This window comes from Engystomops pustulosus, chromosome 1 (genome assembly GCF_040894005.1).
Source record: "Engystomops pustulosus chromosome 1, aEngPut4.maternal, whole genome shotgun sequence".
NCBI classification, from domain to species: domain Eukaryota; kingdom Metazoa; phylum Chordata; class Amphibia; order Anura; family Leptodactylidae; genus Engystomops; species Engystomops pustulosus.
In genome coordinates, this window is record NC_092411.1 from 28,017,827 (window position 1) to 28,136,943 (window position 119,117).

Here is a 119,117-nt window from a genome sequence, read left to right on the forward strand (position 1 = left end):
AGCCATACATGGAGATACAGCCCCAGTACACAGCCATACATGGTGCTACAGCCACAGTACACAGCCATACATGGAGCTACAGCCACAGTACACAGCTATACATGGAGCTACAGCCGCAGTACACAGCCATACATGGAGATACAGCCGCAGTACACAGCCATACAGGGAGCTACAGCAGCAGTACACAGCACAGTACCACATGAAGGGTGAGGGTGCGGGGTAGGGGGGGGGTCTGGAGGGGGCCCCCCAAAAAATTTTCTCTGGTGGGCCCAAGGTACACCAGTCCGACACTGAACAAGTCCATAAATAACTTACCATAATATGGGAGAACATTTGGACAAGGCAAAGTACAGTAACTCACACAAGACGAACTGGAGCAGAGAAAGTAGCAACATGGGTGGGTTTGCGCGTGTTGACAACATTCCATCAATTATACGGCTCCGAAAGTTGGAACCCTGACAGTCAGCGTGAAATTATCCAGAACATTTGCTTCCAATCAAGTTTATGAATAAATAAATCAGTCAATATCTGATGTCATATCAAATCATTGAACCAAAGAATATTTTATCAATCATGGCTGAAGTGCAGGGTGGTATCATCTATGTGGAATCTGGAAGAACTTCCCTAAATCACAGAAGCCTCCTAAAAAAGCAATAACTCATAGTATACAGTATGTAAATGGGGGAAGGATTCTGAAATACTGTAATATATTAGGGTCATGGAGTGAAAATAGAGCTTATGTAAGACTGGAAATATCATAGATTTTAGATCCTGACCAAAGACCCAACATAACATGACTGAAGATGATGATTCTGCATTGTCCTATTGCTCAAAGGGAACCTGTCAGCTGTTCTCTCTCACTAACTCTGACATAACTAGCTTTTAGAGCAGTTTACATGGCTTCCATCCCAGTCTTTATCTGGTTGATCCATACATCAATCGTTGTAAAATCACTTTTTATTATGCAAATGAGCTTTGGCACTCATAATGAGGCAGTTAACCCAGACAGAGACTTCACTGTTGCCCCTCCTATCACCTCCCTCCCTGATTATTTCTCTGTGTAAAGTAAAATATCGCTTTCGTGGTTATTTTGCTTTAGCTGCTGCCTGTGAGAGACACAGATAAGGCAGCAGCTACACAAAGTATCTGAATTTCCTTCTCTCTTCTACACTGCTAGCTCCCTTAGAGGGGGGCTACATCAAGTAACTGCCAAAAACTGAATCTTAGGCCTCTTGCACACTAGCGTTGCGTTTCACGTCAGGGTGCAATGCGTGAAAAACTGACGTTTTTGCTGCGTTTTTGTTTCATTTTTGTTCGCGTTTTTTTGCGTTTTCGGTGCGTTTTTCACGCGCGTTTTTTTAAGTCCATGGGACTTTTTCAAAGGGACCAAGGTTCGGGAATAAAATGTTTTATTTAATTGAAAAATAATGTCTTCTGATCAGTTGCAAACATCTGCGATCTATTCTTCACTGTTCCGCGCGCGTATATTATCTCCCGACAAGTTAGCAGATGTGAAGAACAGTGAAGAATAGAATAAAACCAGTGAACACAGTGAAAACAGTGACCACAGGATCATTTAAGATAAAAACACAGTGCAGAACACAGTGCAGAATAGATTACAGATGTTCGGCACATCTGCTTACTTGTCGGGAGATACGCGCGGAGCGCTGCGAACAAAATAGCATGTGAAGAACAATATATATGTGTGAAGAAGACATTGCAGATGTATGGAAACATCTGCAATGTGTTCTTTACACACATATATATTGTTCTTCACATGCTATTTTGTTCGCAGCGCTCCGCGCGTATCTCCCGACAAGTAAGCAGATGTGCCGAACATCTGTAATCTATTCTGCACTGTGTTCTGCACTGTGTTTTTATCTTAAATGATCCTGTGGTCACTGTGTTCACTGTGTTCACTGGTTTTATTCTATTCTTCACTGTTCTTCATTGTGTTTTTTTAATTAAATGATCGTTCGCGAGCAGGGGAAATACTGTTATACTGGTCACCTAGCAACCCTTACGTTTAAAACGCATTGCACTCGCATTGCACTTGCAATGATTGCGAGTGCAATGCGTTCTTGATGCATCTCCATAGACTTGAATGGGGCGTGAAAATTGCGCGTGACTCGCAAAAATAGAGCATGCTGCGATTTTGACGCGCGTGCAAACGAACGCAAGCACGCGCGTTGAAAACCACGCAAATGGAGAAAGACCCATTGAATACAATGGGACAGAGTGCAATGCGAGTTCTGAGCGTCAAATGCACGCGCAGAACTCGCGCGTGAAAAACGCCAGTGGAGAAGGGGCCTTAGTTTCTATCACAGGCCTCAGTACAGTTCTGTAAGAAGGGAAGTGGACGGAACTGAGGGAAGGGGCGGGTAGTGACCTCTTGCTCCTTTCAGCAGCAAGAACTATAGAGATCAAGCACAGTTCTGCATGTGGGATCATTATATGGGCTGTCAATCAAGGTCTTGAAAGCAGGCCGTGTGGGAGACTCATGAATAAGCCATTATCAGCTTCAGAAAATATACTGATTGGACTCAACCCAGGTCATTTGCATACAAGTTCAGGAACTGAATGTTTACATTTGCATGGAGAGGGACAATATAGGGTTAGGGGCAATAAATTTAGTTTTGGGGAGGTTAATTTAACTGACAGTTTCCATTTAAAGTGAAATTTTCGGTACACTTTCATAATAGTGTTATTGCATATCAGGACACATTTTGATTGGTGTTAATATAGTAGATTTAATCTGGTGTATTTCCTTGACACGACTACTGCATAAGACTATACTGCGCACATTTCTGATATCATTCCCTTACACCCACTGGCTAAAGTTGCATCACACTAACTTCCTCCTCTTATGAAACTACAAAACAAATTGCACTGCTCCAAACTCATCCAGAATTGTATTCAATGGCCTAAATTTATCAAAGACAGTGCAGTCTGTACTATATGCAATTTGCCTGTGGAAATGCAGGGGGCGCCAGATTCTTGAATTGTGGCACACGTTCTGCATCAATCTGGTGTCCCATGCATTGCTCCGACAGAGTGCACCAACTTTTTTTGGTGCACCTGTAACATGGGGTATTCAACATAATTCTGTCAGACTTTGCATGATAAATGTGGCGCACGGTCCGACTGAGCACCGGAATGCCCCCTTCAGTGCAGAAATTTGTGTTGGGTATACGACACAAATGTGTCTCAGACACTTTTGTGCAAGAAGTTTGCACTAAAAAAGAACGTGCAGAGTCCGACAGAAAACTGGCGCAGGGGCTTTCATAAATCTGGGCCAGCGTATATTTGTTACCATCCCCTGACAATGGCGACAGCACAATGAGGTATATATATATACACGAGTGTCTCAGTGTTCTCTCTCTAAGTCAATTCATTTCTTATTAAAAGTTTTTGCCAGGTCACAGCGCTGCGTTGATCCTCCTTTCCCTGTTGCCAGCATGGCCTCCGGGCTGTCATAGCATTTGACATAATACAGCGTATAAATGTAATCCTCGCACAGCAGCCATTTCCGTGTCCCTCTGGTAGTATGCAAGATATGCGCAGGACTAATGGAAAAAATCTGCTGCTGGCCTTGATGAACCTTTACCTTGCCATGAGTATGACATATTTTATTCTTTCTATCATTGTGTGAGCTGTCATCTTATTTAGCAAAGGCACAGGGAAAACTGTAAGTTACAGACGTAGCCATACCTCCCAACTTTTGTGGAGGAGAAAGAGGGACAAAATGGCGGCGCGCGAAGCGCGCCGCGGCGATTTTTTTACCCACAGAAGCCACACCCTAGCCACGCCCCCTAACCACACCCCCTGGCCACGCCACTGCTCATACCTTCAACGCATCCACTGGCACCAATGTATATTTATGTATATAATTGGGGGGCATATTCCACTCCCCCTAGACAACGAGCATGCCCTCCTAGACAACGAGCATGTCCTCCCCTAGACAACGAGCATGCCCCCCCCAGACAACGAGCATGTCCTCCCCTAGACAACGAGCATGTCCCCCCCTAGACAACGAGCATGTCCCCCCCAGACAACGGGCATGTCCGCCCCCAGACAACGAGCATGCCCCCCCCTAGACAACGAGCATGTCCCCCCCAGACAACGAGCATGTCCCCCCCAGACAACGGGCATGTCCGCCCCCAGACAACGAGCATGCCCCCCCCTAGACAACGAGCATGTCCCCCCCAGACAACGAGCATGCCCCCCCTAGACAACAAGCATGCCCCCCCTAGACAACGAGCATGTCCCCTAGACAACGAGCATGCCCCCCCCTAGACAACGAGCATGTACCCCCCCCTAGACAACGAGCATGTACCCCCACCTAGACAACGAGAATGTACCCCCACCTAGACAACGACCATGTCCCCCCCTAGACAACGAGCATGTCCCCCCCCCTAGACAACGAGCATGTCCCCCACCTAGACAACGAGCATGTCCTCCCCTGTGGCTGCGTGCCCTTTTTTGTGTGTTTGTGTTATTTTTGTCTTCCAGGACCGTGCCTGCTGTGGACTGCTTCAGATTCGAAGGATTACATCGATGACCGACATTTCTAACAAATAAAATTTGATTTTTTTACCCACAGAAGCCACACCCTAGCCACGCCCCCTAACCACACCCCCTGGCCACGCCACTGCTCATACCTTCAACGCATCCACTGGCACCAATGTATATTTATGTATATAATTGGGGGGCATATTCCACTCCCCCTAGACAACGAGCATGCCCTCCTAGACAACGAGCATGTCCTCCCCTAGACAACGAGCATGCCCCCCCCAGACAACGAGCATGTCCTCCCCTAGACAACGAGCATGTCCCCCCCTAGACAACGAGCATGTCCCCCCCAGACAACGGGCATGTCCGCCCCCAGACAACGAGCATGCCCCCCCCTAGACAACGAGCATGTCCCCCCCAGACAACGAGCATGTCCCCCCCAGACAACGGGCATGTCCGCCCCCAGACAACGAGCATGCCCCCCCCTAGACAACGAGCATGTCCCCCCCAGACAACGAGCATGCCCCCCCTAGACAACAAGCATGCCCCCCCTAGACAACGAGCATGTCCCCTAGACAACGAGCATGCCCCCCCCTAGACAACGAGCATGTACCCCCCCCTAGACAACGAGCATGTACCCCCACCTAGACAACGAGAATGTACCCCCACCTAGACAACGACCATGTCCCCCCCTAGACAACGAGCATGTCCCCCCCCCTAGACAACGAGCATGTCCCCCACCTAGACAACGAGCATGTCCTCCCCTGTGGCTGCGTGCCCTTTTTTGTGTGTTTGTGTTATTTTTGTCTTCCAGGACCGTGCCTGCTGTGGACTGCTTCAGATTCGAAGGATTACATCGATGACCGACATTTCTAACAAATAAAATGGTCAACGAGGGTGTGTCTGCGTTTTTTGTTCAATAAAATTTTCTGAAAACGGTGTGATTATTTATTTTTTTGCGACACTCTTCATAGTTTGCCGTAGTAGTGGTGCCGGCTAGGTGACGGTGCTCATTACTAAGGGCTGGCCTTAGTGTTTGCCTTAATTTTTTTGGCAAATTCACACTAACGCCCATACCATTACCCCGGTACCCACCGCCACCAGGGGTGCCGGGAAGAGCCGGGTACAAACCAGTACCTGACTGTCTATAGATGGTCAGGTGTTGGGGCGGCTGCAGGCTGTTATTGTTGCGCTGGAATAGCCCCCTAACAGTGACCTATCCCAGCTCAGTAATGGCGGCTGCTGCTGCTTTTTTGTATCTGGCTGATTTGAAAAATAGGGGCACCCCATGCCGTTTTTTCTTCAAATTTTTGACAAAAATATGCGTGGGGTCCCCCCTTTAAAGGGGGCTCCCAGGCTGTTTCCCCCATTTTTACAAAAAAATGGGGGGGAAAAACGGCATGGGGTGCCCCCTATTGTTCAAATCAGCCTGATACAAAAAAGCAGCAGCAGCCGCCATTACTGAGCTGGGATAGGTCACTGTTAGGGGGCTATCCCAGCGCAACAATAACAGCCTGCAGCCGCCCCAACACCTGACCATCTATAGACGGTCAGGTACTGGTTTGTACCCGGCTCTTCCCGGCACCCCTGGTGGCGGTGGGTACCAGGGTAATGGTATGGGCGTTAGTGTAAATTTGCCAAAAAAATTAAGGCAAACACTAAGGCCAGCCCTTAGTAATGAGCACCGTCACCTAGCCGGCACCACTACTACGGCAAACTATGAAGAGTGTCGCAAAAAAATAAATAATCACACCGTTTTCAGAAAATTTTATTGAACAAAAGACGCAGACACACCCTCGTTGACCATTTTATTTGTTAGAAATGTCGGTCATAGACGTAATCCTTCGAATCCGAAGCAGTCCACAGCAGGCACGGTCCTGGAAGACAAAAATAACACAAACACACAAAAAAGGGCACGCAGCCACAGGGGAGGACATGCTCGTTGTCTAGGGGTCAGGGGTAGACATGCTCGTTGTCTAGGGGGGGGGGAAATGCTAGTTGTCTAGGGGGGGGACATGCTCGTTGTCTAGGAGTCGGGGGGAGACATGCTCGTTGTCTAGGGGGGGGAATGCTCGTTGTCTGGGGGGGGGGACATGCTCGTTGTCTAGGGGGGGGGCATGCTCGTTGTCTTGGGGGGGGACATGCTCGTTGTCTAGGGGTCAGGGGGAGACATGCTCGTTGTCTAGCAGGGGGAAATGCTCGTTGTCTAGGGGGGGAAATCCTCGTTGTCTAGGGGGGGGACATGCTCGTTGTCGCAGTAAAGGGGAGGGGTCCTATGGAGCGCAGTAAAGGGGAGGGGTCCTATGGAGCGCAGTAAAGGGGAGGGGTCCTATGGAGCGCAGTAAAGGGGAGGGGTCCTATGGAGCGCAGTAAAGGGGAGGGGTCCTATGGAGCGCAGTAAAGGGGAGGAGTCCTATTGAGCGCGCAGTGAAAGCCATAAAAAACACATTTGATATTTTCCTTCCCGCTTCCCAGTACAGGGCCTGGAATATTTAATACTGTCACTAGGAAGTATAATTTGTTACGCAGAAACAGGCCGCACACAGCTCTGTACGTGGAAAAATAAAAAAGTTATTGATTTTTGAAAGTGGGGAGTGAAATATGGAAACGCAAAAATTGTTCCGTCAGAGTAATGGAGCAGGCGGCCGTGTATGACCATTCTGCTCCATTACCGTTATAGAGCGATGACATGGACCTTATGTGGACCCCAACAGACCCCTTGTTTTCATGATCTATGGGGGTCACATCACTGAAACCCCCACACATCAGCAGGTTAAGCCCTGTCCTATGGATAGGGCCTAACTTGTATTTGTGGGAAAACCCCTTTAACCCCTTAACGCTCTGCGCCGTAGCTCTACGACGCAGAGAGTATAAGGAGTGTATGAAGAGGGCTCACGGGCTGAGTCCTCTTCATACAAGGTGGGGGGTTTTGCATGTTGCAGAAAACCCCCACCGCTAATAACCGCAGTCGGTCATTGTCGCCGGCAAAGTCTTTTTTACGATCGCTGTGCCCCCGAACGTCATCGGGGGCGGCGATCGGTTACCATGGTAGCCTCGGGTCTTCTTTTGACACGAGGCTACATGGCTTCTGCAGGTTCGTTACAATGAGCCAGAAGTATTGCAGTATATGGTAGGAGCGATCTGACCATCTAGGGTTAATGTACCGTAGATGGTCTAAGAAATAGTGGAAAAAAAAGAAAAAACAGGTTTTAAAAATAAAAAAAATTTATAAAATATTAAAAATTCTAATCACCTCCCTTTCCCTAGAACGGATATAAAACATAATAAACAGTAAAGATCACAGACACATTAGGTATCGCCGCATCCCAAAATGCCCGATCTATCAAAATATAAAAACGGTTACGGGCGGCGGTGACCTCCGAGGCGGGAAATGGCGCCCAAATGTCCGAAATGCGACTTTTACACCTTTTTACATCACATAAAAAATGAAATTAAAAATGATCAAAATGTCGCACAGACCTCAAAATGGTAGGAATGAAAACGTCGGCTCATTTCGCCAAAAATGACCCCACCCCCAGCTCCGTGCGCCAAAGTATGAAAAAGTTATTAGCGTCAGAAGACGCACACATGCGTTTAATTTTTGAAAATGTATTAAAACACAATAAAACCTATAAATCCGGTATCACCGCGATCGCACCGAACCAAAGAATAAAGCTGAGGTGTTATTTTGAGTGCACAGTCAAAGTCGAAAAAACTGAGCCCACAAGAACGTGACGCACGTGCGGTTTTTTAAAAAATTTTTTCCACATTTGGAATTTTTTGCAGCTTCGCAGTACACGGCATGTTAAAATAAATAACATTACGGGAAAGTAAAATTTGTTACGCACAAAATAAGCCCTCACACAGGTCTGTACACGGAAACATGAAAAAGTTATGGATTTTTGAAGTTGGAGAGCGAGAAATGAGAGAAAAACCCTGCGTCCTTAAGGGGTTAAGGGATTAAGTATATGGTACAATAAAAGCAGAATAGAAGGGCACTGGGGGGGGGGGTTAGGGATGGGGGCAGGGGGTCTATGGAGGAAAGTGTTTAACCCTTTAGCTGCTGCCTGCAGTCACTGTAGAGTACCTGTTATCACACTGCAGCAGCTGCACACACTCGGCTCTGCTTCATCAGACGAACTTCAGTGAGGAGCAGGAGGAGGTGGGGGCAGGGAGCCATTGATGTAGCAGTGCTGGAGAGTTCCTGCCTGCACGGAGGATGATCCCCTGGGGCTGCTGTGCAGGGGCAGTGCAGAGAACATGACACTGCACTGCTCCATCCATCCATCCATCCATGTGCCTGTAAGTGGCAGCCTGAGGACAGGGAGGGCTCTGCCTCCCAGGGGAGGGGATGGGGGAGGTGCCGGCTCTGCAGCAGACAGCCCGGGAGCTGGAGAGGAGGAGGACGCTGTACCCCGCCCCCTGGCTTCTCTGTATCCTGAGCAGGACGGGGGCGGGACTCGGGGGCGGGACACGGGGGCGGGACTCGGGGGCGGGACTCGGGGGGGCGGGACTCGGGGGCGGGACAAAACGGAAAAATCCGTGAAACCGCAAAAAAACCGGGACTTTCACTTAACGGTCCGTGCAGGCGGGACAAGGGTTAAAAAACGGGACTGTCCCGCCCAAAACGGGACGGTTGGGAGGTATGCGTAGCATGGAGCTACTGGGCAGGGGGGACGGGGTCGGCAGTAGGTTTCAGTAGGCGCCTGGGTGATAAAGCCTTTGTGGGTCCCTTCGCAGTGAACTCACATGGCGGCATCAAAAATTCTGAAACTAAAATAGTCCGTAAATAGTTCGTAATAGTCCTGTTCCATACAATATTTTCTAGTTATCATACCAAACAGCCCCCTCATGATTATTTTTTTATAAGCCCCCCTGACACCCTATGGATTTATTAGATACAGCCCCCCTCACCCCCGATGGATTCCTTATGGCCCCCCAGCAGCTCTGGCCTCCGGCACTTGCGCAGGTATCCCCCCCGGCCCTGTGGGGGGAACACATACTAAGGCTACATGCACACTGCCGTTGCCCGGCGTGCCGTAGCATGGCGGCCACACCGCAGCGCGCGGGGAGAGGAGGAGGAGGTGAGCGCTGCTCACCCCCGCCCCTCTCCATAGGGATGTTTGGTGCACCGCGCCGTAATACGGGAAAAGATAGGACATGTGTGCTGCACCATACCGCTCCCGTAGGGCGCTGTGCGCCCATTCCCGTCTGTGGGGGATGTATATCGGCCATATAAACGTCAGCCGTAAATATATCCCCCATATATGAATGCACGCATGCATCAGAATTTCACAGAAACGCCAAGCAGCAAGAGACATACACATTTATTAGCTGCTGACAGCTATTTCTCCCAACCCCCCGATACATATGCATATTTATTACATACAAAGAATAGGACTCGCCGCTGCCAGAAACCTTGCAGGAAAACAATGGATAGGGCATGTTGTAATCCAAAACTTTAAAAGCAGATGTTGGTGGGCAGCTCGGGTGGCCCACAACACAATAGATTATTTGTGTAAATTGTGTGTATAGTCAACTATGTCGATGTCGCAATGATGACCCTGACCCCGTAGCACAGGATAAAATTGATCTTTAAATCTTACTAGTTCACTTACTGGGGAATTTAGAACAAATTTACACAGCAATAATGTCTCTTCGGGCAAACTAAAATGTATAAAATGTAGCGGTACCTTGCCTAAGTATCCATTACAATATATATGTATTATTTAATGATCTGATGAAGAATGACAAGTTTTGTGCCCTTTAACTACTTCCAGTGACAATGATCATGAGAGACACATCAGCCAGAACCAGTAGTAGATTATAATGTAGGGGGTTTGGGCAGCAGCCAGCGAATTGTATACTGAGAAAGACATTCACGCAGGAGCATTGCTAGGGTCATAAATGATCCGGGGCACGGCCCCCAATACATTTTAATTTAATTCTCTGTAGTGTTCATTGACGTCACCAGCCGACTTCTAGCTCCTTGGGTGGGAGCAGGAGGTACAATTACATTGCGGGGGTAGAACAAATTAAAAGCCGGCGATGCCTAGAGGCGCTCAGGTGACGTCAGCCTGAGCGCCTCCGGCTAATTTACATATTTTTACAAAATGCTTTCTCTTTGCAAGTGTACCATTTATTTACGCACTTAAAACTTCCAATTACTGCATAAATATACCGTGCACATAAGTGCTACACATCTACCATCAGTGAGACTTTAAGTAATGTTCCCCTAAGCAATAAATGTCCCCCACAGCTACAGAGCAATTGGTGTCCTCTGCAGCCCCCTCAACATGATATCTTCCTAAGACTCTCCCAGAAATGTAAGTTCCCTACAGACTACCCCCCCCCCCTCCAACCCAGCAATGGATGTGCCCCACAGGCCCTTCCCTCCAGCAGTAGATGTGTTCCACAGCCCCTTCCCCTCAGCAGTGGTTGTGCTACACAGCCCGTTCCCCCCCAGCAGTGGATGTGCCACACAGCATTTTCCCCCTCAGCAGTAGATCTGCCCCACAGCCCCTCGTCCCCAGCAGTAGCTTTGCCCCACAGCCCCTTCCTCCCAGCAGTAGCTTTGCCCCACAGCCCCTTCCCCCAAGCAGTAGATGTTCCACAGAGCCCCTTCCCCCCCCAGCAGTAGATGTGCCCCACAGCCCATCCCCCCAGCAGTAGATTTGCCCCACAGCCCCTTCCCCCCAGCAGTAGATGTGCCCCACAGGCCCATCCCCGCAGTAGTAGATGTGCCCCACAGCCCTTTCATCCCCAGCAGTAGATGTGCTCCACAGCCAATCCCCCCAGCAGTAGATGTGCCCCACAGCCCCTTCTCCCCCAGCAGTAGATGTGCCCCACAACCCCTTCCCCCCAGCAGTAGATGTGCCCCACATGAATCTCACAATTACTGCCCCCTGCCACAGTATATGACTCCATACTATATATTACACCCCCTCATTGTGCCACCCACCTAATAATGTTCCCCAAACTTGAACTAATAAGTAAGAATGCAATCTTTACTTAATACATGTGCCCCCTCCACTAATTTGGCCTCAATGTGACCATAAACTAAACAATACCCTGCCTTATCATGCTCACATAAAGGAGCGCATAATAACATTACACTAAGTAATGCTCGCACAACCCCCACTAAGAATTCCCCCCATAGCCTCCCCAATGTCCTTATAGCCCCCAGTAATGTCCCCCACAGTCCCCACTAAGAAGTTCTCCAGAGCCCCCCATAATGTCCAAAAAGCCATCCTGTATTGTCCCCACAGCCCCTTGTATTGATCTCAGAGCCATCAGTAATGTCCTCCACAGAGTCCCGTCATTGTGTCTCTCCCCCCTCTGCATAGTTTAAAAAAAAAAAACACTGATACTTACCTCTCCTTTGTCTTGTCGATGTTCTCTGCAGGACTGAGGCGCGGTGACATCATCACCTGGCGTGTCCTACTCCCAGCAGCTGTAGTGAGCGGCTTGAAACAGTAGACGCCGTGTGATGGCATCTCCTGTTCTCTATAGTGGAGAACTGCTGACCCGGGACATTCGGGGCCAATGGTACACCCCCCACCCCACTTCACCTACTAAGTCATATGTTTAGTTTATACAGAAGCAAGGAGCTGACAAAATATCCCTTACGAAGAGGATCTCCTCTATAAACCCAGAATTCCCTAATAGGAGACATAAAAATGGGATTTGTAAACCAGAGAACCCCCTATCTTCCTATCTAGGGACTTAATTATCATGATAAACGTTCCCATTAGTCACATACAATTGATGTGAATACTAATTGAACAGGAGAATAACAGAATAATTACAAGAAGAACATTAGAAATGAAGTCATCAGGCATATGGTCTTCCAATCCAACCTGTCCCAAGTTAATGAAAGCAAAACGAGGAGCTGCAAGTCATTATCGCGCAAAATAGCTGGAGTAGCATTTGTGGTGTTCCTCCGGAAGACCCAGAACTGCCGTAAAATCCCACATCAAACCGGTAAGTCATGACGATAGCAGAACAGCCAACTGCATCCAGCCATCGGCTGTCACTCAGGGATGTTTTATTAGGTTTAATAAGATAATTATATAATAGAAACCAAAATGCTACTAAACGAGCCAAAATGGATCTGACAGCATGAGGACACAATAATGGCATTCAACAATGTAAGGGGCAAGTTACTGACATAGCAAAACATATGCTAAGACTAGTAACTAGAGATGAGCGGACCCAAAGTTTAGGTTCTGTGTCCTCCCTTTGGCAGTTCCACCAAACCCGGACGTGTTGCTTGATGAGCTGAGAGAAGACAATCGGGCAGCTTTACTCCACTAGCAACTAGGCATGGCTGTGGTTAATAACATGTATTGTTTGGAGTTTTGGCTCAGTAAATTCTATAGTAGCAGTTTTTAGGATTTTTTTAGGTACCCCTACAATATAGATAGTTGGATTATAATTTGGTGATATACACTCACCGGCCACTTTATTAGGTACACCATGCTAGTAACGGGTTGGACCCCCTTTTGCCTTCAGAACTGCCTCAATTCTTCGTGGCATAGATTCAACAAGGTGCTGGAAGCATTCCTCAGAGATTTTGGTCCATATTGACATGATGGCATCACACAGTTGCCGCAGATTTGTCGGCTGCACATCCATGATGCGAATCTCCCGTTCCACCACATCCCAAAGATGCTCTATTGGATTGAGATCTGGTGACTGTGGAGGCCATTTGAGTACAGTGACCTCATTGTCATGTTCAAGAAACCAGTCTGAGATGATTCCAGCTTTATGACATGGTGCATTATCCTGCTGAAAGTAGCCATCAGATGTTACAGGGTACATTGTGCTCATAAAGGGATGGACATGGTCAGCAACAATACTCAGGTAGGCTGTGGCGTTGCAACGATGCTCAATTGGTACCAAGGGGCCCAAAGAGTGCCAAGAAAATATTCCCCACACCATGACACCACCACCACCAGCCTGAACCGTTGATACAAGGCAGGATGGATCCATGCTTTCATGTTGTTGACGCCAAATTCTGACCCTACCATCCGAATGTCGCAGAAGAAATCGAGACTCATCAGACCAGGCAACGTTTTTCCAATCTTCTACTGTCCAATTTCGATGAGCTTGTGCAAATTGTAGCCTCAGTTTCCTGTTCTTAGCTGAAAGGAGTGGCACCCGGTGTGGTCTTCTGCTGCTGTAGCCCATCTGCTCTTCTGATGCTCTTCTGCCTACCTTGGTTGTAACGGGTGGCAATTTGAGTCACTGTTGCCTTTCTATCAGCTCGAACCAGTCTGCCCATTCTCCTCTGACCTCTGGCATCAACAAGGCATTTCCGCCCACAGAACTGCCGCTCACTGGATGTTTTTTCTTTTTCGGACCATTCTCTGTAAACCCTAGAGATGGTTGTGCGTGAAAATCCCAGTAGATCAGCAGTTTCTGAAATACTCAGACCAGCCCTTCTGGCACCAACAACCATGCCACGTTCAAAGGCACTCAAATCACCTTTCTTCCCCATACTGATGCTCGGTTTGAACTGCAGGAGATTGTCTTGACCATGTCTACATGCCTAAATGCACTGAGTTGCCGTCATGTGATTGGCTGATTAGAAATTAAGTGTTAACGAGCAGTTGGACAGGTGTACCTAATAAAGTGGCCGGTGAGTGTATATATAGCCATAATTTTTGGCCACTGTACTCCCACCTCTTTTATCCTATCAGAGATGAGAGGGCAGACAATTCAGGATCACAGAAACTCTGATACTTGGCATTTAACACCTAAGATGTGGCGGCATCTAAGAGGTTATAATGTTACCATGGAGCTAGCTGAAAGTAAGAGGAATGCGGCCATGACAGGATGGGTTGGGAGGGCAGGAAAAAGGCAGGAGGGTTAGTTTTGGGGGGTGGATTGCCAAGTTAGGTGATAGGTGGTTTTAAAATGGGGGAGGAGACTGTAGAGGGCTTATAAGGCGAGTCAGGAAGGGCACGCCATCTTTTTGGCTGGAGCGAATTAACTTCCTCGGTTAGATAACAGCACTGTGCAAACATGAACCTAATGACAGGTTCCCACAGAGGTTTTCATACTGTATCCAATGCTTTTTATAAAAATCCATAGCTAAGACCAATTACTTTTTAAAAAGTTGCAGGCACCTTGCTAGGAGACTCACCGAGCCACAAGGGACATGTTTTCTCTTTGGCTCAGCTCCTTAATTTCTTCCTCCCTCAGGACGTCCCACTGCAGTTCAACAAAAGTGCATTGTCCGTTGATAATGCACTGTGCTGCTATTCACTAAGATCGTGCGCCCGATATCCTGCATGTGTCGCTTCCCCGCTCAGGTCCGCCGGAGTTCACCTTCTTCTTCATGGTGCATGTAAGTGCATTGTCTTGCGACACAATTTGAAAGTTAAATCCTGCACTTAGTCCGAATCAGTTGGATGGAAGTCGCATGGAAGCCAGCGCAGCTGCACCAAAATAGGATCATGTGCGCCAAATCCCAATGCAGACACTTGTTAAATACCTGTGCAAGCCGTGTAACCCCGGAAAAAGGTGCACAGTCCGATGAAAGTGAGCAGCGTGACCCTTAGTAAATGAGCCCCGTTATGTGTGTGTGACTCGCTGAAGAAAATTTGTGCAGGAGGGAGGAATGAGAGAGTTGAGAGAGAAGTTGGCTATGTGTGACTTGCTGTAGAGAATTCCTGAGAAAGGGGGGAATGAGGGAGTTGAGAGAGACGTTGGATGTGTGGGACTTGCTGAAGGAATTCCTGATGGAGGTGGGAATGAAGGAATTTGAGAGAGATCTTTGCTGTGTTTGACTTGCTGAAGGAACTCCTGAGTGAGGTGGGAATGAGGGAGTTGAGAGAGACGTTGACTATGTGTGACTTGCTAAAGAGAAATTCGCTCTTTCATGCTGTGGAGGAGACTAATGAATACACTGGACTCAGCACTAAGGAAAACACAGATCGGACATAGGGTCAGGAGTAGTAATTTAGGGATGGTTGCACTGCTCTCTCACAGCAGTTTTTAAAAATATGTCTGTTTAAGGCTACATTCACACACATTTATGGGGGACGTATATACAGCCGATGTATATACGGCCAATATACGTCCCCCATACATTGCTATGGGCTCACGGCCCTGTACGGGAGCGGTACAGTGCAGCACACGCGTGGCTCTGTAGCCCGTAGAAAGATAAGACATGTCCTATCTTTCTACGGGATACGGCGCCCAGCGCTGTGTATTCCTATGGAGAGGGGCGGGGGAGAGCTGCGCTCATCCCCTGCTCCTCTCCGCAGCACCGATGTATGCCCGCCGTACTACGGTATGGTGGGCATACAATGTGTGAATGTAGCCTAAGGAGGATTAAATTTACTGACAGGTTCCCTCTAGTAATAGACTTGTCCAGAATAAGAAAAACATTCTTTCTTTCCAACAGAAACAGCACCACATAAAAGGTTGGTATATAAAATGAGACTGCAGGGAATAGGAGAAAGTCTGTGTATTTGGGTAAGTAATTGGCTTAGTGAAAACAGAGGGTGGTCATTAATGGCACATTCTCAGATTGGGTTGACGTTACCAGTGGAGTGCCACAGGGTCAGTATTGGGGCCACTTCTTTTTAATATTTTTATTAATGACCTTGTAGTGGGTTTACACAGTCAAGTTTCAATATTTGCAGATGATACTAAGCTGTGTAAAGTAATAAATACTGAGGTCGATAGTTTAGCATTACAGAGGGATTTGTGGAAGCTTGAGGAGTGGGCAGAGAAATGGTTGATGAGGTTTAATGTAGATAAATGTAAAGTTATGCACTTGGGCCATGGAAACAAAAAGTATAATTATGTTCTAAACAGTCAATTACTTAGTAAAACTGGAGCTGAAAAGGACTTGGGGGTATTGGTGGATGGTAAACTTAATTTTAGTGACCAGAGCCAGGCGGCTGCTGCTAAAGCAAATAAAATTATGGGATGTATCAAGAGAGGAATAGATTCTCATGATAAAGACATAGTTTTGCCCTTATACAAATCCCTGGTCAGACCACACATGGAATATTGTGTACAGTTTTGGGCACCAGTGTATAAAAAGGATATAGTAGAGCTGGAGCGGGTGCAGAGGAGAGCAACCAGGATTATTAGGGGAATGGGGGGATTAGAATACACTGACAGATTACAAAATTTGGGATTATTCAGTTTAGAAAAAAGACAACTGAGGGGAGACCTCATTACAATGTACAAATACCTGAACGGACAGTACAAGGATCTCTCCAAAGATCTTTTTATACCTAGGCCTGTGACCAGGACAAGGGGGCATCCTCTACGCCTAGAGGAGAGGCGATTTTACCATCAACATAGACAAAGGTTCTTTACTGTAAGAGCAGTGAGACTGTGGAACTCTCTGCCGCAGGAGGTTGTTATGGCGGACTCTATGTACATGTTCAAGAGAGGCCTGGATGACTTTCTGGAGAGCAAAAATATCACGGGTTATGTGGATAAAACATTTATTTCATTCTTAAAGGTTGGACTTGCGTCTTTTTCCAGCCTTATATACTATGATACTATGATACATCTACACATAATCTGAAATTTAATAGACTACAATACGAGTTACCTCTGGAACAGGCGCGAAATGTTTCTTAACCCTATTGTCCGATACTTGGCAACAGCTTTCATGAAATCTCTGCTGCTGCATAGTAACATCTGGATTATTGTGTCAGAAGATCTTGTGGGGAGGCTAATGAGCAATTACGTCTTACCAACTCCTTATAGTCTTTTGTCCCGGGGAGTGGTGTCCTGCCTACAACACCCCAAATTCATCCAGACATAAATCCCACAACCTACAATATGATGTTATATATATTATTCTGAGTGATCTGTTTGCTTGTCCACTTCTCCATGCCTGGCATAAATAAACTATTGGAAGTTGTAACTATAACATTTGTTATTGAATCAAATTGCGGGAGGCAAAATTTTTGTGGTCCATCAAAAGCGTAATATAATATTCTGACATTTCTGGGAATTACTTCTGTATTAGAAGAATTAATTAATATCAATAAATTGTAAATTGAAGAAACAATAGATCCCTCAGGGCTTTCCCGATGCTCTTTATTAGGTTGCGGTATTGCTTACGGCACAATTCTCTCATCCCGCTCCTCAATTCTTTACTTTGCTTTTATTTCTAACTTGACGTGAATGTCTTTAATTAGTTAATTTTACAACTAACAGTAACACCTCATTGTGGGCCAAGACATGACATTTTTTATAAAGCAAACGCTGGAAATAATTATGTCTTTCAGTTATAAATGGAGAACTCTCATAAATTATCATTCTTATTTATCCTCTGGACCATTATAAAGGTACAGTCATAGACAAAGGAAAATAATGCACCGACAAGGAGATGTTGGAATATGATCGTAATTATGATATATGTAAGTGATTACAATATATAGGGGCCCTATACTATAATGGCTACCAGAGGGCCCTATACTTTCTCGGCTTCTATAAGGGACCGGTAATATATTGGCTACAATGGGGGCCATGTACAATATTGGTTACTATCAGGGCCACGTACCATATTGCTTAGTATAGGTGCATATAGTATATATGTTGATATGGGATCCCTGTAATATATTGTCTACTAAAGGGGCTATGTACAATATTGGCTACTATTGGTGCCCTGGACTATATTGGCTTCTATAGGGACCCTGTATTATATTGGCTATTAAGGGGGTATTCTATTGGTTACTATTAGGGCCATGTACTATATTGCTTACTATGGGTGTATATACTATATATGCTCATATGGGGTCCCTGTAATATTTTGTCTACTATTGGGGTCATGTACAATATTGGTTACTATTGGGCCCTGTACTATATTGGCTACTATGGGGGCATAGAAGGGTGTCTAGTGGAGGAAAAGAACAGTATTGATTTTGTTATTAGAAGGTGGAGGAGATGATGTTGAAGTGATAAACCTGGGGTCATGGCTGGAAGATGCTGACACAGCAACCAGGAAAAAGAAGAAAATAGAATTGAAATCCTATGAATAAAGACATCATCTGTGAGACACCAGATTTACTGTAATTGCTTGTATTACCCACGAGCTCACAACTCTGTGCTGTGACATGCTTTTGTTATATCTCCTGGAGCTACAGCCATAGTACAGAGTGACTGTATACATGGAGCTACAGGCATAGTACACAGCCATACATAGAATTTGGAAATCTGTGTATTTGGGTAAGTAATTGGCTTAATGATAGAAAACAGAGGTTCGTCATTAATGGCACATTCTCAGATTGGTTTGACATTACCAGTGGAGGCCACAGTTGTCAGTTTTGGGGCCACTTCTATTTTTTATTAATGACCTCATGGAGGGTTTACATAGTAGAGTTTCAAGCTTTGCAGATGATACTATGCTTTGTAAAGTAATTTATATGGAGGCCGGCAGAATAACATTGCAGAGGGATATGTGGAAACTTGAGGAGAGGGCAGAGAAATGGCTGATGAGGTTTAACTAGTAAAACTAGAGCTGTAAAAGACTTAGGGGTATTGGTGGATGATAAACTTAATTTAAGCGATCAGAGCGACACAGTTTGAGATGTTAAATCCCATTGTCCGACGGCCCGCCCCCCCAATTTGTGTCGCGTGAAAGCCGGCGCCAATGCCCCAAAATCCGATCGCATGCACAAAACGGAAAAATTCGGGACACCAGACGGAAATGCGTTCCGCGGACCCTTAGTAAATGTTCCCCGCTGTGTACAGTTTTGGGCACCAGTGTATAAAAAGGACATAGTAGAACTGGAAAGGGTGCAGAGGAGAGCAACCAAGATTATTAGGGGAATGGGGGGGCTATAAGACAATGATAGATTACTAAACTTGGGGTTATTCAGTTTAGAAGAAAGGTGGCTGAGGGGAAACCTTATTACAATGTTCAAATACCTGAATGGGCAGTACAAGGATTTCTCCAAAGATGTTTTTATACCTAGGCCTGTGGACAGGACAAGGGGGCATCCTCTACGCCTAGAGGAGAGGCGATTCTACCATCACCATAGACAGGAGCCATCCTCTACACCTGGAGGAGAGGCAGTTTTACCATCACCATAGACAGGGGGCATCCTCTACACCTAGAGGAGAAAAGGTTCTACCATCACCATAGACAGGGGACATCCTCTACACCTAGAGGAGAGCCAGTTCTACCATCACTATAGACAGGGGCATCCTCTACACCTAGAGGAGAGGAGGTTCTACCATCACCATAGACAGGGGGCATCCTCTACATCTAGAGGAGAGGTGGTTCTACCATAACCATAGACAGGGGACATCCTCTACACCTAGAGGGGAGGTGGTTCTACCATCACCATAGACATGGGGCATCCTCTACACCTAGAGGAGAGGCAGTTCTACCATCACCATAGACAGGGGCATCCTCTACACCTAGATGGAGGTGGTTCTACCATCACCATAGACAGGAGGCATCCTCTACACCTAGAGGAGAGGAGGTTCTATCATCATCATAGACAGGGGACATCCTCTACACCTAGAGGAGAGGAGGTTCTACCATCACTATAGACAGGGGGCATCCTCTACACCCAGAGGAGAGGAGGTTCTACCATCACCATAGACAGGGGGCATCCTCTACACCTAGAGGAGAGGCGGTTCTACCATCACCATAGACAGGGGGCATCCTCTACACCTAGAGGAGAGGAGGTTCTACCATCACTATAGACAGGGGGCATCCTCTACACCTAGAGCAGAGGAGCTTCTACCATCACACCTAGAGGAGAGGAGGTTCTATCATCACTATAGACAGGGGGCATCCTCTACACCTAGAGGAGAGGAGGTTCTACCATCACCATAGACAGGGGACATCCTCTACATTAGAGGAAAGGAGGTTCTACCATCACCATAGACAAGGATTTAATATTATTAGATAAATCAGACTACAGAACTCTCTACCGCAGGAGGTTGTTATGGCTAATTCTTTGCACATGTTTAAGAAAGGCATGGATGCCTTTCTGGAGAGCTAACATATCATGGGTTATGGGGAAAAATGTGTCCTGCTCTGAGCTGCTGCTTTTGCAGATTGTTTGTAAATAAAAGGTCATGAACTGTAAACAGAGGCTGCACATAGCGTCTGCTGAGCTCTGCTACTGGGGATAAGCTGCTCTGCACAATAATTTTTAGGCGCAGCAAAACATCTGGATTGGTAGGATAAATGAGGAAAACATGGTTATTTTTGCTACGTTAGTTTGGTGCTTAGTCGCAAATCTGGCGCAAAAACTGTGTGACAGTTTAAAAAGGCTCAAAAATAACAGAAAAAAGTTACATACATCTTGCCAAATGAGTGCAGAATAGGAGCAGCTGAAAAGGAAACCTACCATTTCATTTCATGCATTATGAACCAAACATACTTTGAGAATGCTGCAGCTACACTGATGTAGAAACATATCTTAATATCGTTTAATCCGTGAGTTGACTGGTTTTGCTGAAAAAACAATTATAACATACAGGACCCTGGGAAAGCTGGGTGCTGCTGGCTGCTGTACATATGCACATTACACGTGGAGCTTCCTGAACTGTCCAGACAAGACTAATCAAGCTGAGCTGGTTCACTCATACACAGCAGCTGGGGGATGGTGCAGCGATTGATTTCTTCTGCCTGTCAGGCATAACACAGTGATTACATCATTCTCTAGAGCAGTGATTTTCAACCTGTGTGCCGCGGCACATGGTTGAGTGTGCCGCGGGGAGCCCCTGTGTAGCGCTGCCGCCGCGCCCCCGTATTTCTGCCCCCATACTTACCTCTAAGTCCCGCGTGGGCAATCCGCCCATCTTCTGTAGCTCCTGCACCGCGCGGCCCATGTCACGTGACTGACGCGACCTGACGTCAGGTTGCGTAAGTCACGAGACACGGGCCGCGCGGTGCAGGAGCTACAGAAGATGGGCAGATCGCCATTAGGAGAGAAGTTACGCGGAAGAAGACATCAAGGGTAAGTATATAGGGTTATTATTTGTATAGGGAAGGCAGCTAGGGTCTTTTTTTTATTAGTAAAGGGAGGCTGGGGCTTTTTATTAGTAAAGGGGGGCCTCTAGGGCCTTTTAATTAGTAAAGGGGGGCCTCTAGGGCCTTTTAATTAGTAAAGGGAGGCCTCTAGGGCCTTTTAATTAGTAAAGGGAGGCCCCTATGGCCTTTTAATTAGTAAAGGGAGGCCTCTAGGGCCTTTTAATTAGTAAAGGGGGGCCTCTAGGGCCTTTTAATTAGTAAAGGGGGGCCTCTAGGGCCTTTTAATTAGTAAAGGGGGGCCTCTAGGGCCTTTCAATTAGTAAAGGTGGGCCTCTAGGGCCTTTCAATTAGTAAAGGGAGGCCTCTAGGGCCTTTTAATTAGTAAAGGAGTGCCTCTAGGGCCTTTTAATTAGTAAAGGAGTGCCTCTAGGGGCTCTTAATTAGTAAAGAAAGGGGGGCCTCTAGGGCCTTTTAATTAGTAAAGGGAGGCCGCTAGGGGCTCTTAATTAGTAAAGGGAGGCCGCTAGGGGCTCTTAATTAGTAAAGGGGGGCCTCTAGGGCCTTTTAATTAGTAAAGGAGTGCCTCTAGGGCCTTTTAATTAGTAAAGGGAGGCCTCTAGGGGCTCTTAATTAGTAAAGGGGGGCCTCTAGGGCCTTTTAATTAGTAAAGGAGTGCCTCTAGGGCCTTTTAATTAGTAAAGGGAGGCCTCTAGGGGCTCTTAATTAGTAAAGGGAGGCCGCTAGGGGCTTTTAATTAGTAAAGGGAGGCCGCTAGGGGCTCTTGATTAGTAAAGGGAGGCCGCTAGGGGTTTTTTATTAGTAAAGGGAGGGCGCTAGGGGTTTTTTATTAGTAAAGGGAGGCCGCTAGGGGTTTTTTATTAGTAAAGGGAGGGCGCTAGGGGTTTTTTATTAGTAAAGGGAGGGCGCTAGGGGTTTTTTATTAGTAAAGGGAGGGCGCTAGGGGTTTTTTATTAGTAAAGGGAGGGCGCTAGGGGTTTTTTATTAGTAAAGGGAGGGCGCTAGGGGTTTTTTATTAGTAAAGGGAGGCCTTTTATGACTGTTTTAGTGTCATTTTGTGCTATTTTGGTTGGTGGTGTGCCCCACGATTTTCTAAGTATAAAAAGTGTGCCGCGGCTCAAAAAAGGTTGAAAATCACTGCTCTAGAGCAGCAAATAAATAATTTAAGAGGAAAATCACTGGAGCCAGGCAAAGGAGTGACCGAGCCTCATTATCCTGAATTTTAGAATTGTTTTTTCACAAAACCACTCAGCTCAGGGATTAAACAAGATATGTTTCTGCATCAGTGTAGCTACAGCATTTTCAAGATATGTTTGGTTCATAATGCATCAAATCAAATGGAAGATTTCCTTTAAAGAAAAACTAACTGGTTAGAGAGGGTTGCTTGGTGATCAAATACTTATTTCATGCAATAAAATTGCAAATACATTACTTAAAAATCATACAATTTGATTTTCTGGCTTTTTCTAGAAGCTTCAAGTTGAAGTTCTCCCTCCGCCTTTTAAAAAAAAATGTACATATAACACTCATAAATACACATTAATATACTACTATATACAGTATATAGATATACAGCATAAACATACATACAGTACCGTATACACCCATGCAGCCTATATACACATACCTACAGCACATACACATCACATATACACACACTCAATAAATACCCTTATACAGACATACAACATATACACACCAGACCCACATACACCCAATAACCTAGATGCCAGGGGCCCCTCACACTCTGGGCCCCATAGCGCCTTCTATAGTGTCTACCACTGGAATTACGCCCTTGGTTGGAGACAGCCATGGGGTTTTTCATTGGTCCCCCCACCTTGCTAACTATGCAGGGTATGGTCTCTTATGAGAAATTAGTGCACCTCCACTTTCAGCTTTTTTTCTTGGATTATTCGGGCATAATACGACCTGCTGGGTAAGACAAGCTTATCCATCTGTATAAGTGCAAGGTATGTAGGTGTCGTACAAGTTTGGTACGATTGGGACCCCCTACTAATCACAAGAACGTAGGTCCCAACCTTACTGATGATGCGTTGGGTCAGGCATGTGTCCTGCCACTCCAATCCGAGCACAACGCTCCAATATCTCTGGCATGAAATGCTTGGTTAGGGCAATGTTGCTTTTGTTGTGGAAAATCTGTGGAGTATTAGGGTGCCAATACACAACGTGGAACTACCAGCTGCACCCAATTAGGAGATTTTGTCATGCGCCAAGACCCATCTTCTACACTCTTACTCGGGGAAGGAGATTGTTGGCCAATATCTTGTGATACATGGCTCCATCCATCTTACCTTCAATACGGTTCAGTCACCCTGTCCTTTTTGCAGATATTTCATGGTTGGGATGGGGTTCTTGAGGTTGTAATCATCGTTCTTCCTCCTCAAAACATGGCAAGTGGAGTTGATACCAAAAAAAATAATCTCTGGGCATATCTCTTATTGTGAAGAAAATAAGATTACCTCCATTTTGGCAAGTATTTTCTAATCTACATATAAACTTCTTGGGGACAAGTCTTTTTTGCACTTTTAAGTGCCCTGCCCTATGTAGTTACAGTTTTGGCAGCAGAATCAAAGTTGGGCAACAGATAAGACACTTTGGGAGGGAATTTATTAAGACTGGCGTTTTACACACTAGTCTTAACCTCTGGAGGTCTATGGTGTGTCAGATATATTAGCAGGTTCTGGCCTCTTCGTAGATCTGAAGGTGACCTTCTCCAGGTGAGGCCTGTTAAGACCTGTCTGACCTGGTGGAGATTTCTGCTTCCCTTATCTCTCACATTGAATAAGGAAAGGTCTTTAATCAGATCTGCAGCAGGGACCTCAACCATTTTTGCAAAGGAATTCATTGGCAAAAATTTTTTGTGAGAACATAACCATAAATACAAAACTCAAATATTCATAAATTGCAAAAAAAAAAAAAAAAAAACAAACACACAAAAGATGAAAATAAACCAGAAGCCATAGGAGTCCATTTCACTTCTTTATTAGATTTCATGATGAAGATACAGTTAAATTATACTTTAAAAAAAAATAATTTCACTAGATGTTAAAGGTCTTCACCACTTCAGGTATTTCTCCTGATCTAGCTCAGTAACCTGGAAGTCTCCTAATATGAAAATCAGTGGCGGTCAATCCAATGCACTATTGGTCTAAAAACAGCACAACATTTTTATATAAAATTTGGAGGGTTAGGGGGTGGGAATCCAAAATGACGAAAACACCAATGTGTTGGAGTCAGGGGACGCAGCCATAGGTCAAGAAGTCATCTGTATAATGTTCTGCCATAGAGATGTACTTATACAGAGCTGATGTGGCCACATAACATGTTATCTAATCTCCTTATCGAATTGCAGAGAGAACATTTTGTTTTTGTTTTGCTCCTTTTGCCATTTTCCATGACTTGACCTCTGGCTTTTCCATTGGCTGCCTACACTATGCACAAAACACATGGCATATCAGTAATGGTTTTTTACCATTTTGTTTATTATAGCAAAAACATGTTCTACCCCATGTCTAATGCAAGTAAAACTACCTGAGTTTGAATCAACAGTCATATATATATATATATATATATTATAGTCATTTTGACAACTGATATAAATGTCACATATAACACCTGATGAAGACTTCTATACATGTCATCTGGATTGAGTCCATTACCTAAATCACTAACCAGGATCCTATTACTAAGGAAGTCACTGAGGTATTTCGTTACAGTGATGGCAACGTCCCCGATTCTACATGTCTGTAAATATGGCGCCTTAAGGTAGTATAATGACTAGTGTTATATTAGAAGCACTAGGACACACAAACGAAAATCCTACTGTTCCATGGTAGTGTTACAAGCTCTCCCCTTACGAGCTTTCGCCTCACCATCTACTAAACCCGCTGAGCAAATCATGTAGGAAGACTAATGAAGAAAGTATGACTGCTCTTGTTCCGTACACGCTACAAGCCAGTAATAGGGTTTTAATTGCTTTCATAATCTTGTTACGAGTCTCAAAATAATGATGTATAATATGTTAAAGGGAACCTACCACCCCGATTCTACCTATAAAGGTAGAAGGGGTGGTAGGTGGATGAATGGGACGTGAGGATAGCCCTTTTTGGGCTAATCCTCACGTCCCGGCTATCTTTTTATAAAGTTTATTGCAGGCATATGCAAATTTATTTATGCGGCTACTGGGGCGTGGAGTAGCCGGACATGAGGCTACTAGTCGCGGCTACTCCACGCCCCAGTAGCCACATTACTCCGCCTACCATTTAATCTTCGGCGCGCAGCTCCTCGTAGCTGCGCGCCCTCGTCCGAGTCCCCCGGCATCTGCGGCCTACTGCGCATGCACAGTAGCTCCGGCCCCGGAGCCGCGGCTGCGCAGCCAAAGGCCTGGGTTCTGCGCATGCGCAGAACGCAGGGGACTCAGACGAGGGCGCGCAGCTATGAGGAGCTGCGCGCTGAAGATTAAATGGTAGGCGGAGTAATGTGGCTACTGGGGCGTGGAGTAGCCGCGACTAGTAGCCTCATGTCCGGCTACTCCACGCCCCAGTAGCCGCATAAATAAATTTGCATATGCCCGCAATAAACTTTATAAAAAGATAGCCGGGACGTGAGGATTAGCCCAAAAAGGGCTATCCTCACGTCCCATTCATCCACCTACCACCCCTTCTACCTTTATAGGTAGAATCGGGGTGGTAGGTTCCCTTTAACTGTAGCAGCTGCCGATCCAGCCCTTTCAATACTGTAATAATAGTTCCATTATCATACTGGAAGACGTTCTACAACATGTGGATGTGCTCAATGATTTTTTTTGTACCACGATGGGGTAGGCTAGGCTATTAGTATTAAATAGGATAGGATAGGCTTAGGATAGGCTATTAATATTAAATCACTACGGCACTTTAGAAGAGCTGTAGCGATGTCGGGAGTCAGCCTCCCTCTTCCACTAATCTCAAAAATAAAAGCTCATCTTCTGCCTTCCTGCACACAAACATTTGGTCAGTTTTTCTATGCGGTGGTTTCACAGCTCCATAAGGAGGTCCCATTCTAATCCACGTTTGTGGTTTTGTGGTTTAGACAGTCCCATAGAAGTTAACGTGGTTGCAAAATAAAACAGATTGGTCACAGTTGTCCAAGGTTTTTCTGGCCGTTTTTGTGGTTGGTTGCCGGGCAACATCACATGACCTTATGAGATGGCCTTGTTTAATCATGGATTACATATTGCCCAACATTGCAGACAGAGCTGTGATTATACATGTTCTACAAATACGGCCATTACAGCCGCAGATAGCGAACATAGAAAAACAATGCTTGTGTGTAGGAGGTCTAAATGGGATAAATAGAGGATGTTGGATACCCTTCAAATGGGGAGTCGCAAGTTTACCACAATTGATTTACACTTGTGGGTTTGGTCCGTCCTATTAACCAACTGGAATTCCCATAGAAGTCAATGGAAAACAGGACGGAGCTCTATCCTAAGCTTCATTGACTTCTATGGGATTTCAGGGAACAGCTTAGGGCATGGCCTAAACCTGAAAGTCCGGGTGCTATGGAGCAGATCAGGGGGCCTTGCAATTAATACTAAAAGTATTAATTGTAGAATGAAGATGGAACTTCCTATGGCAACGACAACTGAAATTGCAAGATAATTTGAAATATTGTATTCACGTGATTTGACAAAAATGGGAATAAAAAATTAAGACGATCAATCAATTACGCGTGGGCAGTCAGAGCAGAGTTATGATGGCTAAACACACTATTAATATACTAATAACCCAATGAATTGCACAGTGCTGGTAAAGCACCAAGTAAATAAGGGGGGGGGGGGTAGTTTGACTGTGGTCATCATGTGCTTGACACTATTGAATCAGCCACAAATGTAAAAAAACGGAGGGAGATCAGTAACTTCTGAAACCTAAGTATATGATTTAGAATGAAACATTGATATCTCAAGCCGACGTCGGCATGATATCATGCAGACACCTCTAACATCCAAGCACCTTCAACACCATCTTGTGCCACTTAAGATTTTATTAAAGGGACAGTTTTAGTTTCACAAAATGTAGAAGTTGTTGTATCACATAGCAGGATCTCCGATCTTCACATTATTAAAGTACAATGCATTGTTGTTAAGAAAGGTTGTATGCTACAATTAGAAATATATAAAACATTGATTGCTCTCATGTACAATAGTGAAAGGTTTCTCTCTCTTGGCTCATGCAAAAAACGGGCATCGAGGATGCAAAATACCAAATCCAAATTTCTCTGTTTCAGCCATGTATTACCGGCCTTAGTCTAAAGCTACCAAGTTCTATTTTAAAAAGAAAAAACTGGTGGTTTTCCAAATTGTTAACACTGGCCGGTAGAGCTTTAGCTTAATAGGAACCGCCCCCGAGGAGCATCTCAGTGGAGGGACTCTCGCACTTTGGATTGCAGAGCATCACAGGTCTTCTTGGCATCTCCCAACAACATGGAAGTATTGGGCTTGTAGAAGATGGGATTGTCAACAGCAGCATATCCAACGCCCAGAGATCTCTTCATTACAATGACCTGTTGTCATAAAAGAAGGAATTTATTAAAACGCTGTACTAGATAATAAGGCAGAGTTCTATTCAAGACCCTTAGTTATATGCTAGATTAGCAATTCCAGCGATTTGACCCAAGTTAAATTTAAAGTAAAATTCACCTTCTAAAGAAAATTGCCCATGAGCAATTTCGCTGACTGAACCTTATACTATTGGACTATTGACCGATCAGTCAAGTCCAGTGATTCAGGATATGGTCCAGGAAATCCCGGAAGTGCATGGAAATGAGTTTCTCGGACAAACTTATGGGCATTCTTCTTAGGCCTCAAGCACAAACTGTGGCCCCATAGACCTGCCTCAATTGTGGGGTAGCTGTCCGTTTGCCATGTCCACCGCCCAAAACAGGCTGCAAACAAGGCACATATATAGCTGTGCATGTAGCCTTAAGGCTGTGTTTGGGAAAAGTTCTCCTTACGGAGACTACCAATTAAGGCCGCTGTGTTGGCGTGTGGAAACTTCTAGCCATTGAAGCTTCACTAATGGGATTCTGGGAACATATGCAAAGTTTTCCAGGATAGGATAAGGAAAACCATGCCTCTTTCAGCTGCGTTATAAGCAGCTCCCTTGACATCAAGCATGACCTTCAGGAGGCCTAATGCCATAATGCGGGATTAGAGCTGTTGCACACAGATAAGTTTAACAAGTGAAACTGTCCAGTCCCAAACCCAACTCGCCTTCACCATCATGTTGAGTTCACAATAGCATAGTTTGATTCGCCGGTAAATTTGGCCAATACATGGACCAAGCATAATGCACGGAATAAGCCAATTGTGGGTGAAAAGCAAGGTTGGAGAAGTACGTTTGGATTACTGAGCTTAATACAAAGTGCCTTTTATTTTTATACTTTAAGTATAATAAACCCTTTAAAAGAATTTTTCTTAGATCATTATGCCATATAGAAAGTGTGAGGTGCTGGAAGGATCTCAAGTTATTTTTAGTCTGGCGAACTTTTCTACTGAGACTGCATGAACTATGCAATTGAAGTTTGGAAGCCTAAGGCAAGATTTGAATTTTATGAAAAGAATAAAAAATAATATGCATCACTGTTCCATACCTGCTTAGATTTCCATACTTCCAGGACGGGCATACCAGCAATGATGGAGTTGGGGTCTTCTTGAGCTGCAGAGTTAACTGTGTCGTTGGCTCCAATGACAAGAACCAGGTCAGTTTCTGGAAGAGGAAGAGAACACATAAAAGATGGCATTTAGATGGCTGTGTGGTTGCCCGGACCGGCACAGGTCTGGGAGGAGTAGGGGAGAGTGATCTTCACCACTCTTGCTTCCATAAGACGACACTGTGTGCTCACTGCACCAAGAGCCATAGATTTATTTTGTGCAATTGCAATTGGTCTGGCCCGATCAGGGCCACAATTCCGGTCGCATGAATGAGCCCTTAGAGTAATAGCCAAATGTTGTAAGCTATTATCAATACTTGTTATGGGCTTATGTTGATATGGGGCCAAACTTTGTTCCCAATTTTCAGATACACAAAGTTAAAGTATCCTGATAATTATTTTAGTGGCTTCTATGATGGGCACAAAATTTGAAATTTTCCATAAATTTTCCATAATTAACTCAACTGTTTTACATACATGGGAAGCCGACTGTCCTCTAATACAGATTGGCTGATATACCCCCAGATCACAGACACGTGAATGGACCCTTCCTTACCTGGGAAGTCTTCATTGATCTCATCCATCTCCAGTACAATATCATATGGCACACCAGCTTCAGCCAGAAGTACGTTCAGCTGACCAGGCATACGTCCTGCCACTGGGTGGATACCGAACCTACAAAAATATCATGAGATCAATGTTTTTGTCAGGACATGTAAATGAAGCCAAAACAAAATCAGCAAAAAGTGTAGATAAGATTCCATCCTCTGAGATGGAGGATGCCCTGCAGATATGGGGTGTAGTGGAAACCGGCTTGTAACGAAAAGTCTTGCAGGTCCAACAACCTATGTGGTAGCACATCGAACCGTGTGACTTGGACCACACGCATAATAAAGAGTCTGCCAAGACTCGCAGTATAAAAAAAAAAATTTTATCCAAGGAATACTCTAATCCAAGGGACAATTGGAACAACTTTATTACAACATACGACAAGAGCCTAGCCCAAGCCTTGGCTGCCAAAACACAATGTTTAACTAGGTACAAAACTGCAACCGCAAAACCCAAGTGAAACCTAAAATATCTAAGTATATAAAAAATAATAAATTTACACAAAAAGACATTACACAGAAATCCGGATCCTATTATGGGAAGACAGAAGATGGAACATATTAAGCCTTGACAAGACCAGAAATATGAATGTAAAGACCGCGTGAAGGAGGATTAGATCATATATACAAGACAAGGTGAAAAGTAGTTATTGGATATACAAAATTAAACAGATCGTACGACTTTCATTTACAGCATCATCTGCTCTTCTCATCAGTGCGGCCCAAGAGCCATATACAACATCCCCTTCTGTTTAGGAATTATACCTCTTACAATCAGCTCCTTAAACAAATGTAAGGGGAGGGGGGGGGGTGGAATCACGCCATTATCCACCAGTGAAAGAAACCAAAATTCACACATGTTCCCACCAAAAGATCCTCCAACAATGATTAAATCGTATTTCTCGCTCTATCATTACACATGAGAATGGCAGATACATCCACTTAGGGGGTCTACAGTGGGACAAGATGAATTTTTAAAGTAAGAGCACCACCACAGGCTGTGTCCGGTACTGCAGCACAGCCCTGCTCACTAAGCCAATATTTTAGAATCAACTAAACCAGAACAATGGCAAGGGGGATAGCAAACGAGCATCAATTACTTTTAACTTACTTTGAGCCTGTTAATCATGTTTTTCATGGCAGACTACCAATTTATCATTGATCCCTTAGTTTAGCAACAAATGGTTTTCCTCATAACCCCATAAACTATCTTAAATGACCTGGCATCAGAGGGAGTTTCCTGCTTTGCCAACTTCTGCCATTTTCTCCTCTCCATGACATATGCCTGCTGACCAGCACTTCATGTCATGTGACTATGGTGATGTCATCCAATGTCCTTTACCAAGGAACATTTCCAAAATATATTCCAAGTATGTATCTCAACTCATGAAAACACACCATGCCTATATGATCAGCTACTCCTCCCCGTCCTCCATGGAGGCTGGTGTTGTTTCACGCGATCTGATACATACATGGGGTAGATGTCACAAGTGTTGGATAAAGGTCCTTAAATGACATCACCCTGGTCACATGACATGAAATACTCAATGATCTTTCTCAACATTCCAACAAGGCCCTGTGTAAAACATTTGACACGGTATTTCCTACCCCTAATAACAGATGTACATGTCTATAGTTAAATATTTGCTGACAGTCACCAAGTACTAGTCCATACAGCAGCATGTCCTAGCAGCGAGATCTGTCAATCGGGAACAAGGAGGTGAAGCAATGCAAGTAAAATGTAATATGTAGGACTCCATTAATATCACTCCTCAAGCTAGTTGCATATAAGTTTATATATTGATTTTTTTTTTAACATTTCAGTCATAAAAAGGAATCATTTAGGGTTAGTAATAAATGGTAAATCATACTCCCAAATATTAAATTAGGATTTTTCATCATCTCAAAGCAATAGCATGAGCGACTCCAGAGAAAATATTTAGCATACACTTTGCATTAATTGCACCAATTCACAAAATGATTTGTGTACTGTATACATGACAGGACTAGATGAAGAAATCACTGAAATTAGAGAAACATGGTAAACAATGTTTATGAATCATAAGGGAACTCTAGGAAGTAATTGTTCAAATGTGGCTCTTATTAACTACACAATGCTATATTACAGCGACACAAGCCCCCCCACTCCAGTATGCTCCTCACGAGGGATCGGCTAAAATACTTCAGACTGCTCTTCTCATTGACACTGGAATATGAAAATTAAAGGGGTTGTCCATCGATAGGTCCAATGAATGGAAGTAACGAGTGTGTGCACAACAATGATTTACTCAACAACCTTGCTGGATTAAACAGTTAACACTCGCAATGGGTGCCAGAACAGATCACAGGTGTTACGATTCTGGGTTCGAGTTCAGTAATGTCCATAGAAGATCCAGCTCACCTTTCCAGGTTGTACCATGTGTCCACTAAGGCATGGGCCACCTTGCTGCTAAGGTATTAAAATCTAGTAAGATATAGTCAAATTTCAGACTTGGTACATCTTTATTTAGATATGGATTGTTACTGCCAACACTATCGAAATAAAGATGTACCAAGTCCAAAATTTGGCTGGACCACGACTACATCTTACTCAAGTTCGGTACCAGGACAGAATTTCAAGTTTAGGTTTGTCCGAACTCATGGGTTCTCTCTACTAGAAGTAAATTGGTAAAGCCTCACACCGTGCTTCTGTGTCGTTCTGATGCTGGAGGTCAGCTGCATGGGAGAAGATGCAGTACCCGGACATTACTATTACACAGTAGAAGGCGCACTCAAGTTTGGTTTCTATCCACCATATCATTTTCATACTAAAGGCTCCTGAAGCCCGGTAAAAGGGGGATGAGTCTGGTACCAAACACCTACAATGCAGTTCTTATTTAATTTTTTTTTATTTGATGAAGCACTTTTCAAAAGTATTGTATCAAGTTGAACCATTTCCGGATTGGGCAACCAAAATGAGGTTACTGGATTTCAGTTAAAGGAAACCTACCACAAGGGATCTGTAATCTGTAGTAGATAATCTGATGGTAGATTCATCCTGCCCTAATCTTTATTTCACTAATCCTAGATCCTAACTCAATGTTTTAAAAATTACCTGCAGAGGCTACTGGGGCTTAGATTAGCCTGGCCGGCAAAGGCCACTCCACACACCAGTAACCTTTGCAGTCCCACCTGCTACTGTGTCGTCTGCAGATGTAGTTTAATTTGGGTTGATAGGAGATAATCTGATCAGTGGGGTCAAACTACTGCACCTCCTCAAGAATCAAAACTAGAACTAAAAAAACAAAAATTTTCGTTCCATTCCTCTCAATTTATGATGGAGGACGTCTGGTTTGCATCCCATTACTCCATTCAATGTCTACAGAAGAGTCAAATTTTTCTTTTCAGCGATTTTCCAGATACCAGCTGTAGGCTTGAAGATGGTTTCCTTTATGCAACTATATAAGGTTTCCCTGGTCCCTCAGGGTAGTTAAGGCTACCAACTAACATGGTGGAGGCAAGGAGATCATGGTTGTTACAATGGGATTCTTTTAGAGATTGATGTATGGAGAGCTAATAATTCAACACAACCGGTGCAGCTCAAGAGAAGTTCTAAACTAAAACTAGAGCCAAAAAGAAAGATTTTAAACTCTTTGAAAAGTCAAGAAACAATACAAGAAGGTTTACTTGAGCAGAACATAGCTGCACACAACTTTCCAACAGGAAACTAGAGTACTCCGATCCAGCAGGGACGTAGGAAAAAAAAAAGGGGACTCCAAAATGTCCCAGGATGTACTTGCCATTTATTGTTTAAGTCTTGTCAACCATAGCCAAAGCAGTTTGTGTAGTGCACAAAGAATTTCTCACAATGTATGCCAAAACTAGTCTAGTAGATGGGCAGATCTACTTATGATAGTCCTCCATCCAAATAGCAAGCCGGAGGTAGACAGACACATCCATATAAATAGATATTACTGGCAATGTGTGAGGTGGGTACAGCTTGGCGTCTGGCTCTGCGCTTCGAGAATCTGGATCTCGTTAAGACTTTGTACTTTTTCTTAATGAACTCTGAACAAGGCAGTTGTGGATGACATAAATCATTTGGCATATGTTGTGATCATGGCTAATGCTCAGAGGCTCGTCTGCCTTTTGGACTCAGACAACGAGCAAAGCTTTAGGAGGATGTTCTGGATGTGTTTGGAGAAATGTCATCTTTCAAAAACCTTCTAGACATACAAAGAGATGGGATGTAGTCTAAGCATATGGAGGGTAATTTCTATCAGGAAGGAAGTCATTCCGTAATAGAAAGAACAAAAATGTCATCCAGAGAGTATTGATAATGACAGGAGACTCAAGACTGAATAAAACGGCATCTAATTTCAGCTCTGGCAAAGCTCAGAGAAACATACAACTTCTACGACAGTCCTCCATTAAACAAAAAAAAAAAAAAAAACACCCATCGAAGATATACAAAAACAGGGTTGTCCAATATTACATAGATCAACCCAAAAGGAAAAAAAAAAAAAAAAAAGATGTGTTTCGTGACAGTCCTCAGTTGAATTCTGAATACATAAACCCACCATGAAGTTTTTAGGAACAGGAATTTCCACTGGCTGCCCTGTAAATCCAATTCTTTTAAGGTGGTTATGACGATATCAGGAGAGCGCTTACATTTCCATTTAACCATATTTACTATAAGATACTACCCTATATTTGCCATATTTTCTATATATCACAAGACGGAAGACAACTGGAGAGCAGAGAAGCCGAACATCAGGCCTTATACAGGTATCAACATGAACTGGAATTCACCATCAGATACAAATTGTAGGTGGAGTAATCTGTGAATAGGGATAGATCCCTATGTAGAAGGTGTCCCCCTTCCTTACCACGGGTAAAGTGATGAGGCACAGCTCCGGAGGCAGCCGTGTATAACCATTATACCCCTTCAGAGAGCGGAGGATTCCACTCTGTCTTTCTTCAGGCACATCCTATATTGTTAGCCAGTAGTGGATTATATAAGCGTTTTGGGCAGTAGCAAAGGGCCCAAACCATCTAGGGAGCCCATGGCCTCCTAAATCTACCACAATATTTTATACTGAGAAGGACCTTCATCCATGAAATCCTCATACATCTGTTCCTGCTCCCAATACACATGTACACAAGATCCATTTCAGGAACTTTCAAGGTCCTCCAAAAGGTTCCGAATCCACAAATTGAAAGCAGAAAGAAAGGACATCTTCTATTAACCAAGAAGCTAAATTCTAGTACCATATATAGGAAGTGATGCCAGACTTGTAGGGGCTATAATGTCCATACAGCCCAGGGCCCCTGGCAGGCTTAATCTGCCCCAGTTGCTGGTAGCTGTGCCTCATCACTAAATCCCCTGCGGAGGAGGGGCTCTACATTGGAACCCTTCCCTATCCACATAATACCTGTATGCATGTAATGACGGTAGGAATACAGTGTGATTTTTAATTTTTTTTTTGCAGCTTTATTTATATAGCAAATTGGAATTTTTGTTTTAACAAAAAATATCTAATCTTTGAATGCCCAATGTATACGAACCTACAATTTACTACACAGTATTTTTCTTTAAATTTCTTATAAAAAGGTTTGTCAAATATTCTTTAGCTGCGTACGTTCTATAGATGCAAACATTATACTATATAACATACATTGCCTTAACCTTTGTATGCATCAAATTAAAGTAAAATTGATCCAGAGAATTTTTCATCCATTAAGACGAAGCAGAAGCTTTAAAAAGTTGTAAACCCTTACAAGACGCTTTCTCGGTGAATGAGAGGATTGTCTTTGGGCTCCCTGGTTCTGTGCCTTGTCTGCTTTTAATATTCAAGTGATTTCCTGAAAGTTAAGCCCCAGGATTTTGCTGTGAAATCCACTGTGCTAGGAACATAACAAGTTTATGTAACTAAAACCTTCCTAGATTTGCAAACACACCACAGATCTCTGGTGTCAGCTTTCTGAAGTTCAGATGATTAAATAATACACGATTCTAGGAGATTTGTTAGAACACCACATTTGTGCAGAATAACGGCTGCCAGTCTTAAAGCGATCATCATACGTTTGCTACGTTTAACCCTTGTTGGATTACCTTACCACCAGCCGAAAGTCATTACACGGTACTTGAAAAAGTCCAGCTAGAAATACAATAGTCACCGCACACAATAGTATTAGACAATTGCTTAAATGCCAATTCCATGGACATGGATAAGGGGAAGGTAAACTATAGCCCTTGCTCTGCTGGGACTCTGCGTCATCTATTTTGAGATATTAAATTATGACCAGTGGAATTGTAATGAGAGGTGACCGCTAAGTCTCCACAGAACAGGAAGCATCCGGTCAAAATTTTAGGAACATGGCCAAAATGGGCACACCTGGCACCTTTCCTCATTACCAAGAGAAAGAGAATGGGTCTAATGGAAACAGCCAGATCGGCAACCTGTCAGAGTAATTTGAGACACTAAACCACTGGTCCATAAGGTCTGGTGGGTGGTTTAGTGTCCCAAAATCCCCCACGACACAACCGTGTATAAAAAGAAAACCACACAACATTTGCACTTGTCTCCCACCCAAGCCCCATCTAGTAAGCACCATAGGATATGGTCTCCGCTTTACTTCTCACAATGCAAGATAAGGCACCATACAGGATCTGCTGATGCAAGTGCGATGAGCCTCAGATTCACATCCAGGTAAATAAAATCTTATTCTTTTTTAATGGCAGCCACTCATTTTGGGACCCTAAATCACAGGTCCATATGGACTGGTAAGGCAGTTTAGGCCCCATATTGACCAGAAAGGTCCTCTTTAAAGGTCCAAACCTTTTTTGTGTGTGCTGCCTTAAAAATGTCATAAAAGACTCTTTGAGGACATTTTCAGTTACAAGGGGAAACAACCCCCTGTGGGGTCAGATATCTGATCAGACACAGCAGCTCCGATTAACCTTTTACAGACTTGGCGATGATGTGACTGCCATAGATCCTCGGCTATTCACTGGATAGCACTTGTTCAGCGCTGTGTAGTGACTAAAAGGAATTGTAATAAAACAGCTTCTACCTTCTCCCCAGGGTCTCTGGCTCATCAGATCCATTAAAAAGTGCTGCATTTTGCGCAGCCAGCGATACTTCCATCAGTTAGAAAAATGGAAGGCACTTGCCTGCATCTTCACGGTTGTGGGTTTCAGCCCCAAACAGACATATTTGGTATTAAATGGAACATTTTCGGAGAACAACTATGCATCATCAGTGCAAACACAACTCTTCGGGAGTCCCTAATAGAACAGTCATGGTCTTTCACCACAATAAGCTCCATCCTACACATCATGTCCTCCATGGTTCGTACGATCTGGCGGGGGCCTGTAGATATCAAATGTGCACAGGCAGCCAAGGCCTTGCGAAGCGTGTTATGGCTATTGCCAAACCTGAAAACTAAGCATTTGCGTGTCGGAATCCGTCAGAGAAAGCCCTATTGACAGATGGGAACGGTTTTTTGGCCAAGCAAGGGCATGACTAATTGATGACAGCCGTATGTCTGTGTTGGCACGGTTCCATCAGCGGTGGGTGTGTACGAGTGTGTGTCACAGCGTCTGGAAACTGAACAAGACATGGTCCTGAGGCAGTGCAGACCTAGTGAAACCAAAAAAAAAAAAAAAAAAAAAGGGGGCAGCTGCAGTCAATGAACACCGTGGGAGCACCACAACATGATGAAAGACCCAGATTAAACAAGAGGTTCCTGTCGCGGTTACATAGTAATTGTATGAAATAAATCTGTATTTACAGTTTGCGGTAAACAGACAGGGCATTTAGAAGTCATTTACAATGATTAGGTAGAGTTTAGACACATCTAGCTGCCGGAGTGACATCAGGAATCTTTGATCAGGTTTCCACTCTCCGCAGATCAAAGGGCACGCCAGACGTTGTTTGCATTCAATGTTTCATTGGCTTTTCATTGCCACTTAGGACCACGCTGCTCAAGTGTCAAGCGAGTCAAGGGAAAACCGGCCCCGTCCTTATCAGTTTAACAAATAGGTCTTACGTTCGCGTCAAAACAAATGTTCATCCCCAGCTAAATACATGATGTTTCGCTGCAGACGCAACAGGCACGTCATGGAGGGGAATTCGGGCATCGCCAGCCGTGATGAATACAAAGAAGCCAAAAGATTACCAGACGACAACTACAACACCAAACTGATCATAGCAACTGCATACAACTAACCATAGTTTAAAGGGGCTGTCGCCATAGACTAGAACACAAGGCTTTTCTATTCCTGTCGAGCACACTGCCGTACAAAACTTTGTTGTGCTTGGGGTTGAGAAACATTCCGACATGCTTCGACTCAACTGAATCGGGAAGCCAATCACATATCAGTTCAAATGTGTACCCTCCTGAATCATGAACGCCTTAGTTACAAATACAAACTTACATCACAGGAGCATAGTGGTAGTTCCTGTACAAAAGCAATGACTGTCACGTATGGCATTGAGTGGAAAAGCTGATAAACATACAGCCACATCCATGTGCCATTCATATACACATTATACAGTGTAACCCTTACCATGTGCTCAAAGTGAGCTGGTGCTTACCCATATAACCCAGCAAGTTGCATCAACGTTGCTTCCTTATCCTTCTAGTTGAGCTTTCACCACCCCCAACCACAATTCGTTCCATCCTTTATTAGACTTTGCTCCACGGATTCCAGGAAAGTTGCCTTTTTTTGCTCTCAAGTGGCCACAATTTTGGACTGAAAGGTGCCTTTAGTTTTATCGCAAATATGTGGCTGACAACTGTCAGGTAAGAGAAGCATGAACCATATCCATCCATTAATGCCTTAACATTATCGGCTTAAAATTAAGATACCTATTGCTCGGAAATAGTGAGGGCCAGAGACAAAAAATTGGTGCTTTACTGGTTCCAGTGTAGTACATTGTTAAGGGATGCAAAGAGTTGGTGGAGGTGGTAAAGTGTCCTCTTTGAGGCCCCATGCACACTACCGTATGCGGGCCAGTGCTACAGCCACACAATTTGCAGATGCATCACAGCCCCCAGGGGTCTCTGACACCCGGTCACAGAGCATACACCCCTTTTCCCAGCCGTGTGCATGAGTCCCTAACAGATTTTGCAATTATTCAGGGCACAGTAAAGCGACACTGTCCTTTTGGATAGAAAACTGATGTCCAGGCAAAGTAGAAGGATGACAGTGAAGTGGAACAGAACAGTTTGCTCCGAGACATTTCTGAATAGATAAGAGCGCGGGTACTGACTGTATGAAACGCAGCAGAAAGCCGGTGTCTGGAGACGTGTATATTGAGCCGACGCTGCCGGTCCCTGCAAATGTTTCCTTTCACCAACAGTTAACGCAAGATAAGCAGATGGCCGAAGATGGTCCCGAAGGGATTTAAACGGGAAGTGAGAGTGAAACGGGATAAGTGCCAGGAAACATGAAATGTGTGGCACAGAACATTGCTGACAAGTTCCTCGACAGCAGCACATTCAGACAGTCAGGTTCTGCCCGGCACATGTGTCACTCTGATTTCCACTTAATGTGGAAAAGGGGGGGGGATATGTTGGGTGAGGGATGTCTGATTTCAGCAAACATGGAAAGACGTAATATAGACGACCACATGACACAAACCAATTTTTCCTTTATTTCAGGAAAACACTTTGGAACCTACCACAAATCTATGGCAGTAAATCCAGCCATGTACCTCATACACCCCCCATGCCTTCCCTGCTGCAGGATGTGTAGACCTGGACTGGGTGAGCCCTTGGAGTCCCTCCTAAATTTCCTTACAACTGGTAACAAGCTAGACCAGGGGTGATGTGCTGCATCTGTTGCTGCGGACAACTACTATTTGTGGTAGTATCACATTAAGGTGAAATAAGGGTTCTATGCTAGGAAATTGCTCCATGTTTTCTCACTTTTAATACTTCTCTTAGCTCCTCATGTATCTGCAGTGTTTGAAGACATCAGTTCTGCTCCATCTTACTTGCATCTACCGGGGAGCAAAGTGTCAAATTAAGGACAGGCCAGTTACTTGTGAACAATGGAGCATTAACCAACTATTTTTTAGAGTAGAGAAAGCTCCAAACCACTGACTCGTGTACATTCCTCTTCAGTTTGCACAACAAGTTTTAAGCAAATTAAGGAATATCTTTGCTGCTTTCTCAAATAGGGGTGTGACAAAACATAACAAAATTGAAAAAAAACATAGATTCAGAGCACACTGTGTGTGGGCAACAGTGTATCAAAACCGGTGTGAAAAATCCTGGTTTTGCTACCTGTATTTAAGAAAATCTACCATCAGAATTGATTGTGATAAACCAGCGACATTACTCATAGATCCAGTCACAGTGACTGTGGTAATCTTCTTATATTTGTTATCCATGGCCTCCTTCCTTCTAACATGAACTTTTAAAATGATTCTAATTAGCTAGAAAAGTTCTGTGGTGGGCATTTCCAGAGTCTCTCCATCCTGTAGGCCAGTGATGGTGAACCTTTTAGAGCCTAAGTGCCCAAACTTCAACCAAAAGCCACTTATTTATTGCAAAGTGCCAGCACTGCAATTTAAGCAGCAATTTATTTCTCCTTGTTCTTTGACAACTTTCAGTCGATCAGCCTCCTTATGACACCAAAGAAGTTGAAAGGAGGAGGGAAAATTCATCTATCATTGTAGGAAGATTCTGCAGGAAGATTCTTTTTAATCTTGTCTGGTGAACTTCATGATGGGGTGGTGGCCTTGGTGCCATCAGAGAGGGTTCACAGTGCCGCCTCTGGCACCCGAGCCATAGGTTCTGTAGCCTGAGGGTCCCCTCCTCTTCTGTCAGATGTATGCAATCTCACAGAAGCAGGAAGTTTCAGAAGACAAGAGAAGGAGGCAGTGCTCCTGTGCAATGTAATAGCCTGTGAAGCTTCACCACGGAGGGCTTCTGGTAATGCCCCAAAGACCTTCTGGATGATTAGCATAATGTTTAAAGTTGATTTTAGAAGGAACGGCTATGAATAACTAATATAAAAAGCTCACCAGTGTCATGGTGCCTGGATCTATAAGGAAGAGTCCCTGGCTTATCATTATGTATTTTGATGGTAAATTTCCTTTAACATTAGGGGCAAATTGGGAGTAAAAGTCATTGAATGACTGAATACTAATTTGACGGCTTCCTGTGCAGCCAAGAAGATGATGTATAAATCAGAGGTCAAATGGTAAGGTCAAAAAGTGGGGTAGGATCAAAAATAAATATTTAAGATCCAAATGATCCACCCCACCAAAAAAGAAGCCAAGATTCCCATAATCATCACTGAAGTGTCAATTCAGTTTCAGAATTTCATAGAAGTTGGAGGGCGAGTCACACCAGCTAGATCACTATGGACAGCATCATCTTTAAAAACCAAAGTTTGTCCAATACCCCTTTAACAAAAAAAGGTTGATAACACGCAATATCCGTTACATTCGGATTCAAGCTAAAATTATACAATGTACATTTTTTTACAGCTTGACGAAAACCCTTCAAGACGTGCAGTTAAAACAAGGACATTGATTTGTAGAAACACAATTCCCGAAAGTAACCTTCCCAATGAATGTGACAACTCTGATTACATAAGAACAGATTTGCCGCAGCGAGCCCTCAGCTCGGGGGGATAGGAGGAGAGATGGAAGTTGTGTGCAGTTACAAGAATATTTATTTTCCCGATTCCAAGAAGACTTCAGGACGGAGTAAGCAGTTTACATTGCGGCAGTAACTTTCTCCTCTGAGGAGGGAGGGAGACTACAAGACTATTTTAAGACGAACAATAAAAAGTCAACGCTCCGCATGAAATAGATCATTGTTTCAGAACAAAAGCTTCCAATTCATAGACAGAAAACATATCCACATGGGGTCAATCATCCTAATATTCTTGTGTTTGAGTAACTACACAATTGATTTCTTATTCCTTCAACAGGCTCCGTCCCTCCGCCTGACATGTGTTTCGGTAAACAGATTAATTTCTCAAGGTTTCACATGCGGTTGTTCCAACCATGATGTGCAGTCCCCCTGTTATTCCGCCTGGGAATCGATAACTAAATTAATATAGTGTGCGTTACCATTTCCCCATGTAAACAGGGCACATTCCTACACAGTCTGTGAGGTCGCTATTTATTGATCATTGTTGGAGTGTGTAGGGAGGAATGGTAGCGCCCAGTTCTAAATATGGCACTGTGTCAAAGTTTTAGGCGGGTGTAGAGAAATAGCTGCGGAGCAAGAAGGAATTCGAAAACAGGAGTTTTAAAAGAAGTATTAGGAATGTATTATGTAGCAGGACAGGAGACCAAACATCCAGCCATCATTATTGGGACCCATCTACAGTTTTAAAGGAAACCTACCAGTTAGAATGGTAGGGGTAAGTAGTAAGTACCGAGCACCAGCTCAGGGTGAGCTGGTGCCGGTACTTACTTTCGTTAGTGTTATTAACCACTGTATTGCTGTTTTAACAATGTTTAAACTTTAAAGCAGAAGAGGCTGCGGCGCTGTGATTGTGCTCGCGCCTACATAGGAAATGCCGGAGACGTTGAGCACGCAGCGCCGAAGCCCCTTCTGCTCTAAAGTTTAAAAAGTGTTAAAACCGTGATACAGCAGTTATTAACACTAACGAAAGTAAGTACCGGCAGCAGCTCACCCGGAGCTGGTGCTCGGTACTTACTGCTTACCCCTGCCATTATAACTGGTAGGTTTCCTTTAAGAACAAAAAGACCTGGAAGGACTGGTGAGATAACATCAGTGGGAGAGGGAGGAGCTGTACAGGAGCACAAAGGTGAGGGCCAAGAGCTGAGCAGTCTGCAGCGCAGACAACTCACATGTTTTCTGAAATGCATCCAAACCAAAGCCCAACTCCTGGGACTACACAGAGGATTCATGTGAAAGGTAAGTTGTAATACACAATTATACTGTAATGTAAATGCTTCGATAAAGCAGAAAGGCAGATGTGCAATGCAGGTGGTAATGGGCTTCTGTAACCCATCTTTAGTAAAAATGAGGTCCCTGGTGACAGGTTCCCTTTAAATGCTCCCCAGAGCCCAGATCTCAGCATCATCAAATCTGTCCAAGATTACATGAAGAGGCAGAAGGAGTGAGGGCAATATTTCATCCACAGGTGCTTACTTCTCCAAGATGTGTGGGACAACATCCCTGCAGAGTTCCTTCACAGACTATCTAGAAGTACTGAGGGGTTTTTTAAAATTTTATTTCAATTTTCTTTTGTTCATTCACTTTGCACGTTATGAAATGATAAAAAAAAAAGCCCCCCTCCCTGAATACGGGGGGGTTTGAAGTGGCAGTGGCTTCTATTGCCATAAGGAGCAGGATGAAAAGAAGTACCTTGCTTCGTCTTTCCATCCTGCCTTTTTTGCCTGATTGATGTATAGTGGTCAGACAGAGGCAAAAACTATGCCTCCATTTGCCACTACATGTCAATGTAAACGCTGAGGGAGTTTTCCCGACATATATGTTGAGCGTACACCATGCATTTGGTTACTTTAAAAAGTGTTTTTCTTCATTGCTGGAAGTGTAAGAAGCGATGTCCCAATGTTAAAGTAGCTGATTAAACTGCCAGCAATGATAAAAATGTGATTAAACCAAAAGGCATGGTAACATATAAAAACGCATGTATTTCAGACTGATAGAAAAAAAAAAAAAGCCCTTAACATTTCGATTTATGAACGAATCCTTACGTAGCCTAAAACTTTTGCACAGTACTGCACATTACCAGAAAGAATATTAGAGGAACGGCACAATGATTTATAAGAAAAGAAGAAGTTTTAAAACAATTTTATTAAGGGGAACACGAGTATGATAAGGCGAGAAAATGGCGAAAAAAAAAGCAGAGCTGCTGTTATTTGTGAAGACTGGTGAGAATATATACCTACCTGACATTTTTACCCTGTTCTGTCAGCATCTTTACCAAATCTGCAATGGGATACTGAGCTTTGGCTGCACAAAGACCGTAACCTGCAAAACAACGATGAACATGTGAATAATTCATGACAATGGGACTTAACGCATATGTCTTTATCTAAAATCTACAATCAAAATCCATCATGATTAACCAGGGACTGTGGTAACCATCTTATATTTATTATCCATGGCTTCCTTCTTTCTAAAATCAACGGTCAAAATTTTGCTAATCAGTAAGGGACATTACCAGAGCCCCTCCCCCTCAATGTGTGAGATTACAGCAAGCAGAAGGAGGTAGAGGGGAAGGTGGACAGTATAAAAGCCTGTCAAGCCAGAGCATGGTCTGGTAACACCCTCCCTCCAAGAGCACTTTTGGCTGTTTAAAATATTTTTATAAGTTGATTTTAGATGCAAAGAGGATGTCATGGAGAGCAAATACAAGATAAATACCACAGTCCTGGTGCCTGGATCTATGAGTAAGTGTCCCTGGTTTATCATGATGGATTTAAATGATAGAGAAGCTGGAAACGTTAAAACCAACTACTTTCGTGGGAACACCCCTTTAAGCACAGCCACACCTCTGGTGTACTAATAGAAACTAATTTGCATAAGAGTTGAATTTATACTGAATTTTTTAGTAAAAAGAGAGGTTTGTCAAGAAACTTTTTAAAGATTCCGGCTCAATGAGGTTTGGGTTTTTGGAGCTGGTACATGCCCTGGTGGCATATATAAAAGAGTTGATGATAAATCATATTCTAACACAGGATTCTGTATAATAACCTATAGTTCAATAGTGAAAACAAAAGATAAAGTAATGTCAATTAAATTCTCAGGAGAGAATAAGATAAGAGCCAGATCATGGGTGGTCATGGGTGGTCCTGCCTTTAGAGTCAATGGGACTAGTGACGACAGCTACCTTCAATAGGCACAACGAATGGAGGGCTCGGACACATCTTCTATTTAAAATGGGGCATGAACCCCATTAATTAACTATTCTATAGAAATGGGACTATAAACAACCTGCGGAAAACCTCCTTAATAGATTTGGGCATTCATGAACTGGATTTAGGACTATATGTAAACTGGTGGTGGTGGTCAGGTTTAGAAAATCCATTTTTCTTAGGAAACATTGTCGGGAGGGTGTATTCAAAAAGTTTTGGATTGGGACTATGTAATGCTTAATTTTTCCTGTGGTGGCGCTGCAAGGAAATCCAACACTTCTAGTGCGTCTGCCCACAGGTAAATCACTAGAGGTTCTGATCCGCTTATTGGGAAAGAACCTAATAACAAGTTCTGAACAAGTTAGTGCACCCATTATATTTTATTACCTGGTGTGATGATAATGTTATTTGCTTCTTTGATCAAGTCCACTGCGCCCTCTAGGTTGATTTCTGTGTGGGTACCAGTGATCTCCATTGGTTTGCCCCCAGCAGTAGATGTGGTTCCATAGCCCCCCAGGATGACATTAGCGAGGGATCGGTTCATAGCCTATTAAAAGAAAATAAAAGATCTTACTGAATATATTCTAAAGCCTCTTCAGTCTTTACGTTAAACTCCCCCACAGATCTCACACAAAAGTCCAGAAAAGTAACAATACGACGATTCACAAGATGACAACTATTCCCTCAGAACTGAGGAACACAAGGATCGTGTTTAGTCTGTGACTGGCAGTCGTAATTGGTATGTGAGGTATTTGGGAGACCCTTCTCTCACGCTGAAGTCTCCAGTGGCATAAATGGGTATTAACGCGATTTTACTTTGATACAGTTCAAAAGGGATGAGAGTAGACAAAACACCGAAGACACTAATCTCTCAAAAATTACACTCAAAAATGTCTCGACTTCTGAGCTACTACAAATCAAAACCTTTCTAGGCAGGGAATTATTTCTTCTAGGGAACGTACAGAAGAGCATAGCGACAGTACAAGGCGCAGGTAGCACAATACAGGGCCAACCGGATAAGGGAGCATCAACCACAGCCAAAAGCTTTCTTAAAAGTGTCAACCCTCCAGTAAGCGAGAGGTGGAAATCTAAGGTGTGAACCAGTGGTGAAAGGTCCATCTGTACAGGGATGGTCCACCAGAGAAACAAGCTCCATCGTGCGTGGTCTATATCTCCAGGGACAAACAATTTAACAAAGAACTTTTTCAAATATTTGAGAAGGTGTTTACGACCTTCAAAACCAGATTATTTTTTTTTTATTATTTTACTTTAAATAAGCATGAGTAGTTAAAAAGAGTTCTCCATTCAAAGCAAGTTAGGGAGTCTCAGTGATGGGACCTCACAGATCTTAAGAACGGGGGTCCGCTGTACCTCTGGGCTTGAGATAAAGTGAGCAGCCGATGCATTACCTATGCTGCTGACGAAGACTGCCAAGTATAGAGCTCTGCCATTTCCATCAGCGCCACAGGGATGAACGAAGCAGCCGGCGCATGCACGACTGGCTGCTTCGGTCATCATGAGCGCAACTGGGGTAAAAGAAAACCCCCGTTCTCAAGATCCGCGAGTCCCATCACGGCGACCCCCACGATCAGCAAGTTAGGCCCTATCCTGTGTACTGGAGAACCTCTAAAACTCTTCTAATACAGGCAGTCCCCGGGTTACATACAAGATAGGGACTGTAGGTTTGTTCTTAAGTTGAATTTGTATGTAAGTCGAAACTGTATATTTTATCATTGTAGTTCCCGACAATTTTTTTTTTTTGCCCCAGTGACAATTGGAGTTTCAAATTTTTTTGCTGTAATAGGACCAATAATTATCAATAAAGCTTCATTGCAGACAATTTTAAGCTGATTATTGCAATCTGGGACTATTTTAAAGCATCCAGAGAGCTTCACCAGAGGTCACAGTGGGCAGAGGGGTCCGTCTGTAACTATGGGTTGTCTGTAAGTCGGGTGTCCTTAAGTAGGGGACCGCCTGTATGACGTTTATAGACACGACCCCTATGAGGTCCTGCTTCAGGGTAGCAGAGGGAAGTAAATGAGACTTAGAGGTAGCTTTCCTTGAAGAGTTCAGCAGCCATCTTATACTAGACCCGACAGGGGACGTTAATAAATGAACAAAGACCCCAAGTAGATAAGAGGGCACCAGGTACGTGGTCTAGTTTTGGCTAATCTATTCCTAACCTATCTTCTGGGTGGTGGGACACTTGAAAATATGAAAGAAACAAGAATGGTATTACATATAATCTGCCTCCACAGCAGCGACGTCCATGTTGGCATCGCTAAGTCAGACTGTTGCTGCATTTTCCAAAAAGACTCAGTGGAGACTCTCAAGCTTTAAAGGGGTTGTCGACAACCTCTGATTATTTACAAACACGGTTGTAGCTCCATCAACTTCTGCTGGGACCTACTGTCCCACTTTGGGTCGGATAAACCAGATGAAGACCGCAGCTGGGAAGGCTAGGTGTTCACAGGGGCACGGCTAGATGCAAAAACCCCACTTTGCTTTGGTTCTTCCAGTTTTGGAAGTGTTCACAGGCCCGCTTCACGCAATAAGTGGACCAAAGGACGACACAGGAAGTAAAGTACGAAGCAGATTACTGGCTTGAAAACAGAAGTACCATATCAATACAATTACAGGAGGACCTGAGAAAAGTATGAAAGTAGGTGTTCAGGGTTTTTTTTTTACTTCTTGCCCCAAATCCCCCTTCCCCGTGTTTGATATTTATGGAAAGTCCCTTCAATAAAATCCACTTATTTAGATATTGGTTACATTAAAAGAAAAGAAAGTTTTGGATGTTGGAATGCAGTCTTCTTCAGGTCTTTGAGAATAGATAATGAGGTCTTCTTCAGGTCTTTGGAATAATAAATCCATTTTCAAAGACCTGAAGAAGACCTCATTATCTATTCTCAGTTTCTGGAAACTTAGATCATCAGTAAAGTAAAGGAGATTCTTCCGTCTCTTGAGGAAATTTAAAGCCGTTACCCTGAAGAATAAACTGGATGTTATCCCTACTTCAGCAGAACACGTTGTCCCTTTTGCAACAGGGCGCTATGAACACCCAACTTTCCTGGATTCTTCAACAACTGATTGATCCAACCATTGATAACCATTTCTATGCATGAGCACAAATCCCTGTAATCTTCACTACATGATAAGAACACATCAGACCATAGTCATGTCTTATTAGTGAGGTCATGCACAAACATAAAACATGGTATCGTGTGCGCGGCAGGGGAGCCACACAAATATGTAACCCTGCTCAGACACTTGCTGTGGCCTCAGACTGACCTGGCAGATTATCTGCTTATACACATCTAATCACTCCGAGTCTACATCATCAGACACTAAAGTGCCAAACACACTGGAGTCCCCAGCCCCAGGTCTCCCCAGACACGCACAGCATTGGATAATACAACAAATATGCATCCAGCCTGCCATAAGAAATGTTCTCCAAAGAAGAATGCCGGAGCAATCAAAATATTTCGACTGTCACCTCCTCATCTGCAAAAGATTATCTCCAGTAGATAATCCTGTACGATGGGGCCGCGCTCTGACGGAGCTGGTTATGTAACGTCTGACTGCTGCCCCTCTGTGGAGAGATCTGCCCAGGACAGGGGGGAGACGGATAATGTCACATACAACACGGGAAAGCACTTGAAATAGACAGAAGATATTCAGCGATGTCCGGATATTAAGGGAAAATTTTTACATTGTCACCATAAATTTATAGAAGCCTCATGTTAAGGGATCTAATTGATATCAAGGGAAGCGTCCCGATTTATTACTATTTTATAAGATGGAGCAAATTCACTAGGGCATGGATGGGTTTGTTAAAGAAAAGCTCACTGGGGGAAAGTAATTTTGGCCCAGTTATCGATTTTAATCACGATTTTCCAATTTCTGGTCCCCATCTCTCTAGGTTTCCCCAGTCTGATATCTATGCCCTCAATTTCATCATATCTGTAAAAAAAAAAAAAAAACTTTTCTTTCTATGCCCCCTTCACAGTCTCCTTCACTCTGTTGAGCACATTGCTCTCTATGCTCCCATCTCATCTTGTTGCCCCCTACTTGTCTTCATATTTTTATGTTGCACCCTTCCGCTGTAAATCTTCCAAAAGAGAAGCGACATGCTCCCAGCTCCAATGTTAGCTTTGCCCCCTTTTCCCCTGGGCGGAGCTTATATCAGTATTTAAACATCTCTGAAGGGCAATGAGCTGCCTGCTCCAATGTAAGCTCCACCCCAGAGGCGGAGCAAACAGATTTTACAATCACGACATGGACGGACAGTTAATAATCTAAAGCAATATACCGTTCACCTTCCACGACAACTGTTTCGCCAGTGATTGTTTTCAATGTGAAAAAGCAACGCTGGAACATCCTGTGTGGGGTTTTAAAAAGGTTTTATTCTTCCCAGAAATAAATAGCTGTTACCCCTATGACAAGGACCAGTGTAACGACTAGACCGTTTGATTCTGGTAGCACCTATAGTGTATGGACTCACCGAAGCCTAGCAAACCCAGCTGTTAATTCACACAAACTTTTAGAATAATAATTTTTATTTATATAGCGCCATCATATTCTGTAGCGTTTTACAACTCATTGGGGACATATTCAAATATAATGAGTACAAACGGTCATATGGAACAATAGGAGGGAGGGCCCTGCTCACAAGAGCTTACAGTCTATGAGGATGGGAGGGGGGTGACACAAGAGCTTACAGTCTATGAGGATGAGGGGGTGACACAAGAGCTTACAGTATATGAGGATGAGGGGGTGACACAAGAGCTTACAGTCTATAAAGATGGGGGGGGGGGGTGACACAAGAGCTCACAGTCTATGTAAGCTCTTGTGTCACCCCCTCATCCTCATAGACTAAGCTCTTGTGCCACCCCCTCATCCTCAGTCTATGAGGATGAAGGGGGTGACATAAGAGCTTAAATCTATGAGGATGAGGGGGAAGGGGGGGGACACACAAGAGCTTACAATCTATGAGGATGAGGGGCCGACACAAGAGCTTACAATCTATGAGGATGAGGGGCCGACACAAGAGCTTACAATCTGAGAACAAGATGCTCCCATGTATTGCAGTCTACAACAAAATAACCAATTGACCATCAAATTCTACCACAGACAGGATTCATTAGCAAAGTATCAATATCCCTGCGGAAGAGTCACTCTGTAACGTAACCTCTCAGATGCTGGGATCACATCATACCAAAGCATCTGAGGAGATAACGGTCTCAGCATGGTTCCGTGATCTCCAAAATAACGTCATGGGTCTCTTGGTAAAACAGCACAAACCCAATGACCATCGCACCCACTGCTCATCAGTTCATCCTTTTATATAAAATACATCTGCCATGTATATACAGACAAAGACAAGCACAAGTAAGTGCAAAATACCTAAAATTAGACTGAACTGGTACAAGTGGATGAAGGGCCAACACTAGGAATCAATAAGTGTATGTAGTGTATATGGCAAATGTCATCAACTGATTAACAAAAGACATTTAAATTAGAACAGACACTGGTTGTCTTTAGAAAACATGGGAAATCTGTTGTTCCCCATAATAGAACATTCCTCTGTTATTTCCCCTGGAAATCTATCCATAACTGCCATTGGAGTTGTGTCTTTACATGGGCTGGCACTGACTGATCAGTGATTCCAGGCTGTATGTAGACACAATCCTTTTGAAAAAAATAATGGTAACACTACGCTGTCACTTATTTAAAGGGGTATTCCCACAAAGACAAGTGTCTTTTATATGTACTCTGAATTAGAGAACGTGTTATTTTCTTATCCTCTGTTATTAACAAAAATGCAGCATTTCACAGATATATTTCCAATCTGTCCATCAGTCCTGCTGTACATAATTACAGTTGACCCTGTAACTTCTGACTTAGTGTTGGGGAAGCCATCTTTGATTTGGAGCAGAGTTACTCTCTCTCTCTCTGCCTCTAGTCCCACCCCCTACAGTCCAGGGAGGAGCTTAGACACTCACTTCCTGCCAGCTAACAACACATTGTGGGGAGAGAGAAGCTGCAAGCTACAGCCAGATAGGTTATCCGGGGAAAGGGGGAGGTGGGAAAATATCTGTGAGAACAGAGATCTAGCAGGGCTGACAGTGTGCAAAAGGCATCTCATCTCTGATCTGTCTCATCCCTCTCTGTGTGTCAGATATTACCGGTAGTACAATGTTCAGAAGCCAAATGAAAGTGTATATAAACCTTGTACTCTGATAATCTAAGCACATTGTCAGCACAAAGCATCTCACAGCACTAGATGGATCGTAAAGCGTCTGCTTAGAGAGTCCTCGCCCACACTGGAGTGTTCGGTGCTAAAACAGCAATAAACCTGGGTAAAATTGTAAAGTAAGGGGGTTAAAAATGATCTCTGTCTAAACACCACAAATTTTAAATTTGAGAATTTTCTTTTGTGGGAAAACCCCTTTAAAAGAATTTCTAGGATGAATAACAAAGGAAAGTCACGAAACATGTCACAAGTCAGGACGCTCTAGAATGTCTTTTTCCATCTTGTATTTTATTAACAGCAATGTCTTGGTTTAATATTCTCCATGTCAAAAATATTTTAAATTTTATAACTGGTCATATCTGTAAACAAGAAAAACTACAGCGTATAGAACTCAAAATATACATTAAAAAGGGAATCGGTCAGCAGTTATGACCATAAAAAGCAGCGTTCGGTATTGGCCCTGGCGATCTAGGTGTGCGTTAGTAGTAGCATGACTGAAAAATGCTTCTATATTCCAGGATTGTAGCTGGACAGGGCAATCTCCACACAGGTCACCATGATGGTAAACGGAGGACACGGCTGCTACTAATATATACTCAAGAATCAACCAACTTTATACACACACAAAAGCCTAGCGAACCTACATGAATGCCAGTTATTTACATTTTTACGAGATTTAGCAACTGATGCGCACAAATCGAGCCGTTTAGAAAAACGAGAAATAAGGGCAAGACCATTTCATGACTCGGAGGTAAACAAACGTGTTATCTGTACGCTTTAAAGTAAACCAATTAAAGATGACACTGATTAAAAGCACACAATATAGAAGACAGCCACAAATTTGATGCAGATCCCCTCAATTTCCTAATTTACATGCTTCCCCTGCCCATCAAACCCTCTCGTGACATCAAAGCGGGCCGCTGTGTTTAACCCCTTAGCCATCTGCTGGGGGAACCATTAAAGGCTGCAGATTTACTGGATTCTCTAACTCATTAAAGCTTGCATCAACTCGCTCCTTTGAAATAATCATTTCTTTAGGAGCAGAGAAGTTTTTTTTTACTTCTACTCTCTGTGTGGTTTACTAACAGGAAGAGCCCATTTTACTCTAACATCTGAGGCAATGGATGCCTCTGGCCTCATCCAGCAACCCCAACCACTTTACAGATTAAGGTGGGTGACCCCATCACTAGATTGGTTTGGTCCTTAAAAGAAGAACACAGGAAATATTTGTCAGCATTGATCACATGAATAGAACTTTGCATGTAGAGATGTGTCTGCTAAGCAGAGATACAAATGCGCTGCAGTTGTAGTATACGGCTCCTTAGCGGCTAGGATTACCATGGGAAATTATACTTCTAGAGCCTTAAAGGGGTTGTCCCATTTCAGAAAGTAATAATAATGGGATAATTATAATTGAATAATGAAAATTAATACAAAATTTGCTATATACTATGTTTAGATTCCTCACGGATTTCTGGATCTCTGCTTGCTGTCAGTCTATAGGAAGCTTCAGTGTTTATTTCCAGTGGACAGAAATCTGACCATGGTCACACAGATGCACCAGCACAGGTGACCACTTCTGCTTGCTGTCTTTCTATAGAAAGCTTCATTGTTTATTTCCAGTGGACAGAGATCTAGAGAACCAGATATTGATACAATTTTCCAATATACTTTGTGTATTTTTTTTATCATACAAATAATAATGACATTAATTTGCCGTAATGGGTATACCCCTTTAAGCAAAAAGGGAAACATGTCTGTGGGAAGGGGGTCCTAACATACCTGCATTTCTTCATACCTTTTGTGAAGGCAAAAGAGGGACAAAAGATGTGCTGAGCTGAGCATGCAGTTTATGCTTAGCTCAACACATCTTTTGTTCCTCTTTCGCCTTCAAAAAAGGTCCCCCCTCATATTCTACACCTGTCCCCCAGGCTCCCTATTGTATTCTGTTCCTGTCCCCCAGGCTCCTCCTATTCTGGTCCCCCCCCCCCACCTCTAAGGCCCCCCTCAAATTCTGCATATTCTTCCCCCATTCCATATTCACCCTCATCCAAGTTCCCCCTCATTTTTAGCACCCCCCGTCACCAAGGCTGCCCCTTATATTGAGCCCCCCCCGTCACTCATAATGCCCCTCATATTGAACAATCCACTTTAAAAGAACCAAATATGTGGTTCCCTAGCTGTTTCCTTCACAAGTGGTTTTCTTTTGCCAGTTCCTGAAGAACTCAAATTGACTAATCTCTGGTAAAATTGGCCTCTACACGCCTCATTTTCACAGGAGATTTTTTTTTTTTGGTAGAAGGGCGAAGGTTCAGAATTCTAATATGGCATTTCATACCCTCTACCTGAGGGGGCTGCAATTTTAATGGTGTAAATTCTGGCAGATGGTACTCATTTACCTATTTTTACCTGTTATGTTTTCTACAAATACTATCCCAAAAAAACAAGCGACTCCGAGAACCAGACAGATTACAAATGTCTAACGTCCATCTAATGTCCATCTATGTCAGTGGATTTTTAATGGCTTCCATTGGAGTCAGTTTCCACCACTTTCACAAATAACGGAAGCGCTAATGGAAGTTTTTAGCCTTCAAAACCTGCTTGTCCTTTCATCATAGCCAAAATCCCTTATAGTACACAGAAAAGGGGTATTATCCAAATAACTTAGCAATTATTCTCATCAGAGCCACCAAAGCGTCAGCCTCCTGATTTGGATACTTTCTATGCCCATGAAGTATTACATGGCCTGAAGCCTCCAAAATTCCGAACAATACCACTCTAGACACAGCTTTCACCCCAGACAGATTTCAGCTGATCTGCCACCAATGTTATGGTTCGTTAACCCCTTAGAGCTGCGCCAATCATGGTACAGATAGAAAATACTTAAAAAAAAAACACATTACACTTGTTCTCCAGAGCTGAGCAGGACTGGCCATACTACCCCGAGCAGTCCACTCATGTACTTACCACACACATGATGTAAGACAGGATCGCTCCAGAGGAACCGATGAGAGCCCCAACGATGGTCAGTAAGTTGTTATTCAGCAGGAATCCTTCAGCACACAGGGCCCATCCGGAATAGCTGTTCAGGACTGTAATGACCACGGGCATGTCAGCACCTCCGATGGCCGCTGTGAGGGTGACCCCCTAGGGCAAACGCAGACAAGTCATAGAATAAATCATAACCCGAATCTCCGACTCTTAACGTTACAGAAGGCAGGGCCCTACACCGGTAGCTACCGACATGTTCCCATATGCTCTTTATAGGGTTTTCCTGCCACCTACATCAGACCTAAAGAACTAGGTAGAGCGTAGCAATTATTGTGGCTGCATCACTTATACGCTATAAAATTATGCATTGGCCTACATCATGATTTCATGCCACATTATCAGGAAAATAAATCCACACACTGATTTATTATGTCTCATGTAGGCTCGGAACTAAATTTAGGTAGAAAACCACATTAAAAAGGTAAAGGGAACCGGTCATCAGGATTTTTCACTTTCACTTGACAGTTCTGTTTAAAACTACTACCCCAACCGCTTCTACAATTAACATTTCTGGCAGGAAGCCATTACTTGGCTTCCTGCCATCAAAACGCATCCTGTAAGGAGTAATTATTATTATCTGCACACTGTCCTTACAACTCTACTACTTCCTCCTCCCTCTACAATGTGTATCCATCATGATAAACCAGGGACACTTACTCATATCCAGGCACTGTGACCGTGGTTATCTTCTTATATTTGATCAACTTCCTTTTAAAATCAACTTTTAAAATGATGCTAATGGAGACAGAGGGGCCCCCTGATGGAGTTTCCATAGAACCTACATGCTGTAGATTCACAGGCTGTTAAACTGTGCAAAAACTGCCTCCCCTACAGTGTGTGGCAAGACTTCCTCTGCTGCAGTAACCTTAAAATCAAGAAGAGGAAAGGGGGGCTGTAAAGCTGCAGCATTGAAGGGCTCGGGGAACGCCACCAGGAGCCCTTCAGGCACACTTGCATAATTTTGAGAGTTGATTTTAGAAGCAAGGAGGCCACAGATAACAAATATAAGATCACAGTCACAGTGCCTGGATCTATGAGTAAGTGTCCCTGGTTTATCATAATGGATTTCAATTGGTAGATTTGCTTAAAACTGACCACACGCTGCAAACATCTTAGTCAAAATGAGGGAGGTGGTAGGAGGTAACAGAAGTGTGCAGGTAATGATGTGACTTGATGCTGTTTGCTGCCATGTATACTTTTATCAACTTTTAAAAGTAAATAGAACCACTTATGTTAATTATAAAAGTAGATTGCAAATTATCATTAAAAAAGAGCTTCACCATTCATTAGGTGAAAATGTGAATCCTGATGACAGGTTCACTACAAATGTATTTAAGTCTGCTTCCCATTCGGTCAAGAAGATGTAAAACAAAGCGAAAGTGACCTACCATAACAGCAGAAAGGGCAGACACAGAGCCCAGGCAAGTCAGACCGGTGGTGTAGCTTGGGTCCAGCATGTATGGGATCATACCACCAGCACTGGCAGCAAGTAAACCAGCATTCAGAGCGTGTCGTCCTGGCAGCAGCAGTGGAGCAGAGTTGAGGATACCTGGTTAGGAAAAAAAAAACATCAAAATCAGGGGCCATATTCCATAGAAGCTCTATACAGAGGGCAAGAGGTCGGGTCACATCCCAGCAGTTTGGAAAGATATTAAAACAATACAGAGCACAGAATGGAAAGCCGGATGAACGCAAATATTAAAAAGACACTTTAAGAGCAATCACAGTTATAAATTATTTTAAAAGAAAATTTACCAGGAGTTTTGATAATAAAAAGCTGCACAGTGTAAGGTATTGTCCCTAGATAGCTGTTTAACCATACTTTGTGTGTAGTTAGTAGCAGCAGAACTGTGAAAAAGGCATTTATATTCCAGGATTGTAGCTGCACTCGGGAGCACTCTGGTGCACTTTTGCATGAGATCTCTTTCCTGAACATAGCACAGATCCCTTCCATGAGTAACTGCTGTAATATTTAAACATAAGCTTCTACATCAGTGACTCCTAGCAGAGGGGCGGAGACTTGATGTGTGCATTGACAAAATCTTCCAAACCAGTGCACCAGAATCTAGAATTCTAGGATATAAATGCTTTTTAATTCCTCTAATATTCTTCCTAGAAATTGAAAAAAAAAAAAAAAAGAGCTTGGATACACATCTACATAATATGAACAGGATGCTCTGATTGGACAAGAGCTGTATTGGGTCACCCAGAGCTGCTGATCCTCTGGTGGGCCAGTCCTCCCACCAGCAATTACCAAGGGAGGATCCAACTAATTTTCTTGTGTCTTCTCCAATTCCCTTCCATTACTCACAACCAGTTTCTAGATGTCAGTTCTCTCTTTTCCTCATCTTTTTGGACTTTTTCTCCTATTAGTAACATTTCGTGCTTCAAGTCTAGCATTAATATAATCTCAAGTCTTTGAACCACTGATCTAATAACACATCAGAAAGTGAGCATCCAGCCCGCGTAGCCCTGGGCACGGTATTTATTCAGCTATATGGGATTTGGGGAAATTACATTATTGTGATGGTTCAGTACAGATGGAATTTAAAAATGAAATTATACCCCAAATAAAGCTAAAGCTATGGAAACTCCAACTTGGTCTCCTTTGCCTTTCATACCTCTGGAGCCTGTCTGTTCTTGTGTTGTCTCTGAAAACTTTTCCAAGAGCTGATTAATTTACAACACGTGGGCCTTTCCGTAGCGCCGGTGCCAGCTGCAGTTGGTGGATCTGTGTTTAGGAGACGCCATGGTGGGGAACAGGAGTAGATGCTCTGCTGAAGATTCTGCGGTGCTATCATAAAGGTCAAAACACTCTGTAGAGAGTTGAAAGACTCTGGGCCAGAACCACGTGTTACCTTGCCATGACCAAAAATCCAAAAGTGATCTTATAAAGATGACCCCATCTTCACAGACACATTCAGATGGACAACACATAAAAATGCTCATCAATTAGGGCCGGAATAGAGATTCTTTAAGAATATCCTAGGCCAGTTGTGGCGAACCTATGGCACGCGTGCCAGAGGAGGCACTCCAAGCTCTTTCTGTGGGCACCCGGGCCATCACCCCAGCACACCAGACAAGACTTAAAGAATTTTCCTGCAGTTTCAAGCAACTTAAAAGATGCTGCTTTCAGTCATATTTTGATATTTACTTCGCTACTTGGGACTTTAGGAAGATTGAGAATTAGACAGGGTCGGATTATTTTTGGAGGACCTCCTGCTAGCCCCACGTTTCTCTGTGTACAGAGGGAAACTGGAAAGAAGCAAAAATAATGAAAATTTTCCATCTTTTTACGGTGTTGCTGTCCTCAGGAGGCCAATATGATTGAAAGTTGTTCAAACAGGGAGCAGTAAGTTACTGATTTTTGGTTGGCACCTCACGACAAATAAGGGGGTTTTGGGTTGCAGTTTGGGCACCCGGCCTCTAAAAGGTTCACCATCCTTGTTCTAGGCCATGGTCAGCCATTTACTTAACCCCATTGATTATGAGAAAGGGGTCACCCTTCTCACTAACTGATAGTCGAGCAAATGTCGCCCCATTCAATACTATGGGAGCATCAGAATTAGCTGTGCACGGCGCTCAAATATCTCTAAGATATCTGAGTGCGGAGTTGGTCGATGTCTGACTCTCCCATAGGTCTAAATTGAGTGGTAGGATGCGTTATCATCAATTAGTGAAAACTTTCTCATGATCGGTGGGGGTCCCCATGGTCGCCACCACAGCAATTACTTATTTTTCCTCTACTTTGTGGGTAGGGGAGAAAAGTTAATAAATCAAACTTGGTGCAACCCCTTTAAAAAAGGGATAATCCAGGTTTTAGAGGAAATCTTCCATCCTAATCAAGCATGATAAACAAGGAACTCAAGAACTGTCATTGTGGTCAAATTCTTACCTTCTAAAAGATCAAAATTATGCTAATGAGCCAGAAGACCACAGGGGATCTTACCAGAGCAGCTCCATGCTGTAGCTTCATGGGCTGTTACAATGTGCAGGAGTGTTTAATTCTTCCCACTAAGAGATTACAGCAGGTGGCGGAGGGGGTAGCACTCCTTGCACAGTCTGAAGCCAGAGCAGTGAGGACATCTGGTAACGCCCATCATAGCATTTTAGCAGAATTATAAAAGTTGATTTTCGAGGGAAGAAGGCCATGGATAACAAATATAAGACTATTGCAACAGTAACGGTACCTGGGTCTATGAGTAAGTGTCCCTGGTTTATCATGATGGATTTTGACGATAGATTTCCTTTAAATATATAAACATCAGTGAGGGCTCCTGAGACTCCCACCAACCACTTGTTAAAAGCAGCTTCTAAAAGAACATTCTATAGTCGTCTATAACATGAGCTGGGTCTATGGATATGCAAAATGCCTGTATACAGAATATACAACCCACCCACAAAGCAAAAAAAAAAAAAAGAAAGAAGAATTTACACTCAAAAGTCAATGTGGACGACTGAGGAGGATAAAACGTACTTTATTACCCAGCACACAACATACGCAGTGTACAGCCCCAGCCAGGAGGTAATAACCCTCAGCATGGTCTATGGGGAAAGGGTTATTTAATATGATCTGGCAGCGCAGGCCGCCACAGACTTTGGACAGAGCTGAGTAAGCCGTCCGGGGCCCCCGATCTATCTGCAAGATGTGTATCTTGTACTTAATTGATGAGCTTAATACAAGCCGTTATCAGGGGGTTTATGCTAACAGAGCGCCTCGTCTGCTGCCAAGAAAACGTAACTGGTCCAAAAGTTATTCGGCTTGGAACAATTTAGAAAAGCTATTATCGATTATTGTACAGATTACATAACATGCAGGGCTATTTATACTGAATCAGGGTTCACCGGCCAGTCACCACAAGTGCTTAAAGAATTTACATTGGTCGGGAATTTTAAGGGATTGCACAAGGTTAAAATTGGGTGCGATTATCCCCCAAATAGCACCATTTTTTGCCCACAAGTTGTATCTGGTACGGTCAATAAACGGGGCTGATTTTTGTAATACAAGACAACCCGGTTCGCTATACTGAAAACCTTCCGAGATCATCCCACTTCAGGCAGATGAGAAGGCTAATGATTAACTCTTTCCATACCTAGAGAATACTTGCCTTCATGATTCATTTCTCTGAGGAGATTAGACTATCCAGGGACCATCTATAAAGAGTTAAAGGGATATTCCCATTTCGGCAAATAAATGTTAATGTTTGTATAATGGAAAGTTATACAATTTGCCGATATACTTTCTGTACCAAAATCTGACCCCGGTCACACAGGTGCACCGCTCGTTAGTATCAGAGTAATCAGAGCTGTGTGATATAGCGAGCCGTGCACCTGTGTGAGCAAGGTGAGTTTTCTGTCCACAAGAAGTAAACATAGAAGCTTTCTACAGAAGTACAGCAAGCAGAGATCTAGAATTGAATTGATACAGAAAATGTATTGGAAAATTGTATAAACTTTTCATTATACAAACATTAACATTTATTTCTTGAAATGGGAAAACCCCTTTAAGTCATTAGACACTATCAGGTTCCTTTATCTCTCAGCCGTCACTGGATACAGGACAGAAAGCCCGATTTACATAGGGATACCTGCAATTTAAATGAACCCACCCAAAATAAACACTTAATAAAAGACAACTATGATTACAAAGCATTACTCATATTCCTTTCCAAAGCTGCCATGTTAAAAAATCAGTTTGCAAACTTATATGCAACTCACATGCATTGCCCTCATCCTTGTTACTGATTGACAGGTCTCCCTCCTAGGACATGCTGCTGTATTGAACAAGTACTTAGAGACCATTTTCCAATATTCAACCTACAGACATATACAGCTCAGCAACTTATTATTATGGGTAGAAAAAGCAGTGTCAAACTGCTGGAACAGAGATTTTTGTTACATCTTTGATAACTTTATGTCATGTCCCTAGGGCAAGGTCATCCAGTAACATCTACCTCACGTATGCATCTGATCACATGAACTCACAGCAGCCTCCATGGAGGATGGGGAAAGGCATGCTGTAATTCCATGTGATCAGATACATACAGGGGGTAGATGTTACTGGGTCAAGCAAATGTTACTGGGTAAAGGACCTTAAATGACATCACCCTGGTCACATGACATGAGATGCTCGATGGTAGGGGGGAAATGGCATTTACCATTATCACCTGCACTATACATTTAGAACATTTTGTTGTACGTATAGTTTCACTTTAAATCTACTCATCATATGTTAAGACCAAAAAGGATCCCCTTTATCGCCTGAGAAAGAATGGCACATGGATCACAGATTTCTTTTTGCCTTCTGGACCGCTGCCTCTTTATAATAAAGCAATCCAGAACTCCATTGACTCCTGTCCTATCAGGATTTATAACCCTGTTCTTTTCAGATCCTTTCTGTGTTGTGGTATTAGGCATGTCCTCCTAGTACACTGCAAATCTCACCCTTTCCGCCATGAGCAGACAAGAATAAAAAGGCTTATTTTTAAAAGAAACAGATGGCAGCGTTTTGGGAACCACTATACACAATTCAAGGATTATTTTCAGAATTTGCACACATGCCATTAAAGGGGCTGGAGAACTTAAAAAAGCTGGGTGGCAAGAGTGAAGACAGAGATTTGTATGGCGCCAGATCGCAAGCTCTACATTGCGCACGCTGCACTTACAAACCAACACAAAGTGAACCGTGTACAGGAAAATTGCTCCCAGATCTCCACATATAGGACACCTGGAGCCCCAGTGATTGTTACCAGGAATACGGAAGTAGTATCTTTACTAAAGAAAATCTATTAGGAGAATACTAAGTAATTGTGGGAAGACGCGGCGAACACTCACCTTGAAGTTTTCCATAGGCGACAAGGGAACCACTGAAGGTGACACCACCGATGTATGTGCCCAGGTAGGCCACGATCTTTGTCAGGTTGGCAGCTGGATCAGTGGCAAAGTGTGGGTACTCAATCATGTACTCTGCAACACAAGTGAGGACAGCAGCCAGACCTACTAAACTGTGGAAGGCCGCCACGAGCTGGGGTAGGTCCGAGATCTGGATACGCTTGGCAATGGTCAGACCTGTTGGAGAGAAAACCGAGATAATGTTAGTCTTTACCCTGCAGACCGGTACTTGTGTGTCTATGTGACACTTTGATATCATTAAAATCTTTACATAGTAGAATATAATTCAGAGTTTACAGAACAAAACCAGAAATTACAGAGTGACTAGATTGATCATAGGTGGTGCGACATGGACCACATGACCATGTCCCTCCATAACGTAGCGGGCTGGTCTGTCTGTGTTCCAATCTGGTACAAATTTTCATTCAATCCTCTAAGAAAGTCATGCCAACCCCTGAGCCACCATGCTAGATCATCAAAATTGATGCAAAGTTGATGCGCACGTGTGTGTCCCATATGGTGAAATCAGATTGTTAGCTCTGCAGCCAACTTGTAATATACGTGTTATGAAATCCACGAATGAACCAGCACAGCTGTGCTACCCGACAACGTGCTCAGCATTCTGGATTATTTGCCGTTTGAAGATAAAAGGCCTGTTCAGGGATCATGCCATCAAAAGACACGACATTCCAGCTCTCTAGCCACCAACAAGTCAGCAACATGCCTGGCAGGAAGGGAGGCGTGCGGCAATCGTTTTGGAAAACTTTGCTCCTTCTTAAAATAACTCTCAATTACTTCAAAGCATCAACCCGAGACAAGACAGACAATAAAATAATAGAGATAATGGAGGAGGGGGCCCGTTCTGGTGCGAGTGGCGGCACTAACCCTGACGCTATTGAGGGTCCTTTATATAAACCTGTCAAGACAAATTAATATTTGTATTGAAAATGACTTTACATCGCACAGGTCCATGGTGTACAATACACGTCACCTCCACCCAGAGCAGCCGTCATTACAGAGGATTACTAGTCAATATACAATAGAATAACACGACTGAACATCAAAGAGGTGTCCAACCCGAAATCTAGGTAAAAAGCTATTGGGCTGTTCTATTTACAGATAACAGCAATTTATGGGGTGTCAATATGGCTGCACTTCCTGTTTATAAATTAGCAAAGATGGCCGCCTCAACAGGACAGATCGCTCCGACTGTACACAATAGAGGAGTATATGCTGAACTCCCAAATAGCAATGTACCAGGTGATCATTAATGTGAATGAAACCCCTCCGTGTGTATGGGGCTAGCAGGCCCTTGTCCCCAATATAGAGGTGGGGAACGGCATCTATAGTATCATGCGTCTTGTTGCATCTATGACCATTGTGAAGATTAAAGTAGAGCACTAATTCATAGAGAGCTGTTCATGGTGGTGTTATTTCTGTCTCACATCAATCTGATATTGACTAAATGTTAAAGGGGTTGTCGCAAGTTTATAAAAAGTAATCTGACTGCGACCCAGGCTGTTGGACCCTCCCCAATCTAGAGAACAGGAATCCTGCTCTCCCTAATGGGTGGAGCGGCAGGCCGAGGCCATTATTTTCCATGAATAGAGCAAAATTATGGAGCGATTACATATTTATCCTCTAGCAACAGAATAGGGGAGGAAATTTTAGGCTTGGGCGAGTCCTTTAAAGAGAGTGTGCATAAAATTTAACTTTTTCGAAAAACCAGAAAATGGTGACTAGTGAGGCATTGACTTTCTCAAAATTGTACCCAAACGCAAAACAAACAAAAAAACAAATGGGGACATGTATATTTATTTTGATCAGTTTTTTTTTTCATTTTTATGGTTTTTCAAGACTTTTTGGGGGCATTTTTGCAACTATGCCAGGGTCTTAAGAAGTTATCCGATGGGTGTGTCTGTTGCAGTTTGACAAAGTATCTTTCCAAGACATGTATCACAACAGCAAATTTAAAAAAAAAAAAAAAAAAATGCAAACATGTGCTCCAAAAGGGGGAGATTTATCAGAAGTGCCTGACAGCAGAACTGTTCTAGTTGCTCATGGCAACCAATTAGAGTCAGCTTTAATTGTATAAACAGCTGTAGGAAAATGAAAGCTGAGCTCTGATTGGTTTTCATGGGCAACTAGAACAGTTTTACTTCAGAAACTAAAGATGAATCTCCAAATGAATTAAAAATCCCCAAATACCATCATACTTAAATGTGACATTATAACTCTTGTTATGGGTCCATAAAAAAAAATTTAAAAAAAGACATAACAGCTAGTACAAGTACTTACCAATAGTGCCACCAAGTGCCATTGCTCCCGACATCTGAGCTAACAATTCAGGATTCGGCTTCAGTGCCCCAAAGGTGGCCGCAATTCCTCCAGCAACTCCCATCATACCCAGAGTGTTACCAAGACGGGCAGTGCCTTGAGTGGAGAGGCCGGCAAGAGCACCAACACAGCACAAACCAGAACCTAGGTACATCATCTGAAACAAAGGCGAGGCATTAGAATTCATTGCCAACCATTTCTTGGAGGAATTTACGGTAATCCCAGCCTTAGGCAGCTTTATTGTCATATGTGTCGTCAGACTTTTCTGCAAACCCCTTTTGTGGCCTTTAACCTGCCTACTGTAGAAGCGGATATCTTGTCAGCAGGGTTATACTGCACATGCCAAGTGCCAAGACTATGAAAAACCACAGTCCAATCATTTCAGCAAATATGGGGGCCCACTAACAAGTCCTGCAGTGTTGACGAGAATTAGTGGTCATGCACCCTATATACAAGTATTACCACTGGGGTCATGAGCGGCTGTGGCAGTCACAAACTGAATACCCAACGAAAAGACTGCAAGGACCGTTTATTTTATTTTTTTTTAATCAAAAGGGAATCCCTCATCAGTTTTGACCATAATAAACTTCAGACAGTGCTAGGACAGAAGGGTAGCAATATTTGTGTGTGTAGCAAGAAGAAGCAAAATGGTGAAAAGTTAATATTTAAAGAGCAACTGTAAAGGTTTTTTTTTATTTTTCACAAATCAATAGCTCTTGGGATGTAAAACATCTTTGCCTATTACCTTTAGTACCTATATGCAGCAGTTTCCTTGCTATAGCCCTCATATTACGTCATTGCTGTAATGTCTGCCTCCTCCCCATGTGCTGATAAGATCTATGAATTTGTACTGTGTTTACCACTTTGTTTCCCGGGAGGAGAGGAGGAGGAGCTGCTGCCTCCTGCTAACAGGAGAAGAGGTCATGTTACAGTGTATGAAGCAGAGTTGGAAGTGTTCAGAACAGTGAATGCAGATGTCTCCTGCACAGAATAATGAGGTACAAGATCTCCCCTGTTCCCAATCAGTCCCTCCATCCCAGTCTGATTCTACAGAAGTTTCTGTCTGTCTCTGCTCTTCTCACTACTACCTTCCTCCACCTTGTCATTGGCAATATCAGCTGTGTGTAGATAAGCTATTCACCATTCTTGCGCACACAGTACAGGCTATAGATTGCATGTAACTGGTTTACATGTTCCCTGCTCCTCCATGTGATGGACGCTGCTAGACTGGTCACTTTACACATCCTGTGTGTGCACGGTGCAGGGTTCATTGGATGTATTTGTGGTAAACTAAATAGATACAAAGCTAAATTACTTAGAGAGAACTCAAGGCATCATGGGATCTGTGGGCAAGCTAACTAGCCTCAGCCTGAGGGCATAGACTGACAGATATTAGTATCCACCCACTTCACCTCTGATTTTTGTCAAACACTTTTAAAACAGAAAATGCCAAAACTTTGAAAACAAACAGATTGATGCCTACTTTGTGCTGCTCATACTTTTCTTTCCAAAGGGGGTATCACATACGGTTTAATCCCCTGAAAGTGCTCTTGGTGGGTCTCAGCCCGAAGAGCTTTCTGCTCTTTGTAACGAACTGTTCCACAGCCTCTCCCCTCAGCTCTGAATGACTGCTTTAAGTTTCCAAACAAAATCCTAATACAGCTCCTACTCCTAGCAAAGGGAAAGGGAAAAACAATGCAGAGAGCTAAAAACTCTTCATCCTGAAAGCCCAATCCAGAGATGTGCAAGAGCTCTCGAGTTGGATCATAACTGCACTTTTCACAGTTTAAAATTTTCATAAAAACAAACAAAAGAAAAAAATCTAGTACTGGCCCAACTAGGTATTAAATATCAGCCGGTTACATAAACACACTAATAGTATTAAGGGTGACTGATTGCGCCATCTATAAATCAGCCATCTTCAGGACTCACGTTTGTACACAATATTAAGCAGATGCAACTAGGGTCATGTATTACACATCTACATGACTATTGCACTACTTATTCTATAACATTACTTTTATACATCTAGGAGGAGAACAGTCTGCTGGGTTCCTGGCACGGCTCAGCAGACTGTATATAATCCTATATGTAATAAAGGCATCGCTCAGTATCTGGATTCACATGTTTACAGGACCCTGAGAAATCTGCTCCGCTTACAAGGAATTTCGGCTTGTTTTCCTTAGATTGTCAGATGCAGGGAACGGGGAAGGAGGGGGAGGGGGGTGGAGATTGTTTTTTTTTTTGAAATGACAAAAATTGGCCAAGTCCAATTTGTGTTCATGTTTGGAATAAGCAATGGATTTTGTATCTGCTTTTTTTTCTTTGAAGTGTATACACAGCAAGTCAAATGGGATGAAAAAAAAAAAAAAAAAACTAAATTTCATTGATGGGGCTGGATCTGGTTCCACAGGACAAGGGATAATGTGATGGTGGGGGTTTACCCGCTCTGACCCCCAATGATTACGAGAATGTGAGCAGGTCGAGCAGGTGCGCTTCTGCTTCATTCAACGTTTATGGTACTGAAGGAATTGGCAAGAGTACAGCAACTGGCCATTCCCGACACTCCTACAGAGACATTGAATAGAGCAGCAGGACACATGCTACTCCACCAATAAATCAGAAATCTCGAGATGGGTGGAGGTCCCAGTGGTCAGACCACTAATAAATCACAATGACAATTAAACTTGGACCAACAACTAAATTTTCTTATTCTCATGTGCACCATTTGTTCTGTTCTCTTCTAGAGGTTATACATGTTCTTCTATATACACGATTAAAGATCCTCATGTATAGGCGTTTCAATTAACACAGCACAAGCAATCAGTAGCAAGAATCATTGTGTATATGCAAAAACTTGTGGTGCTAGCTACCGTTCACACTTGTCAGTGAAAATGCGATTGGCACAAGCCTGTCCCTGTTCCGGGTGCACAAAGTTTCAAAACTGAACCCAATCGGAACACGATACTGCACCCTTACACTACAGTCCATATTGTTTAATTGCTTGATAAAAATGGTGACAGGGGCCAATAAAAGAAACCTCACCTGTTCGATGGTATATCCACTGTTGAGTGCAGCAGCATAGCCCCCAATGAAGGTCCCGGCAGGGAGCAGGTACAGGTAGTTATACTCTGGTGGATCAGTCGGACGCTTGAACATGTCCAGCATTCTCTGTGTCACTAGAAAACCTCCTGTACAGAGAAGATTGGAGAATCAGAAGAGTAAATTATGGAAAAAGGTAGCAATAATGTACAGCTCAGTTTTTGGAGGAATTCAGACTTATTCACAGCAAGAAAAAAATAAATATATAAATGGGTTGTCTGGGAAATGACTGTGGTCCATACACTTCCTTCCAAGCGCAGTGTTGTACATAGTATAGAGGCAAATGGCACCAAGGCCACGTGATGAAGTTCCATTAAGTCATTTTGGATGCACGGAGTGAGAACCCACAATCTCACCTTAGGAGTGATTGAGGACTAAAAACTAGAATACTCCCATAGATTATTGGTTTTTGGACATATTCAGCGTATATCTTTTTGCCTTTTTGACTGCACTATATCATCCCGCTTCCTGCTAGAGAAACTTGGTATACGTTCAGCGGAGGCCATTAGAGGTAATGGAGGGCAGATGTGATACAGTGTATGGCATCCATCTCCAGAGTCTGCTGGGCGTATGCTGTGGGTGTTCTCTCAGTGATTTAACAGTCTAAATGACACCAGAAACAACCATCGAAACCATATCAGGGTCTCCATTCCTCTAATGGACTCGGCAGCCGGATTTTAACATGCCCAATCCTTTTGTTCAAGGTTTTTAGCCTCCAGAAATGTCTGGCACCAACCTATTACCCAACTCTAACAGAGAAGCATGCATGCTCTGCTGATCCAAGTATCCATGTGTATGAGAAGGAATAGCTTTGGCTGAAGGAGACAATTTGTCTTTGGGTGGTTTGATTATGTCTTTGCTTCAGTGTAAGAATACAGTCAGCACGGGACGGTACGGCCTGCATACACCTGCATCAGTGATCAATAGACCCAACTACTTTACGTCCCATCACCCTGCAGCAGTCCCATCCACAATATAGAGCAGGGTATTGCTAGAAGGAACAATCGGGCCGAGCTTTAGCATTATCCGCACTGCTGCTTTAGATTTTCGGAGTAGAGCTTGGCTCGGTTTGTGACAACCATTTAAAGAATTACTTACACAAAGACAGTGAGTAAAGGGAAAAGCAATATCCTGGCAAGATGACAATTTGGCTCAATTAGCCGCATATAATTTTCCATATTGAATTGATTATTGAAGAATGTTGACGCCGATGCCAATAAAATCACTTTCCCTTCTAAATTGGGACCTCCTTACCCCCCTCCCCAAGGAAAAGTCCACAGGGATAGTGCTAAAGAAATGACAAGAAGTCAACAATTGATTTATGTAATTTACTTTGTGACCTAAAATTCACTCTTTATATAACATGCACTGGAGGATTCTTTGTACGTGTCTGAATACACAATAAACATTCCCCATTTTGATGAGATTTGTTGCTGGTCAAGATTTGATGAGGCACTTGTTCCATCCAAAATCATCTATAGCGTTTTCCCAGTACTCAAACTCGCAATAGGAGTCTCTGTTTTCTGTCTATTTTGATCTCTAGGAGGAAATTTACCATCAAAATCCATCATGACAAACCAGTGACACTTACTTACAGATCCAGGCACCGTGACTTATATTTGTTATCTGTGGCCGCCTATTTCTTCTAAAATTAAACTATTACAATTATTCTAATGAGCCTGAAGGGCTCTGGGGCATTCCTAAAGCCCCGTCATGCTGCAGCTTCACGGCCTGTTACACTGAGCAGGAGATCTTCCCCCTCCCACTATGCCCTGCATTTGTCTCTGCTTCTGTGAGCTTACATCAAGCAGAGGGAAGGGGGAGTGCTGAGGTGAGCACAATTTAATTTTAGAAGATAGGAGGCGATAGATAACAAATATAAGATTACCACAGTCACTGTGCCTGGATTTATGATTAAGTGTCCCCGGTTTATCATGATGGTAGATTTCCTATAACCACTTCCTGCCAATGTCCTCATTAGTTTTTAGGTTTCCATATTTTGCTCTTCCATAACTTATTTTTCCATATACAGAGCTTAGAGGGCTCCTGCGAAACAAATTTTACTTCTGAGTGACAGTATTTAAAATTCTATACCATGTAAGGGAAAGCGGAATGCGGTGAAATTGATGGGAAAAACTATAGAAAAGCTATAACAGTGACCTATAGGATGGTGGATTCTATCTATTATTTTATTCCTGCCTGTGGAGATTGTAAGCTCTTTCAAGCTGGGCCATCGTTCCTATTGTTCCATCAGATTATGTTATTACACTTAATGCCTTTTTTTGCTTGTATGTATCCCCCGTGATCTGTACAGTGCTATACAAGATTTTTTTTTTATTTATTTTTTTTTATTGGCAGACTCCTTACAGTGAGTTTATGCTAAATGCACACGACTGTGCGCTTCACCCAGGCCAGAACCCGGGTGAAGCGCCACTGTGTGGCCACTGCATCACAGTACACAATACGGTCATGTGTACGTAGCCCTAGAGCTGAACATTTGTTAAGAGAAAGGGGAGATCCTATTCTTCTCAATCATTATATAACATATGTCCGTGAAAACTCCTTGCATTTATTTTGTCACACAGCACCGATATTATATCTTCCTAAATAGGCAGACTTTACATTACTCACAGCTACAATCCTCAGCCTTGTATTCCATTACCTGCAATGTTGATGGAAGACACAAACGCTGCGAGTACAGCAAGGACCTCAGGGGTGTTGGAGGGAAGGTAAGAGCCGCCCATCAATGCCAGCCCACCGACCGCTGTCAGACCTGTACAAAACAGACAATACGATTCATATATTTCTATACAGCCAAGTTATATGTACCCACTTCCTCAATAGCAAGGAAACACACAAAATGAAAAAAAAATTTTTACCTCTTTTGGTGTCCCCCCATCGTTATAAATTCTTATACTAGTCATAACATGGTAAAGGAAGCTGTTAAAAACCGCAGGCTGCTATATAGTTAAAATGGCCACTTTAGATGTATTTTGGCACTTTACATCCAGGGAGATAGGAATGAGTAGTTAACATTTTGATTATTTTATTCACAAGCAAATAGCCTGCGGAGTTGATCACCCTTTAGTACACATGTATGGGCGATCCAAATTCGGTGAATCAGACAAACCAATATCTTTCCATGTGTATGGCAAGCGTACAATGAGTTTTCCCAGGATCTAGATATTGACCTATTGTTAGGATAATTCATCAATTACAGATAAGATGTGGTGTGCCGGGTGTCGGACCCCTGGTGATCAACTTTCTTGAGGGTAGTGATCAATCTCAAAATGAAAAAAAGGCCCCAAACAACCTCTAAATCTAGTACCCATTCTTTACTTTCTAAACCTATACACAGATCAAGATCCAAAAAAATACATAAAGACTTTAATAGTCGTGTAAGCATCTACTTAATAAGTACATGAATGTCAAACCAGGTAGTGACCAAGCCCACGGCAAAGGGAAGCCATCCGCAGAGCAAATAACCATTGGTTCAACGAAAATTCCCTTAACACGTGCGATTTTTATCCCTGAAAGGATTTTTATTAGTAAACATAAAGCACTAAAGGCTACGAGTGGGGTTTATTAGCTGCATTCCCCAGCAGGAGGCATATTAATACACTAAACAGAACCGGCTAATAAAATCATTTTTAATAAAGAAGTTTAGAAACACGAGTATTGAGATTTTACAACATGTAACTTGCCTGAATATAAGAATAAAAATCAGCAAAATAAAAAATGCCATTTTATTTACTTATTTGGGGCCATCTGGCTTCGATTAGGGCACCCCAATAGGAGTTTAAAGGAGATGTCCATTAATAACTATTTATGGCTCATATAGGGATTTTTTTCAGGGCTTGTACGGCAGTTTTCTGTCCCTGAAACAATTGCTGTTCCTTGAGACCTGCAAGGAATTGTGATTATTTCCCCCTCTACTTCATCTCTACGCCAAAAGGGCATTCACATAGCATGCGTAATCGCTATAGCCTGCACCCGATCGGGAGCAGGTAGTAATGCAATTCTATGTCCGGAGGCCGGAGCTTCCTGATGCAAGCCCCTCTGCCAAGCTGGATACATCATATGCTGACGCACAATGCGACAGCGTATGATAAATGTCCCCCCCCCCCCATAGTGTTTATCGTCTACAGAACCAGGCACAATGGGGGTCGGTGTATCGTGCACTAGCATATGATGCCCCTCTAGATAAATCAAAAGGGCTTAGGCCCTGCCTGGCGTAGTATTGTGTAATGAACAGCAACTGTTCAGGCCTGACGCATTCAGAAACGCCCCAGCACTGTCCCACTCCACCGGCACGCCCCTCTTCACACTCCTCCACGCCCATTTTGTGAGGGAGGTGTAAAAGTGAAAATAATCGCAATTCCTGGTGGTTCACAATTTCCTGCAATATTTTAGGACAAAAAAAAGTGCCATACAAGTCTTGATAAATGTTCCACAGTTTGTCCTTTTTTTGCACTTTTAACGACTTTTTTTTAGCATTATTTTGAGGTGTTTTATTCAGGATTCTCGAAAGATCTATATATCTCATCTATATCCATCTATACATCTATATCCATCTATCCATCTATATCCATAGAGATATAGAGATATATTACATCTATATCTATTTGTAAGTTTTAACTTGTAAAAAAACTTAAGATCAAATTATTTAGCATTTTTTTGCCACAGTGGCAAATATGTAAGATGACGGCACTCATGGGTTCCAATTAAAATATTGTAGAGTTTATTCTTCATTCCAATAAAACAACAGTACAAAGAAAATCAGTGACAACTCTGTTACAATGGGTCATAGCTAAATTAGATAAAGTAGACCAAGCAGCAGTCTCCCCACAATAACGGGTAAATCACATGACCGCTGTTAGGGATTGAGGCAGCAAACCAGCAACCACTCCTATTCTTTGCACAGCACTCATTGCAAGGCATTTTCTAATCCTTAGGCTACATTCACACTAACGTGTGCCCGCCGTGAGCACACTTCAGTGCACGTGAGAGATGGGGGCGAGGGCCCCTCTACATAGAGATACATGGCGCAGGGCACCGTAATACAGGGAAAGATAGAATGTCCTATGTTTTCCTGGGTACGGAAAAGTATGGTACGGCAACGCACCGCTCCGTGCGCCCATTGTGTGAATGTAGCCCGAGTCCAGTGTGGCACACCATTACTAATGAAGTCATAAATTAGGCAAAGACTTGCTACAGCCTACTCTAGTAGAGAACTCTTGTCAATTATAACACAATTTCATGCCCGATGTGAAAACTAGTAAATCCAGTGTTGCTCAATGACAACCTTTTCCTTAACTTACCCCACCCATTTTCAAAGAGGGCGGAAAAAAGATCAATTTGCGCAATTGAATAGAAAGGCTTTGCACCTTTTCCTATGCCAAAAATGTGATACTAACTGCCCCCCATTGAGTACTGAATATGAGGAAGCTGTAAAGACAGAGTGGGAAATACTGCTTGAGTTTTTTCCCCTAGGGGAACCCAACATTCAGCTTCCAGTAACAATACAAAATTGTTGATATTTACCCCAGAAAAAGCTAAAGTTATCAATGTGATGTCTTACTCCAGTGTAAACAGACACATAGCTGTAGCTTTGCTTTTAAGGACATACTGGGGAAGGCAGAGCCTATCTAACCGGTGTCCGAGTTATTACCTTTTCCCTTCAGTATATACACACGCCTTGGTTGCGTATGTGCGAAGCAGAGACGAGTCTTTGCTGCCACAATATCTGACAACCATTGGACACTTGACGTTAATACAAATTCACAGGAAATACAAAAAGGCACTTACCTGAGATCGCATTAGTTACTGACATGAGTGGGGAGTGTAGGGCAGGAGTGACTCCCCACACAGTGTGGTACCCAACAATCCCAGCAAGGCCGAATGTTGTCACCATCTGAGTAAAGGCAGAATGGGGAGAGGCAATACCGAGACCTAAAAGGGTGCTGAGGCCTATAAGAGAAAAGAATAAAATCTCACTATAGCATACAGTCCCCTCTGCTTCCAGTAGATGGGTAAGTCACGAGCATCAGCTCCATACCAGCAGTGTAAGCGGTGGCATTGGTCATAGTCTTCCTAAACGGGGAAATAGAAGCCGCCTTTTCAGCTTCCAGTTCAGCCACGCTCTTCTGTTTTACCGGTGCACTAACGGGAACATTATTAGGCTGCGGTGCCGGGAAGATTGTTTTACCATCCTACAACACAAAGAAAATGTGGTGTCACAAATAACATTACTAGGAAATACAAACCACTGATCTATGGTACAACTGCATGTAAGAATATCACCAGCCGCAAAGCAACGGGTCGGTGATCCATTGCTTGCGTCCACGTCATTGGTGTGTGAGGTTCACGAACTAAGCTGCGTGGTTTGGGGATCAGTGGGAGGGGCAGTTACCAGGGGCATAGTGGCAGTCTGAAAGATTAAAAGGCAGTAGCCATTTCTGCACCACAGAGAGACGGTCCCACCCTTGGCAAGTCCTTGGAGTTGGGGAAATACGTTGGAGGAAGGGGGGGGGGACTTGGGGGTATTTATTTTTTTTAATTAAAAGAAGATTAATTTCTGGTATGGCATTTTGGGCTCCCTATGGGGTTATCTTAAATGGGGATTTACCATCTACAGTGGAGCTGGTGCCCATGAAACCAGTGGTGGCTGTTGGGATCAAGTATAGTCGTGGGCAGATAAGCAGTAGGATCTTCTGCAACTCCAAGGACCTCCTAGTATTTTTCGGACTATAAGGCGCACCATCAATAAATGTCTGCTAAAACTTTTCTGAGAAAATCAAAGGAATTTTTGTGCACGAAAAATACGGTATGCATCTCAGGTGTTAGGTTTGGAGGGTTACACATTACAATATTTGGTACTATATTGTATTTTGTAACGCATGGCAGCTGTGCCCAATTTATTAAAAAATTGCAGCCTCAGCGTTTTATTGGTTTCACTTGGGGGGGGGGGGGGGGGGGAATTTTGCCAAGCAGCAGGTTAATAGACAAGTGAACGTAATTGATAGTGCCCATGTCATGAGTAAACATCTCGATTCTAGTCAAACTTTTACTTTATGTTTTTTCATCAGATAAGCAAGTCTCTAGAGCATGTGTACAAGTCTGATCATCTCCAGATTATAAATGGCTGGGGGTCTAAACCACCCACCATGTCGGTTTTACCGTATGTGCAGTATGTGTTTAATGGTCGCCTGCGACATGTCAGACAGTAGCAGCCACCACACGTAGGCACGCGTGTTAACGACCATATACGAGTTAAAGAGGTTTTCTCATAAACCACATTTATCCTTGACCCATAAATGTCTGATCACATGGGGGATCAAACACATAATCGGCTGAACAGGGGCCTCGAGTAACAGGTGATGGAGACTTCCAGTGAGCTGTGCCAAAATTCCCATAGACTATGAAGCGCAGGACCACCCTTACCATCAGATATTTATAGATACAGGATAAATGTTGATAATATCGACTGTCACTTTAATTGGGCACAGAACTATTTCTGTCACGTATCAGATTAATAGGGATTCCAGAATAACTGGCAGCAGATTAGTAAAAAGTTTCTAGATTATAAAATCCCTTCTATGTTCTGGGCTGACCGTCTGTGCCCTGAATTTTATGACGCCGAATACCAGAGCACAATCTACGTTTGCCAGCGCCACATTAAAACTTGTGAAACGCTGCCTTTTCGTGATTTACGGCCGCACATTCGCTTATTACTGCCTTATTGTTATGCGCCGCCGCTTTTCAAACAAAAAGAGCAAACAATTGTTTTGGAACAGCTTTGCCTTTACCCCGAAATAGTTTAATAAAAACAGAACTGGCACGGGAAGACCTATAATTAAACTGTGAACAAACACAAAGCAGATAGGAAATGAAGGCCCGCGCCACTGAGGCCTAGACTGAACATAAGGCCGTCTATTCCCCAGACTTGGCATGGGCGGCCATGATGGCAGCCAGTAATTAGTGAGAGCGGTGAACTTACACCGAGGCATTTCATAAAATGTTATGTACTTTCAGCTCCGTATTAAAATCTATTCACTGCTGGAAGGAGATGAGGCCTGAGCTGTACAAAGGAGAAGTGAAAATCAACTGCAGAAGACCCTGCTCATAAAAAGAAACAAATATATAAAACCGCTGCCAAGACGCTGTAATATAGTGAATAATATAGGTTACAGCTAAATCAAACATGTGCAGTGATGCAAGTAACACAGCAGTAATAGATGGGGCTCCACTAGGGCATATATACACGGCAATGGAGGTCCGACAAATTACAGGGACCATCGCTACCAGCTTTCCCTAGGGACAGCAGATAAGAAATGTGGAAAAAATTTGTTCTGTCACAAGTCACCTAATAAAAATCTTTATGCATGCAGGATAAACGCTGCAGTTGGTTACAAATGAAAATTAGTCCAATTCTCTTTTGTGACCGGCGCCGGGACACACAGCTCACTCCCTATTATTGGATAAGGAACCAAAATGCAGTTCCCTGAAGAAGCCGATTAGCAGGGGTGCCCAAGTGTCAGACGATCGGATATCAATGGTCTGCTTTAATTAGGTCAAAAAGTATGACGTTACAGGAAAATCCCTTTAAATCATCAATGTAACATGATAAAAAGAGTAAAATGAGAAGGTTTAGTTTGTAAAACCCCTTTAACTTTCTAAAAACTAAAGAGGTAAAACCTACATAAAGAAGAAAACAAGCTGATGGTTCGAATACTGGAACACCATGAGAAAGGGACCTCCAGCAATCTGGATAAAAGGGGTTCACATATATTAGTGAGACCAGGAGCCCCTTTTTGGTGGGAGGCTGAACAATTTCATGAGACAGGGTATAATATAAATTGTTGGCACAACTGCCCATCATCAAAATCCATCATGATAAACACTTACTCATAGATCCAGGCACAATAACTGCAGTAAACTCCTTTTATTTGTTAGCCTTGGCCTCCTCCCTTCTAACATCAACTTTAAAAATTAGGCTAATGAGTCATAAGGGTTTCCATAGCCCCTCTGTGTTGTAATCTCACAGGTTCTTACATTGTGCAGGAGCACAGGAAGTGCAGAGGGAGAAGAGAGGGTGATACCAGCTCCTACACAGTGAGAGAGTAGGATGAAGCAGCACTCCAAATGTAGTGAAAAAGAAAAAAGTTTATTCCACCATTGATGCTGGAATAAACTTTTTTCTTTTTCACTACATTTGGAGTGCTGCTTCATCCTACTCTCTCATTGCATCTAGCGAGCCACGTCAGACCCGCTCTGAAGACCTGCACCCGACTTCTGCACGGTGCCGTTCCAATCTGTTTCCCCATACCTGAGCTCCTACACAGTGTAACAATCTATAAATCTACAACACTGAGGAGCTCAGCTAACACCACCAGTGCCCCCTGGCTCCTTAAAATAATATTAGAACTTGGTTTTAGAAGGAATCAGGCCATGGATTACAAATGTAATTAGGTCCAGGAACTGTGACTGCGGTACTCTATTAGCAAGTGTCTCTGGTTTATCACGCTGGATTTTGATCCTGTACTTCATCCTTTTCTTAGATAAGAGGAAATCTATTAGGCCAGTCTAAAGAAACATGCCTTTAGGGCAGGTTTGAAACTATGAAAATGTCTGATTCTCCAAGGAAGCACATTCTAGAGAACTGGTGCAGCTCTAGAGAAGTCTCAATGATGGAATTTGAAGGTTCAGACTATAGATCACTTACCTTCATGACAACTGTTCCTCTGATGACATGGTCCATGGTTCCATAATCAAACTGATCCTTGATCTCATAGTTGAAGTATTCCTTGTCTGGACTGATGGCCTTCAGCAGCTTTATGATGTTGTTGGAGTACAGAGTGCTAGCTTGTGTGGCCATTCGGCTTGGGAAGTCAGTGTAGCCAATGTGTGTGACTCCCTAGAGTAAAATGACAATATTCAAATAGAAATAAAAGCCCCGTTGCATAGCAGCTATAAGTAGACGCAACCTATGACTGATAGTATAAGTAGCCGACTTACCTTATGTACATACAATTCCCCTGGCTTTGTAGTCTCAATGTTTCCACCTGCCTCTGATGCAAGATCAACCACAACCGAACCTTCCTTCATTAGTTCAATCATGTCTTTGCGGAACAAGATGGGAGCTCTTTTACCTGCAGACATAATAAAGTAGTTACCCCATATTATAAAAAAGTGTAAGGTTTATAATCTCATAGAATATGTCATAACACAACTCTGAACCGCTCCAATTGCTGCCTGTGAAAGCCAACACACCGATGACACGCGGGCTGCAAGCAACGGCCAACGGGCCCACTGTTCCCAAAACAAGAGCACACTACAGGGGTATATGTAGTGTGAAAAACAAATAGTGGAACAGCACCGCGAGCAGAGGGATCAGGGTCCCAAAGGGTGCAGACTTCACCAAACCCGACTCAAGGGTGTAAGTATTCCACTACCACCACTCAGGGAAGCTATATACTGCTATACCAGACAGACAAATCCATACATATGGTCTCATACACACTGACATGGTTTCCATAGCCAGTTTGTGAGCTAACCATGGAAGTCTTTTTGGTATCTTCGCCACATTAGTGGACCTCATATGGGTCACTGACAACCAACTGTGGACTATTTTACAGCCTCAAAGTTTGTCTGGGTTTGGAGGATCTTTCTCTCAAACCTTCTCTCAAAGGGAACCCATTATCAGAAATTGCCCAAATAAACCACTAGCCGTTTGTTGTCAAGTAGGTTCTAGATTATGTCAGTTTCATGTGCTGCTGAGGTGACATCATGATTTTATGAAGTCAAGGAGGGTTTAACAGTGAAGTTAAGCTTTCCTTGCCTTAAAGTGTCCCCTTCACTGTACTTTATGGTCCTGCATCCAGGGACATCGTTGATCAGGTCTCCTGAAGTCTTGCACATGATGTCAATCGCATAGGAGGAGGTGTTCAGAGACAGGGAGAGCTTGACTTCAGTGCTAAATTCTCCACCTCCCTGCCTTTACACATCAAACATTAAAGGTGATTTTCTGGATGATGCCACCACCCTGAGCCATGAAAGAAACATGATCTGAAATCTGTGCAGCTGCTTGACATCACACTTATAGTGGTTTAATAGGCCAATTTCTGATGACAGGTTCCCTTTAACCTACATTTTACTCGTAGCAATAGTAGTTGTAAAGGTGGCCAGATTTCATGGGGCGAACACTGTGCAGGGCCAAGACCCAAGCATCATATGTTGTATACAATGCAAGGAGCTCCCCCAAAAAACCTTGGGACAGAAGCCCTGTACTGATTTTGTGATTACAGCTCAGCATGAAGGGTCTCTTTGCATCCGGTATGATTGCAGGTGATGGCGCCATAAAACCTCCAGCACTACTTTTTAGCAATTCAACCTCATTTATACCTGGAATGAGGGCGGTAGTAATAATAATATCCACATCTTGACATTGCTTGGTGAAGAGCTTCATCTCAGCTTCAATGAATTCCTTGGACATTTCTTTAGCATATCCGCCTTGCCCCTCTCCCGATTCTTTCAAATCCACTTCCAGAGGTTCAGCACCAAGAGACTTAAACTGTTCTAAAGCGGCAGCTCTGCATAAAAAGGGAAAAAAAATAAAAATTTAAAACATCAATGACCAATACAGACAATAGGACAAGAAATCTGAACGATGACATTCTTATCTTCAATAAGTCCAAAACGCATGTTTCTAGGTGCTACGGAGCCAGAGAAAGGCGTGTATGAAGTGACTCGTCCTCTACAGCCTCTAAAAATGACAGCTCAGGCAAAATATGACTCTACTCTGCGCATCTTCACAAAACTTTGAAGGAGATTTTTTTTTTTTTGGGTGAGATTTCACATAAAGAGGAAATTCGAGAAAGGACAAGTCATGCATGTGCTTTAGTTTAGTGAGGCAAATGCTGGTAACAGGTTCCCTTTAACCCCTTTGTGACCATCCAGCGTAACATGTTTGAAGGCATAAACCCTGTCCACTGTATTTTAAAGCAGACACCTGCTGCTAACTGCCAGAAACCGTACTGCACCAATCTCAGCAGTTTTTGGCAATTTTTTCCACCGATATACATTAACATAATGTTCTCAATTGGATTTCAATGAAAACATAATTTGATGAAAGCTATTCAAACAATGGAGGCCACAAGATTAATGTGAAATTTTACGTCAATTCTCTATATTTGGAATGTGTTTCCAGATTTCCGGTGCACGGTATAGAAAATAAAATACCGCAACTAAGAAGTACAATTTGTTCCAAAGATAACAAGCTCTGGTACTGTGTGTAAACGCAAGGGAAAAAAAAAAAAAAAAGTATATATTTTTTTTAGGTAGAGTTGTGAAAAAGAGAAATGCAAAGGTGAAAAAAGGGAATAAACCCATAAAAGGTTAAAGGGAAACCATCAGCAAGCTGCTAAATTACAGCATCTACTACGTTATTATTTCAAGAAATTCTATTAAATTTTTTTTCTCAGTTTTCTTACCTGGTATCAAATCCACGGACGATAGCCCCCATGGACTTAGCAGCTCCAGCAGAAGCCAGACCAGCGACACCACCACCGATGATGAGGACCTATACAATGAGCGATAAGAGATGAGATGAAATGCTGTTGGAAGAACTTGACATCACATTAGAATTGTGGGTTTAAAATGGAACCTGTCAGCACATTGTTCACAAATACAGCTAGTGACAGGTTCCCAGAAAGTCCTATTAACTAAACGCCCCCCCCTCCTTTAGCTAAAAATTGTTTACCCTCAAATACCCCCCCCCCCCCCCCAAAAAAAAACTCAACAATGTATGCAAGATACATTCCGATTGAGGTGCAAGTCGAAGGGACGTTGCTTCCTTGGCAGAATCCAGTGGTGTCTTCCCATACCTCCTCCTTACCAATCAGCCCTTTATGTTACGTGATCAGGTTGATGTCATCCAAGGTCCTTTACCCAGGAAAGTTTGCAAAATCTACCCCATGTATGTATCTGATCACATGAAATCACGGCAGCCTCCTCAGAGATTGGGGAGGAGTAGAATGAATGGAGGCTGCTGTGATTTCATATCAGATACATACATGGGGGAGATTTTGCTAATGACATGACCCTGATCACATAAATGATGAATGTTAAGGAGGCGGCGTGGGACATGGAGAGGAGTCACTGGATTCTGCCAAGGAGGTCACACCCCCATTCACTCAATCTGAATGTATGCCAGGTAAGAGAACAAAGTTGATTTAATGGGAACAATTTCAGCTACGATAAGGGTGGCATTTAGTTAATATGGTTTAATGGCAACCTGTCACTAGCTGTATTTGTGAAAAATGTGGTCAAATGTCCCACCTATTTGTAAAACAAAGCTGTGAAAATATCTTTTTGGACTTTTGGCTCCATAAACCCAAGTCAGTCAATAAATCCCCATCTATTCTACGGGGTCAAATTCCTTATTTGATCAGTACAAGACACAGGACTGACGATATAATGTATGTATAAAAATAAAATTCCATAGACCATATGGAGCCCATATAGTTAAGAGGGATCCTCATGGGATTATAGTCATCCCTTAATCCTACCTCAGGTATAGTTTAGAAGAGAAAACAAATATCCCCTCCCAAACTTGTTGCCACCCTGATAATAGTTCTGCAAGGGTATTAATGGGATTTGATTGATACAGCCATTACCTAGGGTCAGCCATCAGCGGCTCTAGCCCCAGGCCAGTGATTTATGGCCACATGCTCAGGATTTTTACATAAGGGTCTGAACTGTTTCCTAAGAACTCCTGATCATCTGAACCAGCACCGCCCATCCGCCCCATAATTATGCTTTTTAATTCTCATTCGTTATGGCCTTGTTTATGTCCCCAGGTTTTATTAAAGCGAATTCATGAGTTTGAACCACTTGAGTTTATGCCCAAGCGTAATTTTATTATACTTGAGTTATAATGAATCTTAGGGTTGGGTCACACTGTGCGGTTTTGTAGGTTTATCATTTATTTTTCTGGTTTGCTCTGTTTCTCTTCATTTCTGGATGTGTTAGCAGGTGTGAAACAGATTGAAAACAGCCAAACGCATGGTAAACACACAAAAAAAAGTGTGCGTTTTCAGTGCGTTTAAAAATGGTCCAAGAACGCACTGTGTGACAGCACCTATAGTCTAGGTTTTTAAAAAGTTCCATGTTTTGAAGTAATAAGGGTGATGCCACACATGGCGTTTGGTCCGTTTTTAAGCAGTCCGTTAAAAAACGCATGCGTTTTTGACAGGTTTTACCAATTATCTTAATTAAAAACTGGTCAAAAACGGATGCGCTTTCAAAAAACGCATGCGTTTTTTAACGGACCAAAACGGATTTAAAACACCGTGTGTGGCATCACCCTAAAGGCCATGGCCAAATTATTTTAATCCACCTAAGTTTTAAGTCCGTTTTTAGTCATGCGTTTTCAGTCCGTTAAAAAAAAAAATGCATGCATTTTTTGAAAACGCATCCACTTTGTCGGTTTTCAAGATAATTGGGAAAACTGGACAAAAACGGATACATCTTCAAAGACTCACACATTTTCAAAACGCATTCGTTTTTAAAGGACTGAAAACGCATGATTAAAAACTGGTTCAAAACGCCATGTGTGCCACCACCCTAAGGCCTCATGCTCGCCCGTTCCATAACTCCCCACCCCTCTCCAGCGGCTGCACCTTAAAAACTGCAAAACAGGTCAATTTTGCGGCGTAGACACCGGCTCCGTCATGGTGTGGTGGGACCACACAGCGACTGGGTGCCAAAGACCTCTATGGAGGCAGTGACGCCCTCACATGCAGTCGTGTGTGTATAGGGCCTAACTGTGGGCGTTTGTGCTTAACGTTTTCATATTCAGTTACACTGTAGGACAAAATACAATAAAGTTATATTGTATTGTATAATCCATTATGGTCATACACAGTCTCCATGACCAGATCTTTACACAGTCTCACATTGTACTGAAGTCATATGAGGACTGCAGTCACCATATGTAACCCCAGGCGTCTCGCAGACCGTCCGGGTGGGAGGTTTATAAAGAGCACACACCGGAATAATTAAAAAAAAAATAAATAAATAATAATTCCTTTTCCAATTCATTGATCAGATGGCCAAAACATTTCCCAGGTGTTCATTGTTATGCAGACTCCTGAATAAGCGCGTTCCCCAGTTTCAAGCGCATAGGGATGGCAAAAACACGTGCGTGCAGACCTTGAGGAATTTCGGAGGCAGGCGACTCATATCTGGGCTGAATTTAAAGTAATCATCTCAATAAGTGGGGGTAAATCTTCAGTTGATTCCAAAATCAACATGTACAAAGTTGTCCACTAGAGGGGGCGCTGTTCACAGAATTTGTATTTTTTTTCTAATTTGGAAAGTGTTTAAAGTACTGACTTTAATAAAATCCTGGCTTGAATCACAAAACTAGTAGACACAGTATGAGTGATATAAATCTATCATATATTACTACCACCCCAAGCACCATAAGGCATTTCCACTGCAGCTCAGAATAGATACTAATGCAAAAAAGCCGAGCTGGCACATAACCGCTGTTCACATTACACGCAAGAGCAGGTGCAGCTTTGTGCCTTACATCTGGATCAGCGCAGTCTCCTGCACAACCGTAAAATAAGTTCAACAAACAGAGGGGGCAATGCCAAATATTCAGATAACTGGTACAACATCGCCATCTGCTGGCTGTGATTAAGAAGACACTAGAACAGGGTATAAAATGTTACTTACCTTGGCAGGTGGGACTTTCCCTGCGGCGGTGATCTGACCAGTGAAGAAACGGCCAAAGTTGTTAGCAGCCAAGACAACGGCTTTATAACTGCAAAGTAATGGGAACCACAAGTGTGAGAATGAGGAGAAAATTTTGGGGAAAAAAAATAATTAAATTTTACTGAATACATTTTAATATGATATTTTAGACCCTGCAATTAAGTTGTGAAGTTTCAGTGAATGGAAGAGGTATGAAGAAGGAACTGTTCAAAGGATAGTGGTGGTAACTAAGTACCTGGCCTCTAATCACTGAGCTTATAGTTTCCAGCTTATCCAATGTTTAGTCCCGACTCCAGCAAAGATCATTGGATCTATTATCAGGGGAAAAGTCTATGGAGGAGATCTATCATATATTATGATAAAAGCCCATGTCAAGCGGCCCCTCTGCTAGCCTCATGTATTTTCACGCCCCTCCACACACCCTTAACGTGGTGATGGCATAAAGGGAGGGGGGGGGGGGGAATATAAAAAAATAGTAGCCCCCCCTGACTAGGGTACCTGCTGTTTGGATACTTCCTGGAAGTGCCAGACCCTGGTATCTTGGGTCCAAAAAGTTTAAGGTAAATCTATAAACTGCTATGGCACCCAAAAGATCCAAAATATAAAATATTAAAAATATGCAAACAAAAATTCATAAGATATGTTGTAAAATAAAGTCTTCGGTTGTAAACTCAATGAACCATTCCACATATTTAGTGCTTACATATTGTCCAATTGAGATTGAAAAACGAGAAATACAAAAAAAAAAGTATTATACCAATCGACTTTGCATGGGACTATGTAGAGAATCATCGCCACAATACTCTTAGGCTATATTCACACTGCCGTTGCCCGCCCGTACCGTAGCGGGCAACGGCAGTGCACGGGGAGAGGAGGTGAGCGCAGCTCACCCCCGCCCCTCTCCATAGGAAGTAATGGCGCACGGCGCCGTACTACGGGTAAAGATAGGACAGGTCCTATCTTTTTCCCAGGTACGGAGCAGTACGGTGCCGCACATGTGTAATGATGTGTAACTGCCATCACTGCACATTACCTCCCTGAGATGACGTCTCACCACAACACCGATCATACTGGATGTCCTGCAACCAACAGACTACAGCCAAACATAGTGGTGATCACATGACCTGCCCAGGCCACAGCATTTTTACGTTAAAGGAAACCTACCACTTGTAGTGGCAGGTTTCCGATGGAAATACCGGGCACCAGCTACATAGGAAGTGAATGAGAGCCGCGCGCATGGTAAGCGCCGAGCGCGTACCTGCCTGCGCCAGCTATAAAGTTTAAAAAGTGTTTTAAACCGCGATACCGCGGTTTAAAACACTAACGAAAATAAGCTCCGGCACCAGCTCACCCTGAGCTGGTGCCCGGTATTTCCATCAGAAACCTGCCACTACAAGTGGTAGGTTTCCTTTAAGGGGAGACATGCAAGATAAGAACAAACCTATGGAATCTAAGTTAAATTTGTATGCAAGTCAAAACTATACTTTATGATTGTAGTTCCAGACAACATTTTGCCCCAGTGACAATTGGAGTTTAAAAATTTTTCCTGTAATGGGACCAAGGATTATCCATAAAGCTTCATTACAGACACCTTACAGCTGATCATTGCAGCCTGGGACTATAGTAAAGCTTTCAGAGAGCTTCACCAGAGGTCACAGTGGGCAGAGGGGTCTGTCTTTAACTAGGGGTCGTGTGTAAGTCGGGTGTCCTTAAGTAGGGGACCGCTGTAACCAATTACATATTAGGGATTGATTATAAATTGCTAAAATACAGGGATCACCTGTTTTTTTTTAGCAATTTATAATCATTCCCTATCCTTTTGGGTTCCCCTGCCCGACCACAGGGGGGTCTGCTGCGTCCGATAGGCAGCAACTTAACCAAACAAAACAGTGTTTTCGACATCCAATGATCATTTTTCTATAGGCGCCCGCAACCATCCCCTAATATTATATTAATTACATATTAGCTTATATTTTATTTTAAGGACCCATTTGTACATTGGGGATGGGAACCGATTCGGCAAGCTCTGTGAGCACTATATAAATAAAATTATTATAAATTATGCCGATTCCAGATACCCCTTAATACCCCTTAATAGCAACAAGTATTTACACAAATATCGTGGTGCATGTCTAGGGCGGAATTCAGAACGTAATTTTCAAGCATGGCTCCTTGCTTAATGCCCTTCTATAAAACGTTGTCATGCTATACAACCCGGATGGTGAACCTTTTAGAGGCCGAGCACTCAAACCACAGCCAAAATCCCCACTGATTTCTCACAAAGTGCCGGAACTGCAATTTAATTGCTGTCCTACCTGTTCTGTCACAGCTTTCAATTGTACTGGTGTCTTGCAGACACCAATACAGCTGAAAGAAGGATGGAAAGTTTAGCTTAAGGCAGCCTTGTCCACAACTCCTTGATCCCAGGAAGTGTTTAGATAGGAAAGCACACACACACCCTGGGACTCAGGACTGCAGGACAATGCCTAAGGGCGATGCCACACATGGCGTTTTGAACCCTTATTAAGCAGTCCGTCCAAAAACGCATGCGTTTTTGAACAATTTTAATTAAGATAATTGGTAAAACCTGTCAAAAACGCATGCGTTTAACAGACTGCTTAAAAACTGACCAAAAACGGGTTCAAAACACCATGTGTGGCATCGCCCTTAGGCATTGTCCTGCAGTCCTGAGTCCCAGGGTGTGTGGAGTTCAGTGCTTTCCTATCTAAACACTTGGTATATATTGGATTGGGGCAATGTGTAACCAAAAAATATAACCCACATCTGAATAAAGTATGAGTAGAAGAAAACAGAAAGGCAGATGTATATGGGTGAAAAGATATATCAAATTTTATTAAAGAATATGTGAATCTAAAAACAGTTAGAAAACAGTCTGTTTTTAGATTCACATATTCTTTAATAAAATTTGATATATCTTTTCACCCATATACATCTGCCTTTCTGTTTTCTTCTATCTAAACACTTGCTGGGATCAAGGAGTTGTGGACTAGATCCCTCAACCTCTCTAACTCTGCGCTGCAGTGAAGGCCTGGGTGCCCACATGTTCGCCAGCACTACTATATAATATTGATGTTAGCATTCCTGTGAGCACGGTTATAAAATATGTGGAATGGTTTATTGAATATCCAACCCAACACTTTATTTTACAACATATCTTATGAATTTCTGTGAATAAAAATATTTTAGATCTCTTTGGTGCCATCTCTTTTCTTTTTTTCTTTTACAGAATACCAATATTGTTACTAAACCTTTTACCAAAATGTATTGGTTACTTTTTAGTCACTATATTACAAATTATAAACAATGGAGGCTTGTGTGCCGGCATGTGATAAAGTCCCTGCCCCATCGGCAATGCTGGATGCATCAGGGGGCTCTGAAAGGTGGGCAATGCTACCCCAGGTCCTGCATGGCATAGAATTGTGCTATAGCTTAAATAGGTTACAGGCCATTGCGGATGCGCAGGCGAAGGGAGGTCCTTCGGGTGTGGTGTAAATAATCACAATTCCTGGAGATTTGCTAGTATATGATTAATTCTGGGTTTGTATGCCACAAAAATGACTTCCCCATGTGTGTATGCATTTCTTAGCATTATGTCATACGAGGACTGAGGAATATAAGGCTGAGGAAAGGTCACCCGAGCCTAATATCCAGAATGTGTGTTAGTGAGTCAGGTCAGCACACTTTGTGTTTGTGGAAGACTATATAAAGGCACAATGACCCAATCACGGTCCAAAGTGTGTGGCCTGGAAGCATCAAAGGATCCTCACCCTGCAATGTTTGCCATGGAGCTCAGAGCATCGTATCCCTGTGCGATGGTGACACGTGGCACCTGGTCCATGGCCAAGACTGTGGATTTCTTCTCTGAAAGTTTGTTCAGCAGATCAGAGTTTTGTGCAGGGTAAATAAAGCTGATGAGAGTGGAGGAGGGTTTCAGGAGGTCGATTTCGTGAACTCCCAGCGCTGGATTGAGCATCGGTGCCCGCACCTGGAGGAGAGGAGACAGAATACAGGCTCAATACACAGAAGTAGAAGCCTCTGCGCCCATTAAAGTCTCTGTAGACCCTATAAGGTCACCCACGTGTAAATGAACACGGTTGCAAAATAGAGATCATGATGGGTCAGACTGATCTGGAGAACAGTCCTCACGGTAAATACCCCCCCATGATCATATAATCAGAAATTGCTGTGAACAGCGCTTGGGCATCTCAAACACTCCCATTCCATGTGTGTGACTGCTGCTGATACCCAAGCGCAGTGCTCAGTCATTTCTGACACTTCCATCAGATTGAACCCAATGATCTGATCTTGATGGCTTATGTTACCTATAGAGAATACAGCATTGTATTTTAATGGCTTTAACTAATGTCTGATCAGCAGTTACATATTAAAGTAATAGAAACAATGTGCCGCATTAAAGGATTTTTGTTCACTAACTTCCTGTCAAATTTATTTAATTGCCATTTACAATACAGGTATCGAAAGGACATATATAGAAGTTATCTCACCACTGACTCTGTCCCCCCTTTCCACAGCATTGATATCTCCAGTAGCCCCATAGAAGTAAATGGAGACCCCTAATATTTGCTGCAGGAAAACACTTATTTATACAAGAGAACAGACAAAACTACTAATATATTAACCCTCCAAAATGAATGTACAAATGCACTGACTTACTTTGACAACCAGATCCGAAGCCAAAACTTCCTTGGTCCCCTGGATTTTGGCCCCAGCCTCCTTATACTGGTCATCAGAAAACTTGGAAGCCTCGCCAGCTCCAGATTCCACAATCACATTGAAGCCTTGTTTAACCAGAGCCTGAACGCCAGCGGGGGACAAAGCTACTCTCTTCTCATTCTGGAAGATCTCTTTCGGGACTCCCACAGTGAGCTGCTTGTATGGTATACCTAAAAGGCAAAACGAGGAGGATGAGCATTACCATTTATGTTTCACATGAATCATATAGAGCAGTGATTTTCAACCACTGTGCCGTGGCACACTAGTGTGCCGCGACACATGGTCAGGTGTGCCGCGGGGAAAGTTCCACAAACTATGGTGCCCCCTGTGTTTTGAGTGTATGACTGTTTGAGTGTCATTTTGTGCTATTTTGGTTTGTGGTGTGCCCCAGGATTTTCTAAGTATAAAAAGTGTGCCGCGGCTCAAAAAAGGTTGAAAATCACTGATATAGAGGATCTACGACATGTTTCGCCACCTAACATGGCATCATCTGGGGTGTCGGGGCCATTTTTATAAAATAAAAAAGTAGCAGTTTTGTGTCTCCAAGAATACAGACTACAAACAGACCCAGAGTGTAGTCCGAATTTAAAAAGCAAAATAAAAGACCGAAACAGAAAGTTGAAACAAGCACATTGGGGCACATTTACTAAGAATGTAGGAAACTTCACTAAAAGTTCTCTGCCCATGTATAATGCTTGGTGCGACAGAGATCCTGAATCAGTCACTTCCCTGCACTGGCCAGACAGAGATCACCAACTCTTTTGTGGTGCACCTTTAACAGACTTTGCATGTTAAATACGGCGCACGGTCCGACTGAGCACCAGAACACCCCCTAATTTATGTCGCATTTAGGCTACCGCAGCGGCGCTACAAGAGGGTCACGTGCGACACATGTGGCACAGACACTTCTTAAATACCTGTGTAAGCAGCTAACACCTAAAAGTATGTGCAAAGTCTGACAGAAAACTGGCACAAACACCTTAGTAAATGGGCCCCATTGTCCCAGGTTCCACCCGTGGCACTTTTGGGTCCCTGCAGCTCCTGGTTGTCTTGATACTTTGATGGAATAAGTGCCAAACTTGCTGGCCGTTACGGCAGAGAGAAGACAGAAGACGAGCCGCGCATCGGGGGCGCCGGAGTGAGCGCATGCAAGTTTATTTTGTTTTATTGACTCGTGTATAAGCCGAGCACATTTTTTCTGCTGAAAAACTCGGCTTAGACACAAGTATATACAGTCATTTATTTTGTGTCTTATACATTTTTTTTGCCCTTGCAGACAGCTGCTAGGACAGCAGAACTCGGTACCGAAAATTACAGAATCCCATTACCAAACCGCTCTGCATATGAAAGTATTAAGGTTTCGATGCATCGTGAAGCCCTACAAGATTAGTGCCAGACGTCATGACAGATGGACAAAGGGACTTGATTTTTGGGGATTGTACCAAGCATTATTGTTATCCCCTATTTACAGGATAGCAAATTAATCAGTGGGACCTGACTGATGAGACCCCCACCCATAAAGAGCGAGGGGTCTGGTTGTCAATTTAATGAAGCAGTAGGTCCAGCATTCTCCCTGCTGCTCCATTCACTGCTATGGAAGAGGTTGGGAATTGCAGCTTTGTATTTTTATGTTCAGGTGAGTCCAATAGTCCTTGTCCCATTGCACAACGTCTGCAGCAGAGATCAAGTTTACATTACATTCATGATCATAGCAGTCACTTTCTCTGAAAACAACCCTATTGCCCAATATCACAAAACTGGGACAATGATGTTCTTGTTTTTGCCAGTGACGGATTTCCTCTTTTTGCTATTTACAGAAACGCTGGATTTGGATTCTTTTTGTAGTCCTTTCATCTATCCGTGTGTCCTGCTCACATAAGTCAGAACAGATGTCCAATGATTCAGTAATGGCTGGCAGCGGACTAGCAGCAAGGTGCGGTCATTGGTTTACTATTATACAAGATACTTTAAACACTAAACAGCAGAAGTATCTATAACATGAAAGAAGTTTTCCAGGACTGTCCTTAGGTAGCTCTTCAATATAGGGTTATGGGGGTCCAGGACCTAGATACCAACCCACCGATCATCTGTGAAACACAACATATTTGTAAACTCAACTTCTGTTTAACAGTCCGGACTGCGATACCAATCACAGCCACTATACGAGATACGGCACTGTGCTTGCAAAACATGAAGCGGCATTTGCCAGAATGGATTGTGGGAATAGTAGAAGACAGACCCACCAGTGTATTGTTGCATAAACCAGGGTCCTTATTCACAATCTACAGGATAGGTGATAATCTGAATAATGAGGGTCTGACTGTCTCCACTAACCCACTGAGAAAGAATGGGCGTCCCATTTCCACTAAAAGAATGAACCAGCAGGTGGAGCATGTGTCGTGCTGCTCCATTCATTGTCTATGGAAGGGCCGGAGATCATTTCTCAAATAGTGAATTGAGAAGCCGAACTGCAGGGGGTCCGTCAAGTGATCGTTCCGGGGTAGCAGCAGTTTAACCCTCACTGGTCAACTTATCCTTTACCTGTGGATAGGGTATACACATCAGGAATGGGATATTGGAATACTACCAAATCAATGGAATGACATTCTGATGATCAAGGTTCTTCACTAGAATTTGCAGACACCAAAGCAAGCGCTGCTGCATCTTACCAAAGATCATGACAGAGTGGGGCTGTCGTAGACAGCACTTTCTGTCTTTTTTGGGGATTGTACGGCTTAGACAGGTATCTAAAAGGGGTCTGTGCTGGTATTGTGTTGCACGCAATCGGATTTTGGCGTAGCAGCGCTGGCTTCCATGCGACAGAAATCGGGGGGCAGGCCATCGGACGGTCCGACTGATTTGGACCGAGTGCGGGATTTAACGTTCTAATTGTGTCGCAAGCCCAAGCACTTAGATGCACCGGGAAGAAGATGGTGAACTCCGTCGGAGCTGAGCGGGGAAGCGACACATGTAGCGCACGATCTTAGTGAATTGCTGCACAGTGCGTTATCGTCGGACAATGCACTTTTATTAACTCAGTTGGACGGGTAAGTAAATGTGCCCCAGTGAGAATATTGCCCCCTTTTGGTAATATGGCACCTTTTTTGGATAACCAAGTTGGTGTGAGAGATAAGAAGGCTACTTGTATAGTGTGTACAATGACAAAGGCGCCTCTTTCGCACTTGACCTCTGGAGGCGGCAGTGAAAGTCAGGCAGGTCACTCCATCCATAATCAATCATTAACATTCTGGCTTATCAGGTTTTCTCCCCGGCTGGTATGCACTAAACTTTCTAGCATGTGATCTCCACAAGCTGCAAAAGATATCTGGCTCTGGCTGGAAAATTTTCAGTTTAAGCCAGAGGATAGTGATCGTGTGAGTCTTACTGACAATGGCAACGGATAGAACATACACATACTGTATAGATGTGCCCTCAATAGAGTTCATATATTGTACTGAAGACAGAAATGTAACCAGATACCCTGCTCTCTCCAAATGGATGCCACTGGATTGAGAGCGTTAAAGGGACAATGTCATAAGCTTGTGCATCACTAAACTTCCAGAACCTTTAAAGGAACACTCCAATGCCAGCTGATTTATTGAGTTGGCAGGGCCTGAAGATTGGAGCATGATCAAGTTCTAGCAAAGTTCTAGGAATACAACGAAAATTAGTCCAGATCCTTCCTGCAGGCCCTGCATCGTGTATTATTCAATGAATTAGCTTTGACTGGAATGTTCAATTAACTGCACTCCATGACCATGGTTCCGATGTCATTGCAAAGAAAAGAATGTAATCTTCCACAAAAGGATTGTAGTTATGTGTGCCACAGAACCAGAAACACAGGCAGTTTAATAAATCAATGGTAGAGATTTTGTAAAGGATTTTCCTGACTGAAGAAATGCGATGGGTCTTTAAGAACCCATTTTGGTTCCTAGGAAACTGCAATTGATGGATTTACAAAATCCTGGGGGTTTTTTTTAGTGCATGTACATAGAATGACTCCACACAGAATTCAGTATGAGCCGTCATTATGACTTGTGTGCTGACATGTGAAAGTAGCCAGATAACCTTTTCCATCAAGCAAAGATTTGTTGGACGAATGCATTTCAATCTATTCTCTAGGAATAGATGGAATACACGTCCCACCTGTCATGCCTGATATAGGCCAGAAGGGGGCACCAACAAGCTCTAAAACATCAGAAAATGTAATAATCCAGTAGAATTCATTGCTAAATAAGGCAACTTTCCACATTTGTTTCCATTAAAAAAATGTTTTTTAATTAATTAAGGATTTTACCTACTCTACAAAAGGTGGAGCCCCTTTATGTATCAAACTCAGCAGAGCGGCTTACACCATACACAAAATGCCAACGTATGATAAATGCCCCCCAGATCAAGCAAACTTCTGGTCAGTAAAAGCGCAGCACATGAGCCGTGCAGATTGCACTTTGGTACCATTGTATCTACAGCCCTTCGGTATTTCGTAATAAGGTGGGAGCACTTACCTGGTCTGACTGGTTGCTGGCACCAGAGAACCTGGTGGGTGCGAAACATCCGCAGACATGGCGTCTTCACAGTCTGCACCTTCAGAGAGATGACGCCACTGAACAGGGGACTGCTGCAGCTGGTAGCGATTGATCTCAGTATGCTCGCCATGATGGCTGGGGCTTATTCTTCTACGTTTCAGAAATGTCCAGCTGCAAAAAGAAAAAACATTACTATTAGCACAGACTCCACAAAGCGCATAAACCTATGTTTTACTTCTGAGTCATAGATACCCATAGAGATATTGGGCTCTATAGCACCTGTAACAATGCATCTGCAGTCATTTTAAAGAGGAGAATCAACACAAATTTGCAATTCTCTGTGTGATGTAGGACCAGAGATCTGGCCACTTAAAAACTATTATTGTTATCCCCTGTCAACAGGATAGGGAACAAAAATGATGGACCAACTGGTTAAGCAACGGTCATCCCCCTTCATTCAGTACCATGTGAGCAGCCAGAAATTGTGCCGTTTCCAGCACTGCCATAGCGTTAAATGGAGCATACTCCACCTGAACCTCCAAGAACCAGAATGGATCCCCCAATTTTCGTGATCAGTGAGCATGGTCTTCAGATTGATGGAGGTTCCAGCAGAGTTTTGCATTGTACAGATATATTGACTTATTAATACCAAATTTTTACAAGCTCAAGCCATGATTATACCCGCAAGTTATGATATAATTATTAAAAGGGAGTTGGTCATCAGGACACACATTTCTTAATGGCAGGCTCCCATAGTCTTTATAATACGGATTCCCAATCTGGCTCCCTGTCAGAAACTGCATTGAGTCACAGGGACATTTGAGTCCCTGATGTCATCATCTTTATCTCCTCTCTGTTCTGGAAGATCTTACTTCTTCATTCCAGTGATGTGCTTGGAGTATGGGGTCAGCTAACATCTACATCAAGGGGAAAGAGGGAGGGAGAGCTAGCAGAGAGCAGATCATTATAGCAGTCATATCAGAAGTCCCAGCGACTTTGCTTGCAAGCAGCCACATAAACTTTTACAGAATTTTAAAAGTGAGCGGCGCCATTTATGTTAGAAAAGCAGAATTGGTATTGAAAATGTTATGGGAACCTGTCATTGGGTGAAAAGGTGAAATCCTGATGACAGGTTCCCTGTAAGTGTGCTACAGTATAAGAGGGATCATGGGATGACTGAAACAAATGACAATCTTTGCCCTGGAGTATAGGATTCCTGACTGGCTGCAGCCCTGCTCTGTGACTGAAGTACAAACCAGCACCAGATCTGTCATGTGCACCCAGTGACGACATGATAATATCCCGTGTCCTACATCTGTCACTAAAATAATCCCAGAATTTAACAGGTCACTGCATGCTACAAGATCTGAAGGTGCTCCTTGACATTTTTTTCAGTCCAGTCTACAGGAGATTAATACAGAATACAATAGGGTATTAACCCCTTATAATACACCACAGAATTAGGGTAGGGCTATATCTAAGAACATGAAAACAGGACACGGTGTGGAGCAGGCGTTGTGATAAGCCCTTGTGACCTTGGCTTCTCTTAAACTCTATTCTATATATAGATGTAATTGCACGTTTTCCTTTATACTCCTGCGTCTGCTCCAAAGTTTTTCCATGATCTCCATGTAGTGGCATGTGATAGGACAGACTCCTAGGTAAAATAAAGAATCAAGCCTTAACTATGAGCACATCCGGTACAGACACAGCAGAACAAGAGCACGGGCCCAATGCTGGCAATAAACTACAGACAGCTGTTGGGTACATGCGTATGCAGTAAAGAGTTGGGAAATATGAGAATGAAGTTTTTCCAAGATGGGACAAGAAAAACCACCCCTTGTTTGCCACCCCTTACCATCAAGCATGACATTCAGGAAGCCTAATGACATGATGCGGGATTAAAGCCAATCCAGTAGATCTATTCCAGAAGGAACAGATTCACAACTGTAGACAGTGCTGTTGCAAACTTATTCGCATATTTCGCAGAATCCACTAGTGGAGCATCAATGGCTATAAGTCTCCAGACACCTGCAAGGCGGCCTTAATTGGCAATCTCTGTAAGGAGAACTCTTACTCCCTGACCCTAAAGAGCTCTCAGCCTCATTACCCTCAAACACATGCATCCTCAGATCAGCTCATCTTTCCTGAAAATAAAAGAATAGGCCGTAGCCAGGTGTGCATAGGTTCGCCGCGATGGAGAGAGTGGTGACCACTCCCCTCTCCATAGCGCTGAACGGCGCTGTAACTCATCTTTTCCCTGTGTACGGAGCCGCATGGAGCTCTGTGCACCTATTGCCGGCCTATGAGGGACTTACGCGTGACCGAATATACGTCTCATGTGAATGCCTTACCCTGAGACTAACCATCTGGCAGGAATTATAATTAAAAAATATATATATATCTGTGGGATATCATGCCCATTCCTTTATTCTTCTGGGAGATAAGACACAGTTGTCTGGCAGAACCTTAGCTCCTTCTAAAGTCCTAAATCATAAGCATGATGAGAAAAGGGGGTAGGTTCGCATCATAAATCCAAATGAGCATTTAGTCGACACTTAATAAAAGCCGACAGCAGAAGGTAGATGTTACAGGGATCTCAGACAGAAGACCAAGATCCTTATATCTAGGATATTTTGACTACTTCAAGTGTTTGACCACGGAAGGGTTATACCATTACAGACACTCATTTACTATACTAAGTATTGGGTTAAGAGCTTGATCGCTTCACATCCAACAGTGTTCAGATGAATGTGGGGCTGAAACCCTGCTAAAGCGCCCCATATGCTTACCCTGCGCTGCACTCACTTTATAGGCCTGCATGGAATCGCTGGCATAGAAAGCCAGGCAGTCCTAAGGTTACATACAAGATAGGTTTTTTCTTGAGAACAAACCTACAGAACCTAATTCAAACTTAAGTAGATTTTTTTATAAAAGTTGGAACAGGTATATCCTGCATGTGTAACCCCAGTCAAATTATTTTTGTTCTGTCTGTCAATTTAACTTTGGGTTGACAAGGAAACAAGGAATAACATTAAAGCTTCATAATAAACCTTACAGTTGTTCATTGCAGCCTGGGGCTAAAGTTCAGTAAATTAGTAGCATCCAGAGAGCTTCAGTGGTCTTAGTGGCCAGAGGGGCACATTTGTAAGTAGATGACGTCTGTAAGTCAGGGACCGCCTGTAACTGGAGCTCAGGAAAAGCATGAGCACCTGCACTTTCTTTATGTTGGACCTCCGGGAAACCGTTTTCCTGGTCACTGTGGAACCTCCAGGGATCAGACACTGATCCCCTTTCCTTTGAATAGGAGATATTCCTCTGTAAAAGCACAACCTCTTTAACCTGAGATTTCCATCGCCAAGGTCAAACAGCAAACAAGCGCCAGCTTCTTGAGAAGCCGTGTATTTGTGAGATAAGATAAAGCAGAAGCGATAAGATAGACAGATCATATGGACACAAGAAATCCTTTCCTATCTTACCTCAGACTGCCATTTTGAACAGACAAAACCCAAAGACGACGTCTGAATAAGTGCTCAGGGCTGGGGATACTTTGATCAGTTTGTTTTGGGAGACCGATCAATGACAGCTCTGACATTTCCGAATATCTAGTCAGTACCAGCCGTTTATGTGTCACCTGCATCTCAGTTATGGATCCTTTATAGCGTTATCACTCAGAAGCATTCACCTGCTATGGGACTTATGATAAAGCTGAAGAAATTCTTGTGTATTTGCAGTGCAAATAAGCCATCAGATAGCTGACAGTCTATACCAGCATTTACAGAGGAATTTTCCAGGTAAAAAGTTCACTATAGTTAGATACGCCTGCACGAAGGTGGAACCTTTCGAGTCTGGCTCTGAAGTAGAACTATTGCTTTCACAATTGACCGATGTGACGCATGACCTCGAAATCAAGTGCTTTGTGCTGTAGCTTTTCACCTTTGCATTGTAACTTTCTGGACCAGCTGATCACTCAATAAAACATCAATGTAACCACTAGTATAGAGTGATTCTTTCCTATACACAAAAAGGGGGGCATTTATTAGGACTTGTATGCTAGTTTTTTGCAGCATCATTCACTAGATTATGATAAACATCTCCCAAAGAGTATCACTGGGGTCTCATGTATCCTTTGAATGAAGCCAAGGACAGTGATCGGCTCTGTTTAACAGACCCAGCTATCAATTATCTGGCAAAGAACATGCACAACAATCTCACCAGGATCTCTGCTCTTACAGTCCAAACGATCAAGGCAAACCTCTTAAAAAGAAACCTGTCTGAGCAATTTTACACATCAATATTATGGACCAGTGTTGCAAAAAAAAAAAAAAAAGTTATGATTACAATGACACCCGTTTCTGATGCTCTGGGTGCCTGTACATTGCTTTTGCAACATCCCTGCCAATGCATGGGCAGAGGAGTAGTTGCGAATAAGCCCCTTTTACCATCCAGTACATATAGAGGTAATTGTGCTGCGGTAGATACTGCCTGGATAAGCAAGGGTTAATGTTATTTTATGTTATCATCCAATGATGTTCCACTATTGTAACTGGAGTGTGATTGGAGAGTGAGACCACCTGACCAGGGATTAACAAAACCCTTAGTTAGGGGAGGAGTTAGCTCTCTCTCTAGGCCCAGCTCTTGACAGAGAAGCACCACCTCAAAGCACAAGCTCTTGCTACAGGCCTCCTTGGCCTCAGCAACTACACACTGAGTGACACTGAACTACCCAGGATTAAAGCTGCAGCTTCCAGCATTGGACACAGCTACATCCCAGCCTGCCCCTGCATCCAGGCTGGTGACCCAACTCCTGAGGTTCCCTCTCCATGACCACTCCAGTAATCTGCCTTTGTACAGAATCATTTTGCTGCTGTTGGTTTGAATAAAGAACTGTAAGTTACTTTTATGAACAACATTGCCTCCGTCTGGTACCTGCTACGGCTGTAACATCAAGGGCGCCCCATCCATCTATCAGGGACACATACTACAGACTCTAAGGGTTGCCCGAGGGAGAACCAGTACAACAGCCTCTTCCTCATCTAATTTCTTGCACACAAAACCCGCTGGAGACTGCCAGGCTGTGGGACAGCCCTCCGGTCCCCATACCAAGCACCGTGACACTAGCGTGCCTAGGTCGCAACCGCCAGCCACTCCGGTATTCTGGGCCTCGGCTGTGGGGGATGTTGCACTTTAACTTGACATACAGCTCCGTTTCACTACACATATGCAGTAGGTCCAGCCAGAAGCAGAAGAACCAGGCAAGTATAAGGCTCTGAACTTAGGATGTGTGCTAGCGGTTTTCTCATTAGTGAGCACACATACCCATTTACTTTTATAGGCTCTTTGTACATAGTTGTGGATTTTATGGTTGCAGGATTTGACTGACAGTGCCAAGCAGTCTTTCTATGGTCACCAGCATGTGAGCAGCACTCATCCATCAATGACAGATGGGACAGTTGTTTGCCTCCCATAACCTAGCGCTGCACAGTTTGAACACAGCTCCATCTCCATTATCCCAGCCTGCATCTACTACCAGGCTGGTAAACCATTCCTGCAGACCACTCTCCATGACCACTCCAGTAATCAGAATCTGCTGTTAACGGTTTTTAGGCCATTGTCTGGAGACCTGCCAGGCTGTAGGTCAGCCCTCCGGTCCCCATACCAAGCACAGTGACAGTGGCTGCCTCCAGGCCCATAGAAAAAGGCTAGGCCCCGGTGGGGGATGTTGCATTTGTATTACAGGCAGACCCCAGGTTACGTGCAAGATAGGTTCTGTAGGTATGTTCTTAAGTTGAATTTGTATGCAAGTTGGAATTGTATATTTTATAATTGTAATCCCAGACAGATTTTTTTTTGGTCTCTGTGACAATTGGATTTTAAAAATGTTGGATTGTTATAAGAACCAGGATTAACAATAAAGCTTCATTACAGACGCCTGTGATAACTGATCATTGTAGCAGAGGGCTTAGGTACAGTAAATTACCAATATACAGAGGTCCATTTGTACCTAGGGGTCCTCTAAGACAGGTGTTCTTAAGTAGGGGACCGCCTGTATACTATTTTCTCTCTGTAGGATCCACCCTTTGTTTTAGTATTAAAACAATGAAGACTGGAGCATGGAAAACTTGGTTCCAGGCCACGATACCATGAGCTGGTTATGACAGTGAAGCAGGGAACTGTATGTAAGTTTATATAATGCATGTGTGTATTGATGCAAATTTTTGTGGCAATTCTTTTGCGCTGCAATTTTCTTGCGCATCTATTTTTTCACCTGCTTTTTTACCATCGGATCTGACATAACGTCAAGCAAAAGTCAGCATCACATCTGTATCATGATGCAGATTTTCACAAGCCTGTAGGTTCCAATATACAAAAAAAAAAAAAAAAACACACACATACAAAAAACTGCCAGGTCACAGAAGAAATCTAAATTTATTTTTTGCATCACACAACAATTTCTGCACAAAAAAAAAAATAAAAGATCCATTGTCTAGGATACTTTTTCCAAATCCCATTCATTTTAAGGCTACTGTTATATGAACAAAATCCACGCGTTAAATCTGCATGATTCTTAACGAGTGCAGGTAGCCTTAGGCTTTCCACAGTAGGAGCCACTATTACCTCATAATAGACTGTCAGACTTGCACAGATTTCTCAGTAATATACCGCGGCTCACTACAGCAGTCACTTATCTCGTGGCCTCTGGTCGGAGCACTTTCTTTTCCCCTTCTGATATCAGTCCAGCAGTGAATTGGTTTACTCTGCTCATTGAATTTATGTTATCGCCTCTTTACCTTTCCTTATCAGGGCTAGGTCACTATCTGCCCTAACATATAACTATTCTATCTACTACTTTACTCTGTTCCATCTATGACAAGGAGACTCAGACTCAGGATTTTGTCTGCAGAAATACCAGCACTACCTTATAGCTACTTATTTTGGACATATTTTAAGTTATTTAATCTCGTTTTCTCTGCTTTCAAATTTTGACAACGTACAATGCCAGTCTAGGTGTATGTTTTTTTTAATTATACAATAAAGTCACTTCTAAGTAGTATATTCTCAGACTGAGGCTACCTGTAATCTAACATGGCCAAAACCGGAAATCTAGCGTCACAATCCATCATCAAAAGACCAGGGACACCAACTCACAGATCCAGGCACTGTGACTGTGGTGATATTTTTATTGTACATGGCCTCCTTCCTTCGAAAATCTACTTGAAAAATTATGCTAATGAGCCAGAAGGCCTCTGGGTGTGCTGTCAGAGCCCTTGCATGCTCTGGTTTCACAAGCTGTTACACTGTGTAGGAGCACTCCCCCCCCCCCCCCCCCCCCAACACAGTGTGGGATTACATCAAACAGAGGAGAGGGAACACCACAATGTAGCATGCAGCATAGAGGGATTCTAGTAACTCCAAAAGCCAATCATTAGCTTAATTTCAAAAAGGAGGCCATAGATAACTAATATATCATGATTGATTTTAAAAAATGTTTTCATAGCCAACTTGCATCAGTCTGTCCTCTGTTTCTCGTAGATCCTCATAAACTATAATAAACTATATTCCATCAGTGATCCGTTCTGATTAGGACATGCTCCTCAGCTAATAAGAGCTGTAGGCAATGATCCATTACATAGTATTGCGCCAATTTTTACGTGTGGATACCCTAAATGATGCAGGGATCCCCACTATTCTGTCTAGTAGAACGACAGGACAGCATGAAGGAACACCCCCATTTAAGCTGAAGCCCCCCTTCCTCCTTTTACAGTAATAGTCAATGTAGGATAGCTTTATTTTATCTTGATAAAGCCAGAGGGAAGTGTGCACAGGCATGTGGGCAGCACACATCATATGGGGTGAAGCAGGGAACCCCTCAGTATAATGTTTGTTATAGACTCAGCAGAAATGACACGACTGCGCATGACACTCAGAGAAAGCGCTTCTCAGGCCGCTGCTCGGTTGCCACGCAACGTGACGTCACGCCCTCAAGGGCAAACCGAGAGTCACCTAGAGCGGCAGCACTAAAGTTTACGTTGCGTTCCGCCGCCTACGCCATCACGCTAAGCCCGCCCACTACGAGCTGGAACGCATCCCATTGGCTGACCCGCCGGTACAACGCGGCTTCTATTTTTAAACCAGTCAACGCGGCTTGGATGTGATTGGACGGCGGAGGTGTCATTCATAACACGGAGCGTCCATTCATCACAATGCAAGAGAGAGCAGCTGCACTGACTGCCTAATACAGACATAGGAGCCGCTGTGAGCACGTGTGCCGCCTATACATAGCTATACATCCCGCCATGCCATATACAGAGAACTACAACTCCCAGCAGCCTGCTCAGAGTTGTAGCGCTGCTACTACTGCCAAAAGCCGAGGAGAGGTCACCCTGAATAATAGGGCGATGGTGACCCCCAAAACAGACTGGATCCATCCTACATCACTCATAATCACTGTGCTGCAACTGTAACAAAACTGCAGCTGTTGTGTTGCACAGATTTTGGGTGACTAGTTAGTCCACGACCACACATGTCACAAAAGTTTGAGCCAAAACGTGTGACCAGAGCAACAAAGGTCATGTAGTTCGGTTTCCAGAAGACTACAATCCCTATTTTCCGCAGCAACGTAGTAGTGCAACACTGAACTCTATATTATTATCCGCTACAAGAGAACAATGTATAACACAGAAGTAGCGGTGACATTGTAACACTTCAAAGTCACAAGGAAACTATTCAGGACAACAGCGACTACAGACAAAGCAGGAGACTGTTATATACTATAATAACTGCAGGGGAAGCGTAGGGTAACCTAGGAGGCCTTACAGGAGGTCACCCTGAGGGAAGTATACTCAATATAATAACCAGTCATATTATAGTCTAAGTGCTAAGCAGCTTTGACACTACAACCCCCCATGAAATAGTTTCACAAAGTTGGAAAGTGACAAACTGCAGAGCAAATTCAATATACAGTGGGGTTTCAGTGCACCCTGTGTGCTCTATATACAGGGGGTTTCAGTGCACCCTGTGTGCTCTATATACAGGGGGTTTCAGTGCACCCTGTGTGCTCTATATACAGGGGGGGGGGTGTCAGTGCACCCTGTGTGCTCTATATACAAGGGGGGGGGGGGGTGTCAGTGCACCCTGTGTGCTCTATATACAAGGGGGGGGGGTGTCAGTGCACCCTGTGTGCTCTATATACAGGGGGGGGGGTGTCAGTGCACCCTGTGTGCTCTATATACAGGGGGGGGGTGTCAGTGCACCCTGTGTGCTCTATATACAGGGAGGGGGGGGGGGTGTCAGTGCACCCTATGTGCTTCATATACAGGGGGGGGGGCAGTGCACCCTGTGTGCTCCATATACAGGGGGGGGGGGTCAGTGCACCCTGTGTGCTCCATATACAGGGGGGGGGGGTCAGTGCACCCTGTGTGCTCTATATACAGTGGGGGGGGGGGAAGAGCAGCATGTGTGCTCTATATACAGTGTGGGGGGGGGGGGTCAGTGCACTCCATATACAGTGTACATGAATTATATACTGCAGAATATTTGTTTACACAAATAAATAGTCATGTGTGGACTGTATTCCCACAGGTCCCCAGGAAAGGGACTGTGCAAGTGCAGTGACCTATAATGCCTATATCCAGAGAATGCAGGGGAGAATACAAGTCACGTATATCCCTGTATGGCCTGCACTCCTAGGAGAGGCCACAATGGCTCTATAATGACAGTATACAAAGTATAATTTCAGTGTGATCACTATATGGTAAAGGATAATATGTATCACTTCTGGTCCCTGCACATCTATGAGAGGTCACCCTGGATGTGTAGTATTATACACCCTGTATATCCCAGGTGTGATTACTGTACTATTATATAGGGTAAAGTGCAGGTGACACAGGACCAGATGTGACACATATGTAGGGGTCACCCTGAAAGGACTATATAATTACACTCACCTAGAAGGAATTTATACATAGACTGCTATAGTTCAGGGGAGAATATAAGTCACATATGTCCCTACATATCCTACACCTCTAGGGAATGCCTTGTATTGTTGCACTATTCTATGAGGACAGTATACATTGTATACGACCACCCTGTTATATAGAATAATATAGATCACATCTGTTCCCTGCAAATCTAGTAGAGGTCTTTTAGGATTGCAACACTATTCTATAAGGACAGCACACATTGTATATATTCTGTGTGACCACCCTGTTACATACAATAATTGGGATCACATCTGTTCCCTGCATATCTAGAGAGGAGATACATTATTATACTATTCTATAAGGACTATATACATTGTATGCATCCTGTGTGATCACTGTATTATTATATAGAACACTATGTATCACACACAGCTGTGCTCCCTGCAGATCTAGGGGAGGTCACCCTGGACACTGGGTCCCTTGTAGCTGCAGGGGGTGACCTTATATCGTGCACAACACATATAGAGCCGCCCGCACTGCACCCGCCCCGGGCACTGACCTGCACTGAGCCTCCTGCACCTCCCGCTCCGGCCGCCGCTGCTGCAGGCAGGAGAGCGCTCACACAGGCTGCCGGCCGGATCACTCAGCTCCCCGGAAGAGACGGAGCACAGAGCGGCGGCATGACGTCACCTGCCCCGGTCCCGCCCCCTCTACGTCACCGCAGCCTGCAGGACCATATGGGTGCACTGCCACCTTGCAGGGTCACATCACACTTCTTATACATGATACGACACGTTTTATAGTCTTATAATTATATTTTACCACATCTATTGTTATTACTATATGATAATACGTTTTATACATTGTTTCAGTTTTATTATAGTATAGTATACAATGTTACCATATTATAAAACAATTCTTCATAGAATATTGTTTGTTACAATTTGTTATCGTATATTACATAATATTCCAGTATAGTATACAATGGTACCATTTGTCATAGCATATTATATTATAATTCATCATAGAATATTATGTTATATTCTGTTATATTTTAGTATACTATGTTACATAACATTTTATGCTAGCGTATAATATTACATTTCATTATATAATATTATATTAGATTTATGGCATATTACTGTATATGCGAAGCGCTGCAGAATTTGATGGCGCAATGTAAATAATGATTATTATTATTATGCGGCATAGCTATAGGTGTGCAGAGGTAGCTGAGCCTGTGAGTCCTGCTGCAGATTTTGTATCGGGGCAGAAGAGCTTCGAGCTACAACTGATACTATGTTACATTTTATTATATGTTATAATACTGTTTGTAGTGTAGAGTATATTTTATTATGTTACATCTTATTATTGTATATTATATGGGACATAATTATATATATATATATATATATATATATATATATATAAAACTAAGCTCTCTTTCACACTTGCGTTGAAGATTACATCAGAGTGCTGTACGCGAAAAACTAAAGTTTTTGCCTGCGTTTTTGGTCAGTTTTTGCTAGGAGTCATGCAACATTAGCATTTATGCATTTTCATGCACATGTTTTTTGCATTTTCGGTGCGTTTTAAATGCGCATGTTTCAAATCACATGATTTTTTAACTGGTAGTCACATGCCACTTCCTGCCTTTTTTTACACATCATCTAGCAACCTATCCGGTTAAAAGGCATTGTACTCGCATAGCACTTGCCATACGTTTTTGATGCATCTCCATAGACTTGAATGGGGCATGAAAAACATGTGTAAAATGCAACAGTAGAGCATGCTGCGAATTTGACGTGCGTGAAAACGTGCATTGAAAACAATGGGGCTCATTTACTAAGGGCTCAGGGTTGCCCGAATTTTTCCGTTTTGTGACGAATTCCGCCAGAATTTTGGCGCGCGCGATCGGGTTTCTGCGCAATCGTGCCGGCTTTCACGGAACAGAAATCGGGAGCCGTGGCCGTTGAAAAAACCCGATGGATTTGGAAAAAACACGCAATTTAAAAAACTAATTGTGTCGCAAAATCAATCACTCACATGCACCAGGAATAGGTTGGTGAACTCTGGTGGACCTCGGCGCAGCAGCTACACCTGGTGGACATCGGGCGCACAACCTTAGTGAATCGCCGGAAGACCCGAATCCTCATCGGAGAACGCGCCGCTGGATCGCGTCAGGACCGGGTAAGTAAATGTGACAAAGTGCAATGTGAGTTTGGAACGTCGAAAGCACGCACAGAACTCACGTGTCAAAAACGCAAGTGTGAAAGGGGCCTAAGGGCAGCTGTACACAGCAGTGATAATTATCCTTGTGCCATCTTTTTTGGATGCAGGGCCCACAACTGCACTAAATGCAGTACTAAGGGATCAAAACACACGTCTAGTAATTTAACTGATAATGGGGCTTATTTTCTAAGAAAGTTAAGAAGAGACGATCCAGCTATGGTTTACAGTTCTTATAAAATCTTCATGGTTTATTTATATAGCATTAAAACAGGGGATACATCCCACATAGGAAACATATATGGAAGACAAAAAAGGTCTGCAGGCAAAGCCTACGCGTTTCAATAAAACATCTTAATCATGGCTTAGCGTTCACATCCGCTAACCTGACTTATATTCCCCTGATAAGCCGGGGTCACGTGACTACCGGTTCCGTTTAGAAATGGGGGAATAAACAATGGAAAAAGCATGCATATTTATATTGAGATAAAATTATTCTTTATATCTTTGCTTATCCACCCATTGTTTTCAGACACAGAATAAGAAGTATGATGGCATTATACTAAAAATGGTTAATAGAAATAGATTACGTCTTGGCGACTATTCAGACCTGTCGGGATGCGGGTTTGTAGGAGGAAGATCCAAAACAGTGGTTCTCAACCTTTGTAATGCTGTGACCCCGCAATACAGTTACTCATATTGCGGTGACCCCAAACCATGCGATTTGCAGTAAAAACACAATAAAATCACGGCTCAAAAGGCTTTAGGCGACCCCTGTGTTTTGGTCGTTCGACCCCTGCTGGGGTCACGACCCACAGGTTGAGAACCACTGATCCAAAAGGTCTCCCGTTTAAGGAGGCATCCAATAAGTTTAGCACAGGTTCGGTACTTGGATCTATGAGTAAGTGTCCCTGGTAAATCATGATGGATTTTAATTTCCTTTAAAGGGAAAGCAAACATACCTTGAGAATGCTGTAGTGGTTTTGCTGATAAAACAGATCTAACATTATGATAATGAAGCTCTGTCACTTCTATGGCTGGTTTAGCGCTTCTCCTAGCACATGAGTTATTCACTGCAGGAGAGGATGATGTAATCCCTGGGTTGTGGCTGAAGGCAGAATAATCAATTGCTGCACCATCCCCCAGCTGCTGTGTATGAGTGATCCAGCTCGGGTTGATTAGTCATGTCTTGACTAATCTCCATTTGTAATTACAAGCTCTGTGTAATGTGTTTATCTAGGCATCCAGCCTGACCCAGCTTTCCCAAGGTCCTGAATGTTAAAATTGTTTTTTCAGCAAAACCACTCAGCTCAGGGATTAACCAAGATTTGATCCTGCATCAGTGTAGCTACAGCAGTCTAAAGGTATGTTTGCTTCATAATGTATCAAATCAAATGGTAGGTTTCCTTTAAGCTTTTTTTTCAGGAATTTTAAATAGAAAGTCATCTCTCGGTGAACAGTATTAACTTACATCATTTCACCATTAAGTCAATGACACACGCATATGTCCTGACATTTCCCAGCCCCATAAGTTGGAAACCTCGGAAGTCAGAAAGGCTCTGATACGCTACTGTGCAGATTACTCCCACCAGATGGTTGCCAGACATATCAATAAAAGGTTCTGTGCGCTGTAGCTTTTATCCTCTATGTTTTGGGGTTTTTTGTTGGGGAAGGAGGAAGTCGCTTATCTAAAAAAATTTAAAAATCAGATCTGATTAATTTTTTGTGTTTTTATTTGAATGACGGTGAATCTAGCTTTATTGAAACACAAGAAAGTGCGTCAAGGACGTTTTGTAACATTGTTCACGGGATGAGCCTTCTCCATACAGGGTGAGTAACTGCTGTGGCCTGTGGGTAATCTTGACACGGCGGAATTAGAATTCGCAGCACAGAGTATGGGGACAAGATGTCTAGCTGCTAATTATGCACGCCCCCGCACCTCCCTCTCCCATGCTGGGGCGTGCATAATTAGCAGCTAGGAGCGCCAAACATCTTGTCCCTGCGCTCTGTGCTGCTAATCATAACTTTATTTTCTAGGTGATGTCAAGACTAGCAACAGACAGTGCTGAGATCAAGGTGAAGAGTTGAGTTGAGTATCTCAAGTCTTTTTTTGTTTTTTTTTAGGTGGTTGATTTCCTTTAATTTGTCAGCAGACACCCACCGCTAGCACCTGCATTGCAGGCATAAGCATTCAAAGCCCTCTGCTATATGGGATTAGATCATCGCCACCATAAGGCAGGGTCTAAAACAGATGCAATATATTGGCAGCATAATGCAATTTTACACAGATAAAAAAGTTCAGTGCTCAACTCTTCTAAGTCACAATTCACATTCACTTAGAAGAGTTGAGCGCTGACCTGTAGTGGATATCCCACCAGCCCCCTGTAGTGTATAGCCTGCCAGCCCCCCCCTAGTATATAGCCTGCCAGCCCCCTGTAGTATATAACCTGCCAGCCCCTGTAATATATAGCCAGCCAGCCCCCCCTAGTATATAGCCTGCCAGCCCCCTGTAGTATATAACCTGCCAGCCCCTGTAATATATAGCCAGCCAGCCCCCTGTAGTATATAGCCTGCCAGCCCCTGTAATATATAGCCAGCCCCCTGTAGTATTTAGTCTGCTAGCCCACTGTAGTATATAGCCTGCCAGCCCCTGTAGTATATAGCCTGCCAGCCCCTGTAATATATAGCCAGCCCCCTGTAGTATATAGTCTGCTAGCCCCCTGTAGTATATAGCCTTCCAGCCCCTGTAGTGTATAGCCCGCCAGCCCCTGTAGTATATAGCCTGCCAGCCCCATGTAGTATATAGCCTGCCAGCCCCCTGTAGTATATAGCCTGCCTGCCCCACTAATATATAGCCCGCCAGCCCCTGTAGTATATAGCCTGCCAGCCCCCTGTAGCATATAGCCTGCTAGCCCCCTGTAGCATATAGCCTGCCAGCCCCCTGTAGCATATAGCCTGCCAGCCCCCTGTAGTATATAGCCTGCTAGCCCCACCCCAGTTTATAACCTGCCAGCCCCTATACTATATAGCCTGCCAGTCCCCTGTAGTGCATAGCCTGCCAGCCCCTATAATATATAGCCTTCCAGCCCCCCCCCCCCCCCCGGTATATAGCCTGCCAGCCCCTTTAGTATATAGCCTGCCAGCCCCCTGTAGTATATAGCCTGCCAGCTCCCTGTAATATATAGCCTGCCAGTCCCTGCAGTATATATCCTGCCAGCCCCCTGTACTATATAGCCTGCCAGCCACCTGTACTATATAGCCTGCCAGCCACCTGTAATATATAGCCTGCCAGCCCCTGTAGTATATATCCTGCCAGCCCCCTGTACTATATATCCTGCCAGCCCCCTGTACTATATAGCCTGCCAGCCCCCTGTACTATATAGCCTGCCAGCCCCCTGTAGTATATAGCCTGCCAGCCCCCTAGTATATAGCCTGCAGCCCCTGTCCCCCCCCCCTTAAGCAGGTCCTCTTCTATACAACAATGCACCGGCATCGGCTCCGTGTCCCTGCACGGTTCGTTTTAGGAATCATAACGACAACCGCTCGCTGACATCATAGTGTGTGCCAATGCCAGCTCACATAGAAGAATTTCAGTGAGCGGCTGACTTCACGATGCCGCAGGTGGACCGGGACACAGAGCTGATGCCAGAACATCGCTGTATAGAAGAGAATCTGCCGGGGGCCTCGGAAGGTGACTACACTGTTTGTTTTTCTTGACTCGAGTATAAGCCGAGGTGAGGTTTGAAAAAGATCGGTTATACTCGGGTATATATATACGGTAATTTGCTTGTTTTTGCATCACCATGTATTAATGGACATAAAATTTATTATTATTAAGCGTGGGACTTAAAATTCAAATTGTGTCGCAAGACATGCACTCACATACACCGGGAAGAAGAACGTGAACTCTGGCGGACCTCAGCGGGGAAGCAACACAAGCAGGATCTTGGTGAATCGTGCCGGACTTCATCCTCGTCGGACAGTCCGGAACGGGATCGCGACAAGACCGGGTAAGTAAATGTGTTTGTATGTATGTAGTGTTTTTTGGTGATTTTCACTTTTTAATGTTGTATTTGATTTTTATTTGCACTTTTTTAAAAAAACTATTTTAAACGGTGTTATTATCATAAATTCTCGAGTATAAGCTGAAACCCCTAATTTTAACACAAAAAAACTGGGAAAAACTATTGACTTGAATATATGCCGAGGGTGGGAAATCCATTTGTCAGCCCCTCCCCCCAAGTATATAGCCTGTTTCCCATGCCCCCCAGTATATAGCCTGCTTCCCATGCCCCTCAGTATATAGCCTGCTTCCCATGCCCCCCAGTATATAGCCTGCAGTCCCTGCCCCCAGTATATAGCCTGCTTCCCCTGCCCCTAGTATATAGCCAGCAGCCGCTGCCCATCTGCTGGAGACCTACCAGGCTGTGAACAAGGCCTCCACTCCTAATACCAACCCCTTGAACATCCCCTTGCGCAAGGGTGCACTAGCCAGCCAGTCGAGTAATCAGACCCCTGCTTCCTCCAGCCTGCGTTCCCTTCCATGTGGCGCGGCAACCCCTGGCCCGGACTTACCTCTCCAACGCTCATGCTTCCCGACTAGGCCGCGAGCGCCCCCGCTCTCTAGGGCACGTGGGCGCCATTTCTCCTAGCCTTAAAGGGCCGGTGTCCTCCTTATTGGCGCTGGCTAATCCGGTTCGCCCTTATAATCCGGAAACTCCCTTCCTGTTTCGCCGGATCTTCATCATTGCTTCAGCATTGTTCTTGTAAATGAAAGCCCTATCTTCTGTGCCTTGAGGAACTTCCATGGTTTCCGTACCCAGCTTCTCTAAGCTGTTCCAGAAAAGACTGTTCCAGCATCCAGCGTCCTGTGTTCCAGCGTTCCCAGACGCCTCCAAGCCACCAGCTCTCCTCCAAGGACCTGTCCTTTCCTGGCTGCCTGGGTCGCCCGGCTCGGACTGTGTCCTACACCCCCTGCTTCCCTGGCTGCCACCGCTGGCCTACTAGCACCCGTGGAACGACCTGGTGGCACCCCGCTGCAGCATGACCATCCCGCTTTGTGGCGGGCTCCGGTGAAGACCAGGTGCCACTTAGACTCCGGTCCCGGGTGTCGGCTAGTACCATTATCATCTCCTGCGTTGGTTCAGAGGGTCCACTGGTCCACATACTCCTCCTTCTGGACTCTTCCCAGAGACTCTAGTCCCCTGTCTGTGTACCGTAACAGTAAGATACGGCCATGGACCCCACCAGGATCAGGGACTCTGCCAAGGATTCTCATCAGTTGCTGGCTGTTTTTTCCAGAGTGGTTGCCCAGCAGTCCCGTGTGCTCACTTACAGAACGTATAACTAGGCAGAGTTGCCTCTGTACTTCAACGTCTGCTAAAACCCCAGCAACTTCGAAGTTGCCTTTCATGTCTGCCTCACTTGGCTCCGGCTTTCCAGAAGCCTCTCCAGCCTCTGGCTTCCAGAAGCCGCTTCAGTCTCCGACTTTCCAGAAGCCGCTCCGGTCTCCGGCTTTCCAGAAGCCGCTCCGGTCTCCGGCTTTCCAGAAGCCGCTCCAGCCTCTGGCTTTTCAGAAGCCGCTCCAGTCTCCGGCTTTCCAGAAGACACTCCAGTATCTGGCTTTCCAGAAGACACTCCAGTATCTGGCTTTCCAGAAACCACTCCAGTCTCCGGCTTTCCAAGATCTTCTCTGCCTTGAGGAACTTCCATGGTTTCCATACCCAGCTTCTCTAAGCTGTTCCAGTGCTCCTGTGTCCTTTGTTCCCACCATTTCCAGACGCTCCTGTGTTCCCAGCATTTCCAGACGCTCCTGTGTCCGTGTCTCCAACATTCCCAGTTGCTCCTGGTGGCTCCTGTGTTCCAACGTTCCCAGACGCCTCCAAGCCACCAGCTCTCCTCCGAGGACCTCTCCATTCCTGTCTGCCTGGGTCGTGTTCCAGCTGCCTGCTTGCCTGCCTTGAGGTTCCACTCATCCTTCCAAGCCGTATTCCTGCTGTTATCCCAGGCTCAGACTGTGTCCTACACCCCCTGATTCCCTGGCTGCCACCGCAGAAGTCAGTGTTGACCCAGAAGAATGAAAGAAAAAACCTACAAGGATGATCCACTTGACCCAAATTATTAAAAAAAAACCCTACCTGACCCAAATATGGTCAGAATAACTTCCTGGATTAAAGGGGTTATCCGGGTTTAAACATTTTTTTATGGCCGGGCTGGGGAGGGCTATTTAAACACAATAAACATGTACTTACCTCCTCCGGTGCTGCCGATGTCCCGCGCCGCGGCCCATCTTCTCCGTGCGCCGGTTTCATTACACCGGCGCACAGGGAGCTTCCGGCTGGCCGGATGCTCCCATGCGCACCATCTCTCAGCGCTTACAACGCTGAGAGATAGGGACGGATGGGAGGAGCCGTCCACAACGCGGACCGGAAGCTCCCTGTGCGCGGCCTCCGTGCCCCTGTTTGTTTACAGGTGCACGGATCAAAGTGACCGCGGCGCGGGACATCGGCGGCGCCGGAGGAGGTAAGTCCATGTTTATTATGTTTAACTATCCCTCCCCAGCCCGGCCATAAAAAGATTTTTAAACCCGGTTAACCCCTTTAACATCAAATTAATAAAAATGTATTTTTCCCAATAACATTTGATATTTTTTTTTTCTAGAAAGGCATCTAGGCCTCTCTTGAACATCTACAAAGTATATGCATCACAACCTCCTGCGACAGAGAGTTTCATAGTCTTACTGCTTGCACAGTAAAGAGTCCCTTGTCTATGGGATAGTACAACCACCTCTCCTGAAGGTGTGGAGGATGCCCTCTGTCTATGGGGGTGGTAGATCCATCTCTCCTCTAGGTGTAGAGGATGCCTCCTGTGTATGGTGATGGTAGAACCACCTCTCCTCTAGGTGTAGAGGATGTCCTCTGTCTATTGTGATGGTAGAACCACCTCTCCTCTAGGTGTAGAGGATGCCCCCTGTCTATGGTGATGATAGATCCATCTCTCCTCAAGGTGGAAAGGATTTCTCCTGTCTATGGTAATGGTAGAACCACCTCTCCTCTAGGCGTAGAGGATGTCCCTTGTTTATGGTGCTGGTAGGACCATCTCTCCTCTTCGTGTAGAGGATTTCTACTGTTTATGGAGATGATAGAACCTCCTCTCCTCTAGGTGTAGAGGATGCCCCCTGTCTATGGTGATGGTAGAGCCACCTCTCCTCTAGGTGTAGAGGATGCCCCCTGTCTATGGTGATGATAGAACCGCCTCTCCTCTAGGTATGGAGGATGCCCCCTGTCTATGGTGATGGTAGAACCTCCTCTCCTCTAGATGTAGAGGATGCCCCCTGTCTACGGTGATGGTAGAACCACCTCTCCTCTAGGTATGGAGGATGCCCCCTGTCTATGGTGATGGTAGAACCACCTCTCCTCTAGGTGTAGAGGATGCCCCTGTCTATGGTGATGGTAGAACCTCCTCTCCTCTAGGTGTAGAGGATGCCCCCTGTCTATGGTAGAACCTCCTCTCCTCTAGGTGTAGAGGATGCCCCCTGTCTATGGTGATGGTAGAGCCACCTCTCCTCTAGGTGTAGAGGATGCCCCCTGTCTATGGTGATGGTAGAACCTCCTCTCCTCTAGGTGTAGAGGATGTCCCCTGTCTATGGTGATGGTAAAACCACCTCTCCTCTAGGTGTAGAGGATGCCCCCTGTCTATGGTGATGGTAGAACCGCCTCTCCTCTAGGTATGGAGGATGCCCCCTGTCTATGGTGATGGTAGAACCTCCTCTCCTCTAGATGTAGAGGATGCCCTCTGTCTACGGTGATGGTAGAACCACCTCTCCTCTAGGTGTAGAGGATGCCCCTGTCTATGGTGATGGTAGAACCACCTCTCCTTTAGAAGTAGAGGATTCCTCCTGTCTATGGTGATGGTAGAACCACCTCTCCTTTAGAAGTAGAGGATTCCTCCTGTCTATGGTGATGGTAGAACCTCCTCTCCTCTAGGTGTAGAGGATGCCCCCTGTCTACGGTGATGGTAGAACCACCTCTCCTCTAGGTGTAGATGATGTCCCCTGTCTATGGTGATGGTAGAACCGCCTCTCCTCTAGGTGTAGAGGATGCCCTTGTCTATGGTGATGGTAGAACCACCTCTCCTTTAGAAGTAGAGGATTCCTCCTGTCTATGGTGATGGTAGAACCACCTCTCCTTTAGAAGTAGAGGATTCCTCCTGTCTATGGTGATGGTAGAACCACCTCTCCTCTAGGTGTAGAGGATATCCCCTGTCTATGGTGATGGTAGAACCTCCTCTCCTCTAGGTGCAGAGGATGTCCCCTGTCTATGGTGATGATAGAGCCGCCTCTCCTCTAGGTGTAGAGGATGCCCCCGGTCTATGGTGATGGTAGAACCTCCTCTCCTCTAGGTGTAGAGGATGCCCCCTGTCTATGATGATGGTAGAACTACCTCTCCTCTAGGTGTAGAGGATGTCCCCCGTCTATGGTGATGGTAGAACCTCCTCTCCTCTAGGTGTAGAGGATGTCCCCTGTCTATGATGATGGTAGAACTACCTCTCCTCTAGGTGTAGAGGATGCCCCCTGTCTATGGTGATGGTAGAACCTCCTCTCCTCTAGGTGTAGAGGATGTCCCCGGTCTATGGTTATGGTAGAACCTCCTCACCTCTAGGTGTAGAGGATGCCCCCGGTCTATGGTGATGGTAGAACCTCCTCTCCTCTAGGTGTAGAGGATGCCCCCTGTCTATGATGATGGTAGAACTACCTCTCCTCTAGGTGTAGAGGATGTCCCCTGTCTATGGTGATGGTAGAACCTCCTCTCCTCTAGGTGTAGAGGATGCCCCCCTGGCTATGGTGATAGTAGAACCACCTCTCCTCTAGGTGTGGAGGATGCCCCCTGTCTATGGTTATGGTAGAACCTCCTCACCTCTAGGTGTAGAGGATGCCCCCTGTCTATGGTGATGGTAGAACCACCTCTCATTTAGGTGTAGAGACACAAGAACTGACAGTCTATGAGGATGAGGGTGTTGACACACGAGGTAAAAGAGCTTGTATAATGGTGCAGCCATTCTTTATAAGGGAACAATATATAATAATTTAATAAAAAATGTAATAAATAAAAATCCTGCTGCTTGAACTTGTCATCAGCCACCATCTTATTTACAGGGTCCATGGTGAAGAAGACTGCAGAGAAGCCTGGAACGTGGTGTATATCTGGTGTTTGCTGGATAACAGATGGGAGATAGGACATAGGATGGGTTAGTGGAGGACATAGGATGGGTTAGTAAAGAGAGTTGACATTTCATGCAGTTAGCGAGTGTGATAGGCTTGCCTAAAGAGATGGGTTTTAAGAGCACATTTGAAACTTTGGAGGGTGGGTATTAGTCTGAGAGTCCGGGGAAGGGCATTCCAGAGAATTGGAGCAACTCGGGAGAAGTCCTGGAGACGTGCATGAGAGGTTCAAATTAAGGAAGAGATTAATCTAATATAACTGGTGGATGGAAGAGCACGGGTTGGGCAAAAGACTGAGATGAGAGAAGAGATATATGGAGGTGCAGCATTATTCACAGTTATTGTTTGTATAATAAAAATACAATTTTCCAATACATTTTCTGTATCAATTCCTCACAGTGCAACATCCCCCACCGGGGCCAAGCCTTTTCTTGGGGCCTGGAGGCAGCCAGGGCCCAGAATACCAGAGTGGCTGGCGATTGCGGCCTAGGGCGCGCTGATGTCACGGTGCTTGGTATGGGGACCGGAGGGCTGTTCTCCTGCTTCCCATCTGACTAGGTCACGCTCGTTACCGCTCTCTAGGGCGCGTGCGCCGACTCTTTGAGCCTTAAAGAGCCAGCGTCCTCCTGATTGGCGCTGGTTAATCCGGCTTGGCTTTATAATCCGGCACTTCCCTTCCTGCTTTGCCGGATCTTCAGCATCATTTTCTGCTAAATGAAAGCCCTTGAGATATCCTGTGTTTCCAGTGTTCCTCCGTGTTCCTGAGATTCCAGTGTCGTGTTTCCTGTGTTTCCCGTGCCAGCATCCATTCCTGCCTAGCCTGTGCCAGTTCCTGCTGTGCCAGTCCATCCTTTCCTACCTGTACCGTGTGCCAGCTCCTGTGTTCTTGCTGTGAGTCCCAGCGTATCCTCCGAAGCTGTTCTCCTGCTGTCACCCCAGGCTAGGACTACCGTACTACCTTGGCCGATTCCGTGGGCCTAGTCGCACCCGTGGAACGACCTGGTGGAACCCCACAGCAGCAAGACCATCTTGTTTTGTGGTGGGCTCTGGTGAAGACCAGGTGCCACTTAGACTCCGGTCCCGGGCGTTGGCTACTACCATCATCTCACACGGTGGTCCAGAGGGTCCACTGACTCTTCCCTCAGAGACTCTTCCCCCTGGTACTCCCTAGTAAGCTGTCAACAATCTCTCATTGTGACACTGAGTCCCTGGATAATGGATGAAAAAGCCTGTGGTGGTAAGCAGCCCTATTCAGGGATCAGACGGAGGCAATCTCACGGTTCTTTATTAAACAACAGGTAGAAGGCAATGGGTCTAAACGGTGTCACAGCAGATCTGGATTCTGGTACTCGGGTGGGCTGTGGAGAGTGGTCTGCAGGATAAGGCACCAGCTGTGTCCAAACTGTGGAAGATTCAGCTCTGGATTAGAGTCTCCTGACTCAGTTCCTGGGATTGGTTTCTGTTGCAGCACTGAAGGTGTGCTGAATACTTTGGGGCTAATTTGTTAAGGGTCCCGCGGCCGCATTTCTGTAAGGTTTTCTGACATTTTCGGGGATGGTGCCACTGGGACAGGGATTTAGAAGGGGATTGTGTCGCACGCGATCGGATTTTGCCGCATCGACGCCGGCTTTCATGCGACAGAAATCGGGAGGCGGGCCGTAGGATGATCCAAATGATTCGGACAGAGTGCAGGATTTAACTTTAAAATTATGTCGCAGGCCATGCACTTACATGCACCGGGAAGAAGATGGTGAACTCCGGCGGACCTCAGCGGGGAGTGACACATAGGATATCGGGCGCACAATGTAAGTGAATCGCGGCACAAGGCATTCTGGTCAAATATTCCGGATTGGGGAACGCGCAGGACCATAGCTCCCAACCGTCCCTGTTTTGCAGGGACAGTCCCGTTTTTCTTACCTCTGCCCCGCGCCACTGTCAGATTGTCATGGATTTTCCCTCCAGGTGCCGCGCATAGTAAATACTTTCAAAACCTGAACTCATAGTACTGATTGGCTTCTACAGACATCGGGCAGGGAATCCTTTTGAGAGATGTGTTGGGTTAGCAGAGAGCAGGGGCCACATCATCAGATCACCATCTGTCCATATATGGTCTCCTAGGGCTTACCCAGACACAAGCTCTTTATTTAATTAAATTAAATACATTTTTGTCAAGTCTGGAACTCAAACTCCAGACCCTCTGCATTGGAGATTCTACCCACTGAGCTATGATCTCAGTGATTATCTAGCTGAGGATTTTTGGTAACTAAGAACTGTTATCTGCTACTGTTACACTGTGACACAGACTTAATGCCCTGATATATAGAGAGGGATCTTCTCAGAGATTATTATTGTAATTATTGAGACAATTATTATTATAAATGTTATTGTTAAGGAGACGATTATTAATAATAGTAAAAATAATAATAACCATCTCAATAATAATAATAATAATAATAGTCTCAATAATTACAATAATAATCTCTGAGAAGATCCCTCTCTATATATCAGGGCATTAAATTTGTGTCACAGTGTAACAGTAGCAGTTACCAGCTCTTAGTTACCAAAAATCCTCAGCTAGATAATCACTGAGATCATATCTCAGTGGATAGAGGCACTGTGTCATTATGGCATATGCACTATGCAGGTTCTAGGTTCAAAATCCAGATCAGGTTAAAAAAAAATGTATTATTGAGAATTGATTTTTATTATTATCATATGGTTAAAACTTGGGGCATGGCCAGGGAGTGATTGGGTGTGGCTTAGGGGGATTTTGTCCCTCTTTCCCTTTCACAAATGTTGGGAGGTATGCAGGACCGGGTAAGTAAATGTGCCCCTTTATTTCTCTTCACTCAGACCATGTGGTCTGGACTAGTGATGGGCCGTTCGCTGTTCTTGAACGACCTGAGCCGGCTCCCATCAGTGAGCTGATGGCTCACTAAACCCCGTCCCAAAATGGCTCACCATGCCCCCTTGGTGAGCGGTGCGGGGAGCCTGACTGGCTTACGTCTCTCTATTATATATTTAATAGGGAGCCGTACAGGAGTTCTGGACTAAGACTCTGCAGACTGGACTATGTGCTCCCACTGCACAGGGGTTTTATACTCCCCCTGGTCAGGTTGTAACACCTCTCCAATCACACTCCAGTTTACAATACAGCCAACTCATTTGTTAACATCTTAGACCCACTTAAAGGGGTTTTCCCATTTCAGCAAATTATTGTTATTGTTTGTATTGTATAAAGTTATACAGCTTCCCAATATACTTTCTGTGTCAATTCCTCATGGTTTTGTAGATCTCTACTTACTATCATTTTATAGAAAGCTTCTATGTTTATTTCCAGTGGACATAAATCTGACCATGGTCACACAGGTGCATAGCAGCTGCTATGGGGCCCACAGTGTCAGGGGCCCCCGTCATCCGACCTGAAACACTAAAGAATGGAGCATTTGAACCATAATATACATATTAGGCCGCGGTCACACGATCCGCTAAGCGTCCGTTCATAACGCGACGCTAGCGCACAGGGGGCGGTCCTTGGCCCGACCGCACATGCGTTAATAGGGAAACGCATGCGATTGATAAGCAGATCGCATGCGTTTCCCTGTTAACGCATGTCCGTTCGGGCCGAGGACCGCCCCCTGTGCGCTAGCGTCGCGTTATGAACGGACGCTTAGCGGATCGTGTGACCGCGGCCTTATGCTGCACATTGTACAGCACAGGGTGTATCTTCCACAGTCGTGAGAAACGGAGGGGACAGCAGAACGACAAAACTGGAATCTCTCATCTCCTGCTGTGTACTTTCCCCATCTGGCCAGCAGCTACTAAAACAGATCTGTATAAGGCCCCTTCCACACTAGCGAGTGTGATGCGATGAACTCGCATCACACTCGCAACGCAAGCTGCCGGGAACGCACGGCCCGAACGCTGCACCGCGGGAGTGAACTCAGCATGTCAGTTCACTCCCGCGGTGCAGCGTTCGGGCCGTGCGTTCCCGGCAGCTTGCGTTGCGAGTGTGATGCGAGTTCATCGCATCACACTCGCTAGTGTGGAAGGGGCCTTAGTGTATAAATGTGAGGCCGCGGTCACACGATCCGCTAGGCGTCCGTTCATAAGGCGACGCTAGCGCACGGGGGGCGGTCCTCGGCCCGACCGCACATGCGTTAACAGGGAAACGCATGCGATTGATAAGCCGATCGCATGCGTTTCCCTGTTAACGCATGTGCGTTCGGGCCGAGGACCGCCCCCTATGCGCTAGCGTCGCGTTATGAACGGACGCCTAGCGGATCGTGTGACCGCGGCCTAACAGTGCATAGGTGTGTGCGCATGAGTGTATAAATGATGTGTGAGTGTACAAATAAGTATTTTCTGTGGGAAGAGGAGATCTAGAAAACCAGTGAGGAATTGATACAGAAAGTATATATTGGAAAGTTGTATAACTTTTTACAATACAAATAATAACATTAATTTGCTGAAATGGGAAAACCCCTTTAACTATTGCCTACAGGCAGAGGCTGCAGATTACCTGAGATCTCCCTGCATTATCCCTTGGGTGAGTTGCGCAGGCTCACCAGATGGAACCTGAGGGCGCGTTCACACGTTCCGCTATCGTCGCGTTCATAACGTGACGCTAGCGCACAGTGGGCGGGGCTCGGGCCGATCGCATATGCGTTTCCCGGGAAACGCATGCGATTAATAACCCGATCGCATGCGTTTCTCTGGAAACGCATATGCGATCGCCGCAAACTCCGCCCCCTGTGCGCTAGCGTCCCGTTATGAACGCGGCACTAGCGGAACGTGTGAACGCGCCCTGACAGGTAGAGGGCCTTACTCTCAACTACTCCCTTGCCTATACGTTGGCAGGGGTGTTGCAACAGCTTTCTACATCTCTGCTTAGGGTGATGGCACACATGGCATTTTTGGTCCGCTTTTGGCTGTTTACCATGCATTTGGCTGCTTACAACCTGTTTATCTATTAAGATAATTGGGAAAAACGGACCAAAAACGCCATGTGTGACATCACCCTGAGGGCGCGTTCACACGTTGCATTTTCATTGCGTTTGGAACGCATATATAACAGCTGATGTGAGGTAATTTGCCTAATTACATTACCGTTTACGTTTGTAAACGCAATGTTAACGAATGTGTTAACAAAACGCATGTGTTAATGCTTTGTCAACACATGCGTTAACGATGCGTTTTGTTAACGCATGCGTTAACAGTGATGAAATTAGGCAAATCACCTCTCCTCAGCTGTTGTATATACGTTTCAAACGCAATGAAAACGCAGGTCAAAACGCAACGTGTGAACGCGCCCTTACTGTGATTCAATAGGAAGCTTCTACTTTTACTTTCAGGGCGCGTTCACACGTTGCGTTTTGGTTGCGTTTTCATTGCGTTTGGAACGCATATACAACAGCTGATGTGAGGTAATTTGCCTAATTACATTACCGTTTACGTTTGTAAACGCAATGTTAACGCATGCGTTAACAAAACGCATGCGTTAACGCTTTGTTAACGCATGCGTTAACATCGCGTTTACGATGCGTTTTGTTAACGCATGCGTTAACAGTGATGAAATTAGGCAAATCACCTCTCCTCAGCTGTTGTATATGCGTTTCAAACGCAATGAAAACGCAGGTCAAAACGCAACGTGTGAACGCGCCCTCAGGGGGCAGAAATCTGCCCATGGTCACACAGGTGCACGGCTCGTTATATCAGAGAGTAATCAGAGCTGTGGGTTATAACGAGCCGTGCACCTGTGTGACCATGGTCACATTTCTATCCAATGGTAGTAAACATAGAAGATTCATATAGAAGGACAGCAAGCAGAGATCTAGAAAGCCTTGAGGAATTGATAAAGCATACTGGAAAATTGTATAAATTGTCATTATATAAACAATAACATTTATTTGCAGAAATGGGAAACCCCTTTAAATGCTTCTGGACCATGACTTACTGGGGGTCATTTACTAAGGGCCCGATTCGCGTTTTCCCGACGTGTTACCCGAATATTTCCGATTTGCGCCGCTTGTACATGAATTGCCCCGGGTTTTTGGCGCACGCGATCGGATTGTGGCGCATCGGGGCCGGCATGCGCGCGACAGAAATCGGGGGGCGTGGCCGAACGAAAACCCGACGTATTCGGAAAAACCGCCGCATTTAAAAACCGAAAAAGTGTCGCTTGGGGAGCGCTCACCTTCACCTTCTATGGGATGGTGCATTCCGGGGCGTTAAGATTATTTTCGGCGCTGCAGCGCCACCTGGTGAACGGCGGAGGAACTACCATCTTAAATCCCAGCCGGACCCGAATCCTGTGCAGAGAACGCGCCGCTGGATCGCGAATGGGCC

The 119,117-nt window shown here is 44.0% G+C and overlaps 1 protein-coding gene across 1 annotated transcript; it reads right to left on the reverse strand.

Annotated features, from left to right (window-relative positions):
• Positions 1–27,533: 27,533 nt before the first annotated feature.
• NNT (nicotinamide nucleotide transhydrogenase) lies at positions 27,534–102,035 on the reverse strand. Its single transcript, XM_072136421.1, has 22 exons — positions 101,880–102,035; positions 91,377–91,568; positions 86,812–87,041; positions 85,905–86,122; positions 82,078–82,165; positions 78,825–78,913; positions 77,737–77,924; positions 76,351–76,484; positions 76,058–76,249; positions 72,392–72,545; positions 72,142–72,303; positions 68,996–69,106; positions 66,277–66,422; positions 63,193–63,388; positions 60,838–61,071; positions 55,392–55,552; positions 53,920–54,099; positions 45,084–45,243; positions 43,728–43,809; positions 29,778–29,896; positions 29,162–29,277; positions 27,534–28,072 (listed from the first exon to the last, which is right to left on the reverse strand). Exons 2-22 carry the CDS (start codon positions 91,525–91,527, stop codon positions 27,926–27,928), a joined length of 3,258 nt encoding a protein of 1,085 aa, XP_071992522.1. The 5' UTR covers positions 91,528–91,568; positions 101,880–102,035; the 3' UTR covers positions 27,534–27,925.
• Between the last annotated feature and the right edge of the window lie 17,082 nt (positions 102,036–119,117).

Excerpts from the sequence above, each read along its gene's own strand:
- NNT (XM_072136421.1), bottom strand. The coding sequence starts at position 91,527 with ATGGCGAGCATACTGAGATCAATCGCTACCAGCTGCAGCAGTCCCCTG. Across the intron at positions 87,042-91,376 it reads CCAGCAACCAGTCAGACCAG|GTATACCATACAAGCAGCTC; the intron begins GTAAGTGCTCCC and ends TTTGCCTTTTAG. Across the intron at positions 76,485-77,736 it reads TACTACCGCCCTCATTCCAG|GTAAAAGAGCTCCCATCTTG; the intron begins GTATAAATGAGG and ends TTATGTCTGCAG.